This window comes from Ovis aries, chromosome 3, assembly GCF_016772045.2.
Source record: "Ovis aries strain OAR_USU_Benz2616 breed Rambouillet chromosome 3, ARS-UI_Ramb_v3.0, whole genome shotgun sequence".
NCBI classification, from domain to species: domain Eukaryota; kingdom Metazoa; phylum Chordata; class Mammalia; order Artiodactyla; family Bovidae; genus Ovis; species Ovis aries.
The window spans coordinates 136399780-136528160 of record NC_056056.1 but is presented as its reverse complement, the minus strand read 5'-3'; the positions used below and the strand labels follow the sequence as shown (position 1 = coordinate 136528160).

The following is a 128381-nucleotide window of genomic DNA, read 5'->3' as shown; positions in this document are numbered from 1 at the left end:
ACCTGACACGCCTCCTGATGAAAGTAAGCAACACGACCAATAAAGTGTAATTGCAAAAAAAAAAGCTGAATCTCAGGCATATTAGGTTCTAGATCTACATACCAGTTTATAGGAAAGACAAGCGTCAGAGGACTATGTAAATGACATCATGGGGAGGTGGGCAGCAAAATCTAGTAAAACTCTAAGGACAAACAACCTGGTGTCTTTAAACAACAAAAAGATGAAGCAAGAACAAAATAAAAGGAGGGAAAGAAACCTAGAGGTTAAGAGTTATGAGTCAGGGATGGGGTGGGGAGAGAGGTGGGGGGAGGGGTCACAGGTACGCCTATGGCTGATTCACACTGATGTATAACAACAATGATCACAATGTTATCATTATCCTCCAATTAAAGAAAAAGTTTGAGCCCTATCAAGAAAACTCGGTGATGTAAAACTGAATTAGATCCTGCCTGCAATGTGGGAGACCTGGGTTCGATCCCTGAGTCGGGAAGATCCCCTGGAGAAGGAAATGGCAACCCACTCCAGTATTCTTGCCTGGAGAATCCCATGGATGAAGGAGCCTGGTAGGCTGCAGTCCATGGGGTCGCAAAGAGTTGGACACGACTGAGTGATTTCACTTTCTTTCACTTTCAAATAAACCAATTGTAAATGAGAGACACGTGGGGCAACTTCAACCTGTGGTAACCATTCTCCAGGATGCCTGCCTCCCCCTAAAAAAGTCCTGGCCTGGCATTCACACCCTGTATACATTGAAGCAGGCTGGCACAGATGGCGGGAGGAACACCACAGAAGTGTGTGCGATTTATGAATCTTGGTCGTGAAAGGCACTGCAGCTTCCTCCTGGGCTCCCTGGTTCACTAGCTCTGGAGGGAAGCCAGGCACGGGTTCTGAGGCGGTTCAAGCTGCCAGGTGGCAAGCCCTCTCAGGAGAGGACCTGAGTCTCCAGTCAACAGCCAGCTCTGACTTGCCAGCCACCTGGAAAGCAGATCCTGCAGGACCTGTCAAACTTTCAAGTGATAGCAGTTTCAGGAGACACAGACCCAGAACTAGCTCAGCTTCTCCTGAATTCCTGACCCACAGCAACCGAGTGACAATAAATGTTTATTGTTGCTTTAAAACACTTTAGTTACACAGCAATAGATACCTTACACCAACCTGGACTAGATGGTTGATGATTTAAAGAAATATTGCTAATGCATAATGCTAATCATGTAATTGTGATGATTTTTAAAGCTATCTTTTAGAGATGCATACAGAAGTATCTATAGATGTATTCATATACTGCCTGAGATTCACTTCAAAATAATGCAGTTGGGTGGCAGCAGGGAGTGGAGGGCATAGGTGAAGTGAATGGTCATGAGTTTTTGTTGGTTGTATCTGGGCTTCCGTGACCGCTCAGTGGTAAAGAATCCACCTGCCAATATGGAAGATGCAGGAGATTTGAGTTTGATCCCTGGGTCAGGAAGATTCTGCAGGAGGAAATGGCAACCCACTCCAATATTCTCACCTGGAAAATTCCATAGGCAGAGGAGCCTGGCAGACTACCGTCCATGGGGTCCCAAAGAGTCTAACACAACTGAACACTCGTGCACACACGTGCACACACACGCAGAGCTGGGCAATAGACACTCATTGTTCTAGTCTCTCTACTTTTTTGTATTGTTGAAAATTTCTATAATAGAAAGTTGGAAATAAATGGTCCAGGCAAGAGAAAAGATGGTTTGAAAAAGAGCAGTAATTATAAGGACAGGAAGATAGACAATGAGATAAAATATTCGGGAGGTGAAATGTTCAGGACTTAGTGACTGAACAGATGTAGAGAAGGGAGGAGGAAACACCTTGGGTGGCTGTCAGGTATCTGGGTGGCCCTACTGTCCACTTGTAGCTCTGCAGACTTCGGTGAGTCAACCAAGATGTCATCGCCAGTGATGAGATAAAACAGTACAACCTCTAGAACATAACTGACTGTCTCTTATAACATTCAGTTCAGTTCAGTTCAGTTGCTCAGTCGTGTCCAACTCTTTGTGACCCTATGAATCGCAGCACGCCAGGCCTCCCTGTCCATCACCAACTCCCGGAGTTCACTCAGGTTCACGTCCATCGAGTCAGTGATGCCATCCAGCCATCTCATCCTCTGTCATCCCCTTCTCCTCCTGCCCCCAATCCCTCCCAGTGTCAGAGTCTTTTCCAATGAGTCAACTCTTCATATGAGGTGGCCAAAGTACTGGCGTTTCAGCTTTAGCATCATTCCTTCCGAAGAAATACCATCTGATCTCCTTCAGAATGGACTGGTTGGATCTCCTTGCAGTCCAAGGGACTCTCAAGAGTCTTCTCCAACACCACAGTTCAAAAGCATCAATTCTTCGGCACTCAGCCTTCTTCACAGTCCAACTCTCACATCCATACATGACTACTGGAAAAACCATAACCTTGACTAGACGGACCTTAGTCGGCAAAGTAATGTCTCTGCTTTTGAATATGCTATCTAGGTTGATCATAACTTATCTTCCAAGGAGTACGTGTCTTTTAATTTCATGGCTGCAGTCACCATCTGCAGTGATTTTGGAGCCCCCCAAAATAAAGTCTGACACTGTTTCCACTGTTTCCCCATCTATTTCCCATGAAGTGATGGGACTGGATGCCATGATCTTCATTTTCTGAATGTTGAGGTTTAAGCCAACTTTTTCACTCTCCTCTTTCACTTTCATCAAGAGGCTTTTTAAACATATATTAAAGCAATTACACTACTGTGTATTAATCCTAGAGAAATTAAAATCTGTATTCACAGAAAAATCTGTACACAGGGACTTTGCTTATCTTCCAGTGGTTAGGAAGCTGAGCGTCCACTGCAGTGGGCATGGGTTCAATTCCTGCTCAGGGAATTGAGATCATACAAGCCATGTGGTGTGGTCAAAAACAAATTACCTTCCCCACTTTCCATACACAAATGTTCAGAAAAGCTTTATTTATTAATTAGCAAAAACTGGAAATAATCCAAACACCCTTCAACAGGGCAATGTATTGTACAGACTAACAGTGGTACACCCATGCAACGGAATACTACTCTGCAATGAAAAGTAAAAGCCATTCAGGTCTTCTATATTCTTCTACTTCTCTGTATATTCATTATATAGGGGCTTCCCTGGTGGCTCAGATGGTAAAGAATCTTCCTGCAATGCAGGAGACCTGGATTCAATTCCTGGATCGGGACCATCCCCTGGAGAAGGAAATGGCAACCCATTCCAGTATTCTTGCCTGGAGAATTCCATGGACAGAGAAGCCTGGCAGGCTACATGAGGTTGGAAAGAGTCTGACACAACTGAGCAACTAACACTTTCACTTTGCATGTTCATCTTATTAATTTTTGAGAGTTTGATACTCCAACTAAAAATCTTAATTTATCTACTTAAACAATTGTAATATATAGTGGAACTATATGTAACTTTGTTCTATATTTTCCAAGTCTCCTGCAAGTGAGGAGATAAGATAAAGTAATATTTCCTGTAAAATAATGTTATCATATTATTTTATATGATAAAATATAAAAATATGTTATCATATTTCCATAATTTAAAAAATAAGAAAAGGAAAAACCATAGATACATACAACTCAGGTGGATCTCAAAGGCAATATTTTATGAAGGTTGAGTGACCCCAGCGGAAGTCCGGCAACCTTAAGGAGGTTGTGGAAATCTTTTTAATCTGCCCTCTAACCGAACCCCTGCGGCCTAGGTTCAGGCCCTACTGAATCTCGCCTGGAGTATTGCTCCAGCCTCCTTACCCGCCTCCTAGTTCCCAGTCTTGGTTCTCTCCCGTGCACTCTGCACACTGTTTCTAGATGAATCCTTCTGATGGTGAACACTGAACTTTTCAGTGACTCATTTTTGCTGTCAGGATAAAGTCCAAACTTTGCATCATCCATTCGAGCTTCCTGCTTACCTTTGTCCTCTCATCTTTTAGTGCTCTAGGCATAGTAAACTCAAACTTACGCTAGAATGTTCCATTTGATCCTTCACTGACAGGCCTTGGTATTTCTATTTTTCTGCTTAGAACTTTCATCCCCATCCATTCTGCCTGATTCATCACACCCACCCTGCAGGCCTTAGTTTTCTTACCTCATCTAGGAAGCCTTCTCTGAACCCCCAGGACTGGGTTTTAGCCCCCTCTAAGCGTCTGGGCACCCTCCATCATAGCACTCTCCACGTCCCCCTATGATCCGTCACCTGGTGACTGGCATCACTGGCATCACCCACCAGAACTGAGTCCTGAAGGCTGGGGCTTGCCATGTTCATCCCTGGGTCGCTGGTCTAGCTCATTGCTTCATACCTACTAAGGGTCCAGTGAATGTTCCTTGAGTGAATGACAGTGCGGGTGGATGCAGAAATAGAGTGAAAGGGGAGGCATGGCGTGGGGAGGAAGGGCCCCAGCTGAGTGTCCTGACTTCAGAAGGGGCAAGAAGAGAGAGGCAAATGAAGCCCAGAGTCCCTTCTGTCCTTGGCCAATGCTGCCTGCCTTGGGACTGGCTGTGGGGAAAACGCCCACCACGAGTCCCAGGTCGGGGCGGACTTGGCGGGGGGTGGGGGGGGGTTCAGGGCAAACAGACTCTGACAGTTTATGTCCATCCAAGTCCACGTATTCCTGTTCTCTGTACTTTGTGCAACGCATGCAGTAGGTGCGAGGAGATACCAGGTTCCTTGTGTACGGTCATCGATGAAGGGAGGCGCCCTGCATCTCCTCTTCTCGCCACACGGTGGCCCTTCAGGCCCGCAAACCTCTCAGATGGGCGCTGCCGCCTGGGCGCCACCTGGTGGCCATGTATTTTCCAACTGTTGGGTAGGAAAGGATTTTTTTGAAGTTGAAGAATCTCACACAAAGCACAGATGAGGCCAACCTAAACATGAGGCTCTTAACTCCCTGGAGTGCTTCTGCCTTAGAGAAGGCCCCCAGTGCTATCCTGCTAGCTTTTCCACGAGTCAATGACAGAAACCCGATCTCCTGGTGGCTTCTGCCGCCTTAGGCCTCAGCTGCCCGCGGCCCAGACTCCTCTGCAGGCTCACTCTCCGGCGGGAATCATCCGCCGCACTCATTAGAGATCTGTCTTCAACTGTGCTCCTGTGAGTGGTTCTCCACCACCTACTCCCCGAACCACCCGCTCCCCGGTTCGTGGATCTTCACCCTCCCAAGGCTTTCACCTCTGGCTCATCGCAGCCAGCCCCAGAGTACAAAACCCCGTACAGAAATCCAGTCTTCCAGTCTCAGACCATCGCTCACATCATCCCAGCTCCCGCTCTGGATGCACTGAAACTCCAGTCCTGCCCCTTAACTCCTCCCTTAACTCTTATTCCACTTTGCTCTTTCAGTGCTTGCCTGGCATCAACCTCTTTGTGTTTGTGTGGACTCTGGAGCTGGACTGCCTGGGTTTGAATCACAGGTCTTCCTTAGACAAGCTTTGACTTTGGGCAACTCACTTAAGCTCTCTGAGCCTTACTCTCTCTTTAAAATGGGGGGAAAAACCCCTACCTTAAAAGGTTGTGGTGAAGATGTGTGAGCACTTCCAACGGTGCCTGGCACTTTGTAAATGCTGTGGAGGTGTTTGCTCTTATATATTATTATTGCTCAAGCTGGAGCCTGTGGCGGATGACCTGACCAGCCACCTCAACAAAGCCCATCCTTGCACTAAGCTCACAATCTTCCTTTTTCATCCTAGAACCAGGCGTCTGCACTCTGCTAAGAGAAGAAACAGAAAACACAAAACCCCCAATTTTGCCACTGGATTTTTCTGATTCTCAGCCTCCACTGGGCTCCAGTCTCCTTTGAAAAATCTTGACTTGGCTTTAGCCTCACTCCTCTCTTCTGTCTGCAATGACCATTCCACATTGTCACTACTTTCTCCATTCACAGGATATGAAATTCAAAACATATAAAAGGTTACAGTGACAAAAGGGTCCCTCTGTGGTAATTTGATAAACACATCCACCATATTCTATAGTCACTCCCCCTGACATGAGATGACCCTTTGGCTCTCATTCTGATCCTCACATGCCCTGCTTTGTTCCTGTCTCCTGAAACCCTTCCACTGGATCTTCTGGAGCTCATGGCTCTTCATCAGCAAACTCCCCATGGACATAACCTTTTTTTTCTTTTTAAATTTTTGACCACACCCTGCAGCATGTGGGATCTTAGTTTCCTGACCAGGGATCGAACCCACATCCCCTGCAGTAGAAAGGCAGAGTCATAACCACTGGACCACAAGGGATGTCCCTGGATCCAGCCCCTTTAAACATTCCGGGAGCGGCAGTCTGAGGGCAGGTTGGAAAAGAATTTCGAGACATAGAGCATTTGAGAAGGGAGCGAGCGTATAAAGAGCAAGGAGCAGAGATAATGAAGGTGCTGCAAAGGCAGTGAGCCGGGGAAAGCCGACGGTTCTTTTCGTGGGTTAGTAGCCAATCTGTACAAACTCAAGACAAAGAAAATTCCTGCTGGAAGGGTGGCATTAGGTGGTTGGTTAGGGTGCTATAGGGTGAGTAGCAGGGTGGGCATTTTCACCTAGTTTGGGGACAGGAAGCTGGTCAGTAAGGATCAAGGGGCTTTTGGCTGGTTAGTAAGGGTCAAGGGTCTTTTGGCAAGGTTACAATGGGGCGCAGTCAGTTCTGGAGATGACCTTGGCTCTGGACTCCATTTCTCTGGCCTCAGTTCAGGCCTCTCCCTGTGACCTAGGGATCAGTTCAGTTCAGTTCAGTTCATTTCAGTCGCTCAGTTGTGTCTGACTCTTTGCCACCCCGTGGACTGCAGCACACCAGTCTTCCCTGTCCATCACCAACTCCCGGAGCATAATCAAACTCGCGTCCATCACGTTGGTGATGCCACCCAACCATCTCATCCTCTGTCATCCCCTTTTCCTCCTACCTTCAATCTTTCCTAGCATCAGGGTCTTTTCCAATGAGTCAGTTCTTTGCATCAGGTTGCCAAAGTATTCGCGTTTCAGCTTCATCATCAATCCTTCTATTTTCAGGACTGATTTCCTTTAGGATTGACTGGTTGGATCTCTTTGCAGTCCAAGGGACTCTCAAGAGTCTTCTCCAACACCACAGTTCAAAAGCATCGATTCTTCAGAGAGATGTCCAACTCACATTCATCCATACACGACTACTGGAAAAACCATAGCCTTAACTAGATGGACCTTTGTTGGTAAAGTAATGTCTCTGCTTTTTAATATGCTGTCTAGGTTGGTCATAGCTTTTCTTTCAAGGAGCAAATGTCTTTTAATTTCTTGGCTGCAGTCACCATCTGCAGTGATTTTGGAGCCCCTCGAAATAAAGTCTCTCACTGTTTCCATTGTTTCCCCATCTATTTGCCATGAAGTGATGGGACCAGATATTCTTAGTTTTCTGAATATTGAGTTTGAAGCCAACATTTTCACTCTCCTCTTTCACTTTCATCAAGAGGCTCTTTAGTTCTTCTTCACTTTCTGCCATAAGGGTGGTGTCATCTGCGTATCTGAGGTTATTGATATTTCTCCAGGCAATCTTGATTCCAGCCCTTGCTCCATCCAGTCCAGCATTTCACATGATGTACTCTGCATATAAGTTAAATAAGCAGGGTGACAATATACAGGCTTGACATACTCCTTTCCCGATTTGGAACCAGTCTGTTGTTCCATGTTCAGTTCTAACTGGACCTGCATACAGATGCTTCCTGACCTGCATACAGATTTCTCAGGAGACAGGTCAAGTGGTTTGGTATTTCCATCTCTTGAAGAATTTTCCAGTTTGTTGTGATCCACACTAGTCAAGGTTATGGTTTTTCCAGTAGTCATGTATGGATGTGAGAGTTGGATGGTAAAGAAAGTTGAGCACTGAAGAATTGATGCTTTTGAACTGTGGTGTTGGAGAAGACTTTTTTTTTTTTTTTTTGGAGAAGACTCTTGAGAGTCCCTTGGACTGCAAGAAGATCCAACCAGTCTGTCCTAAAGGAGATCAGTCCTGGGTGTTCATTGGAAGGACTGATGTTGAAGCTGAAACTCCAATACTTTGGCCACTTCATGCGAAGAGTTGACTAATTGGAAAAGACCCTAATGCTGGGAAGGATTAGGGGCAGGAGGAAAAGGGCACGACAGAGGATGAGATGGCTGGATGGCATCACCAACTTGATGGACATGGGTTTGGTGATGGACAGGAAGGCCTGGTGTGCTGCGATTCATGGTGTCTGAAGGAGTCGGACATGAATGAGTGACTGAACTGAACAGAACTGAACACAGTCAAAGGCTTTGGCATAGTCAGTAAATCAAAGAGATGTTTTTCTGGAACTCTCTTGCTTTTTCGATGATCCAGTGAATGTTGGCAATTTGATCTCTGGTTCCCCTGCCTTTTCTAAAATCAGTTTGAACATCTGGAAGTTCACGGTTCATGTACTGTTGAAGCCTGGTTTGGAGAATTTTGAACATTACTTTGCTAGTGTGTGAGATGAGTGCAATTATGTGGTAGTTTGAGCATTATTTGGCATTGCCTTTCTTTGGGATTGGAATGAAAACTGACCTTTTCCAGTCCTGTGGCCACTGCTGAGTTTTCCAGATTTGCTGGCATATTGAGTGCAGCACTTTCACAGCATCATCTTTTAGGATTTGAAATAGCTCAACTGGAATTCCATCACTTTCACTAGCTTTATTCGTAGCGGTGCTTCCTAAGGCCCACTTGACTTCGAATTCCAGGATGTGTGGCTCTAGGTGACTGATCACACCATCGTGGTTATCTAGGGATAGAGCTCCACAGTTCCCCTTTGACCTCTTGGCTCTCCTTGAGCACGCCCTCCTTGCGGGCCTCTCAAGGGGGCGCTGCTCTCTCCGTTAGCCCTGTGCCTGGAGGCCAGAGGGTTTATAGGTGCCCTCCTTATTTTTTGGGTTGCTTTCAGACGGTTCTTCTTCCTGAAATTCCCTCAGCTTTGAATCTCATGCTGATTAACTATTCCACCCACCATGCCCCCCATTCTTATCTATCAATCTCTGGGTTACTTCCCCTTCTTTCTTGAGGTTTTGGCTCCTGCCTCACTGTCACCCCCTCTGATGCTTAGACCTCTCAACACACGCAGAGATAGTCCTCGCAGTCCCCGGCCTCTGCATTTCATGACCGCTGCTCCAACAACCTGGCCCTCTGAGCCCCTCACACTCATGGCCACTCCCTGGTCCTTCTCATTACCCGTTAACTACAACCTTTCTGCTTTAGTGTGGGGCTGCCATCACACACGGTCACAGACTGGTTGGCTCAAACAACAGAAATTTAGTGATCCACAGTTTTGGAGGCTAGAAGTCTGAGATCAGGCTGTCAGGAGTGCTGGTTCCTTCTGAGGGCTGTTGAAGGAGAATCTGTTCCCCCAGACCTGTCCTCTGACTTCTGGTAATTTGCAGGCACACGTCGGCATTCCTTGGCTTGCAGAGGCATCACTGTGATCTCTGCCATCATCACGTTCCATGGCATTCTCCTTATGTCCAATTTTCCACTTTTTATAAGGACATCAATCATTTTGGATTAGGGTCCACCCAAATGACCCCATTTTAACTTGTAACCTCAGAAGTTACTGGGGTTTAGGACTTCAGCATTTTTTAAGGAAGGGAGGGACACAATTCAACCCATAAAGCTTCCTGTTCTCCCATAATCTCAGTTTCATGCGACTCACCCTCTGACCGTCACCTCTTTTCTTCTAAACATCTTTTCAGCTCATTCCCACTAGTACTTTATCTCCAAAACTCGTTTGATCCCACCAGGCTCTTCAGCCTACTGATTCTACCTCCCTTCATGCCTCTCTCCTTTATTGTACTCTCTTCCCTCTTTAACCAGTGCAAAGCCCACAGCCAGTTAACAGAACCACTTCCTTGTATATATATATCGTCAATACTCTTGCCTGTCTCTCTTTGTTGCTTATTTGGCAAATTGGCAGCTCTGGCTAATCCAACTTGCTGCCTATTCTCTACTTAATATGGCAGAAGAAAACCTCCAACACATTCACATTAGTAAGACTTGTTTTTAATTCATAATCACCTCAAGTGGACCCTTTATGCCTACTACATTTCTCTAACTTATTCACTAACTTTTGAGATCCTAGGGACTTTCCTGGTGGTTCAGTGGTTAAGACTCCATGCTCCCCATGCAGGGGGCCTGGGTTCAATTCTTGGTTAGGGAACTAGATCCTGCATGCCACGACTAAAGATCTTGCATGCTGCAGCTAAGACCTGGTGCAGTCAAATAAATAAACATATATTTTTAAAAAATGTAGTAACTAAAAAAGTCCAAAACCCCTCAGATTAAAAAAACAAAAACAACAAAAAATTTTTGTGCTCCTAAATGACCAGTCATATTATGTTCTCTCTTCTCAAACCTCCAACAACTTTCTCGCATCCTTCCTCTTGGCTGATGACCTTGATTATTTCCTTGAGAAAACAGAAGCAATCAGAAGAGTTCTTCTCTAAGTCGACACCACCACATATGCTCACCTACCCGCCTCTGCTCCCTCCTCCTTCCTGTACCTGTAGATGAGGCTCCAGGCTACCTGGGCACTGAATACCCAACCACGTCCTGATTTCTCTCCTGCGTCATCAAATGTTCTCTATCTGATCAGTCCCATAAGTACAGGAAAATGCTTTAACTTCTTCAGTCTCTAAGAAACCCTCTCTTCGAACCGGGGGGAAGCAACTCCCCTATAACAATAAGCACACACAACCCCCAGATCTTAGTTTCTAGAGATGCTCTTACTCAAAGAAACCAGGGTTCGTTGGAAAAATGGTTGACTTCAGAGCTGGGTTTGAGAAAATGGAATCTTGAGCATGTTATGCCAGAAAGTATGTACTCAAAAAGAATGATGGAGATTTGTAAAAAACAAAACAAAACAAAAGTCAGTTTTAAGGGGGCTCCTACTGGCCAAATCATGGACAATTTGAGCACCAAAGTAGATGATGATAATAATGGATTATAAACCATTAAATAGGAAACCATGAACCTATACTGATATAAATGCACAAATGGAAAGTTTCCTAAAAGTGAAATATTTACAGTTTCAAAGTAGCCCCCACTATGTTCTGTGCTGTTTTTCTTCATTTCCTCTGCCCTCTCAAGAGATGGAGTACCCCCAGGGCTTAGGACTCAGACCTTTCCTCTCACTCTCTTGGTGATTTCATCCAGTCTCTCGGCTTTAAATAGCATCCATATGCTGATGACTTACCGATTTATGTCCCCAACCCAGGCTTCTTTTCTGAATTCTAGACTTCTATAACTCACTGCTTACTCCACATTTTCCACTGGATGTTGTCCAACAGACATCTCAGATTTAACACGTCCAGTATTTAACTCCTGATCTTCTCTCCCTCAAGTCTGCTCCATCTACCGTCTTTTTCATGTCAGTTAATAGCAAATTCTACCAGTTGTTCCAAAACACTTGGAGTTACCTTTTTTTTTTTAAGTATAGTTGATTTACAATGTTGTGTTAATTTCTACTGAACACCAAAGTGATTCAGCTATACATACATGTACGTTCTTTTTATGCTCTCTTCCACTATGTTAATCCCGGGACATTGAATGTAATTCCCTGCGCTATACAGCAGGGCCTTGTTGCCTATCTCTTCGATATGTAATAGTTTGCCTCTATTAACGCCAAATTCCCAGTCCATCCCTTTCCTTTCCCCCTCCCCTTGGAACCACAAGTCTATCTTCTACGTCTGCGAGTCTGTTTCTGCTTCGTAGTTAAGCTCATTTGTGTCATATTTTACATATAGGTGATATCGTATGGTATTTATCTTTCTCTTTCTGACATTTCACCAAGTATAATTATCTCTAGTTCCATCTAAGTTGCTGCAAATGGTATTATTTTGTTCTTTCTTATGGCTGAGAAGTTTTCCGTTTTATGTATATTCCACATCTTCCTTATGCATCCATCTTTCAATGGACATTTAGGTTGTTGGCTATTGTGAATAGTGCTGCTATGAGCACAGGGGTGCATGTATCTTATCGAATTATAGTTTTGTCCAGACATATGTCCAAGAGTGGGATTGCTGGATTGCATAGCAATTCTATTTTTAGCTTTCTGAGGAACCTCCATACTGTTCATAGTGGCTTCACCAACTTACATGCCCAGCACCAGTAGGAGGTGATCTCTTTTCTCTACACTCTCTCCAGTATTTGTTATTTATAGACTTTTTAATGACGGCCATTCTGACTGGTGTGAGGTGGTACCTCGATGTAGTTTTGACTTGCATTTCCCTGATAATTAGTGATGTTGGGCATCTTTTCATGTGCCTATCGGCCATCTGTGTCAAAGCTGTTCTTGACTCTTCTCTTTCCCCCATTGTAATCACATTAGCAAACCCTGTTGTTTATAGTGTCTCTGCCCTGGCACAGGTTCCCATCCCTCACTGGAGTTACCCAAGAGGCTTCCTTACTGGTTCATTTCCATACTTGCCCTCTACAGTTTATTCTTACCATTTTCTAATTGTTTCCCATTTCACTCTCAGTAAAAGCTTAAACGCCCTACTTTGGGCTCCAAGACTACAAGACATGATCACTTACTCCTACCAAATTGGCAAAGAATAAAGTTTGATAATACACAGTGTGGAAGATAGCCCACTTATACATTGTTGGTGAAGTGTTAATATCTATAAAAAATTTTTAATTAAGCATATTTTATAATGCAGCAATTCCACTGATTGGAATTTATCTTATGGAAATATGCAAGTGGCCAAGGACACATATACAACGTTCACTGCAGCACCGTTTGTCATGGCAAAACATGTAAATATCACACATCCATCCAATGGGAGAGCGTGTATGATAATGGAGAGTCAAGATCTTTGGAAAGATCTCTAAGCTATAGTAGTAAGTGCTAAAAGGAGCAGATCAGCAATTATAGAATAATCTCATTGTCTAATAGAAGGTCAATATAAATATACTGTCTCTGTGTAGTGTGCTTTTATTTTTTTTTAAAGGCTTAAAATGTATTTTAATAAGTTCATGTTGCATTATTTCATTTCTCAGAAAAACTTCAAAGGTATTAGGGACAAATCAAACATGGTACATCAATAAAAAATGCACAGCATAACTACCTAAGGTAGGCAAAGCTAAGAGCTACCGTCTGACATTCAGCATACAGCAACCCTGTTCTCAAGATTGTACTAGGCCTATCAAAGCTGTGAATGGCAACATCACAGACACAAAAGGGCCATTTCTGGGTTGTCCTTACCCAAGAAAAAGATGGAGGCAAGTTTAACACAAGATTTTTTAAAGATACACTAAATGAAAATCTCTAAGAGAAAATGTCTTCCTTGGGACATGAAAGGGTAATATATGGGACATAACAGAACTGTATGTGTGTTGTCTGTGACCTCTGTGGACATGTGCCTGAATTCCCACCTGGGAGTGATTGGAACAGTGGGGCCAAGGTCATTGGGGGATGTTTGGTTTTTGTGGTATATGTGGCAGGATCTCTGGGGTAAGACAGTGCACTAAGTCGTGTCCAACTCGTGTGACCCCATGGACTGTAGCCTGCCAGGCTCCTCTGTCTACAGGGTTCTCCAGGCAAGAATACTGGAGTGGGTTGCCATTTCCTTCTCCTGTAGTGTGCTTTTAAAGAGTGATCTGAGAGGCTGTGGTTGGCTTGAAGCCCTCAGAATGTCTACTGAAAGAGCACAATTTAAGAAAAAAAAAAGTGATTTGAGAGGAATTCCAATCAACTTGGGTTATATCTGGGCAGTGAGACTGGAAGTTGGAATATGAGACTCTTCTTCTTCCCTACATGATATTCTATTCAATTTTGATTAAAAAAAATTTTTTTTTTTTGGCTGTACCCTATGGCATGCAGGATCTTAGTTCCCTGACCAGGGATTGAACCCACACCCCCTGCAGTGGAAGCATGGAGTCTTAACCACTGGATTGCCAGGGAAGTCCATTATTTTTTAAAACCATGAACATGCACTTAAAAAAATATATTTTATTAGGCTGTGACGGATCTTAGTTGCGGCATGTGGGATCTTTCGTTGAGGCACACTGCAGGCTCAGTAGTTGAGATGCGTGGTCTTAGTTGCTCCATAGCATGTGGGGTCCTAGTTCCTTGACCAGGGATCAAACCCATGTCCCCTGCACTGGAAGGTGGATTCTTAGCCGCTGGACTACTAGAGAAGTCCCGAACGTGCACTTTTCCAGTTTGTATGTCTTTAATGATTACAAAAAAGGTTTTTAAAAAGGTTTTCCTTACCTCAAGATCATTGAAATACTTACCTATATTTACTTTAAATTCATGTCTTAAAAAAAATTACTTATATGCTTGAATTAACTCACTCAAGACTATAGAATGGGGTTACATACCTAGAATTTGTTGCAGAGAATGGTTGTTTCTTAAAAAAATTTTTTTTGGGGGGTCAGGAAAACAAAACATACTATTTGTAGAAAATCTAGACAAGGGTAGAGAAGAAAATAAAAACCATTGGCAACTCACAGAAAATCTCAGTTAACATTTTGGGACATTTCTTACAAGAAGCAGGGTGCCCAGAAAGGTGGAACCTGGAGTCTTTTCCTAGCTTTTTGTTGATGCCATTTATGGGGGATAAGAGGAGTTTGGTGGTTTGGGCTTCTTTTGTTTGGGAAATCCAGCAGAAAGGGTCATATACAATGGTAAGGCAAGTGTTTACCCATTGTTCATGGAGAAAACAGTGAGGTCACCTTAATCCTGCAAGCAGATGTTACAAACTCAGATATGAAGTATTCTGCCATAGTGAGGATCAAGTGGTCTTTTAGATAAATCTTTTCTTCAAGGGCAAAGAGAAATTGGTTTCCTGGAAGAGTCTCGAAGTCAACTGTCTGTCCCTTGCCACATAATTACTTCAGATGGAATATTCTGTCTGTGTGGAGGGCATACAGAGTCATGTGGGCCACAGATGGCTTGTCTGGGCCCAGCACCCCTTAGCAGCACACTGGGGGATTTAGGAATGAGGAGCTGCCTGGTAGGGAAGGGCTGGCTCCAGGTACTAGGTGTGGCTGATGCTGCTCTGTCCTGGTGACTGACAGTGAGCTTTTTCTCAGGTGGCCCACATTGTCCCCTGGCCCAAGAGGTCACCTTGCATGTGAAAACACTGCAGGACAGAGCCTGGTGGCAGAATGAGCAGACTCTGGTGACAGAAACCTGCCTGGACCCTTGATCTCAGCTTGTCAGAGGTGGAGTCCAGAATTAAACCCACCATGCCAAATTCCTTCTCAGAAAGGAAATACCATAAATATCCTGTAGGCAAACAATTCTAACAAGGAAATGAGGTAATCCATCAGGTTCACACAGAGAAAAGGGCTTAAGAAACCAAGAAATTAAAAGTGGAGAAGGATGTAGACTTCTCCGAGCCTGCCTGGCAAGAGGTAGAGATCAACAGCTTAAGCCCATAAAAGCAGAAGGGAGAGTGGGATGGATACCTGGAAGTAGGAGACAGAAATAAGAAAATGCGATCCTGACATTTGAAGAAAATATGATGCTTCTCTAAGTCGTTTTAACCTCCTCAGTGATGACATCCACTAAGGGAAACAGGAGGAAGAACAGCCAGATTGGGAGATGGGTGGGAAATGCAGAAAGCTAAGGGGAAAGCTGGCCTGGACCAACTTCCCAATCTTCCATAGATAAGGAAAACCAAGTCCCGGAGACAAGATCTAATGTTCCCCACAGACCCGCACTCAAGGGCTGACTCTTGACTCCCAACTTAATGTTCTCTAGCCCTGTCCATCAGGAGTGATCCAGGGCTAAAAACGGAGGAAGGGATTAGAGTCCTGGCAGAAGAAAGCAAAGTTACACACCCAAAAGGGATCACTCCTGCCAAGATCCATCACTTCTCAGCCTTGGAAAACTACTGGTCTGTTTTCGGACGGGCCATGCAGCATGCAGGATCTTACTTCCCTGATCAAGGACTGACACTGTGCCCCCTGCACTGGGATCGCAGAGTCTTAACCACTGGACCACCAAGGAATTCATCTACTCAAACGTTTTTGAGCCTCAATAACTTCACCTGTGAAATGAATCAGGAGGCTGGCAATATGGTAGGTATTTAACAGGGAGTTCTTTCACTGCTCTCTGGACCATTTACAGCTGAAGAGACACTGCTGGAAGGAGTTAGCATAAAGAGAGGCACGGACATCCTTCGTCCCTCCCAACCTTTCTTGGGCTGGTCAGAGCGCATGGCAGCATCAACTGAGTTGTGAATTGGCCCAGCACTGCTCCCTGTCCAGGCATTCCTGACCTTGGCTTGGCAAGCCTGAAGTGCCAACACAGACTGTATTCATTCACTGCACAGCCCCCTACCTCCATGATGAACTGTCCAGAGTCCCAGCCACAAAGCCAGGGCTGTTCAGCATGCACAATGCCCAGGTGGCCTACAGATGGCATGGGGGAGGCAGTGAGTGTTGACTATGGCAGGGGGGTGCTCTGAACAAGTCAGCCCACACCTTGCAACCTGGGCTAAAAGGCGGCCTTCCCAAGGCCCAGCTTGGTTGGTCACTGTGAGATGGGCTGGGGCCACCTGGGTCCCCTTCAGGTCACTGTCCAACTCTATGCTCAATAGGAAATCCAAGGGCTGGAGGGCCACAACCACCCCCTGGCCTTCTCACATCCCATGGAGAGTCTGAAATAACTCCTAGAAGCCTAGACCCTTCCACACAGCCTCATTCCTGGCCTTCCCATCTTAAGGTAAGAATTCGAGAGCCAGGAGAACTTCTGGTTGAAATCTGAGGGTGAAATAAGGGCAAGAAGATGTGGGGCAAGCCCAGAGGCTGAGGTGCGACTAGAAGGTGGCAAGTCAGAAACCCAGTCGTGCCTCACTTTATGACAACAGGTAGCTGTAGACACTTAACTCTGTTTACCCCTGGACCCCTGAAGCTTACAGTTTATATACCCACCCAACCTGGTATGTCCAAGGTTTGAGTGCATGTCCACAGCCACCATCTCCACCTCCCTTTCTGGGGCAGCAAAGCCTTCCTCCTGACCAAGCCCTGGGCCAGGGGAATTTCCCCACTGCTAGGTACCATTACAGGTCTAAACAGATCCCCCACCCTTAGTTACATTCTAGGGTGACTCAAGTCAGCAGCCCTGGTAAACTGAACTGCCTCACAAGAGCTCCTGGAGCAGAGCCCTGGAGTCCTGCACCCTGGTGCCCACGAGGTCTCTACTGGCCTGTGCATCCCTGAGTCCTCCCATAGAACAAGCTGAGTCTGGGGTCGGGGTGGGGGGGTCCTCCACGTTTTATTAGGGATACGGCAGAAGCAGAGGCTGGAAGCAGAGCAGCCGCGTTTTTAACAACAGATAAATTAACCGCAGTGTGGGGATGGGGGTGGGTGGGGGCTGGGTCAGACGCTTTTATATATATATATAAAAAACAACCAACAAAAAAGGACAGACAAATGGGCCCCAAAGATATGGGGCAGGAGAGGGCAGCACCATCCAGACAGTGGGGAGGACCAGGGCAGACAGAGAGAGAAGGCAACGTGACCCCTCGCCCCTAAACTCCACCAGCACGGGGCTGCTGAGGCAGGGGAGCCGCCAGGGTGGGCGGAGATGGCACGACCGGTGGGCAGGAAGCCCAGCACCACAAGATGGCTCAGCCTGAAGCGGGAGTGGGGGCCGGGACACAGCGGCCTTGAACCCCTCAGTCCCTCAGAGGAAGAGCCGTACTCTGGGTGAGAGAAAGGACCAAGGGTGGGGTCTCTCCCTGAGCTGAGAGCGGTCATCTCCTCCACAGCAGCGGCAGCGGCGGGCAGTGAGCTGTGCCGGGAACCCCCTTCACCTTCTGGTTCATCTGCCTCCTTGGTCCCTTCAGGGCGGGGCCCCGGGGGCGGGGCTTGAGGAGGGCCGTCCAATCCGTGGTCTCCGCCTCCAGCGCGGGGCGTGGCTGCCGCTGCCACTCAGCCTTGACTCCACTCAGCCCTGACTCCCGCAAGAGGACAGCGAGTCGTAGAGCGAGTCGCTGAGAGACTCAGAGGTCTCCAGCCCCGGGGGTCCCCCGCTGGCCACTCTCCCTTCCTCGCCCACGTCCGATGTACTAGGGGTGCGGCTACCCCCAAACGCCGGGCCCTGGGGCGCAGGGGCTGGGCGGCTGGGCTCCAGGCTCCGCTTTCCATCCAAGGGCAGGGCCTGGGGAAGGAGGGCAGGGCTCGGGAGCAAGTACCTCTCACTTCTCACCTCCTAAGAGGCTCTGCCCGCCTGAACGGGGCACTGCAGAGGACGGAAACTGGAGGCGCGACTGAGCCAGTCCTACCAAGGTGCCGGAAGGGAGAGAAACCCTTTCCCCAAGACGAGTGTGAAAAGACAGGGGGTGGGCTGTCCAGACGGGCATCCAAGGGGCTGACCGCTGAGTCCTCCTCCCGGACAGGGCGGTACCTCACCCCTCGTCATTCCCCGCTGCCCTCCAGTGCCGTTCCCTTTCCCCTTCCGCCATGCTCACCATAGGGGTCCTGGGCAGCCCCTCCAGTTGTCGGGGTGGGCATAAGAAAGGGTCAGAGGAACCGCTGGCTGCCCTGGCATTGGGGAAGGTCCAGTTCTTGGCCAGCTGGACTGGAGGGGGTGGGCCTGGGTCTTCGCAGGGATCTGTCCGGGGACAAGGGGAAGGTGGGTGGTGGGCGGAGCTCCCAGAAAGGCCCGCCCACTCCCTGCCCAGGCACTCACCATCTGGACAGGTCTGATGGCCCCGGTGGCCTGGGGCAGCGGTGAGCAGGGCAGGGAAGGCCGGCATGCTGGGGTGCCTCCCGCTCACCAGCAGCTCCTCTATGCCGGGCACCTCACGCTCCAGTGTGTGGGCACGGCGGGGGACTTTGGTAAGGGGTGGGGGCCGAGCTGGGGGCACCCCAGGTGGGGGCTCCAGCCGTGGTGGCTTGGTCTTCGGAAGATTCTTGCTGGGGGTCCCACTGCTGCCATGGTCTGGGGGTGGGAAGGTCCCAATGCCACTGTCCAGGGTTCGAGTCAAAGAGCCACAGGCTGGGGAGGGGAAGGGAGGGGATGTGAGGCTCAGGTGCCTCAGCCCCCCTGCCTTTCTCTGGCTTCCTGCCCCAGCCCAGGCTCCACCCTTGGACACCCTTCTAGCTCCACAGGCTCTCAGCTGTCCCTGCCTGCCCTGCCCCATCGCCCCTAGTCTTGGGGAAGAGGACAGGGCAGGTACCCTAAGTGACAGGGAGATATTCCTGGCACTGTGTAGTCCCAGTGCCCTCTGGGGCTTGGCACCTGCTGTGGTGACAGGAAGGAATAAAGTGAACAAGGGGTGAGGGGCAGGTCCCAGCCTTGGCCCTTGACCCTGCTGACCTGTGAAGTGTGAGGTGGTCACTGGCTCAGCCAGACTGTCCTCAGAGGGCATCTCTTCTCGCCTCCCTGGCTCGATGCTTGGCTGTATGGGGTACAGGAGACTTCAGAGCCCCTTCTTCCTCCATGCCAACGCCCTCCATCAGGACCCCTGGAGTACGGATCTAAGAGTCCTGGCAACCCGCCAGCCCTCAGAAGGCCCTCTCCCCTCCCCATTCTCCTTGGAGACCAGAAATACATCCAGCAGCCTTCTGGCCCCAGGGCCTGGCAGGGCCACAAAGCCAGGGCCCCCACCCAGCCCCCGCCCCTGGAACTTACCTTCCCAGGAGGTTTTCCACAGCCCTGGAGAGGGCCCACCAGGCCATTTCGGGGCCCACAGGGGGGCCAGGGGTTCTTGGGGTCAGAGGACACTGGCTGGAAATCACCATACTCAGGTTTGGGTTCCCGCCAGCTCTTGGGGGGCAGTTCCTTGCCATCCACCCTAGGGGCAGGCAGTGCAGATAGAAGTGAGGGAGGCCCAGGCCCACCCACACATTCTGGCCTCACTTCCTCCAGTGGGGCTGGGTTTAGAGAAGTACCTACTGCCCCCTGCTCCTGGAGAAGAGAACATATGCCTGTTGGCTTCCTGCATCAACTCTCCTGACACCAGGAATAGGCCAAGACCCCAGGGGAAACCCAGAGGACCAGCAGGGGCAGGAGTGATGGGAGAATGTCTCCATAGCTACCTAGGGTCAAGCCTACAGACCTTTCTGATAATGTCCCCCAGTAGAGAACAAACATGGTGACATCCTGGTCCACGTGACACATCCTGCCTACTCTAGCTGACCCTGCGTGTACTTGTTATCCAAAGCACACTCTGCCTTACCTGGCCCAGACAGAGCAACCCCCTCTCTAAACCACAGCTCACTTTGCTGAGTCTGTGGCAAGTGCCAAAAGGCAAATGGAAGGGAGCCCTCCTTGTTCTACAGGATATAAAACCCCGGAGGGAGACCTGCATTAGCCCATGGCTAGGTACTAGCATTCTTAACTACCCTGGACCCCAGACACACTGCCTTACCTGACTCGAGGTGATTCAGGGAAACGTTGACTGGTAGCTGTTCTTAAATGAGAAACAATCTCAGCAAGCTAAATGTCAGACAGCCAGGGAAGAAGGGAGCTGGGGCACAAATCCCTAGCTCCTTGTTTGAGGTCCTGACCCCTCCTCTGGGCTGGGCCATTAACCCTCAGAAGATTTGGTGCCATGTCATTTGACCTCCTACACTCCTTGGCCTCTGGGAAGCCCCAGTTCCCAGGAAAGGCAGCCCCAATCCCAGAGTGCCTGGGGAGGGCAAAGTGCCCCCAACTACTGAGCCCCTGCCAGCCAGTCCCAGCTCTCACCTGTTGAGAAGCTGCTGCATGAAGGTGTCTGCACCCTGGTACATGCCAACCAGCTGGCCCTGCCCCTGCCCCAGGCCTGCACTGGTCCCTGGTGCTGGGCCCCCGGGCCGAGGCCGGGCCCTGCTGCTCAGGTATGCCTTTTCCTCCTCCAGGGCCCGGCGCAGGTCTTCCGCCTTAGCCATCAGCTTGGAGATGTTGAGACTCTCAGCCTCCAGCTTCCGGGCTTCCATCTTGACTTCCTTCCGGAGCGGGGAGCCCCCGGCCCCTTCCTTGCCCTTGGTGGTCTCTGTGCGGCGGTTTAACGCTGGCAACTTGCTCTTCTTAAGGCCAAACCAGCTGGCGATGCTGCTGGTGTTCCGATGCTTGGCCTCGGTGCCAGGGGCCCGCTCCTGGCCCTGGAGCCGCAGCATGTTCTCCTCGATGCCCTTCATCACCTTCTCCTCAATGGCCGAGTGCGGGGCCCGCCCCTCAGGACCTGGGCCTGGGTCTGCAGGGCCAGGTGCTGGGGACATGGGCTGGGCCACGGTGCCGCCACAGTCTGCCCAGGGTGGGCCCTTCCCCTTGTCAGGTTTGGGGGGCTCCTTGGTGGCTGGTGGGACCACAGGTCGGGGTACCACCTTGGTGGGTGACTTTGAAGGCAGCTTGGTTGGGCTGCTGTGGGGGCTCTTATTGGGCTTGCCAAGGCTGGGGGCTGAGGTTGGCACTTTGGCAGGGGTGCGGGGTACCTGGGGGCACAGGGCCCCTGCCAGCCGGCTCTTGGCCAGCTCCACTTTGGTGAGGCAGCTCCTCGGTGAAACAGGCTCCAGGTCCACCCGGGCCCCCATGGAGTGGGAAGAGTAGACTCGGGCCCCAGGGTCCCCCAGGAGCCCAGATTCCTGTTGCTTCAGGCTGCTTGTGCCTAAGGCCACTGACCCCCGCAGGGGCCCCTTGGCTTCCGGCTGCTCAGGGGGCCTGGAAGCAGGGGGTGCTGTGTCTCCAGTGCTCTCCCCTGACTTCCCTGCTCCCCGGGCTTTCTCAGTGCCAGGTCTGACTGGCACCCCATTCTTTTCTGGGCCCTGAGGCCCCTCGGGGCCAGTCTTCAGTTTCCCCAGGGCTGCCAGTCTGTCCCGCAGAGGCGTGTAGCCAGGATCCCCAGGTCGCCGTCCTGCCCCCTGGCTGGGCTTCTTGGATGAGCTGCCTGGGCCCCTGCGGCCAGGATGGGGAGACTCGGAGCCTGCCTTGTCTGAACTCTTCTCCTGGGTGCCCTCATAGGGGCAGGATTCTGGGTGGCAAGAGCTGGAGGGGATGCCAGGGCTTCTGAGGACCTCAGGGACCCGTGGCACCTCCAAAGTTAGTTGTGGATAGGTGGGCACCTGCAGAGGAGATGGAGGCGGCTCTGGGGAAGGCCCCCTAAAAGTGTTCCGGGAAAGGTCCAGAATGTTCTCATAGCAAGGAGACACCGTGGGTCCTGGGGAAAGTGTAGCGGACAAGGCTGGCTGGGGAGGTCTGAGCTGTGCAGAGTCAGGGGTCATGGAGCAGGGTGAAGGGCTGGTGGGCAGGCCCTGTGCCCCCTCTGGGGACAGCTCTCCTCCGCCCAGACCCTTGCGGGCCAGCAGTGGGGAGGGGCTGCCGTCTGAGCCACTGTTCCGACAGGGTATTCTGGAATTCCGGGGAAGCTGGGGGCTAAGCTGGGGGCCTCCTGGGCTGGGGACCTTCTCTGAGGCTGGAGGCAGCTTTAGAAATTTGAGACCTCTGGCTGGAGAGGGCAGAAGGGGTCCTTGGGCTTCCCCAGGAGAAGGGGGGCCAATTTGGAGCTTGCTTTTCACCTGAGATGAAGAGTGGGGGTGGCCAGGCCGTGAGCCCAGGGGGGTGTCCCCTGCGCCCATGAGCATGCTGAGGAAGGGGAGCGACCCCGGGCCCTCTGAGGTAGCACCAAAGCCTGGCCTGTGGGCCTCTGGGGCACCCCCAACCCAAGCTGACTTGGGGAGGCCTTTGGACTTGGACAGTTGTGGGGGCCCCTGGTCTGGGGAGGATGGCTGCCTGGGACCCAGGTGGTCCCCGCTGAGTGGGCAAGCAGCCCCGGCCAAAAAGGCCTGTAGGTAAGACTCTGTGTCTTCAAGGAGCTGGCCCAGGTTCAACTGCTTGCGGGCCAGGGCCCCTAGCAGGGTGTCTGGGCTGGGGGCCTCATTGGGGTCACCTGCCTCATCAGAAGAGGAGGAGGAGCTACTGCCTGGCACACAGGGCGGCCCAGAACCAGTGCTTTGGGCCTGTGGGGAGCCCCTACCAGGGCCCCAGGGCCGCCCAGCACCCTCCTCCTCCCCTGGACCCCCTAAGAGGCGCTCCCAGTGCAGCAGGCCTCCCAGGCTGCCAGGACCTAGTAGCAGGTAGGGGGCCCAGGGAGAGGGTTCAGGCTGAGGTGGGCCACAGAGCTCGCCATTGATGGGCTCCGGGGAGCCAGGACCCTCGCCTGGAGGCTGCCAGGGGGTAGCAGGTGAGCACAGAAGCAAGGGGTCCGTCTCTTCCAGGGCTCTCAGCACCTCCAGGATCTGCGCTTTCTTTCGAAGGAATGGGGAGAGGGCATCCAGCGCTGGGGGTGGGGCGGCCGGGGGTCCTGGGCCTCCTGACCGCAGCTGCTGCTCCCAACACACCTTGGGGGACAAATGGCATGAGGAGGAAACTATGTGCAGGCCTGGGCCCCGAGCTGGCATAACTGAGCTGGCATAACCTGAGCTGGTCTGGTTTGTCTGTGTCCTCAAAAGGAACTGATGGCTTCTGGAATGTGCTGGAAAGTTTCCTCAAGAGTTTGAGTCCTGGTTACCCCAGCTGTCCTTCCTGGCACACTTAGGGGGCACCTATCTTCCTTCCTGGTTATCCCAGCGCTACCTCCTACCATTATGGGTCAGGAAGGCTGACCATCTATACCCCTGATATCTCTGTTTGCCCCAGGGGAGGGAGACCCATCCATTTTTTCAGGTTTTGGAAAGAATACAGACTCAAGAAGGGGATATGATGTGGCCAAGTCCTCAGTCAGTTGCTACAGGCAAGCCCAGGCCTTCTCAGGTCAGACAGCTGTCCTGCTGAGCTGATCCCCGGGGAGAAGCAGACGGAACGACTCTACTGTGAGCCTTTTCCTGCTTCTCCCTGGCCCCTTCTCAGGCCTGGTCCAGTCTGGTACAGTGGTTAACTACCTGGGCTCCTGAGCCAGACTGTGCGGGTTCAAGACCCAGGTCTATTGCTTAACTAGTTATAAGACTTTCAGCAAGTCATTTAATCTCTAAGCTTCACTGTATCATCTGTAAAATAAGATGGTGATTGTGTTTAAATCTCATAAAATAAGATAAATGGGACCAGATAAACAAAAGAATGAATGAATTGGACTTGGATAAATAAATACGTGTAGGATTATAAATGCATGCCAAAAATTAGCAAAAAAGAAAAAGATAAATGAAATCTAGGTGTCCGGCACAGTGCCTGGCACAGAGTAAGAGCTCAGAAGTGTTGAGTCTGACTGCAGTACTAACACGTTTACTCACAAGGCCAGTGGTTAGGGGTGGGGATCTGTTTTTTTTTGGTACGAGGCTGACAGCTGAGGGCTCACACCCAGTCTGGATGAGAATCTGTGTGCCCGGAAGCAGTCCTTCCCCTGAGACTTGTTAGGAAACAGTCATGGAGCATCAGCTGATGAGCCCAGGGCCAGCGGAGCCACAGACCACGGAGCCCAGCCCTCCTACCTCTCTCTGCCCAGCGCAGCGCCCCAGAGGCAGCGAGGTGGCCGGTCCCTCGGCGGAGCTCAGGGAGGGCGAGGCCGGTGGCTCTGAAGGCGGCTGGAGTGGGGCGAGTGGGATCTACAGGGGAGAGGTGAGGTTAGCACAGATGCTGTCAGCCCAGGGCCCTGTGCCCTCAGGGAGCTAAGGCTTCCTATCCAGGGGCAGGGGAACATCCTTCCCTGCTCCTTCAGTGATGTCTCCTGGCCCAAGGTGAGGCTTTCACCACTTGGGTCAGAGGTACCTTGGGAGACCCCAGCACAGGTAGACTGAAGAAATGCAAGCTCAGGTGGCGGGGCAGGGAGGTGGGACTGGGCAGGGGCCTCTGGAGAAAGAAGAGTGCCCCGGGGGCCGCAGGGCAGTGGCAAGACTAACCCAGCTGTCCGCTGAGCCTCCAAGATCCTCTGCTTCTCTGTGGAGCCTCCTCCCTGAGTACAGAGAGGGTGAGCCTCGAGGCCCTTTTCTTTTCTGACCACCTGTGGCCCAGCCTCCACAGGAATGGCTGAGACTAACGGAAGCGGTGTTGTTTACTGGGTCCTGGAACAGAGATGGTGGCAGTTACTACTTCCATCTCCCCTGAATGGCCTCCGCTTGGAGGATTACCAAAGTTGTACTTAATCACAGACCACTTCTCTCTCGTTCCTCTTCTCTTAGGCACCTTGACGAGACACAAGTCCGCTTCAACTCTCCCCTGTCTCTTGCACTCCACAGCTGTTAAGTCCTGTCTCTGTGGTGTCTCTGTCTCCCCTCCGGCCGAGCCATCCGCAGCGGCTCGTTTGGCACTCCATCCTCACAGCTCTGGCCTGAAAGCTGCTCAGCATTTCAGTCTCCCTCACCTGACCGCGTGGCTATCCAATCTTTTTTGTCTAAAGCATCTCTGTGCTCGCAGCCTCCTCTGCCAGCCTCCACTGACATGTCTGAACTCTTCGGTCGGCATTATAGCCAGATCTACCGGTTCTTCCCTGACACCGTCCACAGCTTTGTCTCACTTCCTCTTTACACAACCTTTGCTCAAGTCCGGCTGAACAGCTCTCTGCTCCTTAGGATCCCCTGCTCTGTTCCTCCTACAGGGCATCCCTTTTCCCAGACCTCTTCTGTACTCTTTAAAATCTCCTGTCTACCAGGAATTCCCTGGTGGCCCATGGTGAGGACTCTGCTTTCACTGCTGAGGGTGTGAGTTCAATCCCTGGTCAGGGAACTAAATTCTCACAAGTGTCATGGTGCAGTCAAAAAATAAAGAATAAAACAAAACTAGAATAAAAAAGTAAATATCTCCCATCATCAGGGCGCAGTCACCTCCTTAGGGCACTCTCTTTAGCCCATCTCTGATGGCCTCTCCCCCTCCCTGGGCTTTTGGTCAGCACCATCACCCTCTGCAGCCCTGCCTTAGTGTCTAGAAGCCCCAGCTCTCTCCAATTCCATATGTGTTGGCAAAGGCACTGCTTACAGTAAGAGCTTAATTAACATTTGTTCACTGGAGCTTCCATCCTAGCAAAGCACAACTTGGAAATAACATTAATAATGATAACTAGCTGCTAATCATTGACTACTACAGGTCAAACACTAGATATTATCTCATTTCATCCTCACGACAGCCTGCAATATAGGTATTTTTATCCCCATTTATAAAGGAAAAAAACCGATGATTTGTATGGTTAAATAATCTACCCAAGGTCACACAGCTAAGAATTAGCTAAGTTAGGGACCGAACCCAAGTTTATCTGAGGCCAAGGTTCGTGCTCTTTCCATTACGTCATGTTACTTCTGGGGAAGATAAATCCATGGTCCCAAACCCCAAAATTCATTTAAAAATCTCCAACTCGAATCCCAGAATTCATTTACTAAAAAACAAACAATTTCAGGATGATCTATGCCTCTGTTATCGCCAGTCACTGAGAAGAGTGTGGACAGGGTGAGCTTGGCTGGTGTGATCTGGCCTCCAGGTCAGCCCATGGCAGGGCCAGGACAGGACACAGGAAGCTGCAGAGTCACTGCAGCTCAGACACCCGTGTCTGCACCAATCTGGGGAGACAGAGGCTTCATCTGCCAGGGGTCAGGCTTCCCAGGGAGCTGAGGGCATCCTGCTCAGGGTTTGGGGGGCCAATGGCCACCTGGTTTGTATCCCAGACATATAAATTTAGACACAAACACACACAAGGTGTTTCTCTTCCTGGCAAGTCAGGGTAGGTGGGGGATGTGCTGGCTGACCTCAGAACCCACTATGCACCTTGGGTACGTGGAGCTGCTCCTGATTCCCCACAGGCACACCACATCCTTGGGGCTTCCAGACAGAGTGGACCCCATGTTACATGTTAACTGAGCCCAGGGTTCACTACCACTAGCCTCCTGCTTCTCCCGGGATAAGGCAGGTGTCAGGGCTGGAAGCAGCGATGAGCGTCTGTGGCCAAGACTAGGTTAGCGGGTGGGGAGATGCAGCCGGGCATGCGCAGAGTCATCCGGGTGAAGGGCCTTTCCTAACCTCTCCATGACACCAAGCACTGGGTGCCTTACACCCGGCCCCACCCCTGCCCCTGGCCAAGAAGAGGAAAGGCAGTGGCCAAAGGGGCCTCGTGGGAGCTAGCTTGAAATGACTGCATTTTCAGCATCCACCCATCTCTCTACTCAGGGCGGAGGAAGCAAGGACTTTCTCTGTCAACAAAAAGGGACACCAACTGGCTGGGGCAGTACCTGGGAAGTGGGGGACAGCCAAGCTTAAGGGGGTCTTGGAAGTTTCCCCTCACCTAAGGCTCAGATCTATCAGGCGAGGTGGGCCTGCCCTGGAAGGCCACAGCGCCCAGAATGGAGGCCAATGACTGACAACCTGCTTCTGTAGGTGTTTGGGAGAAGAGGGGGTGATGATGACAACAGGGCTGAGTTGGGAGGTAGGAGGCTGAGATGTGAGGAAGGAGGGGGAATCGCATGTGCCCACCTGAGGGAGGGAGCCCGCTGTCAGCTGGAGTTTCTGCTGAAACAGGGCGCTCAGCATCTGGTTCTGCCTTTCTAGGTCAAACACCCTCTTCTTCAGCTTGATGCACTCCTCTCGCAGGTCCTGCCGCCCCCAGGAGGCGGAAGAAGGCAAGGCGGTGGGGAGAGGGAGAGTGGAGTGAGCACAGTCGCTTCATCAGAGCAGTGGGCACTCCTGCTGGGCATGCGCTTCTCTTGCAACCTCCTATGAAGGAGCTGAGCCTGCCTATATTTATGGCTCTCGCATCTTCTGGGGATGGTAAATCTTCTAAAGTTTACCACTCCTGGTTGGAAGTAATTCCATTCCCTTTGGCAACTTTCTCATCTCTGGAGCCAATCCTCTGCCTCTTAGAAACCACACATCAAAGAAGGGCTCATGTAAGGCAGAGGAAGACTTGGGGGTCAGAGTAGCTCACATGTCGAGGAATCACCCACAGTACTTGAGTCAATATTTAGATGTCACCTTATGGTCACAGCATCAACACTGCTATCAGGGCTATAGTGATCTGGAGAAACTAGCTGGGGCCTGGATAATGGAAGGATTCAAGCCCAAATCAAAGTTACTATCGCTTGGAGACCTGGTCTTACCTAGCATGGCCCCGGCTCCAGGTCAAACAGTATGGACTGTCCAAGATAGAGAAAGGGGACTCTGCTGGAGAGCCAAGAGGCCATTTCCACCATCCTCAATCCCCTAGCTGAGCAGGCTCAGGGGTCCCCAGGAAGGACCTCCCCTGCTCTGCCCAGGGCCTCCTCCCAGGGCATCTGGGCTCAGGTTCCACCTTCCTCGATCCCCTAGCTGAGCAGGCTCAGGGGTCCCCAGGAAGGACCTCCCCTGCTGTGCCCGGGGCCTCCTCCCAGGGCATCTGGGCTCAGGTCAGGGAGTATGAGTGTCTCCTGTGGCCTTTTACCTTTTGGTTCAGCAGTGCCTGCACCACGTGGTTGGCAACCTGGGGAGAGAAAGGCAGAGCTGAGGAAAAGCTGTCAGATGAGTGAGTCCCTGCCTGGAGCCTGGAGCCGACAAGCTGTGCTCCCCACAGGCGGCATCAGCCCACCCACCTCGTCCAGACAGCGCTCGTAGGTCTCCCGCTGACTTTCGTTGGCTTGGGCGAGTGCTGAGTTCTCTGCCTGCAGGGAGGAGGAGGAAGGTAAATGGGAGGCCAAGCGATCATTCTTCCCAGGGCAGGTTCCTCTTGGGAAGGAGAGGCAAGGAGTCCAGTAGCTCTCTCCCTGCCCCAGCTCTTGGCTCCAGGGTGATTCTGTCAGGGGCGAGCACATAGAGACCCAGGGCATCCAGAGGCAGAGCTGAGACGGCTGGTCCTTTGTTGCCTTGACTTCAGTCCATGAGGCTGGAGGGGCTGGGGAGATAAGGCGGCCAGGAGGACCAAGGTGGGAGGTGCTAAACGTTACCCTTATTTCCCTGGGGAGAAGGCAGAGGAGGCTGGAGGGCGCAGGGCAGGGTCTAGGAACGTGGTAAGAAGCCTAGTTCATGGATCCGTACCCTGGTCCCTCAATGCCTGAGACTTTTCCTTCTGTGGCCTCTGTGGCCACCCCTTTCCTACAGCCGGGGCACGAAAGTGGGGTAAAGAAGGGAGATATCTGGGGGTTAGTACAGCCCCACCCTTGTGCATGCCTCTTGTCCTGAGCTGGCATGAAGGCTGGAGAGCTAAGAGTAAGGAAAGGGCGTCTCAGAGGGGCCTGCTAAAGAAATGTTCAGCTCTGCTCCAGCCTGGAAAAGCAGGCTGAGAGGAAGGTTGCCCCGCACCTCCAAACCCACCCAAGCTCGCAGGGCTCCGGCCGGCCTGCCCCGTGCCCCACCTCCAGCTCCCGCAGCCGGTGCAGGAGCTCCTGGCAGGTGCCCGGCTCTGCGCTGCCATCACCACCTTCTCCTGGGTTCAGGTTTCCAGGGCTCCCAGCTGACTGGTCCATGGCCTCCGACATCAGGCCCTGGGGGTAAGTGAGAGAAGCCCCGGCAGGCTACTCCAGGGCACAGGGAGGCAAGCGGAGGAGGAGGTGGACAGAGACAGAACTTGTCAGTATCTCCAGAGTTGGCATCCCTGTGATCCCTGTGCCTTGGACACTGTAACAACTCGGAGTCAGGCTCAGATTCTTGCTCATGGGACAGACACATAGACATGCTCTTCCATCTCAAGAATAGAGACCATTGTTTTTATAAACTCATGACTGCCCTTGCCCTCTTACAGATTACACAGACACTGGCCAAGAGCCAAGAAACCTGAATTCTCCGCTGAGGTTGGTCTCAAACTGACACTCTGTATCTTCCTGGCAGAGCCTGAGGTGGCCTGCAAGCCTCCAAGCCTCCTGCTCCAGGCGAGGCCCCAGCAGAGCAGCCTCTGTGAGCGCTGGGCCCTCTGCAGGGGTCTCTTGATACCCATCCCCCTTCCACTTTTCCAGCTCCTTCCTACTCATTTTCCAGGGCCCCCACGCCAAGGCTGAGTCAGGTACTCCTCCAGCTCGGCTCTGTAAATGTCCCCCCAGACTGTCAGCTCTGCGAGGGCAGGGACACTATCTTCATTTCACTGACTAGATACCCGATGTGATACCTGGTGTGGAAGAGACCAACTGATGGCTGAACAGGCTAGTCTGTCATTGCCTGAACACAACAGAGCCAGGTCTCTGACCTGTATCACATTATGTGATCCCGGCTCCCTCCCAACTCCGAACTGTTGCCATAGTGACTGGCTTTCCTTGACTAGTCTTCATCTTCCATTTGAGTTTTAATTTTTCAGGCAGAGGAAAGTACTCCTTTCCTTCCTCTATACAAATACTGTCAAAATTTCCAGTAGATGGGAAACCCTCCCTAATGCAAAAGGGTAGGGGTCCTTAGTCTACCACCAACTACTTGCCTCCCTGACCCCCTAAAGCTCCCACAAGAGGGGCTTAGAGCTTTTGGACCAAGGAAGAGGAGCCCTCAGCAGCTCACCTACCAGGCATCTGAATGCTTTTTCCTCCCTCCCCTGTGGGGCAGAGGCTGCCTCGCCCAACCCAGCCCTCCTCCAGTCCCCACCACCAGCACACCCAAGTTCCAAAGCCCCTCACCTGTCTCTGCCTCCTCACCCAGGCTGGCACACTCTCGCACGCAGCCAGAATGGTCACCTTGCCTGAGGAGACACAGAGGGAGACAAGGTCAGCCATGCATTTAGTGGCTTCCTACTGCCTGGCATCCTGGACCAGAGGGATAAACAAGCCAGAGAAAATCCTGCCCGTATGAAGCTTCCATTCTACTAGGACTGGCAGGTAATACCAGAGGTAAACCAATGAACCGACATCAGGTCCTGAGAAGGCGCTGAAGGTGACAGCGAGGCAGAGAGCTACCTGCGTGAATGGGCAGATGAAATCCTGGAATGGGAAAAGCATTCCAGGCAGAGGGAAGAGGCAGTGCAAACGGCCCCAGCTCTCAGCCAGAGGGGAATGAACAGCAACCCAGCATACGTCATCTTTTTTCATTCTCACAACCACAAAAGGGGTCAAGTGCTATTATCAACACATATTTGAGATGAGGAAACCGAGGCAAAGGAAGCTACACCTGCATCCTCGGAGTGTATCCTGCGCGCTGGGATGTTCTCCTGTGTCATGGATCACATCTGATTCTCCTTTCGACCTCGTAAGGAGGGTGACGGGGGGAGGTGCCAGCCTGCTCTGAAGCAAGCTCCAGAGACAAAGGATGCTGCCCACACCATATGGCTGGCTCACAGAGCACAGTGGGCAGGCCTGGGCCCCCTTCCTATGCAGCCTATCTGTACATCCTTGTCCTCTGTGCTCTGTGCACTTAGTCTCAGCATTCCCGGAGCTTTGCAGTCAGACAGACCCGGGTTAGACGCTGGCTCAGCAAAATCAGTTTCCTCATCCCTAACATGGGGATAAGAATACCTAGTCCAAAGGGCCGTTGGAGCAGGAAGTGAGATAATGCATAGAGAGAGTCTTGCATGGACTCTGATAAATGAAGGCTTTTCACTCTAGCAGTTCACCTAGAAGCAGACCCTAAGTCCCAGGTCCCTCTCCCTCGGGGTCTTTAAAGGAGGGCTCCTGGAGATCTGAAGGGTTGCCCCTCTGCCCTGCCCGTAGGGGCTTCCTCCTCTCCGACCCCTTCCCTGGCAGCCCTCCAGCCCTCACTCTCTTCCACCTGATACTCTAGAAAGAGAAAGGGAGAGAAGAGGAGAAGGCTTCTTTCTGGGCGGGGGTGGAGTCGGGAGGGAGAAAAAACAAGCCTGTGCACAACAATGGGAAGGGGGCTTCTGAAAAGTAGAGAAAAAGGAGAAACTGTGCAATGCTTGTTTTTGACACTCCACCACAATCTAAAGTCCTTTGTTATTTTAACATCATAAAAATGTATTGAGTTATAACTTTGTTTGCTCATAACATTATCATGCTTGCTATATTTAGAAATGGACAGACCTCAAAAGAAATGAAAAAAATTCAGGAAAAAGCCTCCTTCCCACATACACAAACAGGGGTTAAAACCAAAACAGGCCTCGGAGAACCAGTTCCAGCCCACCCCGCGTCACTCATCCACGGGCCACCATCCTCTTGCCAGGCGGGGGCTCCCCCTGCTCTAGGAGAGGCCTGTCCCCACAGGTCACCAGCATCCCCTCAACCTCCTCATCACTTACGTCCCCAGTGGACACCTCCAGAAATAGAGGGGCAGGGGCGGGGAAGGGAGTGCTTGCGAGGGTGAGAAAAAAACAGGAGGATGAAGGAGGGGAGAGGGATGAACAGGGCTGTGTCCAAAAGGGAAAGATAAAGTGGTAGAAACCTCCAGTCTTTGTTTTCTTCACACAACCACAGAAACCAAACTAAGGGTGAAGGTGGTTTAGGAGGGTATCTTTTGCTAAAATAAATAAATGAATGAATGAAAAAGCATCCAGGTCAGGCATGAGGCCTGTGTATGTGTTGACGAGGGTGGGGACCCAACACGCCAACCACCACCACCCTCGGATCTGAGCCCCGGGGAATCCCAAGGCGGGGCGGCCTGAGTCCCACTGTGACCTGGGGGGGACCCTCCAAGGGACAAGCCACAGGAGCGCACAGCTCAAGGGTGTCAGTGTCTGGGTCCGAGCAGGGCCTGGGAGAGGCTCCAGACATGTCGGCTGAAGGCGGACTGTGACTCAGCCCCACTTTGGGGAGAAGTTTTCTGCCCTCAGCCCAAGTGGTCTGGCCAGCTCCGGACGCTGGGCCTTCTGTGCGTCTGCACGGCCACAAGATGAGGGCAGGAAGCTGTCAGCCCAGATCGTTGAGTCACTCGGAAGAGGCCTGCATTTAAACTTGGCGCTGGGGAGGCGCATGCTGTGAGTCTGGTCTCAAGATCTCTAGACTGAAAGCTTGCATCTTTAGCCTCCTCTGGGGAAAATTACGATCCTCTAGCTCCCAAACTGAGCCCAATTAGGAATTTGGCCCTTCAGAGTCTGAAGTTTCGAACCAAATCTCTTGAGGAGAAAAACAAAAACAAAATCCAAACAATCCAGGTCAGGTCCCCAGTGGTTTTCCCTGCAGGGTCAGTGGGGTCCCCTCCCCAGGGCCAAGCACCCCCATCCACCCTCAGGCCCCACAACTGCTACTCACGGCTTCTGTGCTCAGCCCCACCTGGAGCCCAGGAAAACCCCTGGCCTGGGTTTTTCGGGATGGCCCTGCTTTCAAGCATTCCTCTGGGGGCCCCACAACATATCCCAGGTGTCTGATGTGGATGTGGAACACAGGACGCTGGCCCAGCTGAGTAGGAATGGAGCTGCAGCGGGTGGGAGCTTGAACTTGAATGGGGAGGCTCTCCCGCCAGAACTGCCAACGGGCAACCCCGCCCTCCACAAAGGCCTGATTCAGAGGGAGGTGACCTCAGTGCTGAGGGGAGGGGGGGGAGAGGAAGAGCAGGGCCTCTCTGGCCCTCCTTCAGAAGAGACTGCGAAGGGGGATCAGCCGCTCAGGGGCTCTCTGGGTAATGCAGGGAAGGGGCAGGTGCGCCCAGTGACTGAGCGAACCTGGGTGCTCGCTCATCTCTTCAGCCTGGTCAGGCATGATGGGCAACCCTGCAAAAAGGCTGTCCTGGCCTTTCAGGCAGCCCGATCAAGGAAGGGGAGCCCGCCAGGGCACAGGCAAGAAGACCACAGGCAAGAAGACCCCCCTCTGTAGTCTCAGAGTCCAGGTTTGGGAGGAAGGGGCCAGAGAGATGGCAGCGAGCCGGTCCTCTAGGCTCCTCACCCTGGCCCTTAGCCAAGGCCTCTGGGCCCTGATGAGCCCCTCACTGACCAGCTGTTCCCCCCTGGAGTCCTCTAGGGGAAAAGAGCCAGGGGCCAGGGGGTGGGGGAGGGGTGGGCAGCTGTGGGAAGGCAGAGACGGAGTTGGCTTTACTAACAGAATCGTCCGTGTAATCCAAGCGTTTCCCCCTCTGCTCCCCCCCATCCCCCAGCTGCTTTCTGGAATCCCCGTCACACCCAGGAGTCTACTTGTAAACAGCAACTTCTTCACCCACGGCAACACTCCTTTCCAGACAAGATCTGCCTGGGTTGAGGGCAGGAGGAAAAAAACAAAGTGAGGACTGAGGCCCCGGGGGCATTCCCGGTCTGAGAGTGGCTCCTTCCTCTGGCCTAAAGCATCTCTCTGCCCCAAGGATCCCCATTGGTCTCCCCCACCCCCTCACTCAGGGCCAGAGGCAAACAAGAATTTCCTTCCCTCCTCCTGACAACTGGCCCCAGGACACAATAGCCCTTCTGAGGGGCAAGTGTCCATGGGGAAGGGGCCCACTGCACCCCTCCTCCAACTTCCTCCTCACAGGCACTCCAAGAACCTCCAGACCATGGTGGAGGTGCTTTCAAACCGACAGCAGGTCAGCCAGGGCAGGAGGAAGGGCAGTGGCGTTGCGAGCCCAGAAGGCTTATAGATGTTGATACCCTTTGTCTCTCCTCCCCAGATCCTTTCTGTTCCCTGTTCACAGCATCACCCAACAACAAAAGCAGCCGCTGAGGGTGGGGAGGGAAGGGGCTCCAGCAGACTCAATGGGTTTATTTATAGGGCCACAAGCCAGGGGCTCTGCAGCCAAGATGCCTAGCCCCACTCCCAAAAGTCCAGCAGGCCCATCCTGGCCGGGCCAAGGGAACTGGAAAAAGCCTCAGGCCAGATGGTTTGGCTTATAGTCCCAACAGTGCAATTTATTTGCTGTGTGACTTTAGGCAGATCGCTCCATTTCTCAAGGATTAGTTCTTTCATGCCAAGTGGAGGTTGTTCTAGAACAGTGGTTCTCAAAGTGAGGTCCAGGGATCCTGAGGCCCTTTCAAGGAATACACAGGGTCAAAACTGTTTTCACAATATCACTAAGACATGATTTGCCTTTTTAACTCTCTTTGTCTCATGAGTAGGCAGTGACATTTTCCAGAGAGTACAAGATAACTGATAGCATGACAGACTGAATTCAGAAGCAGATATGAGAATCCAGCTGCCTCCAATTAAGTCAGACACGACAGATTTACAAAAATGAAGAACAATGTCATTCTTTTCACTATTTTTTATTTTGGAAAATAAATAATTATTTCTCATAAAATATTAACATGGGTTATTGTTACCTTAAAATGAATTAAATATTCAAAACTCTCAGTTCGAATTTATATGACAGTGAATGTCAGTAGGTACAATCCATGTGAACCAAAGCTCTTTGGGGGGTCTTCAGTTTTTAAGAGTGCAGAGAGGTCCTTAGACTCAATAGTTTGAAAAGAATCACTTTTCTTAGAACAATGTTATCTGGGAGAACTTTTCGTGATGATAAAAATGTTAATTCTGTGCTGTTTAATAAACATGGTAGCCACCAGCCACATATGGCTACTGAGCATTTGACATGTGGCTGGTCCAATGAAGGAACGGAATTTTAAATTTAAAAAGCCATATGCAGCTGGTGGCGACTATACTGGACAGAGAAGGTAGAAGATCCCTGGGTCTCTTGACTTTAGCATTCAAGGTCAATGCTTCTTTCCAGTCCAGAGGCTACCAGTAAGGAAGGACAGGCCTGGATACTCCTGTCCCCAGGCTTTAGCTCACATTATTTCTCACCCTCTCTTCACTAAAGGAAGGCCATCTAAGCCAGATGGGCAGTCTTGCTAGCCCTCTTACCGAGGCTGAGTTGCTCTCTCATTCTCTGTAACAACTACTTCACACCTTCGCCAATCACCTCATCTGCCTTCACAACTTCTCAGGTACTTTCATCTTTAAAGTGATTTCCCCTTGACATTTTTCCAGACACTGCCCTCTTTTGCCTTTCACAGCCAAGCTTCTTAAAAAAAAAAAAAAAAAGCCATCCTTCCTTCTCATTCTTTCCTCAACCTGGTCCAACTTCAGTAACTGCCACAAGGCTAAATCCTACAGCATCTCCAGTCTCCACTGCTTTTTCAGGTGCTTCTCTGGTGGGTACTTCCTGCTGGACTGTTTTTTAAAGCTTAGAGACATAGTTCAACTCACACACAACTCACAATTCAGGGGTTTGTACCATATTCACAGATATATATATAGATCATGACCACAGTCAATTTGAGAACATTTTCATTACCCCTTAGTTACCATCCCCTCATGCCCAAACCTAAGAAACCACTAACCTATTTTCTGTCTCTACAGCTTCCCCGTTCTGGACATTTCGTATGAAGGGAATCATATAACAGGTGGACTATTATGACCGGCTTCTTGCCTTCTGCATGTTTTCAAGGTTCATCCCTGTTGAAGCATGTATCAGTACTACATTCCTCTTCATGGCCAAATAATATTCCACGGTATGACTATGCCACAATTTATCTATTCAGCCACTAATGGACATTTGAGCTGTTTCCACTGTTTGGCTATTATGCACAAAGCTGCTCTAAGCACTGCTGTGATAGTTTCACATGGATGAAAGCTTTCATGGGTATACACCTAGGAGTGGGACTGCTGAGTCATACAGTGACTTTAAGTTTAAATTTTTGAAGAACTGCCAGCCTGTTTCCCAAAGTGGATGCATCATTTTAGAGTCCCATCAACAGTGTGATGGGACATGCAATTTCTCCATGTCCTCACCACTCGTTATTGTCTGATTTCCTAATTCTAAGTCACCTTAGTAAATGTGAAATGATATCTCATTATGGTTTTGATTTCTGTTTCTTTGATTGATGATGTTGAGCATCTTTTCAAGGGCTTATTGGCCACTTGCATGTCTTCCATGGAGAAAAGCCTATTCAGACCCTTTGTCTGTTGTTTAATTGCGGTATGTGTCCTTTTTGCCATCGAGTTGTCAGAATTCTTTATATATTCCGAACACAGGCCCCTTATCAGATATATGATTTGCAAATATTTTCTCCTATTCTGTGGTTGTCTTTTCACTGCCTTGATGGTAACCACTTCCTCCTGGACAACTGTTCCCTCATCTACCACATTTCTCTCTTTGCAGCCATCTTCCACCTCCTCTTCTGTTATTTATTTGTGAGAATATGCGTGTATACTTTGTTAACATTTTCCTGATGGCTGAGAGGTAAAGAATCTGCCTGCCAATGCAGGAGATGTGGGTTTGATCCCTGGGTCAGGAAGATCCCCTGGAAGAGGGAATGGCAACCCACTCTAGTCCTCTTGCCTGGAAAATCCCATGGACGGAGGAGTCTGGCAGGCTACAGTCCATGGGGTCACAAAGAGTCAGACACAACTTGGTGACTGAGCACATGTGTACACTTTAAAAAAAAGGAAAGGGAGTTCCCCTGGTGGCTCCGTGGTAAGGAAGCTCCCTGCCGATGCAGAAGACACAGGTTCAATCCTAGGTCTGGGAAGGTCCCACATGCCTTGGAGGAACTAAGTCTGTGCACCACAACTACTGAGCAGGTGCTTTAGAGCCTGTGAACCACAACTACTGAAGACCACGAGCCCTAGAACTGTGCTCTGCAACAAGAGAAGCCCCTGCAGTAAGGAGCCCGAGCCAGCCACGAAGAGCAGACCCGCTCGCAGCAACTAGAGAAAGCCAGAGCAAAGCAATGAAGACCCACCGTAGCCAAAAACGAATGTGTGTGCTATGCCTCTCCAGTTGTGTCAGACTCTTGGCAACCTTACAGACTGTAGCCCACCAGGCTCCTCTGTCCACAGGGATTCTCCAGGCAAGAAACTAGAGTGGGCTGCCATGCCCTCCTCCAAAGGATCTTCTTGACCCAGGGATCGAACTCGAGTCTATTAAGCCTCCTACACTGGCAGGCAGGTTAGTTACCATTAGCACCACCTAGGAAGCCCTAAAGAAATAAATAAGACTTAAAAACAAAACGAAACAGACTTTATTGGATCTTATGAGTTTCTCCATTGATGTCCTTTCCACTGGTATTCTATCCCAAGACCCAGTACCAGATCCCACGTTGTGGTTAATCACCATGACTCCTTAGTCTATGATAGAAGACAGTTCCTCAGTCTTTGTCTTTTATTACCGTCACACTTTGGAAGGAAACTGTATTTTGGAGAATATTCCTTAATATGAGTTGGTTTGATGTTTTCTCCAATGAGATTGGGGTTATGGATTCTAGGAAACAATATTACAGAGGTGATGTGACCTTTGCAGCACATGCTATCAGGGGGTATGTATACATGATGCTGAGAGGTCTTCTTACTAACGATGTTAAACTTTGATCACTTGGTTAGGTGGCATCTATCAGTGGGCTTTGCATCATAACAAGACTATTTTTCTTTTGTAATTAATGAACATTTAGGTGGGGGCAACCCTTTGTGACCATGCAAAATCCTATTTCTGCTTAAACTTTCACCCACTAATTTTAGGATTCATCAGTGGAACTCGCCTGCAGCAATTACTATTGTGCTCTAAAGATAATTTTTGATTTCTCTCATTCCTTGTAATTTATTAATTAGAAGTTTTCTGTAAGGAAAAGCTGTCTCTTCACTCCCATTTATTTACTTAATTACATATTTGTATCATATGGACTCACAGTATGCATTATTTTATTCTTTGGATTATAATCTTAATATTATCATTACCACTTACTTTTAGTGCTTAAATGCCAGCTTTGGCCATTCTTTCAGGTTGGTTCCTGTGTCCTTTCATTATGCTTTCATTAAAAAAAAAAAAACTGGGCCTTTCCTGAAGGTCCACTGGTTAAGAATCTGCCTTCCAATGCACGGGATGCAGGTTTGATCCCTGGTCACCATAAGCCTGCGCACCATAACTACTGAGGCCATGCGGCACAACTAGTGAAGCTTGCAGTCCACAACAAAGAGCCCTCATAGCCCCCAAAGACATTATTTTTAACATTTGCTTACTTTCTGGTACAGAAGATGTCCCAGGCTTATCTTGCATTTTCCCTGCCACAATCTCTTTTTCTAGCAGAGCAATCTTCTTTCTAAAACTGTAAATCTGATTGTGTCCCTTTCACGTCAAATCTTCCCATGACCTCCTAGCTTTGGGGACAGATGAAAGCACTCAAAGCGGCCCTGGAAGCCCTGACCTGGACTGGCCCCAGAGCAACATTCTTCTGAAAAGCTGTCCTGGGCTGACGAGGCCCCCACTGATCTCTCATCTTCAAGTGCCTCCTGCAGGATCAGTATTTCAAACTGCAATGCATCCTGTTCTCCAGTACTCCTCTGTGAAGGGGCAACTTCCATGCTGTAAGAAGGGGAGCTCCTTGAGGAGGGACCCTGCTTACACTGAAACTTCTGTACTCCCCACCACTTCCTGCCACCGAGGCCCTGAATTTGGTGATCTCCTTTCAAGACCAGAAAGAAGGGACAGGTGAGGATTCATCATGTTTCCTTAAAGATCTCCAGTGACCCTGCCCCCGCCCCACCCCCCCACCCCCCAGCCAAGTGCTTCTGAAAGTCCCATATGACAAAACACATGGCAAAGTGAGAGAGGACATTTTCAGATTTGCCCCAGACACTGATATGATCTCTGCCAAGCTCTCAACCTTTGCCCAGGTCTCAGCGATGCCCTCTGAAAAAGGGACTCATATATCCATTCTGCAGATTAGGAGGTACAATGCTGGATACTGGGGGGCAATTTAGAGATGGGTCCCCTCTTCTCAGACTTCCTGGAGCTTTCAGACTAGTCGGGGATATAAGCCATGCAGGTAGATAGCTGTACTATGAAGGAGGTTCCATAAGAGAAGTCTTTGGAGAACTTTAAGAGAAATATTAGGTTGGAGCTGGAACAGTTTTTCAGAATTGGAGGCATCTAGTGAACTTTATAAATAGACAGGGTTTAGGTACAAGAAAAAGGGAAGGGGGTCATTCCAGGCAGCAGGAGGCAGAAATCTCTGGGTGTGCATGGAAACAGTGACTCAGTGCAGCTGGACTGAAGGGCGTTTGAAGGTGAGTGTTTCCTGCTCCCCTGGTCCATGCTAGTTACTAACTCCTCTCCTATCCCCTGACGGAATAGGATAGTCAGCATCTTTTCAACAACCTGGATGTAACCAGAGGCATATGCTAGGTCCCCCAGGAGGAACCAAGGCAGAGAGGCTCCTGGAGATGACAGAAGAGCTGACAACTGGAACTTCGGTGATCTGCTCTCAGACCTGAGAAAAAAAGGGCCTGGAAGGCCACACAGCCTGTTGGTGCTTAGGCTGCACAGCAGGCCCTGAAGAGACAGGCATATACTCTGCTAGCCTCAATACCCGGCCCCTAGTGCTCACACCCCCAAGCCCCATATCCTAGCTTCTTTCTTCAAAGCGAACAGCCTCCGGCCAGTCAAGTGCCTTCCACACCCAGGCAGCTTTAGTGTCGACTCAGTGGGTGCCATCTGGCCAGGGCCCATGGGTGACCTCCTAAGCTGCCAGCTCAGCTCAGGGAGAAGTAGCTCTGCTCACCCACAGGCCCCGCTCATCCATGCCCATAAATATAAGCCAGGCTTCCTGGATTCTGATCTGGCTCAGGCATACTGCATGCCCCTAGGTGAAGCCTAGAACCACCCCGACTCAGTTTTCTTATCTGTAAAATGGGGTGAACTCTGACTCCTCTCTTCCCACAGGGCACAGAAGAGAAGGATGAGGTCACGCCTGGAAATGGACTGCAGCTGAGAGGTCCCCTTGTGTGAGGTGGGGATATGTGTGGGTGAGGAGCTTGGCAAGACCGTTAGGGAGAAACCCTTGGCTTTGATGCTGCCCTCCTCCTATGGGCCCCGTGGGCTTCCCAGGAAAGTGAGGAGGGTAGAGAGGAAGGGACAGCAAAGCCAAGAGCTTGAGCTTCCTTCTAGCCCCGGGGACAGGAAGTGAGGTGCCGTCTGCAGAGGAAGTGAGAGGCAAACACCCCCCAACTTCCCCTCAGCCTGAAGTGGAAAGGAAGGCTCTAGCTTCAGGAGCTCACAGCCCCAGAGCTGGGGAAACTGAAGGTGATGGGGTGGAGGGGGCAGGCAGGAGGCATTTTTGACACCATCTGCCAAGAAAAGATAGTCTCTTGTCTGAGACACAGTAAAACTTAAGGGGTCCCAGACAGTCCACAGATTGGGGGAGTGGGGAGAGGAGCACAACCGAAGTCAAGTTGAAACACCCAGCTTTCCAGGTCACATGGGACCATTTCTGCAGCGTTGGTCCCAGACCCCTGCCCCAGCTCTGTGCTATGCCACGTGCCTGCCCCCAATACACACACATCCCACCGCACACCAAGGCGGATTGGGCCTCTATCTGGTCTGACAATACTTGTCCTTTCTTTGCAGCCTCCATCACAGCTTTAATTCTGTAACTGCTTAATTTTTGATTAACGTGGACTTCTGGGATCCCCACTGTACCCCTGGAGTCTGGCATCACACTGAACACCTAGTAAGAGCTGCCTGGAGCTTGAGTATTCCTGAGAGGCTGGTTTTGGCATCTGAATGAAGCCTGGTATACAAAGGTAAATGAACCCTGCTCCTGGCCTGGGGCTGACTGGGGGACCCTGAGGTGGGTGCTAACGGACAGAAATCAGAGACCCAGTATGGTGGCAGAAGAAAATGCTCTACAAACAAATATTGCCAACAGGTAACAGATGAAAAGAGTACACACTACATGCTATCTTCGGGTAAAGGGGGAGAAAAGGATATTCGTATTTGGTTTTCTATTAAAAGATGGGGGATATGTAAGAAATTAATGGGACTTCCCTGGTGGTCCAGTGGTTAAGAATCTGCCTGCCAAGGCAGGGGACACAGGTTCGATTTCTGGCCCAGAAAACTAATATCCCACATGCTGTGGGGCAACGAAGCCGTGCGCCACGACTACTGAATCCACGTGCTGCAACCACTGAAGCCCGCAAGCTCCAGAGCCTACTAGTCACAACAAGAGAAACCGCTGCAACTAGAGAGAAGCCCTCGCAGCAACAAAAGCCCAGAACAACCAAAAAGAAACAGAGAAATTAAGAAGTGATCATCTATGGGGGGAGATGACACAGTGGTAAAGAATCCGCCTGCCAGTGCAGGAGACTCAAGAGACCCAGGTTTGACCCCTGGGTCAGGAAGATCTCCTGGAGAAGGAAATGGCAACCCACTCCAGTATTCTTGCCTGGAGAATTACAAGGACAGAGGAGTCTGGTGAGCTACAGTCCACGGGGTTACAAAGAGTTGGATGTGACTGAGCACGCACACCACCACATGGAGGAAGAAGAGGGTGGAGGTCGGAGCGAGATTTCTCAATATATGCCTTTTTGTATCATTTTGATTTTTGGACTTTGTAAAAAAAAAAAAATCTAGTGAAAAAAAGAATATAAACTTTGAAAAACTGTTAGAAGGAATAAACACTTGACCATGTGATTTCTTTTTTTTTTTTTTAACCATGGGATTTCTAATGCCCCTCCCAGGTAGGGCCACCTATTCTCTTCTCATGTTAGGAAGTAAGGACGAGGCCCCAGGGACGAGGGAGGGGTGAAGAGGTCTCCACAGGGGAGTGTGGGGTCTGGCCAAGGCACACCAGTTTCTTCTCTCCCCTTTCTTCCCAGCAGTGTCTCCCCAAGTTTGGGGAGAGGCCCTCCCAGCCGTCGGCTGTGGTATGCCTTGGTAGCAACAAACTATTCGGAAGTTAAATTAGGGCCACTTCCGCCTAGCTAAGAGCTGGGTTCATTCTCACTCCTGAGAAAGGGGTAAGGTTGGCCAAGGGCAGAGGTAGGAGTTTGGGCAAGGGGAATGTTTGGGGCAGGTGGGGGTAAAGTGGGGTAAAGGGCTGCTGAAAGTGCCTGGGGCTTCCGAGGGCAAGTTCTGGGGGTGTCTCAACAGATCCTCACACAAAAGGGCCAATTACAGCCCCCACATCAAGCCAGCTAGGGATGAAATGAATCAGCCCCTGGGAACTGCGGCTGCTGAGGACTCCAGCGCCACACCCCAGGAGTTACAGGGCCCCTCACATTCTCCTCTAGGAAAGACCTCACCACTCTCTTACCCAGAGGGTCTGCAGGGAGGGACCACTTCACGCCCTGCATTAGAGTAAGAACTGCAGACCAGCACCCCAAGCGGTACTCAGCCTTTCAGGCAACAGCATGAGCAGCAAGCACAATGGGTTGTTTCTCCTTTCAAAATACCTATACTTAAAAAAAAAATTAGCTTAGTGAGTCTTGGAGAACTCCCAGAGCTTATGGACCAGCGTAAGGTTCAGGGAGCTGTGCCTACTGGGCTCTTCTCAGCAGCTGCTGGATTTTTAGAAATCAGGACTAACAGCAATGATAATTCACCTTAATAACAAGCTGGCCTCCCTGGGCCTCTTTCATCTGTGTAACTCGCAGAGAAGCGAAGATGGTAATTATCAAGCAGGTGCCACACCCCAAAGATGATGTCTTATTAATCCATCAGCAACAGACTGGGAAACTGAGGCCCAGGGAGAAAGATTTCTCTCACAGAGAGCTGAGGATATAGGATGCCGAGGGCCACTGTGCAGTAAAGAACCAGAGGTGCCCGCCCTGTACCTGCTGTGTTTTGGGACGGTGCTGAAGACAAGGGTGCTTCTTTCAGAGGCGGCCAGACTTGAGTTGGGGGGGAAGGTGAGGAAGACTCCAAATATGTCCCAAGCCCCCTCCCCAGACTACAGCAGAGCCTGGTGGTAGCCTTGGCCGGGAGTCTGGGGTTTTGATCTTGAGTCAGAACACATTACTCTCCAAAGCATCATCTCTGCAATGTACACAGCCACTGTGGGGTAAGTGAGGGCTCAGCTCTCCAAACAGCACTATATCACAGGTCCAGTCCATGAAGTGGGAGCAGGGGGCACCTGGCAGCCGACTGGCTAAATCAGATCAAAATCATCTCAAGTGTGGAGATTGCTTCTTTGGGATCCAAGCCCATCTCTGCAGCCCCCACACACCTTTGGCACTGATCTTAAAAATGAGATTTTTCCTACAGCAAAGCCTGCTTAGTTGGTCACTGCTTCAGAAATCCACAAGGAGGCTCAGCTGGTCTGTACCTCGAGGAGAGTGGGCAGAGAATCAGAGAAGACCAAAGGTATTTTCCCATTGTAGCCACGGAGGGAAACAGCAGACACTGGAATGTGCATGGAAATGGAAAGGTGAGGCTCTGAGGACTTCCCTGGGGGTCCAGTAGTTTAGACTTTGCCTTCCAGTGTAGGGGGGTGTGGGTTCGAACCAGGGAGCTAAGATTCCACATGGGCCAAAAAACCAGAACATAAATAGAAAAAGCGATGGCGCAACAAATTCAATAAAGACTTTAAAAATGGTCCATATAAAAAAAAATCTTAACAACAACAACAAAAAGATGGAGGGCATTGCAGCTTACTACGTGCTTGGTACCATGAGAGATGCTGGGAACAGACAGAATCTCAGCTCTGGGGAACCATAAGTGTCAAACCAGGTAGCAACCAATGAAAGACCTTGTCTTCCAACCCTCCAGGGCAGAGCCTGGGGAAAAATATTAAGGGTGCTACTCTAAAGAATTTGAAGTTGTTTTTCTTCAGCATGTTAACAGAGCTGACCAGAGCCCAAGGGGAACCTTAGATAAAACTCTGACCCACTAAGGGCTTAGGTCTCCACAATCTCAGGTTCAAGAACTGCCCTCTCTGCTTTAAATCTGGCCCGGCCCCTTCATGCACAAGAAATTTAAGGCAAATGGTACAAAGTAAAACAGCAGACCAGAGTCAGGAGCCCTGCTTCTGACACTCGCCACTGTATGAATCACTTCCCCCTCTAGATTTAACTGCACCTCCCTCTTTTTTTTTTTCTTTTCAGTTTCCCCATTTTTAACACGAGGGCGTTGGACTAGACTGTCTCTAGGATTCCTTCCAGCCTGTGACTCTATGTTGTTTTGATGCTGTGGCAGATCCCAGATTGATTTACATAAATTTGCATGTTCAATCAGAAATCCTAAACTCCCAAGTATAGAAAATCCAATCAGTCCATTAGTGCAGCCAGACTGAGGGCTGAAGGAGCCTGCCAGGTTTGGGAGAGGACTGTCAAAGCAGACAGTGTAGTAGTGGTGAATCAGGGGAGGAGCCAGGGAGGCAGGGGCAGAAGCTGCATTTGTTCTGAGAGATGTGCTTCTGGTGACCCAAGGCTGAGGGGGCCAGGGACCCCTCTTCGGCTGTGAGGCAAGAGTACTTTCTCCTGCTTCTAACGGGGCCTCTGGCTGGCCAGCCTCAGAGCCACACCCCAAGAGGAAACAGCAGCCTCTGCCTAGCAACAGCCGCATCCTTCACTCTGACAGGGACTCCACCATTAGCTACTTTCTGGGAAACTGACCTTCCTGGGAGCTTCCATTCTGCATCCCAGGGGCTCCTAGCAGTGAGGAAGGCTTCCTCAGGGGGGTCTAACCTCAACACCCTCTGCTGTAGCTTCCCTCCCATGGGCAGCAAGGCCGGGGGAAGAGGGCTCCTGGGGAGCAGGCAGAGGGAAGAGCAGTGCAGGAGAATGTGCTCCACGCGCCGCTGGCCCCATGGCCTCTCTGCCCACCACATCTCCTCTGCTATCCCCCTCAGCACCCGGAGACCAAAGGCTGAAAACAAACCAGGAGAACGTGAAGGCCTTTGGCTCTTGAGCTAGAGAGCAAGTCCCAACCTGGAGAGCCTGACTCCTGAGCAAGCTCTAGCCCGAGGAGGGAAGGAGTCCAGGCAAGGTGGGGTTGGGGCAGCCTCTCTCTGCTGCTGCTGGGCTGGTGTGGCAGGGTCTGGGAGGGTGGCTGGGAGCTGGGGGTGGTGATTACAGAGGTGTAGTGAGTGGGGCCAGGCTAGGCAACAGCAGTGGGGCTCTCCTTGCCCTCTTCCCATAAGAGAGTGGAAGAGTGTGCTGTAGTCCCTGGCCCGGATCCTAAAACAAGTCCCAACAGCTGAGATGCAAACTGTCTCCTGGGAATCTGCTTACCCTGCTGGCCCTTGGCTGCCTTCTCCTTTCTCAACCCCTCCCCAAAGGCCCAGCTCAATGACTGGCCTGCCAGGTATCTCACCAGAGGCCTTGATGGGTGGGCCAAATCCTAGCCAGCAAGAGTTCATACTCCAAGGAACCAGGGGTGAGCAGGGCAGTGGCTATTCCTAGGCAGGATAAGGGAGTCTGCACCCCTCCAACCCAAGGTTCTAATCCTAAGCAATTTATCTCTCCAAACTTAGCTACCCTGCTGGAGGACCTTTCTCCCCTCCAATTTCACTCATCAGTGAAACCACACAATGTCAAAACATGGAAAGGAATGGTAGAGCTTTCTAGTCCAACTGCTGGATTTCACATATGGGAAAGGAACACCAGAGAGGCAAACCACTTTGGTTAAGGTCACACAGCAACCTACAAAGGGCAGGGACCAGAGCTTCTGACTCCCAGTTCACAGTGATAGCAGTTTGATCCTCACACACTTTGGTTTCCATTTGCCTGTTGTAGAAGGGCCTTCTTCCCTGCAGCCCAGGCCATCTCCCCCTTCAGGTTCTCACCATCCTCCAAAGGCCTGACCTGGAGAGAAGCTGGAGGGCTCATACCACCTCATGCACAGACCACAGACTGAAAACAAAGTTGAACTACATAGGAATATCTCCCCAAACAGGGATGCAAGTGTTTCTCTGAGGTAAGAAACCAAAAACCCCAGGTTGTTTTCAGAAGGACAGGGACCCAATATGAGAAGTGAATTGTGTTATCTCCTTTCTTGAAAGACAAGGAGTCTCCCAGTCATCTGGCATGTCTTGCAAGAGAGGGTCTGCAACAGGGCAACTGGGTTAGGTTCATTTCCCCCAAAGTACCGTCCACCGCGTGCAATCGGGGAGACCTGGGTTGGGGAGATCCCCTGGAGAAGAGCATGGCAACCCACTCCAGTATTCTTGCCTGGGGAGTGCCCAGGGACAGAGGAGCCTGGCGGGCTGCAGCCCATGGGGTCGAAAAGAATCGGACATCACTGACCTACGGAGCACACACACTGTCCACTGAGTCGTCAGACTCTGACCCTTCGCTACCCCTCCTCTAGGACCACACGTGTTCCAGGCATCTGTTTCCACTGCTATCCCGGGCGGACAATTGTGCTTAAGCAGGACCCGTGGGGGGAGGGAGAGCAGTGGTAAGAAGGGAATAGAAGCTCTGCCTTTACAGCCAGGCAAAGCAGCAGCCTAAGACCCCTGGCTTCTCAGGAAGGCCGGCGTTTAAGAAGTAGCAGCTGGATAGGCTAGTGGATAGCGCTGAGACACCTGGAAAACTAGGCCTGTGGGAGATAAGGGTCCTCCGTGCCCTTGGGGCAGCGCCAGGGCCGGAGAGACCGCGGGGCCTCGGGCCCAGGATCAGGAGACCGAGACTGGGGTTCAGACAGTCGCTCTTCTAGTCAGTCTAGGCCAGGGGAGTGTCGGGCACAGATAAATTCTCTGCATTCTTCTGGCACCGCAGCCAGGACCCAGAGAGCCTTTCCTGCAGGCGCTGCCCTGGCTCCACTCCCTGCCCAGCCCTTCTCCCTTCCTCAGCCTCTTTAGTGTTCAGCCTGCCCAGCTCCCTTTCTCCTTTCCGCAGCCCCTCAAAGCCACCGAAGAGTCGTTCCCGGAGACCCCGAGCTCTCCGCCTCTCCCCACCTCCCCCACGCCCCACCGCCCCAGGCCACTGGGACTGCAAGGAGTGAGAAGAGGAGCCCGAGGCTCCTCTCCGCGCCTGCGCTTTGGGGAGTCTCCCCCCAGGAACAACCTGGCACCGCTAAGCGGCACCCGGGCGGTGGGATGCTGGTGGGGTGGGGTGCGCAGCTGGGGCAAGGTCAGAGCTTTTAAAGGGGGAGGGAGACCGGCCCCCCGGAACATCCCCCTCTCTGCAAAGTTTCCCTTCCGGGGCCACGGAGTGTGCGCGAGGATGGCGCGGGGGGCGGGAGGGCGTGGGGTGGGGGTGGACAGAGTCGCGGCTGGTCCCCCCGGGGTGAGTGCGGCGAGCGAGAGGGGACGGCAGCGAGGTCCGGCAGGAAGCTGCGCCGCCCTCTCCGACCCAAGGCTGCCACGAGAGTCTTACCCTCCATACCTCCCACCCTCGGCCCGGGGCTTACAGACCCTTCACTCGCCGCCCTTTAAATTGCAGGTGGGCCCAGAACTCACCAAAATCAGGTGCTGAGCTGGGCCAGGGCAGGCCTGATCCGCCGGGTCCATGGCCGCGGCTCTGGGGCGGGGGGCAGAGAAAAGGGGGGGTGCTGGGGCCGCCTCTTGATGTCAAGGCTTTAAAGGGGCCAGTGAACCCCGCCCCTCGCTCAGACCCCGCCTCCCCCTCCCGCGTAGCCAATCCACGTTTACCCTGGATGCGCGCCCCTCCCAGCCCCCCTCCCAGCCCCCTCCAGATGTTCCCAGGACAAGAGCTAAGTCCGCCCGGCTAGAGCGCGCTGCTTCCGCCCTGGAGGAAAGGACCTCCCTTACAAGCCATTCCCGCCCCCACCCCGCCACCCCCCGGATAGAGAAACAGTCTTCTCAGACCTGGCAGGGTCGGGGCTGGTAAACCTCCCCAGTGCCAGGATAGGAGAAGCCAGGCTGGGCCGAGCGGTGGTGGAATGGGAGGCATCTATAGCAGAAAAAACTAAGTAGGTCCACGCGGGTTAGCGGACATGCGCGTCTGCTTCTGTAGGGCTGGGCGTGCACGTGTATATCTGGTTGTGAGCGTCGGTGTTTGTAATTCGCTTTCCTGCATACGTGTTGGGTGGAAATCTAAGGGAAGAGGCTTGAGTGCCTGCTTGGCCTTAAATGCTCCCGCCACCCTTTTATTCCTTCCGGATCAGGTCCTTTTAGCACTATGGAAATCTGAGCTCTGGAAACTGGCTCTGCCCCGCTCAGAGCAGTGCTGGTCTTTTCCTCACTAGTTAAAGAGGGAAGGCTGAGCAGAAAAAGAATACAACCTTGTTCTCAGCCACTTGCTGTCTCAGTGGGGACCAGATCCTTCCTTGTTGAACTGTTTGCTTGAAAGAGGAAAGGCCAACAGCCCACCTAGGCCCCTGAAGGGCCTCAGAGCTCCCTTCTTTACGATTCTCATTGGTCCTTGGTTAAACAGCTATTTGCCCTTGTCTGGATACCATGTAAGCTGGCCCGTTGATGCTGGTTCTGATGTGGATTCAGCAGAGAAATACAAAGGGATCCCTAGCCACAGTCTCTGCACATTTTATTAAAATTGGGGTATATTCCCACTCCAGTGTTCTTGCCTAGAGAATCCCAGGGAGGGGGGAGCCTGGTGGGCTGCCGTCTATGGGGTCGCACAGAGTCGGACACGACTGAAGTGACTTGGCAGCAGCATATACCATATTAACCAATAAATGAACATAAGAGTTGAGGGAACATAGGGTGCTCAAATGGACTAGAATTAACCAAGAATTCCACTCTGAAGGAGGCTCTAATTTGAAGGGCAGAGAGAACTTGAGTACCAGGTAAGGACACAAGGAGATTCAGGTAGGAAAAAGCAAATTATCTGCATGGGACAGTGAGCAGATACCAGTGGTAGGGTGGGAAGTGGGAGAAGTTAATGGAGGAAGTTTTGTATGGAGGAGATAATAAAGATATGGATTTGACAGGACAAGTAATAAGTCATTTTGGATTCTTGAGTGTAGAGGTAGCTTGATGAAAAGAGTGCCTGAGGATAGTGATTATTGGAGCCTAGACAATAAGATGGTGGTTACTCCCATCAGATCTCACCTTTGCTTTAAAACAATTTTAAAAACAGATTTATCCTTCAGTTCAGTTCAGTTCAGTTGCTCAGTCGTGTCTGACTCTGTGACCCCATGAATCGCAGCACGCCAGGCCTCCCTGTCCATCACCAACTCCCGGAGTTCACTCAAACTCATGTGCATTGAGTCGGTGATGCCATTCAGCCATCTCATCCTCTGTTGTCCCTTCTCCTCCTGCTCCCAGTCCATCCCAACATCAGGGTCTTTTCCAGTGAGTCAACTCTTCGCATGAGGTGGCCAAGGTATTGGAGTTTCAGCCTCAGCATCAGTTCTTCCAGTGAACACCCAGGACTGGTCTCCTTTAGGATGGACTGGTTGGATCTCCTTGAAGTCCAAGGGACTCGCAAGAGTCTTCTCCAGCACCACAGTTCAAAAGCATCAATTCTTTGGCGCTCAGCTTTCTTCACAGTCCAACTCTCACATCCATACATGACCACTGGAAAAACCACAGCCTTGACTAGACAGACCTTTGTTGACAAAGTGATGTCTCTGCTTTTTAATATGGTGTCTAGGTTGGTCATAACTTTCCTTCCAAGGAGTAAGCATCTTTTAATTTCATGGCTGTAATCATCAACTGCTGCAGTGATTTTGGAGCCCCCCAAAATAAAGTCTGACACTGTTTCCCCTGTTTTCCCATCTATTTGCCATGAAGTGATGGGACCAGATGCCATGATCTTCGTTTTCTGAATGTTGAGCTTTAAGCCAACTTTTTCACTCTCCTCTTTCACTTTCATCCTTAACGTACAATAATATTCACAGATCTTGGGTGTTTTGTTTGGTGAATTTCAACAATAACATAGTCACCTATGTAACCCACCTGAACCCACCAAAGAATTTGTTCATCCACCTGCAGTCAATTACCCTGTACCTACCAACACCCACCCCCTGCAACTTCCTGAATTTTATCACCATCGTTGTCTGTTCTTGAATATTAATAAGTAGAATCATTTAGTACGTACTCTTTTGTGTCTGTGTTCTGTAGCTTAATTATGTTTTTGCCATTCAGCCATGTGTAATCTTTTATATTGCTGAGTAATAGCCCATTGCATGACTGTATCATAATTTGTTTATCCATTCTCCAGTTGATGGATATTTGAGTGTTTCCATTTTGGGGCCATTGTGAATAAAGGTGCTCTAAATATTCTTGTACATATCTTTTTGTCAATGTATTTTCATTTTGAGAGAACTCACCTTATTTCTTATGATAGATAGTGGCATCCTTGGAATCCTTCAGCATTCTTACTCATTCAGTCATTTAACATTTATTGAATATGAATTAATGTTCTAGTCCTGGGTTTTCAACAAATATGAGACATGATGGTTTCCTGAAAAGGTTTAAAAGTCCAGTAAAAGTCCACAAATCTGTTGCATTCCAAAGTCACGTGAAAAAACCTTAAGAGTCTGCCAGGCATTTCTAACTATTTTTGGATGTTTCCAAACAGCTAAATTTTGGAAGCAAACAAGCCATCTAGATGATTTTTTACTTTACATTCAGATGTTTACCCTTGTTTAATAAACACAGCCAGAATATCTGCACTTGTCAGAACAAGTACCTATTTTCCTTAACTTAAAGGCTTTTGCACACTTTAGACATACAGAGTTTGGCAGATTCTCTATTGTTCACAGACCTTTATCTTCACTGACAGGAGGTGAAAGAAGTATAGCTACAATTGCTCCGTGCTTTCTGTCTTTGATGAGGCTTAATATACATTAATTTCTTAATGGCATTATTCACTTATTAAAAATTATACTGAAGTCCCAACATTGGTTTTCTGATCATAAATTGTTCTTTCTTTGTTTCTGGCTGCAATGGGTCTTTATTCCTGTGCATGGGCCGTCTCTAGTTATGGCGAATGTGGGCTGCTCTTCCTTCTGATGTGTGGGCTTTTCACTGAGTTGGCTTCTCTTGTTGCAGAGCACAGGCTCCCAGGTGTAGGGGCTTCAGTACTTGGAGCTCGCAGGTTCTAGAGTGCAGGCACATGAGCTCAGCTGCTCCAAAGCATGTGGAATCTTTACAGACCAGGGATCAAATCTGAGTTCCCTGCATTGGCAGGTGGATTCTTATCCACTGTAGTGCCAGGGAAGTCCCATTAGTTGTTCTTTACTTGAGTTATCCATGTTACAAAACAAGCTAGGCCTCTTAGGTTTCTGGTTGCTGCAAGCTGTGGGTAATACATGAGTTTGGTGGCATGGTCTAACTGTGCATATAGGGCTGATGAATGACTGGTAGGTGGCATCTCAGAGAACCATGCCCTCACTGTTCACATCAGTACATTGAATGGGGTTCTCTACTTCAATACTATGTGGTCATTCATTTGGTGTTAGGCCATCTTCATTCCTCAGTTTGGCATTGTAGCCATTTGGTTACTGTGTTATTAGGTTGATGGAAAAGTAATTGCTGTTTTGGACCATGAATTTTAAATCATTATAACTAGGCTCAAACACATCTTTATTAATCAAAATAGAAACCATTACAATCAACACATTTTTACCAGTGAGAAATAAGTTTGTTTATTCCTATAGCGTAAAAATCCATGCTTTGGGTTAGATGAACTCTTGAAAAGCATTTTCTGCCTCCTGCTGGTTGTGGAAGCATTTTCCCAGCAGAAAGTTGTCAAGATGCTTGAAGAAGTGGTAGTTGGTTGTTGAGAGGTCAGGTGAGTATGGTGGAGGAGGCAAAACTTTGTAGCCCAATTCATTCAACTTTTGAAGTGAATGTTAATTGTGCAATGTGCAGTTGAGTGTTGTTGGGAGAAGAATCGGGCCCCTTCTGTCAACCAATGCCAGCTGCAGGCGTTGCAGCTTTTTGAGCATCTCATCGATTTGCTGAGCATACTTCTCAGATATAATGGTTTCGCTGGAATTCAGGAAGTTGTAGTGGATTAGATCAGGAGCAGACCACCAGAGAATAACCATGACTTTTTGGGGTGCAAGTTTTGCTTTGGGAAGTGCCTTGAAGCTTCTCGGTCCAGCCACTGAGCTGGTTGTTGTCGGTTGTCATATAAAATCCAATTTCATCTCACATCATAATCCGATGGAGAAATGGTTCATTGTCATTGCATAGGATAAGAGAAGACGACACTTCAGAATGATGATTTTTTTAAAATTTGTGGTCAGCTCATGAGGCACCCGCTTATCGAGATTCTTCACCTTTCCAATTTGCTTCAAATGCTGAATGACCATAGAACGGTCTACCTCGAGTTCTTAGGCAACTCCTTGTGTAGTTGTAAGAGGATCAGCTTTCATGATCCTCTCAATTGGTTGTTGTCAGCTTCCAATGGCTGGCCACTGAGATCTTCATCTTCAAGGCTCTCATCTCCTTTGCAAAACTTCTTGGACCTCCACCGCACTGTACATTTGTTAGCAGTTCCTGGGCCAAATGTGTTGTTGATGTTGTGAGTTGTCTCCATTACTTTATGACCCATTTTGAATTTGAATAAGAAGATCACTCCAATTGCTTTTTGTCTAACATTATTTCCCTAGTCTAAAATAAATATAAAATACACAGCAAGTAATAAGTCATTAGCAAAAAAACATAGAGCAAGAAATGTGCATTAAAATGATGCACATTTATTTAAGAATGTATTCCAATATCAAACAGCTAAGTTCAACAATGCAAAATACACTTGTTGGTGAACTGACCCGTTTAGAATTCCTGACATAAGGAGACAGTTGGGTTGGTAACCTGACTCTGACTTTGTTATGTCTCTCCTGCTCAGTAAGAGGAAGAAAGGAGCTGGGAAAAGGCTATTATTTGGTTCATTTGCTGAATAGGAATAGATCTGTGCTCAGTCAGTTCAGTTCAGTTCAGTTCAGTTCAGTCGCTCAGTCATGTCCGACTCTTTGCAACCCCATGAATTGCAGCACGCCAGGCCTCCCTGTCCATCACCAACTCCCGGAGTTCACTCAGACTCAACGTCCATTGAGTCCGTGATGCCATCCAACCATCTCATCCTCTGTCGTCCCCTTCTCCTCCTGCCCCCAATCCCTCCCAGCATCAGAGCTAGTGCTGCTTAATTTTACATAGAACATGTTCTTTGGGTTTTGACAGCATTGCCAGTATGTGCTTTGAAAGCGTCTACTTGGCACAGATATGATGGATCTGCTCAGGTACTTGAACCTCATTTTCATCATTCAAAAATTCATATTGAATCTTTACCATATCACAGGCACTGTGCATGTAGTATTAGCTACCTAATAAGGAATTCATGTGAGATATGATAAGTGATGAGATTGAAAAGTTAATTAATTAGTGGGGCAATCATGCTTTATCGTAAAAACAATGCAGAACCTTTGAATGGTATTAACCAGGATGGGAGGAGGGTCATAATTAAAACCGTATTTTAAAAAGTCTAGGTTCGATGCAGGATACAGGATGCTTGGGGCTGGTGCACTGGGATGACCCAGAGAGATGGTATGGGGAGGGAGGTGGGAGAGGGGTTCAGGATTGGGAACACGTGTAAAAAGAGTAAAAAAGGAAAAAAAAGAAAAAAAAGAAAAAAAAGAAGAAGATCACTGTGGTTACAGTGTGAACAGATTAGAAAGAGCAAGACTGAAGTAAGGGAGATCAGATAGAAAGTTTTTGTGGTATTTGGGAAAAATTAGAAACTATGGGTTCTAGACTAGGAAAATGATAGGGGTGATGGAGAGGTGACTTAAAATAAATAGTACTAAAGTCAGCAGATCTTAGGATTGGAAGAGGAGGGAAGCAGAGCACTAAGCCAAGACCGCTGGACCACTCAGTGAAACATCAAAACACCTGTAGAAGAGCAGCTTTGGGAGAGGATATGTTCACTTCCAAACATGTTCACATTGAAATGCCTGGGAGATATCCAAGTGGAAATGTCTAGCCAAGAGGTCAGAGCTTCCCTACCATTGTGCCTCAGGAAAAGGTTCCTGGTGTGCTGTGTATTGAACTCTCAAAGCAGCACAAGCTCCCTCTGACAGCACAGTCTTGGTAAGGTGGACTGCCACAAAAACACCATCATTTTCTGCATGTGCCATTATGTAGGAAATGCTGGGAAGTACTGATGCATGGTGATGTTAAATACTTCTGAAGCTCAGGAGAGATGTCTGGACTACAGATAAGACATGGTGAGTCATCAGAACATAGGCAATAACTAAAGCCATAGAGTGGAGGAGATCATGCAAAGAAAGACAGGAAACTGGGACAGAATCATTAGAACAGTAGAGAGGGGTCTGCAGAAATGGAGGAAGACAGTTGGCTAAGTGCTGTCACCAGAGCCCAAAAGGTTTCCAAAAAAATGACTAAATAGTTCCTGAGATTGATGTCAGCCCAGATCAGGATTTAGACTTACCCACTGACTTTAGCCACATGTGGTTGGTGACTTTGACAGAATCAAATTTTGAAGGGCTGAGAAAGATGTACGAAGTAAGGGATGGAGAAAAGAGGTATTTAAAACTCTCTCAAGAATTTTGGCTATGCTGTGAGGGAAAAGTTAGATAGACAGGTGAGTGGGACAGTGGGGGATGAGAGAGAATTATTTTTAGAAAGACTCTGCTTCTTAATTTTCAGAAATATTTAAAATTAATTATTTTTTAAAAGCACTAAGTACATACAGTTTAAAAAAATCAAACAATACAGAAGCAATTATTTGCTGCATTCCCTACATCCCAAAATGAGGCATTTGAACTTTTGGTTGATTCTTTGATATGATTAAATACGCTTATACTTTTAAAAATGAATTCTTTCATTTTTCACTTTTAAATATTGCATTACCTTCTGTGTGTATAGTCTTTTTAAAAGGTAAAAAAATGGGATCTTACCATTCAAATTGTTCTGTACCTTTCTTCTTGTACTTAAAATATCTTGGAGACCTTTCAATATTAGCATATATGGATCTAACTTCTTCTTTTTAAAAAGTATTTATTTGGCTGGGCCACGGTTTAATTGCAGCACATGGAATCTGTTTCAGTTGTGAACGTTTAGTTGTGGCATGTGGGATCTAGTTCCCTGACCAGGGACTAAATCTGGCCTGCCTGCATTGGGAGCACAGTCTTACCCACTGGACCACCAGGGAGTCCCTACCTTGTTCTTTAAACAAGTGCATAGGAATCCATTTGTGGCTGGGCCATGCTATTTCCTGCTGATGGACATTTACGTTGTTTCCAGCTTTTCACTTTTATCAACTGACTGTAATGGATGATATTGTATACAAATCCTGACATACTTTCGTGAGTATATTCACAGGATAAATTCCTAGCAGTGGAATTTCTAGGTATGTTCAGTAAACATTTTGGATAAATACTGACAAATTGTCTTTCAGATTGGTTATGCTAATTTATATTCCCACTAATAAGGTATGAAAATACTTTTCCAAATCCTCACCATCACTGTTTAAAAATTTTGCGAATATTGCTCTAAGTGATGAAAATATTCTTTCAGTTTTTATTTGCAGTAGTTAACAAGGAGTGAGGTTAAACAAATTTTCAGGTGTTTATCTGCTGTTACCTTCTTCTGTGCATGTCTTTTTCTAATAGATGTATAAGAGTTGGTTGTATTATAATGAAATTTGCCCTTTGTCACATGTATTGCGAAGTTTTCCTAGTTGGGAGTTTGTCTTGTGACTTTATTGGATTTTTTTTCCCCCTTTGCCTTAGGTAGTCAAATTTATCAATCTTTTTCTCTATGACTTTTGGAGTCTTGTGTTTAGAAAGTACTCCAATTTTTTAAAATTACCTTTTTTCTCTAGTATGCTTATGGTTTCTTTTTACTTTAAATATTTCATCCAGAATCTACTTAAATGGCAAAGAGCATTGTTAATTCTCACTACTGCTCAGAATGACATCTCCATTCCAGACCAGCCAGTCTGTTCTCAGTGAATAAAACATCCATTTCTGTGTACCCTTTCAGAGAGATTAATTTACTTAGTTTATAGTGCATGCTCTTTGTCCTCTTGTTACCATTGCAAAAGCTATACAGTTCTGTCCCTTAGTAGCCCTGGGGGATTGGTTCCGAGACTCCAACTGATACCAAAATCCATGGATGCTCAAGTCCCTCATGTAAAATGTTGTAGTGTTTGCATGTAACCTATGTATATCCTCCATTATACTTTAAATCATCCCTAGATTACATGTCATACCTAATATAGTATAAATGCTAAAAAACAATTGTAAATATAATGTATATTCAAATTTTGCTTTTTGAAAATTTCTGTAATTTTTCCCCCAGATACATTTAATCCGTGTTTGGTTAACTCTGTGGATGCAAAACTTACTGTTATGATGATTTTTCCTTTTCTGAAGCTCACCTGATCACATGCTACTGTGTATGAGCCTCTCTTTTATCTCCCTCAACTTTAACATAGTTGCTAAAAGAAATCTAATCTTTAGGAGCCTGGGTTTGTTTAACTCAGGAGTCTACAACCCCTGGGCCACAGACAAGGAACCTGTCAGAGATCTGTTAGGAACTGGGCTGCAGAGCAGGAAGTGAGCAGCAGGTGAGCAAGCCAAGCTTCATCTGTATTTACAGCTGCTCCTCATCACTCACATTACCATCTGAGCGCCACCTCCTGTCAGATCGCTGGCAATATTAGATTCTCATAGGAGCCTGAACCCTAAGCCTAGAGTCAAGGTGGAATATCCTGAGATTGCCACAAAATAGAAATAAAGTGCACAATGAATGTAATGCACTTAAATCATCCTGAAGCCATCACCCCACCCCCACCTTCATCCATGGAAAAATTGTCTTCCACAAAATCAGTTCCTGGTACCAAAAAAGTTGGGGACTGCTGGTTTAACTGATTTCCACCCCCCGCCCACCCTGCCATAGCAGCTAAAAGCATGCTGGGTATATGGAAGGAACTTGATAAATTACTTTTTGATTTGCCATAAATGTGTAGTATTAGCCACATGTGGCTAATAAGCATCTGAAATGTGGCTAGTCCAGACTGAGATGAGCTATAAGTATAAAATACACACTAGAGTTTGAAGGCAGTATTGAAAATAACATATATCATTAATAATGTTTATTTATATTGACTGCATGTTGAAATGCTAATTTTTGAATATACTGGATTACAGACACATATTTTTAAAGTCTGTCCAGGACCACTCTTCATTCTTATTCCTCAATTAGTCTCTTGTCATGTTTGGTCTTGGTTCCTAAATTAGGCTATTTTGAGGATAAATAAAGATGATCTTTTCTTGAAGCCAAAGATAATCTTACCATCTCCAAAGGCTCTCCTAGGCCATTACACAATCATTACCCTCTTGGTACTGGGACCTCATTATTATAAGCACTATTTACACATCTCTTTTGAAACTAACTGCTACAGATTTCAAACACATCAGTTCCTCCCCAGAGGTCAGGTAACTGCTGACCTATAGCCTATAGAAATGTTAGGAGGTCAGGTTCAGATGCTGAAGCATCTTCCAAAGCTTTCAGTGACTGGAGATTCCTCAGTTACCCATGTTGATGGAACCCCAGCCTGTTCCTTTGGTCACTGGGCCATTTCCTGCCATCAGGAATTATTTGGGACAGGTGCCGCTTGGCTTGTAGCCTAGTCTCACTAGTCAGAATCCCTGTATTAGTTTCCTGAAGTGAAGGGAAGTTGCTCAGTCGTGTCTGACTCTTTGTGACCCGTGGACTGTAGCCCACCAAGCTCCTCCGTCCATGGGATTCTCCAGGCAAGAATACTGGAGTGGGTTGCCATTTCCTTCTCCAGGGGATCTTCCCGATCCAGGGATTGAACCCAGGTCTCCCACATTGCAGGCAGACGCTTTAACAAGTCATTGCAAACTCAGTGGTTTAGAACAACACAAATTCTCTTACAGTTCTGGAGATCAGAAGTCTAAAATCAAGGTATTGGCAGGGCAGCATTCCTTCTGGAGGCTTCTGGGGAGAATCCACTTCCTTGCCTTTTCTAACTTCTTTTCTTGGCTCCCAGCCCTTCCTTATATCACCTGGACTTCTTGCTTCTGTCATTCCACCTACTGTGGTCAAATCTCCCTTTGCTTCCCTTGTATAAGGACACTTGTGATTACATTGAGGACCAACTCTGATAATCAGCATTAATCTCTTGATCTCAAAATCCTTCATCAAGATTCTTACTCAGCACATCTGTACACATCTACAAAGTTCCTTTTGCTATGGAAGGTAGCATCCACAGGTCCCAGGGATTAGGATGTGGACATTTCAGAGGACCAACATGCAGCGTGCCACAGCCCCATATATATTTCTTCACCTTGCTTTGGTGAAGGGAGAGAGCATCAGCAGGGTCACAAGGTTGCAAAGTGTTCTTAAATTAAGATCAGCAGAGAAGTAGGTAAACTCACATCTGTAATCACTTCTATCACTCTGTGACCATCATAACAATCACTCCCTCCCAGCATTGCTTCCTATAAAATAGTCTGTAAGCTGAAGCTATACTCCTATTATTCCTCATCTTAAAAAAAATATTATTCAAAGTAGTAAGATGCATGTTTTCTAGAGATGAGATGTTTTTCTCATAAGCCTTTGATCTAATAGGCATGGTTGTGATCCGTAGCATGCTTAGAAGGTAACAGCACTTTGGTTTAACCGTAACCATATTCTGCCAATTACTTTCATATTGTTTAGCTCATCTGAGTATAGGAAAAAGGTCTTGTTATTTCAGTTGTACAGATGAGTAAACTGAGGCTCAGAGAGGTTAAATGAATTGAATAGGGTGGCCATACCATGAGTTACTGGCAGAGCCTCATTCCAAACCTGATGTTCTTTCTACTGCACTATTCCTAGGCCACACTCGATGCCAGATTGCTGAGAAGGATCTTACCTCGGGATTTTAATACATCCTGGAGTAAGCCTTGGAATCCTTACTTCCTGAGCATGAAGTCCACTTTTTGGAGGTCCTATCCAGAAGTCAAAGCTAGAGGGAAGATTGGGAGTTTCAGAAATTCAGGGAAAGGTTTTAGATGCTGGCAAGTCAAGAGTACAGTGAGGGTAGTTAGCACTTATGGAGACCTATCAGGGTGTCTATGTTTGCAAAATGCACTTATTTAACTGGAAGGCGGCAGCAGCAGGGCTGCTACTAGGTATTAAACATAGAATTAGGCCTGATTGATTTCTCTAAGGGAAATTCTAAGAACATCAGGCATAGCTAAGAGTGGCCTGGCTGGGTCTCTTATTCCCAGGTCTGAACACGTAATTTGAAGCAGCATAGTAATTCCAAAGCATATGCTTTTTTACACTGTTTTTTTTTTAATCTCTTTTCAGTCTTTTCTCTGACATTTCAAGGCATAGTAGCCAAGGCCCAGTCTCCACAACTACACTGCTGCTGCTGCTGCTAAGTCGCTTCAGTCATGTCCGACTCTGTGCGACCCTATAGACGGCAGCCCACCAGGCTCCCCCATCCCTGGGATTCTCCAGGCAAGAACACTGGAGTGGGTTGCCATTGCCTTCTCCACCGAAACTACACTGCCTAGGTTCAAAGTCCAGCTCTGCTGCTTACAAGGTGTGTGACCTTGGGAGTCACCTGTGTGACTTCAGTCAACCTGTGTGTGCTTCAGTTCCCACATCTGCAAAATGAGGATAATAATAGTATTTCTCCCATAGGGTTCAGGATTTTAAAAATTGTGTTGTCTGGCATATGGTGCTTATTATCTTTTCCTGTTTTCTCTTTTTTCCTGTTTCTAACCAGACCTCTTTTGGTTGTTCCTATTTTCCTCACTCAAAAACTATTAGCAGCCCTCAAACCTAGGATCTTATCCCCTATTACATCCACCTATTTTGGGAATTTACTACTCAAAATTAAAAGACGCTTACTCCTTGGAAGAAAAGTTATGACCAACCTAGATAGCATATTGAAAAGCAGAGACATGACTTTGCCAACAAAGGTCCATCTAATCAAGGCTATGGTTTTTCCAGTGGTCATGCATGGATGTGAGAGTTGGACTGTGAAGAAAGCTGAGCACCGAAGAATTGATGCTTTTGAACTGTGATGTTGGAGAAGACTCTTGAGAGTCCCTTGGACTGCAAGGAGATCCAACCAGTCCATTCTAAAGGAGATCAGTCCTGGGTTTTCTTTGGAAGGAATGATGCTAAAGCTGAAACTCCAGTACTTTGGCCACCTCATGCGAAGAATTGACTCACTGGAAAAGACTCTGATGCTGGGAGGGATTGGGGGCAGGAGGAGAAGGGGATGACAGAGGATGAGATGGCTGGATGGCATCACTGACTCAATGGTCGTGAGTTTGAGTGAACTCTGGGAGTTGGTGATGGACAGGGAGGCCTGGTGTGCTGCAATTCATGGGGTCGCAAAGAGTCAGACACAACTGAGTGACTGAACTGAAATGAACTGAAATCTCAATAATTCTATGTGATTCTATGCTCCTCTCCTCCAAACTATCAATAAAGGCCTTGGAATGAACATCTTATCTCAAATATATATTTGGGAAACATTACCTAAAAATCCATGCCAAAGGCTAAGCATATTTTCCTCTCAACTTTCTAGTTTCCCCATTTTTACAGTATCCTGGATAGTCTTTTGCTCATTCATAGGTCTCCCTTTTCTTCTCAGTACTTGAATTCTGGTGTATTTCTCTTTTGTCCACTCATATCTTCATTCAACAAGTAATTCCTGGGTGCCTCCCATGTGTCAGACATTGAGTTAGGCCTAGATATACAAAAATAAGTTGAGCTTGAGGAGCTCAGTCTCCTGGTGGTGAGGAAGAGGCATCAAAACAATTATAGTATGATGAGGTAAACACTGTAATAGAGGCTTCCATGCAAAGTCCTCACTAGAATATAGTAACAAATGTAAGTACTATAGTAGTTGGGGAAGATTTGAGAAAATGTAACATCTGAGCCATCTTTTAAGACAAACTGTTGAACCACATTGCAAAGTGGAAGAGTGGGGAGAGCAAAGGCAAGCAGGAGTTTGTGCTATGAAGTTCAGTTCAGTATGGCTGATGCGTGGAGGAAAGGCATGAAGACTAGCACTGTCCTATACAACTTCCTGCAACAATGGGAATGTTCTACATCTGCGCTGTCCAATAATCTAGTCACGAGTCACAGATGGCCACTGAACACCTGAAATGTGGCTAGCAGAACTCAGGAGCTGAACTTTAAATTTTATTTCATTTTATTTAATTTAAATAGCAAGCAGCTACCTTACTGAACAGTAGTCGTTAGGCACTGGATAATGGACAAGACTCTAAGTACCTGGAAACCACTGAAGATGTACCTGGAAACCTTTGGTAGGCACCAGCCACATGGATGGAATTAGTGGGACTTACACATTATTGGTAGAATTTACTGGGCTGTATTTCAGTGTGGGAAGTATAAATGAGGAGAATTAACTGAAATTTGTAGCTTGAACAACGAGTGGATGCCAACAACTGAGATAGGATTAGGTTTGGAATAAGGGTATGAGTTTGCTTTGGGGATATGTTGGATTTGAGGTGCCAGGTAACTGTCTAGGGAAAAGTGTTAGTTACTCAGACATGTCCGACTCTTTGTTACCCCATGGACTGTAGCCTACCAGGCTCCTCTGTGGAATTCTCCAGGCAAGAATACTGGAGTGAGTTGCCATTCCCTTCTCCAGGGGATCTTCCTGACCCAGAGACTGAACCCAGGTCTCCTGCATTGCAGGCAGATTCTTTACTGTCAGAGCCATCAGGGGAATGTGACTACAAAACAGGGAAATATTAATCTGGAACTGTGGAGGTGGGGCTTATAACTATTGGGGGTTGTCAGCATGTAGGCAGTTGTTAAAGGTATTGGAACAGAGGAAATCACCCCAGGAAAAATGTGTAGAAGAGGCCTGGATGGACACTAAGGAACCCCAAGCGTCACAGTATGGTCTGTGTCAACTTGCCTCAGAATCATATGGGGTACTTGTTAAAGTTTCCTCATTGTGGATGTATCTAATGCCACAGAATGCACACAGAATGTATAGCTAAAACTACATTTTATGTTACATTTATTTTACCACAGTAAAAAAATGCAGAAATAAAAAAAGTGCCCAAACCTCAAATCAAACCAAAATCTTAAGCCCCATTTCTGACCCAAATCACTGTTTCTGGAGATGAATCCAGGACTTTCTGGGTAATTTTTATACAAATTAAAATGTGAACCAATTGCTTAAGGGACAGAGAAAATTATCTAAGAGATTGGAAGAGAATAAAGGGGGAGAGGTATGACAGAAACCAGGGTGAGTGGTTCAACAAGGAAGGAGTTGATAGTGTTGAATGATTCCATGGCTCCGGAGGAAGACTGAAAAGAGGCCTCAGAATATGGTGTTCAGGTGGTCACTGATGAATGGGATGGAGCAGAGGCTGTGGCATCCTTTCTTTCAAGGGCTTTGCGTATGTTTGGTGGTGAGGAGATGGAGGGAAAGACTGCATAAGGTTGAGAGGGAGACAGGACAAAGGAAATTTGGTGGTTTTGAAGATGAGAGAGAACTGAACATGTTGGTAGGTGGACAGGAAGGAGTCAATAAGGCCAAAGGACACCAAGAGGATCCTTAATAAAACACAATTTGGGAAGGGTAGTATAGGCTGGGATCAGGAACTTAGGCAGAGGTTATTTGGGTAAAAGATTATTGGGTAAGTTAGAAGTGAAAACAAGGGAAGAAGAAGGGTTCAAGACTGAGGGCAAGAAAAGACTTCCTGACACCGCAAACAAGAACGGCACTAGGTTATGGTTAGGGCACCTGCGTAGATTAATGGAGCACGAACAGTCAAGAGCCTGCAGAGGGGAAAAGTCTGGAAGAGTCACGAGGGTAAAAGTGATCAGAAGAAGCAATATAAAAAGACTGAGAAGTAGTATTGGAGTCTAATTGAGATTGGAAATGGCACCAACCATACAATTATCCTGCACAAAATAGAAAAATTGGTTTTCCTAAATGAAGGTTTTGGTTCCATCCTCCTATTATTTAGGGACTGCTCTGGCTTCTGCTCCCTCATGCATAAAGTTCAAATTCCTTAGTAGGAACTTTTCCTAACTTCTCCTTCAAGAGGTCCAACCTCTAATTGGTGGTTCAGACTCTCTTGTTCCCTGCTCCTCCCTCTTATAACATCAACTCTGAAAACAGGATCTTAGGGATTTTTAAACTCATCAATCTAGTTTCCCTTCTTAGCTAGGTGTTTTGTTTTTCCATCTTCTCTCCACCAAATCTGTTTCTACCTTCCACTTTCCCTTGGAATAGACTCATGGGTGTTTTAAAAACGGACACCTGTCAGATATCAGTGACACCTGTTCCACAGCATAGATACTACAGCCATCCAACTGCAGGCTGCATTTTGTATGCGCTTCCCTGCGTATATTCCCATCCCCATGGTGGTATGTACCTCCATGCTGGTATGCTTTGGCAGAGGTCCCTGACAAAAAAGACCCAAATTAACTTACTCACTGGCATGTTTTCTGCTTTGAGCTTGGGTGAGGTTCTTTTTCTTGAGCTGAAACCTCAAGGGGAAGAGTGGTTAAAAGCAGAAGTTTCTTTTCCACTCCAGATTCACAGGGTATTCTCAATCATACTCGTCACTTTTATTATATATAATTGTATATACTGTATACAATCCCACTTCACTCATTTCATTTGTACCAGTTGAATTTTGAGTTCATGATTTAAATCTTTTAAACACTTTGTAAATGCTAGTCAATGTATCTTGGCTAAGACTGTATCTGTGACTGCCGTGCTCAGCCTGGACGTGCTGGAAACTTGATCTGCTCTGGAAAGTTATTTTTCCTACCAAAGCTCTCCTTTAGACAGGCCAGTGACTTTTTATTCCAGGCTGTATTGTGAGGTTTTGCCTCATAGAACAGGATAAGTCTAGAAGAAAGCCTGAAGAAGGCAGATCAGATTCAAGTAGCCCAGGGAACAGACATATTCTAAGGCTAACCTTGTCTAAGTTTTCCTAAATAATCACCAAAACTAGCCCCTTCTATATCCCAGAAACACTTTCTCCAGGTCACCTCCTGCCAGACAGCCCAGGTCATTGCCCCTCAGATATAGTCTCCTCAGGGATCATCCCCCCAAATGGGGAAAAGATAATGATTTGTTTAGTTCCATGTCCTGGACACTTACAAAACTTCTGCCAGGTTTGGAGGCTGCCTAACTACCAGGAGTTAAGGAGAATGAACTTAATTTTTATATAAAACTCTTTCAATATCTCCATCCTGGTCTTACTGTCCTCCCATCTCACTCTCTCCAGAATCTTATTTTGTTCCTTTCTTTTCCTTCTTCTATCAGTGACTCGGGGATCGGATGAGTCTCTGTGGCTTGTTTTGTCCTGAAGAGCAGAAGGCTTCGGTCCCAGTTGGTGTTGCCAAAGCAGCATACTAATTCCATGCCATGGTCCTGGGTCAAGATCTGCACAATCTGACTGGCCATATCACCTCGGATGGCCAGGGAGCGGAAGTGGTCAAAATCATGGAGGCCCAGCTTCCGGAGACGCCTTGCAGCTGCCCGGTAACACTTCCAGGGCTGCGGCTCCACAAGGAGGTAGCGGCATAGGGAAGAAAGGTGGGCCAGGAACTCCCACAGGCCTTGGTCCCCATGGTTCAGGTGAATCCACATGGTTACTGACATGCAGAAGCCAATATCAAAAACTGAGCGTCCAAACTGGCTCAAGAAAGAGCTCAGGAGAACTTTCCGGGTCCTTTGATTCATGAAGTCCAGGGTAATAAAGGTCAAACCATCAGGAAAAGGGCATTCTTTTTCAGCTCGTTCCACCAGGACTGGATCTATGTCGCAGCAGAGGAGATGGAGTTCTCTTGAGGCATCTAAGCAGGTCTCCCCATCATGTAGGGAAAGGAAATGTTTGTATAGAGCCACACTCAGATCCTAGAGGAATCCAAAAGAGCTTTGTCATTGCGGCTCTCAACCAGTGAATGGAAGAGAAACCTGTATCTCTTGGCTTCTCATTGAATCACCTACTCCTGGCTTTATGGGATGTAAGGTTCTTAAACTATAGCCTAAGGAGGTTGCCCCCTAAAGTTTTCCACAGAGCCCTCCAGGGGTCTCAGGCTGTAATGCATCATCTCTATACCTTCCTGACACTGATGGGTTGCATGGTTGAAAGTTATAGCCCAATGGATGCAGCAAAGGAGTCCAGAGCTGTATTTTCCAACTTAAGTAACATGCTATCTTTTTTTTTTTTTTTTTGAGTATCTCATACCCCAGGGAGGAGCAAAATATTTAAGGGACATAATAACCATGCTCCCTGCCAGGAAGGTGAGGAAGAGAGCAAGCACCATCTCATAAAAATCTACTTCTCAGACTTGTGGTTGGGAAAGTCTGGATTCCAAAAAGTCCTCATTCAGCCTTCACTCTGCATCTTCAGTTTTACTACATGTCTTATACTGCACCGCCCTCTTTTGAGACTTACTCTGCTTTTGTATCCATTATCCCCAAAAGTCACTGTGGACCTCCTTCTAGCTAAATCCAATGATTTGTGATTTTTACCACCTTAGCACCTTTTTGACTCTTAAGTCACTATCTCCTTTCTCTAACTTTGACTTCTATAACCATTATAACTAACTCAAATTTGTGTTCTAATCTGTTTTTTCCAAGGCATTTTTCTATTCACTACCTCATTTGCTCTGTGCAACAATCCTGTGAGGATAATATATAAGCCCTTTGTACAGGTGAAGAAAGTGTATCTGGAAACAACCCAGATGTCCAATAATAGTAGCAGGGATTAAGATGGTATACCAGATAGCATTCAAAAATGAAGGAATTCAGCTCAGTGCAGCAACATGGATGACTCATGCAAACACATAATGCCGAATAAAAAAGCAGGACACAAAAAGAAACTACACGGCAAGCTTCCATTTATATGAAGTTTGAAAATGTATAAAATTAAACTACATTGTTTAGGGATACAAAAATAGTAAGCTATAAAAAAAGCAAGGAAACAATAATAATAAAAGTTGAGCTCTCTGGGTAGAGAGGGGGGTTTATGAGCAGGGAAAGGCATATGGGAGACTTCTTGGGTTGCTGACATTTTATTCTTGATACAGACATCAGTCATCAAAGTTTCTGCTTTATAATAATTCATAAAGTGTGAATTTATGTTTTGTGCACTGTTCTCTATGTGGCGTAGTTCACACACACACACAAAACCCCTGTATTTTAAAAATTATGGTTCAAAGGACAGTCCAATGTCACATGGTTAATACATGGCAAGATTTAGGCAACATTAAGGTCTTTACTCCATAACAGACATCTCATACTTTAATAGGCATTCACATCACCTAGGGATCTTACTAAAATAAAAATGTTGAATTAGTAGATCTGGGTTGGGAACTGAGATTCTGTATTTCTAATAAGCTTCCAAGTCATGCTGATGCTATAGTTCAAGGACCACATTTTAAGTAGGAAGACTCTCTAGTATTCTGCTTAAAAATTTCTTCCTCTCTCTATTTATTTGTTTCCCTCCTCCTAGCTGATCTTGGGTGTACCACATTAAAAAAAAATCTTTTGACCATGCATGCATGGCATGTCGGACCTTAGTTCCTTGACCAGGGATCAAATCTGTGCCCCCTGCATTGGTGACTCTTAAACCACTGGACCACCAGGGAAGTCCTGCGTGTATCCATGTTTGATCAGTCATTTTCATCACATCAGTCCCTCCTCTACCACATCTCTTAATACTCTCCATCCTTAATTCTTGAATCTTAGAGTCCCCAGGAAGCTTAGAAAAAACAAAAATAGACTCAAGGTCTCAATCCCCAAGTGTCTGATTCAGTAGGTCTAGAGTAAGGCCTAGTTATTAAGATTTAAACAAAGTACCCCCCAAATTATGGCACATCTATACAAAAAAATATTATGAAGCTACTAAAACAGAATGTAGTGACATGAAAGTGAAAAGTGAAGCCGCTCAGTCATGTCCGACTCTTCGCGACCCCAGGGACTGTAGCCTATCAGGCTCTCTGTCCATGAATTTTCCAACCAAGAGTTCTGGAGTGGACTGCCATTTCCTTCTCCCGGGGATCTTCCCGACCCAGGAATCGAACCCGGGTCTCCCGCATTGCAGGCGACGCTATACCATGGGAGCCATCAGGGAAGCCCGTAGTGACATGAGTGATCTCCAAATTACTAAATGAAGACCAAGGTGCAAAACAGTGTGCTATTATCTGTAAAACTAGAACTGGTGAGATATTTATACATACACAGATGTCTGTGCACACATAGGCCACATACTGGAGAAATTATAAATAGCAGTTGCCATTGTGTACAGGAAGAGGCTTTCCTGGTGCTCAGACATAAAGAATCCGCCTGCAGTGCAGGAGACCTGAGTTCAATCCCTGGGTCAGGAAGATCCCCTGCAGAAGGAAATGGCCACCCACTCCAGTAGTCCTGCCGGAAGAATTCCATGGACAGAGGATCCTGGCAGGCTACAGTCCACGGGTTGCTGAGTTGGACACAACTGAGTGACTATCATCATAGGAAGAGGAGGATTTAGGGTTAGGAGTAGAGACTTGCTATGTATCCCTTTGTATTTTGAATTGGGGGGGGGGGGTCTTAACAAGTATTAATACAAGAATCTTTTTTTAAGGGCAAAATAATAAACTCCCTAAATATATAGCCAAGTTTAGGAGCCACTGCCCTAGTTAACTGCAACTGTGTCTTGGCTCCTAAGGTGCACATATAGCACGTTCAACTTTAAAATCTATTGTGGTTTCCTAATGCCTTTCATGAAACCCCAAATCTTATATCCAGTTTCTCTTTTCCATTGCTTTTCCCCCTCTGATTTAATATATCATCACAGTAGAGAAATGTCTGCAAAGGATAGCCAGACACCCATCTCTACTCATTCCAGCCTTTAGCCTGTGTTCAAATGCAACCCTCCCTCCCATTTACCAGCTGTGTCCCTACAGCCCTCAACCTTCTACTAAGGTCTCTTCTGCCTAAGTCCAGAAACAGGGTAAAATTTTCCTTACCCCCTTCCCCTCCTGGTCTGGAAAGGAGTGACGGTACTAACTTTGTGAAGCATCTGTAATCATAGGGTCAGAATGCCTGCTCCTCTAGGATATCCTAGTTACTACAAATAGGTGTTAGAGAGACACTCCGCTGTTTTGCTTGTGGTCTGACTATAATCATTCTTATGCCTAAAAATACTTTGTGGTAAGAAAATGTGGCAAAGCCTTCTTCTAACAGGATGCTTTATTTTCTTTCTCGATCCTCTGCACTGCACTCAGCCAACTGATTGCTTTTAAACTATCCACTTGGCTCTGCACTGTTTCACACTTATCTTAATTTCACGCATGATTCTGTCACCCCGGCTCATCTTATCCAGTAAACCAATCCCAACTCCACGCTTCCAAACGTGGGTGTCAGGCAGCCCCCTCTCCTCCAGCAAGTCGCCAGCCACGCTGGACAGGAGGCAACAGCCGGAAGCCCAGACACTTTGGCCCTGCCCACCCGGGTTCAGCAGTGATGCTGCAAGTGCGGAGGCGGGGCGCAGGATTCCGAACGTATTTGAAAATGATTCCTCCCCCAGATTCCTAAAAGAGATGGTGTTAGGACCCCGGAGGTCCTGTAGCAGCACCGAGGGGTAGAACGCTAAACCTTTAAACTCATTTTGGGAACGCTGTGAGGGTGTAATACCACGCCCAGGCCGAAAGCCCAGAAGACTTGAAGGCTGCCAACCTCTCGGCTCAACCGACGTCCGATCCCTCCCCCGGCACTCACCCCGGAGTTACACCCCACGTCGAGCCCCAGGATCGGCCTTGTCTCGGGACTCTGAGGAAAGAGCCGGCGAAGCAGCTCCGGGGGTAGGAGGCGGAGCCGTTGCTCTGGAGGGTGGAAGCGGGAATAATGAGGGAAATTTCCGAACGGGGCTGCCCCGGGTTCCAGAACGCGCGGTTTCTCTTCCGCCGCGGTCTTCTCAACGTCCCCCGTGGCCTGCTCCGTGGACGCCGCCATTAGTCTCAGTCTGGCCTCTGAGTCCCCTCGGAACCGGAAGTCTGGAACCTGCAGGCCGCTCGGGCTCCAGCGCGCCTGCGCTGAACGGCAAAGGGACTGAGGGTGAAAGCAGCCTCCCTGGAGCGAGCGCAGGAATAGGGAGGTTGCGTTGCCACGTGGCATCGTCGCCATAACCTAGAAGGTGGTTAGTAATATTATTCTGTTTTTTTGTGTGTGTGAGAAACAAGCGCAGAGAGGTTGAATGATTTGCTCAAGCCAACGGTCTACCCAGAACAAGGCATTTATTGGGATTTGGAAATCTATTTTGGTCCAACTTCCTTCCTTTACAAATGCATAAAGTTTCATCGTTAGACAACTGGAGTTTTTGTTGGTTTTGTAACCTTCTAAAATGGATAGGCTATTGAACATTCCACATTCAAAGTTTTGTAGGGTGGTGGGGAAGGGGGGAATCTTCAATGTTTATTTTAAAATAAAAGTTCTTGACTTAAAAAAAAAACAAAACAAATGCATAAAGTGAGACCCAGAGATTAGAAATTACTTGCTCAAGGTCGCAGGGGAATATGTGACCCAAGAACTTGCACCCGTTCATCCTGTGATTCCAGGACAGGATAGCTAGAAACTGTGGATCACTTGAGGTGCCAGAAGACCCAGATAGCCCAGCCTGCCACGTGGGCCAGGTGGACAGGGGCAACTGGAGACTGTGAGCTCTTGAGAGGTAAGGACTGTGCCTTAAGAGCCAGTACATAAGAGTGCTTAACAAATGCCATTTTTCTGTAAACCTTTTACAGGTATTTGTTTAATCCTCACACCAACCCTGTGAAAAAAGAACCATAACTAATATCCTTTTTATATAAATGAGAATATTGAGGGACCACAAAGTTAGTAATTTGTAGAAATGATAGCACCAGGATTTGAACCCAGGTACTTTGGTTCTAGAGGTTGTATTTGCAGCCATTATGTTGTTCTCAACCTGAATCCCCTTGTTGTTCAGTTGCTCACTCGTGTTGGACTCTTTGCAACCCTATGGACTGCAACATTCCAGGCTTCCCTGTCTTTCACTATCTCCCTGAGTTTGCTCAAACTCATGCCCATTGAGTGGATGATGCCATCCAACCATCTCATCCCCTGTTGCCTTCTTCTCCTGCTGCCTTCAATCTTCCCCAGCATCAAGGTCTTTTCCAGTGAGTTGGCTCTTTGCATCAGGTGGCCAAAATATTGGGGCTTCAGCTTCAGCCTCAGTCCTTCCAATGAATATTCAGGACTGATTTCCGTTAGGATTGACTGGTTTGATCTTGCTGTCCAAGGGACTCTCAAGAGTCTTCCCCAACACCACAGTTCAAAAGCATCAATTCTTCAGTGCTCACCGTTCTTTATGGTCCAACTCTCACATCTGTGCATGACTACTGGAAAAACCATAGTTTTGAGTATATGGAACTTCATCAGCCAAGTGATGTCTTTTTAATGTATTTAATGTCATTTTAATGTCTCTGCTTTTTAATGTATTGTCTACATTTGTCATAGCTTTTCTTTCAAGGAGCAAGCGTCTTTTAATTTCATAGCTGCAGTCACCATCTGCAGTGATTTTGGAGCCCAAGAAAATAGTCTGTCACTATTTCCATTGTTTCCCCACCTATTTGCCATGAAGTGATGGAACTAGATCCATGACCTTAGTGTTTTGTATGTTGAGTTTTAAGCCAGCTTTTTCACCTTTCATCAAAAGGCTCTTTAGTTCCTCCTTGTTTTCTGCCATTAGGGTGGTGTCATCTGCATATCTGAGGTTTTTGTTATTTCTCCAAGCAATCTTGATTCCAGCTTGTGATTCATCTAGCCTGGCATTTCATATGATGTACTCTCACTGCAGATGGTGATTGCAGCCGTGAAATTAAAAGACGCCTACTCCTTGGAAGAAAAGTTATGCCCAACCTAGAGAACATATTGAAAAGCAGAGACATTACTTTGCCAACAAAGGTCCGTCTAGTCAAGGCTATGGTTTTTCCAGTGGTCATGTATGGATGTGAGAGTTGGACTGTGAAGAAAGCTGAGCACCGAAGAATTGATGCTTTTGAACTGTGATGTTGGAGAAGACTCTTGAGAGTCCCTTGGACGGCAAGAGATCCAACCAGTCCATTCTAAAGGAGATCAGTCCTGGGTGTTCTTTGGAAGGACTGATGCTAAAGCTGAAACTCCAGTACTTTGGCCACCTCATGCGAAGAGCTGACTCATTGGAAAAGACTGTGATGCTGGGAGGGATTGGGGGCAGGAGGAGAAGGGGATGACAGAGGATGAGATGGCTGGATGGCATCACTGACTCAATGGTCGTGAGTTTGAGTGAACTCTGGGAGTTGGTAATGGACAGGGAGGCCTGGCATGCTGCAGTTCATGGGGTTGCAGAGTTGGACATGACTGAGTGACTGAACCGAACTGAACTCTGCATATAAGTTAAATAATCAGGGTGGCAATATACAGCCTTGATGTACTCCTTTCCCAGTTTTGAAACAGTCTGTTTTTCCATGTCTGGTTCTAACTGTTGCCTCTTGACCTGCATACAGGTTTCTCAGGAGGCAGGTAAGGTGGTCTGGTATCCCCAACTCTTTAAGAATTTTTCACAGTTTGTCGTGATCCACACAGTCAAAGGCTTTAGTGTAGTCAATGAAGCAGAAGTAGATGTTTTTCTGGAATTCTCTTGCTTTTTCTGTGATCCAGTGGATGTTGGCAATTTGATCTCTGGTCCTTCTGCCTTTTCTAAATCCAGCTTGTGTATCTGTAAGTTCTTGGTTCATATATTGCTGAATCCTAGCTTGGAGGATTTTGAGCATAATCTTGCTAGCACATGAAATGAGTGCTATATGATGTTTTGAACATTCTTTGGCATTCCGCTTCTTTGGGATTAGAATAAAAACTGACCTTTTCCAGTCCTGTGGCCACTGCTTAGTTTTCCAAGTTTGCTGGCATACTGAGTGCAGCACTTTAACATGATTAAATCTTTTAGGATTTGAAATAGCTCAGCTGGGATTCCATCACCTCCACTAGCTTTGTTTGTAGTAATGCTTCTTAAGGCCCACTTGACTTCACACTTCAAGATGTCTGGCTCTAGGTGAGTGACTGCACCATTGTGCTTATCCAAGTCATTAAGACCTTTTTTTGGTACAGTTCTTCTGTGTATTCTTCCCACCACTTCTTAATCTCTTCTGCTTCTGTTAGGTCCTTACCATTTCTGTCCTTTATTGTGCCGATATTTGCATGAAATGTTCCCTTGTTATCTCTAATTTTCTTGAAGAGATCTCTAGTCTTTCCCATTCTGTTGTTTTCCTCTATATCTTTACATTGCTTACTTAAGAAGGCTTTCTTATCTGTCCTTGCTATTCTTTGGAACGGTGCATTCAGGTGGGTATATCTTTCCCTTTCTCCTATGCCTACCATAATGCCTGGCCCAAGATGCTTAATAAGTGTTGAATAAAAACTCAGTATCAATAAATGATAGTGGGAAAACTGGATATTCATATGCAAAAAGATGAAAGTGGATCCTTACACAAAAATCAACTCAAAATGGGTTAAGGACTTAAATGTAAAACCTGAAACTACAACAGCAAGAAAAAAAATCACAGGAGAAAGACTTCAAGACTGATTTTGGTAATGATTTCATAGATATGATGTCAAGAGCACAGACAACAAAAGCAAAAATAGACAAATGGAGCTATATCAAATTTAAAACTTCTACACAGCAACAGAATCCATTAACAGTGAAAAGGTAACCTATGGAGTGGGGGAAAATATTTCCCAAGCTATTTATCTGATAAGGGATTAACTTAAGGAACTCCTACAAATCAAACAAAGCTAGTGGAGGTGATGGAATTCCAGTTGATCTGTTTCAAATCCTGAAAGATGATGCTGTGAAAGTGCTACATTCAATATGCCAAAAATTTGGAAAACGCAGCAGTGGCCACAGGACTGGAAAAGGTCAGTTTTCATTCTAATCCCAAAGAAAGGCAATGCCAAAGAATGCTCAAACTACTGCACAGTTGCACTCATCTCACACGCTAGTAAAGTAATGCTCAAAATTCTCCAAGCCAGGCTTCAACTGAACGTGAACCAAGAACTTCCAGATGTTCAAGCTGGTTTTGGAGAAGACAGAGGAACCAGAGATCAAATTGCAACATCCCCTGGATCATCGAAAAAGCAAGAGAGTTCCAGAAAAACATCTATTTCTGCTTTATTGACTATGCCAAAGCCTTTGACTGTGTGGATCACCACAAACTCTAGAAAATTCCTAAAGAGATGGGAATACCAGTCCATCTGACCTGCCTCTTGAGAAATCTGTGTGCAGGTCAGGAAGCAACAGTTAGAACTGGACAAGGAACAACAGACTGGTTCCAAATCAGGAAAGGAGTACGTCAAGGCTGTATATTTTCATCATGCTTATTTAACTGATATGCAGAGTACATCATGAGAAATGCTGGACTGGATGACACACAGGCTGGAATCAAGATTGCCGGGAGAAATATCAATAACCTCAGATATGCAGATGATGTCACCCTTAGGGCAGAAAGCTAAGAAGAACTAAAGAGCCTTTTGATGAAAGTGAAAGAGGAGAGTGAAAATGTTGGCTTAAAGTTCAACATTCAGAAAACTAAGATTATGGCATCCAGTCCCATCACTCCATGGCAAACAGATGGAGAACAAATAGATGTTTCTAGTGGAAACATCTTTCTTTTGGAGGGCTCCAAAATCACTGCACATGATGACTGCAGCCATAAAATTAAAAGACGCTTACTCCTTATAAGAAAAGTTATGAGACACCGAGACAACATATTCAAAAGCAGAGACATTAATTTGCCAACAAAGGTCCATCTAGTCAAGGCTATGGTTTTTCCAGTAGTCATGTATGGATGTGAGAGTTGGACTATAAAGAAAGCTGAGCACCAGAGAATTGATGCTTTTGAACTGTAGTGTTGGAGAAGACTCTTGAGAGTCCCTTGGACAGCAAGGAGATCCAACAGGTCCATCCTAAAGGAAATCAGTCCTGAATGGTCATTGGAAGGACTGGTTGAAGCTGAAGCTCCAATACTTTGGCCACCTGATGTGAAGAACTGACTCATTTGAAAAGACCCTGATGCTGGGAAAGACTGAAGGCAGGAGGAGAAGGGGATGACAGAATATGAGATTGTTGGATGCCATCACCGACTCAATGAACATGAGTTTGAGTAAACTCTGGGAGTTGGTGATGGACAGGGAGGCCTGGCGTGCTGCAGTCCATGGGGTTGCAAAGAGTCGGACACGACTGAGCGATTGAACTGAACTGAACTGAATAAATCAAAACCAAAAAAAAAAAAGAAGAGTAACTTGATTCTTTAAGTGGGCAAAGGACTTGAACAGATATTTTTTCCAAAGGAGGACATACAAATGGCCAACAGACATATGAAAAGATGCTCAACTAGTCATTGGGGAAATGCATATCAAAACCACAATGAGATATCACCTCACAGCTATTTAGGGTGGCTATTATGAAAACAAAACCAAAAGACAGGGGCTATTGGCAAAGATGTGGAAAAAGTGGAATGCTTGTGCATCGTTGGTGGAAATGTAAAATGGTGCAGCCTCCATGAGAAACAGTATGGATGTTCCTCGAAAAATTAAAAATAAAACTACCACATGATGCCCACAATCCCATTTTTGGGTATTTATCCGAAAGAATTGAAATTAGGATCTTGGAGAGATATTAGTGCTCACATTCTCTCTGGACCACTTCCACTGTAGTGACACTATTCACAATAGCCAAGATGTGGAAATGACTTAAATGTCCATCTACAGATTAATAGATAAAAGAAACGTTAACATACATACAATAGAATATTATTGATCTTAAGGAAGCTCTACCATATGCGACAAAAGGGATGAACCTTGAGGACATTCTGTTGTTGAGTCGCTAAGTCGTGTCTGACTCTTTGAGACCCCCATGAACTGCAGCACACTGGGCTCCTCTGTCCTTCACTATCTCCTGGAGTTTGCTCAAATCATGTTTGCTGAGTCAGTAATGCTATATAACCATCTCATCCTTTGCCTCCCCCTTCTTCTTTTGCCTTCAATCTTTCCCAGCATCAGGGTCTTTTCTAATGAGTCAGTTCTTCACATGAGGCGACCAAACAATTGGCACTTCAGCTTCAGTCCTTCAAATGAATATTCAGGGTTGACTGCCTTTAGGATTGACTGGTTTGATCTCCTTGCAGTTCAAGGGACTCTCAAGAGGACATTATGCTAAGTGAAATAAGCCAGTCACAGAAGGACAATTACTGCATGATTCCATTTACATAAGGTATCCAAAATCAAACCCATAGAAAGAGAGAATAGTATGATAGTTGCCAGGGGCTGGGGTGAGGGAAAGAGGGAGTGGCTAGTCACTGGTATAAAGTTGGAGGTATGCAAAATGAATAAGTTCTAGAGATCTGTTGTACACCATTGTGCCTATAGATAACAGTACTGTACTGTACACTTAAACACCGGTTTCAGGAACCTCCCTGGTGGGTCCAGTGGTTAAGGCTCCATGCTTCCAGTACAGGGGGTGAGGTTTCAATCCCTGGTCAGAGAACTAAGATCCTACATGCCACGTGGTGTGGCCAAAAAATTAAAATAAAATTGAGTCTTAAAACCAAAAATGAAACAAAATATTTTTAAAAATCTGATCTAATGGGGTGTGATGTGGGTTAGTCTCTCAGTCGTATTCCACTCTTTGCAACCTCATGGACTATAGTCTGCTAGGTTCTGCTTATGTTAAGTATTCTTTCTGCAATGAAATAAAATAGACCAAGCTCCATAGAGGATGCAAGTAGGGAACAAGAGCCAGGTCTGTTTGGGGAAAACTGAAAAGGAAGAAAGAAAGGAACTGAACTGAAACAGACCTGTTGGAATGGAGCTAGGCAAAATGTGGGCTGAACCAAAGATAAGAAAAAAACAGAGCTGGTGAGAAACTGGGTGGGAGTGGGGCAGGATGAGGTGTTTGCCTAGGTAGCGGGTTCAAGTCAGCAGCCAGGATGGCCCAGAATGTACAACAGCTTCAGCCAGGGGTCTGCAAAGGTGGTGTGACTTCTGCCCACCTGGCCAGTCATCTGAAAGGGGTCTCCAGCTTCATGAAGCCGGTGATATGCTGAAATTCTTCCAAGGACTGAAGCATGACTTCTGCAGACAGTCCTGGAAAGTGCTATCAGAGATTAAAAATAGGCCCTGTCCCTTTTCCTCTCAATTTTTACTTCGCATTTTCATCTCTGTCTGATGTATCAGATAGAGAGGACATAAGTTAATGACCAAAAGTCATGGTGGAATTGCGTTAACCACAGTATTCTTCTAGAAAAAAGATGGCGTTGGAGGACAGCAGCACCGCCCTTTCTCTCCCCAGTGTTCCACAGATTTTGTTAAGCTGAGATTACCCCTTTTTGTCACTAGATGACGCTAGCACAAACTCTTGACAGTCCTTAATTTTCAAAGTGCAGGAATCACCTTTCTTCTGTAAGCACTTTTTCTGTTGTTTGCCTGTTTAAACACAGTGTATACATATTTGCCAGTAAAGAGCTTAATTTCATTAAGGACATGGGCATGGCTTTTGAGTCTTCAAAACATTGTTCACCTGAAAAGAAATAGGCAACAGTCCTAGGTGGTGAATGGGAGGCTCCCGGTAATCCCGGGAGCCTCAAGCAGCGAAGACACAAGTGGCCTGGTAATGTTACTGGGGACCTGAAATGCCTCAGAAGTGAGCCCATGGACATTTGGATTGGACTCACTGTGGGCACTTTTTGAACCTATCCTCGCTTTTCAGAGCCCAGTCAGCCTAAGTGACCTGACAGTACTTAACCCGCGCCTGAGTAATCAGCCCTCAAATAGCTGCTGTTGTTCAGTCACTAAGTTGTGTCCTACCCCATGGACTGCAGCACGCCAGGCTCCTCTGTCCTCCGCTATCTCCTGGAGTTTGCTCAGAATCATGTCCGTTGAGTCAGTGGTGCTATCTAACCATCTCATCCTCTGTCACTCCCTTCTCCTTCTGCCTTCAGTCTTTCCCAGCATCAGGGAAATAGCTGTGATAGCACCTAAGAGCCTGCTCTGTGCTGTAGTTGGCTAGATTTTGATTACACAGTTGTAGGGGTGGGTTTGGTGACATAATTCCCTGATGGCTCAGTGGTAAAGAATCTGCCACTGATTCTTTAGAATTCACAGATTCAAAGAATCTGCTGCAATGAGGAGATGAGGCTTTGCTCTCTGGGTCGGGAAGATTGCATGGAGGAGGAAATGGCAACCCACTCCAGTATTCTTGCCTGGAGAATCCCATAGATAGAAGACCCTCACAGTCTGTAGTCCATAGGGTCACAAAGAGTTGGACACGATTGAGCTTGCACATGCACGCAAGCATGTAGTTTTTAAAGAAAAATTACAAACAGAAAGATAGATGTGAATGTGAATATTTATTTGCAATGAGAAAATAAGTCACAACAAATTATAATTTTTTTATAAATGTAAGATAGCATATTTTATTTTTTTATTTTTTTTTCATTTTCTGAATGCTGAGATTTTTTTTCCTGTGTTTTTTTTTAGTTTTTTATTTTTTAAATTTTAAAATCTTTAATTCTTACATGCGTTCCCAAATATTTATAATTTTTAAAAATCTGAAAAGTGCTACAAACATCACAAAAATCCCCATAATAGTTGGATGAATCAAATGCTAGTCACACTTGAATATTACTTTTTTTTCTTACACTTTTTGGCTGTATATGCTTTGATTGCTTCTTCATATGATAATTTGAAAAGGAAATGGTAACCCACTCCAGAATTCTTGCCTGGGAAATACCATGGAGAGAGGAATCCGGTGGTCTACAGTCCATGGGGTCGCAAAGAGCTGGACACGACTGAGCAACCAACACTTTCATATGGTAATGATTTGATAATAGCATTTTACTAAGAGGAATAGAAAGATAATTTAGTCTTTTCTTAGCTTGGCAGATAAAAAATGTCTTTTTGATCATTTAGAAAAATTTCTTTCAAGCTTATGATTCATGATCGGCAATGTCATGTAAATGTTTAGGTTTGTTATCAAATTGGGAAAAAAAACTTGATCAAGTTTCTTTCATCTAGGAGCTATATGATTTCAGAGCTTTTCAAATTTTCTTGTGCAGGGATTAATTATAGATATATTCTTCAAATTGACTACGCTTACAGGCCAGTTCACCTTTGAAAACCTCGTTACAAATGGTGTATTAGAGTTCTTTTATTATCTGTATTGGTATTAGTAATTTGTGTCATCAAAAACTGTAAAGATAGGAGTTTTGATAAATCATATTTTGAACAGTTCCTATGAAAGAGAGAAAAGAATCCGTGGTACATTTATAGTACTATGTGCTGTGTTATTGCGTATACTGGTGACATAACAAAACTTGTTTTGACTGAAATCAATAAGGACAGAGTCTTCTGCTTGTATTTTTATATAGATGAGAAATAGAGTTTTCTTCAGACTAGCTTCTGGCTTCATACATTTTCTTTTTTTTCTTTTTTTTTAATGTGTTTATTTTTCCAGTATATAGTCTTTTAAATTAATTTTTATTGGAGTATAGTTGATTTATAATGTGCTAGTTTCTGCTGAACAGTGAATTAAATCAGTTATACATATATCCACTATTTTTTAGATTATTTTTCCATATAAGTCATTACAAAGTATTGAGTAAGTTCCCTGCGCTATATAGTAGTTCTTATTAGTTATATATTTTATATGTACTGGTGTGTATATGTCAACCCCAGTCTCCCAATTTATCCCTCCCTCCCTCTCCCTTGGTAACCGCAAATTTGTTTTCTGTATCTGTGACTCACTGGGTCGGGAAGATCCTCTGGAGAAGGAAATGGCACTCCATTCCAGTACTCTTGCCTGGAAAATCCCATGGTCGGAGGAGCCTGGTGGGCTACAGTCCATGGGGTCGCAAAGAGCTGGAGACAGCTGAGCAACTTCACCTTCACCTTCTGTGACTCTATTTCTGTTTTGTAAATAGGTTCATTTGTAACATTTTTTTTAGATTCCAGATGTAAGCAATATCATAAGATATTTGTCTTTCTCTGTCTGACTTCGACGTCATACATTGTCAAAACTTGATTTTCTTCTACTCCCACACACTTCCGGTACCAAGTGCAGTAGGTCACGTTTAGATCTTGATTTGACCTCTCGTCTTGCACCCTCAGGTCACAACTTCAGGTGAGTCAGAGTTATGGGTGGATAAGAGATTCCTGGAACTACTCCTTCATCTGGGCAGCAGGTAATAGCAATAATAGGTCAACTATAAATAGAAGTGACTATAAATTATGTGAATAGATCCCAAATGGAGTGTATCCCTAGCTAAACTTCTCTTAGCTGGATTCCAGGAAAGTCTGTGGCCATTCCAGTGTTGTCTAACACAAGAAGAAGTGTGAAGGAGGGGAAGTCAAAGTGGAGATAGCTGTCGTAATCAACTGAAATTAATCAACTACAATAGTAACTGTTTCAAATTTTGTAAAATCAAATGATCTTGTGAATGTACAAGGGCCTTGGAAGGGTCCTGGGTATGAGTGAGGACCCTGAAGGTTGGGTTTCATTAGTTCCATAGTAAATCCATCTTTGCCCTGCACAGAATATGTACCCAAGCACATATTAACATCCAAGTTAAAATGAAGCAGTATATGTAGAACTGGAAATATCCAAGTTAAGAATCATTCACATGTATAACGGCATCTATGGCCTCCCAAAGAAGCTTGTGCTCCTGACATCCTGGCCCATGGTCCAGCCCATCCTACCCACCCATCCTGTCCCTCTCTAATCATGCCCCAGAGCCTCTGCTCAGTCCCTGCTCTCCCACCTCACTCACTGCCTCAGAAGTGAGGGTTAAGCAGGAATCTACACATATTTTAAAATATTGAATCTGTTTTACGACAGAAACCACGTTCCAAAAAGGGACTCATACCTGAACTTCTGGAACACAATCTATAAATGGAGAATTTGCTTTTTATTATAGTTAAGAAATTCTGCAATTAATCCTTGTGGAGTTTTAAACCCCTTGGGAATAATGGCCATACAATTTATAAATGGATTTATAAATCGTACTCCTGGGCATTTATCCTAGAGAAATGAAAGCTTATATCCACGCAAAACCTCTACATGAATGTTCATAGTGGCTTTATTTGTCATAGCTAAAAATGGAAAAGAACCAAACGCCCTTCAGTGAGTGAATGGTTAAACAATCGGTGGTACATCTACAGCATGGACTATTACTCATCAATGAAAAGGAGCGAACGGCTGATATGTGCAACAATTTGGGTGGATGTTAAAGCTTTATGTTGAGTGGGGAAAAAAAATCTCAAAAAAGTAAAACCTGTACAATTCCATTTATATAACATTTTAAAATGGAAAAATTATAGAAAATGCAAAACAGACCAGTAGGGGTTTGCTAGGGTTAGGGATGATAGCACCACGGATGTGAGTATCACATAGCTTAATGGAGGTGTTTATGATGGTGGAAGGGTTCTGTATCTTGATTATCGTGGTGGCTACACGAAGCTATGTGATAACATGCTACAGAACTGTATACACACTTCGCACCCATGTTGATTTCCCAGTTTGGGTAGTGTCGTGTCATTATATAAGATGTTGTCATGGAGGGAAACAATGAAGAGTAGGAGGGAACCTCCTTTTTGTGACTTTGGTACATCTATAAACGTTTCAAAATAAAAAGTTTTTAAAATATGAGGAATTATTACGGAATCAATATAATTTCCTGAAAGTCTTGTTGGGAGTATAATAGATACAAATAGTTCCACAATGAGACATAACATGGTACATTTTCAAAACATTGAGGACAAAGAGGAAATCCTACGTGTTTCCAGAAAGATTAAAAATAAAAGAAGCAGGCAAAGGGTCAAGGATCATAATAGCACTGGATTTCTCAACAGCCATACTGGCAGCCTAGAAGACAGTGAAACAATGCCTTGAATATTCTGAAGGAAAGGTTATTTCCAATCTTTATACTCAGTCTAGTGATTGATGAAGTGTGAAGACAGAATGAAGACATTTCCAGACTTGCAGGAAGCCAAAACTGTTACCCTCAATGAACTGCTTCTCAGGACACTACTGGAAAATGTTTTCCACCGAAATGAGATAGGAAACCAAGAGAGAGAAATTCATGGAATCTAGATGGCAAGTTTCTAACAGAGGAGAGTGATGAAGGCAATCCTCAGAATGGGGATGAAGGAAGATTCCTGGATAATAGTTGTACAGTGGGTCTTTAGAGTAACCAATGCAAGTTAGAGGATTCAGGATATTACAGGAGAGAAGAGGGGCTCAACAAGATGAAACTGATATTATATCTAGTGGATTTGGACATACTGAGAGAATGTTTACCCACTTAGGAGAGAGTTAAGAAATAAGTTGTTAATGGGGATATAAAAACTAAGCACGTGGAGACTTCCCTGGTAATCTAGTGGTTATGAATCTGCCTTGCAGTGTAGGGGAGCTGGGTTGGATCCCTGGTTGTGAAACTAAGACTCTACATGCTGTGGAGCAACTAATCACTTGAAATACAACAAAAGATCCCGCTTGATGAAATGGAGATCCTGAATGGCATAACTGAGACATGTTGCAGAAAAAAAAAACAAAAAACCTGTTAAAAAAATTAAGCAAATGAAGAACAACTAACAACTGTGATTAACCTCCAGAAAAACAAAATATGCAAGAAAGGAAAATAATCATTGTATACTACGTAGCTCAGTGGTCACCAGGGTTTTGAGTCTTAACAATGGAAACATTAAATATTGATCAATCCATAATTATCCAGATCAGAAGAACCTGGGGTGGGGTGGGGAGGAGGAAGACTGTGTCACGAGTACAGGCACACAGGCACTTGATTTCTTTCTTTAATTCTTTCTGTTTCTTGCTCTGACTGCCCTTTTCTCTTTTCAAACTAATGTATTTCCCAAGCTTTCTATAATGAATATGTATTAATTTTGTAGTCATAAAAAAATAAAGATTATTACAAATAAAAAATTAGGAACTGTGTCTATAAGCAGCCTCAGATCCTCTTCTAATTCACCTGGACTTAGCATCTGTGACTTTTTCTAAATGCTGTTTGAGCCTACTTACATTTTTAGCGTGTCCCACTGCTTGAATATAATGAGTTCCACAAGGGCACCCTGCTGTGCAAAGTGTTCTTTCATAAAATCTTGCATTTTCCTTTATCATCTTTCAAATCCAAGGGACTCCTTGCATTCAAGAATTTCCTAAGGTGTATTCAGAATAATGTGACTGAGGCAAGATCTGTGAAGGGAAGCAGTGGGAAAAGATATTTGCCAATGATATATCCAGTAGGGGTTGATATCCAAAATACATAAAGAACTCATACAACTCAGCAACAAAAAACCAAATGACCTGATTAAAGAATGGCCAGAGGAGCTAAATAGACATTTTTCCAAAGAAGACATACAGATGACTAATTGACACATGAAGAGATGTTCATTATCACTAACTGTTAGGGACATGCAAATCAAAACCACAATGAGATATTACCTCATGCTTGTTAGAATAAATAACAAGGGAAGACCTAAGTGTTGGCAAGGATGAGAAAAGGAAGCCCTTGTGCAGTGTTGGTGGGAATGTAAATTGGTGCAGCCAAATATACTGAACTCAGTATATTTTCAAAATACTAAAACTAGAAATGATCCAGAAATCCCAGTTCTGGGTATTCATCCAAAGAATATGAAAATGCTAACTTGAAAAGATATAAGCACTCTTATGTTGATCACAGCATTATCTACAGTAGCCAAGATATTGAACCTAAGCACCCATCAGTGGATGAATGGATAAAGAAGATAACACAATGGAATAGTACTCAGCCATAAAAGGGTAAAATCTTGCCGATTGTGACAACATGGGTGAACCTGGAGTGTGTTATGCTGAGTGAAACAAATCAAATAAAAAAAAGTGAACTACCACATGATTTCATTCATATGTGTAACATAAAAACCAAATAAAAGCAAAATAAATGAGCAAACCAAACAAAAATAAACTTGTAGAGAAAAAAATAGTAGTTACTAGAGGGGAAGGGGTAGTTCAATTCAGTTCAATCGCTCAGTCGTGTCCGAGTCTTTGCGACCCCATGAATTGCAGCACACCAGGCCTCCCTGTCCATCACCAACTCCTGGAGTTCACCCAAACCCACATCCATCGAGTCCATGATGCCATCCAGCCATCTCATCTTCTGTCATCCCCTTCTCCCCCGGCCCCCAATCCCTCCCAGCATCAGAGTCTTTTCCAATGAGTCAACTCTTCACATGAGGTGGCCAAAGTACTGGAGTTTTAGCTTTAGCATCATTCCTTCCAAAGAACACCCAGGACTGATCTCCTGTAGAATGGACTGGTTGGATCTCCTTACAGTCCATGGGACTCTCAAGAGTCTTCTCCAACACCACAGTTCAAAAGCATTAATTCTTCGGTGCTCAGCTTTCTTCACAGTCCACCTCTCACATCCATACACAACCACTGGAAAAACCATAGCCTTGACTAGACGGACCTTTGTTGGGGTGGTAGTGGGGGCCAATTGGGTAAAGAGGATCAATTGTATGGTGATGCATGGAAACAAATTTTGGTAGTGAGCATGCTGTATGGTATACAGAAGCAAAAATGTGGGGATGTACATATGAAACTTATAGTACACGTGAAGCTTATAGTTTATAATGTTATAAACTGTTACCTCAAAAAATCTTTAAAAAAATAAAAGAGGGAAGTAATTTGTGTGGAGATCAGGTGAAACTATGTAAATATTCTGTCCTAGTGAAACTTTCACCTAAAAGTTTAGCATTTTCATTTGATGATACTTTCCTGAATCAATTATTCAGTTCAGTTCAGTTGCTCAGTCATGTCTGACTCTTTGTGACCCCATGGACTGCAGCACGCCAGGCTTCCCTGTCCATCACCAACTCCCAGAGCTTGCTCAAACTCATGTCCATTGAGTCAGTGATGCCATCCAACCATCTCATCCTCTGCCATCCCCTTCTCCTCCTGCCTTCAATCTTTCCCAGCATCAGGGTCTTTTCCAGTGAGTCAGTTCTTCGCATCAGATGACCAAAGTATTGGAGTTTCAGCATCAGTCCTTCTAATGGATATTTGGGATTGATTTCCTTTAGGATTGACTGGTTGGATCTCCTTGCAGTCCAAGAGACTCTCAAGAGTCTTTTCCAACACCACAGTTCAAAAGCATCCATTCTTTAGCGTTCAGCCTTCTTTATGGTACAACTCTCACATCCATACATGACTACTGAAAAAACCATAGCTTTGACTAGATGGACATTTGTTGGCAAAGTAATGTCTCTGCTTTTTAATATACTGTCTAGATTGGTCATAGCTTTTCTTCCAAGGAGCAAGCATCTTTTAATTTCATGACTGCAGTCACCATCTGCAGTGATTTTGGAGCCCAAGTATGTCAGTGAATCAATTATTACTTTATTACAAAATGTAAATTTTCTGATTATCTCATTCCATCTGTATTTATTTGTGGGCAGTTTACCATAAGGAAAAGCCACAAATATATTTTAAAAAATAAAAATGGGGATTATACTCAATATTTTTCAATATTATTTTTCATTTAATGTTATGCAATATTGTGATTCTGTGTAAATATTTACCCAGATTATCATTCTTAATGACTGCTTAGTAGTTCATAGAACAAGTGTATCACAATTTGTTAGTCTCTTATTATTTAATATTTATGTTTCCAAATTTTCACTGGCATTTGTCCAGTTGTTTTCTTAGGATAAACATCTAAAAATATGATTCCTGGGACACAAGGCATACACTTCTAAAAGTCACTTGATAAAGATGGCTAAATTCTCATCCAGACTTGTTTCCCAAACACAGATCTAATCTTGTCAGTTAATCTTGTCTAATCTTGTTAATTAATCTACTTAACTGTCTACAGTATTCTCACTGTCTACAGAATCTAGGTCCATCTCCTTAGCAGAGTGTCACTGTGTCCCTCATATCCCAATTCCTCTCCAAGTTTTAGCATCTCTTCTTTCTATGCTCTTCTGATCTCCTGTGTTCTAGTTATACCTGACAATTGCAATCCTCTACATATTGTAACATTCCATGCCACCAGGCTTTTCAGTCATTCCCTTAGTCTGAAATACCCTCTTCTCCCTTTCTTCTTGACCAAAGTGTGATCATTCTCTAAGTTCAAAGTCCTCTGAGAAGCCTTTTCTAGCTCCCTATATAACTATATATATATAACTTTCAAATTGTGGAGCTGGAGAAGACCCTTGAGATTCCCTTGGACAGCAAGGAAATCAAACCAGTTGATCTTAAAGGAAATCAACTCTGAATATTCACTGGAAGGACTGATGCTGAAGCTGAAGCTCCAATACTTCAGCCACCGGATACAAAGAGGCGACTCACTAGAAAAGACCCTGATGCTGGGAAAGATTGAAGGCAGGAAGAGAAGAGGGCGACAGAGGATGGGATGGTTGGATAGCATCACCGACTCAATGGACATGAACTTGGGCAAGCTCCAGGAGATCGTGAGGGACAGGGAGGTCTGGCGTGCTGTAGTCCATGGGGTTGCAAAGACAGCAACTAAACAACAACATATAACTATAATAGAAGGGCACGTAATACATTAGTTACCTTCCTGACATTGCCACACCACTCTGCTGAGTCCCTTGAGGACAAGGTCTCTTTCCTCTGCTGGTGGACACTTGTTCTTTCTGCCTGCTTAGCATTCGACTTTCTCCTGGGAACCATATTCTGATTTTCCTTTGGGGTAGATATCCCTTATCTCCCTGATTCCCATCAATGAATGTGGCTCCAAGGATAAAGATATGACCTAGGTCCATTCTGTCAGAGCATTCCACCCTAGTGCCACAATGATTGGTCCAGCAGAGAACTTCTGAACCAAGGACGACTAATTAGAATCATTTAGGACTTCTGCTTGAATTCCTGGGCTAGAGAGCTCTTGGAGCTCCCTCGGAAATATTTTTATCAATTCTGTTGGCCAAAAAACTTGTGGTCTTTGTTTTAAACTGCTCCATTCTATCCTCAAGCCTCATGCAAAATATACCCAACATTTCCCAAGACCCTGACGTCTCATCCCATTACAGCATCAGGCTGAAGCCTGAGGTCCAGAATCACATCTAAGCCAAGTCTATGTGCACTTGAGGCTCTTCAGGTTTGGTCCCCAGGTAGGGCTGCTGTCAATCTGAAGACTTCAGAACAAGAGAGACATCTCCCACCCCTCACTCCCCACCCACCACCATAGCATACTATAGGGGAACAGGGATGGGACAACCATAATAGTTGCTCTGGTTCAAAAGCGAGGAAATGAGAGGTATACAGAAGACGTTGTTTATGAACTCCATCTGGGCACATGTTGCCCATTCCTTGACTAGGGCCCAGTATATCCCTCTGGTCATGATTCTCTGCGGCTCTTCACTGCACCTTCAGTCTGGCTTCTTGGTTTTGCCTCTGAGTCACTTTCTTTTCCATAGAAAGTAGTCCATATTACCTCTGAATTGTTTTCTCAGCCTGCTTCCTGTCCACAGATGTTCAGGAGTTCAAAGTTTTCTTCATTTTGCACTGTTTCTGTCCCTTGGCAATTGAACTGGTGGTGCTACTACAAATACAGCTGTCTCAAAAACTGTTTTTTCTATGACTTATTGAGGATCTGACCAATAGGTGACAAGAATCACACTCATAAGTCTCTTTAAGACAAGGCTGTCTCTCTCTGTCTTGGGCCCCCAGTGAGGCTGCTGAGGGATAATATTTTTAAGATCCTTCCATGCTCAATCACTCTGTCATGTCCAAATTTTTGCAGTCCCATGGACTGCAACCAGCCAGGCTCTTCTGCCCAAGGGATTTTCCAGGCACGAATAGTGCAGTGGATTGCTACTTCCTTCTCCAGGTGATCCTCCCAACCCAGGGGTCTAACCGGCATCTCTTCATCTCTTTTGTCTCCTGCATTGACAGGCAGATGGGAAGCCCATTTAAGATCCTTAGAGGCCCTGTTGTTTAGCAGAGTGGGTCCTCCCCCGACCCTGCTCCCTGGCTGCCAGGCAGCATGTGGGATCTTAGTTCCCTGACCAGGTATTGAAAAATATGCCCCAAGCGTAGGAAGCATGAAATTTTAACCACTGGACCTCCAGGGAAGTCCCAACAGAGTGGGTTTGCAACAAATGCCTTTGAGATTCTTAGGAGTGCTTTTGTCTTTTGGAAAGATTCTATGAGGCACCAGCTTAGAATGTCCTAAGGTCTTTAATAAAGTATTCTTTGCTGGCTCGATAGACTGTCCCAAGCTTTTTATATCTACTCCAAGTTTTGTTTAACAGAATAATTCCTTCTTTAGCTTTTCTCTCACTATCTGTTTCTTATGAAAACAACAAAACAAGCCAACTGACATTTCAACATTCTGCCTGGAAATAGTCTTAGCAAGATCCATCAGTTCATCAGGTATTTTTTCTAGTTTTCACATTAAAAAGTTTTGACATAAAAAGGGTCTGTGTTCCTCTGGGTTTCAATTATATTTTCCTCAATTTTCCTTTGAACCTTTATATGCAGTCTCCTGGTCGTCCTTCAAGTTTCCTTAACAGTCTCATTGAGACTTGTCAGGAATCTTCTACCGCCTGGTCCCCAAACCAATGCTGTACTTTTGAAGTTTTTTTACAGCAGTGTCTCACTTCCAAGGACCAGATTCTGTTCCAGTTACCTGTTGTTGTTCAGTCACTAAGTCGTGCCCTACTCTTTGCTACCCAAAGGACTGTGGCATGCCAGGCTTCCCTGTCCTTCGCTATCTCCTGGAGTCTGCTCAAACTCACCTCCATTGAGTCGATGAGTCATCCAACCATCTCATCCTCTGTCATCCCCTTTTCCTCCTGCCCTCAGTTTTTCCCTGGTGGCTCAGATGGTAAAGCGTCTGCCTACAGTGGGGGAGACCCAGGTTCAATCCCTGGGTCGGGAAGATTCCCCTGGAGAAAGCAATAGCAAGCCACTCCAGTATTCTTGCCTGGAAAATCCCATGGACGGAGGAGCCTGGTAGGCTACAGTCAGTCCCTGGGGTCGCAAAGAGTCGGACACGACTGAGCGACTTACTTTCACTTCAATTTTTCCCAGCATCAGGGTCTTATCCAATGAGTCAGCTCTTTGCATCAGGTGGCCAAAGTATTGAAGCTTCTTCAGCTTCAGCATCAGTCCTTCCAATGAATATTCAGGGTTGATATACTTTAGGATTGACTGGTTTGATTTCCTTGCTGTCCAAGGGACTCTCAAAAGTTTTCTCCAGCACCACAGTTCAAAAGCATTAATTCTTTGGCACTCAGCCTTCCTTATGGTCCAACCCTCATATCTGTACATGACTACTGGAAAAAAAAAAAAACAACATAGCTTTGACTCAACAGATTTTGCAGTGGTCACAGGACTGGAAAAGACCAGTTTTCATTCCAGTTCCAAGAAGGACAATGCCAACGAATGTTTAAACTACCGTACAATTGTGCTCATTTCACATGGAAGCAAGGGACTGCTCAAAATCCTTCAATCTAGGCTTCAACAGTGCGTGAACTGAGAATTTCCTAGATTTAAGGTAGGCCCTAAATCTGATGACAAGTATCTTTATAAGTGAAAAGAGAGAAATTCAAGACTCAGAGACACAGAGGAAGAGGCCAGGGAAAGACAGAGGCAAAGACTGGAGCGCAGCCACCAGCCAAGAAACACCAAGGATTGTCTGCAACCACCAGACGCTGGGAGAGAGACACAGAGTAAATTCTCCCTCAGAGTGTCCACAAGGAACCAACCCTCCCGACACCTGGATTTCAGGCTTCAAGCCTCCGCGACTGTGGGAGAATAACTTAGTTCTGTTGTTTTGAGCCACCCAGTTTGCAGTAGTTTGTTATGGCAGCCCTAGCAACATGTACAGATGTGAGAGTTGGACCATAAAGAAGGCTGAGTGCTGAAGAATTGATGCTTTTGAACTGTGGTGTGGAGAAGACTCTTGAGAGTCCCTTGGACTGCAAGAAGATCAAACCAGTCAATTGTAAAGGAAATTAGTCCTGAATATTCATTGGAAGGACTGATGCTGAAACGGAAGCTCCAGTACTTTGGCCACCTGATGTGAAGAACTGACTCACTGGAGAAGACCCTGATGCTGGGAAAGATTGAAAGGAAGAAGAGAAGGGGGCAACAGAGGATGAGATGGTTGGATGGCATCACTGACTTGATGGTATGAGTTTGAGCAAGCTCTGGGAGTTGGTGATGGACAGGGAAGCCTGGCGTGCTGCAGTCCATGGGGTCACAGTCAGACATGACTGAGTGACTGAACAACATCGGCAACTAATGAAGACAGAATGGGTAAATAGAGACAGTGAGACTGAAGGGCTGGTTGGAGGCAGGAGGTGGTAAGGGAGCCCAGTGTTGCCAACTTGGGCTGCCATCCTTCTGGTTTTTAAAAATATTTATTATTTATTTGGCTGCCACGGGTCTTAGTTGCAGCACGCAGGATCTTTGATCTTCCTTGAGGCATGCAAACTCTTGGTTGCAGCATGTGGGATCTCGTTCTCCAACCAGGGATTGAACCCAGGCTCCTTGCATCGGGAGCACAGAGTCTTAGCCACTTGGACACTGGATGGCAGCCATCTGTCTGTTTTTGCCAGTCCAGGCCTCTCAGCCTTCATTCACTTCCAGCCCCAATTCAGGCCTCCTTTTGCCCCTGCTCCGCATCTCTTCAGCGCTTGCTTTCCTGCCGCGGTTGCTGTAAGGCACACTTATTTGGGACTCTCAGCTAAATGGTCTGGAGCTGTTGGGTATGTTTTCTCTCCTGCAGCACCAGTGGAGATTTCTCCTATCTCCTGCCAGCTGTGGAAGTGCTTTGTATGCAGTAGGTGCTTAATAAATGTTATTCTTTCTTCAGAGTCCTCTAAGTATTGCCCTGTTCCTTTCCCTGCTCCAATTGAATCGATGCCAAAACCTTGTCAGAGGTGAGATAAGGTCTCCCTTTGCTCCAGTGTGACGTGTCCCTCCCATGTGCCAGTAGCCCCAAGTTCCACAAAGGAATCTGGTAATGTCATCATCACCCCACGTGTCCTGTAAAACCATCGCCACTCACTCACTCGTGTGTAAACTGGACAAGTCACTACAACCTCTGCTCTGCAGTGTCTTGTTAGGTAAAATAGAAGGGTTGGAAGGGCTTCGTGCATTCCCTCCTCCATTTATTCGAAAGCTATTTATCGACACCATTTGCCGCAAGACCTATGAATTCAGGGGTGAACAAGACCTGGTTCACGCCTTCATGCATCTCAGATTTTATAGGAGGAGACAGAAGGAGTGGTTAAAATGCATCTAGAGTGGTACAGGGCAGAGGGGTTCCGAGGAAGGAGCAGCCAGGGCACCTGGAGGGAGGAGGGGGAAAGGTTTCATAGGAGAGAGGACTCTTACCACATGGGCTTCTAGGGAAACAGATTTGGGGTCAAAATAAGGCAGATTCTTCTAACAGAATTGCGCACAACAGAACAGGCTTTCATGGAAGGGCCCCTGTCGGGAGGAGGCCCTCGCAGAGCTGTGACAGGTGCGAGGATCAAAGAGCCTCCACCGAGGGTCTATTATGTATCGACACAGGGGCCAACGTGGGCCGTGGAGATTTCACTCTCACTTAGCTACGCTGGGGGCATCAGCTCTGGTGTGAATCGCTCCCACTGAATCTGAGTTAACCCTTACATGCACACACACACACACACACACACACACACACACACACACTCCCCAAGCCAGAGCCATCTGAGGCGACAAGCAAAAGGTAAGAAAGGAGACGTTTCTGTATCATTATTACTTTTATTCTTATCTCCTGTCACACACGGACCAGGAAGGTGAGGCCAGGGAAGGAAACAGTGCGGACCCCGGGAAACTTGAAGGAGCTGAGGCCTGAAAGACTTGTCTGGGAGTGTTCTCTGCCCTCAGGCATCCGAGAGAAAGCTCTGGGGCTGGGGGCCACAGGGGTGGTTTCCAGCAGACAGGTAAACAGTGTCTGAGACGTGACAGTGATTGGACTAAAGGGGACAGCAGGAGAGTGGTCTGGGGTGATCTGAGAAGAGCCGGGCATGAGGGCCAACGGCCAGATCCCGCCTGCAAACCCCAGGCTCCGTCTGCTTCTCCTCAGCACAATCAGGCCCTGCTTTTCCTCAGGCAGCCACAGGGGGACAGCAAAGTGCTTGTGTGCAATCCCAGGTGGGTCAGGGAGGGAGAGGTGGAGCCTTTTGGAACGAGAGTCTGGGTCATCCTGACTCCCCTGGGAGGTAAAGCTGAGGATGGGAGAACCATGATTCCTTGGGCTTCCCCAGGTGATACAGGAGCCACACCTGAGCCTGGCGATTGGTGCTGGAGGCCAGGGACTTGTGTGTGCCTCCCTAGCCCCCGCTCATCTACCATCCCCAGGAGAGGCTCCTTTGATTTGTCTTCCCCTTAGTGAGAGATCTCCCACCCGCATCACAGATGGTCAGGTTCCTGGCTACCTCCAGCTTTATCAAATCAATCTGTCCCTTCCCAGGCCCAGCCCCACCCCTGCCAAAAATGTGAGGGGCCAACAGGTTCCCCTCCTCCTTGGCAGCTTGTGGCACCTGCCCAGCTTCGGTTTCTCTGTTTCTCGTAATCCTGCATTCCTGGTCCCCGCCCTTCCTCCTTCCAAGATCCATTCAGGTGTCCCCAGGCTCCTCGTGCTTCAGTGCAGGTGGAACGGAGGGGCCTCAGCCCTGGCTCTGCTGCCGGCCCAGCAGGTCACCCTCTCAGGACCCAGAACAGGGGCCTCTGCAGCATACTCTGCTTTGAGGGGCCCTGAATGGCCCCTCACCATCGTTTAAGGCTGAGTGGAGTGCTTGCCTCCCGCTCGCCGTGCTTTCGGAGCTCAGCCTCAGAAAAGCTTCTCAATCCCCAGTGTCGTGAACTGTCCTATAAAGAGGAGGGCTTGGATCAGTGGATTCTGAGAAGTATGACCAAGGGCCAAGCTGAAAATTACAGGGCAAGGTGTGGAGGAGATAACCCCTCTAGAGCTCAAACTAGAAATCAGAAGAGGAATCAAGGGGACCTCAGAGGAGAGGTGATTAAAAAAAGTCAGTGCAAATATGTGTCCGGTGTCTCCCTGTGGCATTCTGGCCACAGTCTTCCCTTTTGCTGATAGAAAAACTGAATCAGAGTTAGCAAGAATCACTTGCTTAATACCATGAGCCCCTTGGCAATGAGGCACCAGAATCCTTCCCAGCTTGTGTCTAGAAGTTGGAAACTACAGAGTGCAAATCCGGTGGTGGTAGTGGGGGAGGGGGGAGATGGAAGGCCAGGGGTGGTACTCAGGACCACAGACTCCCCCGAGCTGTCTGGGCCTGACCACTCAGTCTCATTCCGGCCGCCATCCAGTCTGTTAGCTGTAGGATCTTGGATCAAGTCTCTCCATCACCTCAGCTCTCCTCTGCGCCACTTCCTTTGCAGGATCGCTGTAACGGGTTAATTTAGACAGCACACAGGGAGCATCCCACCCATGCTGTTATCTCTGTTTCACATACCAGCACCACCACCATCCATTCTTGATTCCCTCTCTCCTCAAATCCAAGATGGAACAAAGCTTCAAATGCTTCTACAACATTTCTTACAAGTTGGAGATAGGAAGGATGGAGAGGGAGGGGTTGGGAACACGTAGATAACATACCTAGTTACCCTCCCCGGGGCAAAGAGAGCCACTGGCATGTGGGGAGAGAGGCAACCCTGGAGGGGGCAGTCAAGGAAGGGTTCAGGCATCCACTCTGAACCTCCTGGACCCCACCCAGTAACTTTCCACTGGCTGAGTTAGCTACCAGCCAAGGCAGCTTGCACACTTCCCCCAAGCGTGGCCCCCTGGTCCACTCTCCAGCAGACCTGCAGGGGGCTGGTGGCTGACGCACACAGTCTGCCTGAGATCTCAGCTGCCTGGAGGCTGATAAGGAGACCCGATCCCATCACATGAGACCAGCCGGAGGGACTTGCCCTGGTTGTTAACATCAGCTGGACGGTTTCCAAATTGGAGAGATGAGGAGATAGGAGTGGAATGGCCTGGACCTCTGAACTGAGTGGTCAGAGAAGCTAGGAGTAGACACACGGGCACTGCCAGTGGAGGCCTCAGGAGGCCTGGCTGAGGATAAGTCAGAACTGGCAGTGGATGAGGGAGGTTTTGGAGGTAAGATGGGCAGAAAGGCCTTGGGGAAGGGCTGGAGGCAGGGCCCAATTTCCTTCTGGGTCAGGTGGGGTTGGGGGGCCGCTGCCGAAGGCTCAAGCAGCCAGAATAAATCTCCTTTTCCCAGAACACCCAGTCTTCCAGAGCCCAAGCCCTTACTCAGCCTCAGGGTGTGTGAGCAGGCTGGGGATTTAAGAGAAGACAGTGAGAGGACGTCGGTCTCAGTCCTGCCACATCTCCCAGGAGGACGCAAGTCTGGGAGAGTCAGTGATGCTGAGAGCCCAGTTGGGTGGCTTGGAATCTCAGGACAGGTCTCCACTTAGGAGCAGGGCCCCCCTACACCCACCTCCTGCCCTAGCAGTGCTGTGTTGTGACCCATAAGTGTAGAACAAGGCAAACACAGATGTTACTGGCTTCCTGCCCCTCTCTTCTGCCCCAGGGCCCAAGTGCCCCAAACAAGCCCCTGGTCCCAGAGCTGAGGGAAGCTGGGCAGCCTGGGACAGCCATACTGTTTACCCAGTACCCTTGCCTCTCTGTGGAGCAGGCACATCTTGTCTCCCAGTTGTCCTCCCCACCACTTCCTTATGAATGTCAAAGCCTAAACTGGAAGGAGGGAGAGGAGGCAGGGGTTGGGCACAGGACAGTGTGCCCCGCGGTCTCACACTGTGGGTGGCCCTAGGAGGAATCATGGTAGGGTTGCAGGCTTCAGCTGGGCTTCCTGGGGCCTCTCCCACATCTGAAGTCCTGCTGGGCTTCTCCCACGCATCTTGGGTCTTCAAACCCAGAGGGGCCTCCAGCCTCGATGGTCCCAGTTTGGGAGAGGTAACCGGGGGGAAGGGGCAGCACAGGGGACAGTATGACTGGGTTCCGCAGGGCCCCTGGCGGCATGGGTACAAGCTGCAGAGGGCGGGGTTGAGGACAGTGAGCGGGTTGGCCGAAGGCTGGGCTGGCAGCTAGCTTTATATCTCGGCTTGCAGGAGCACAGGGAGGGTCAGGGGACCAGCAAGGGGGCATTCTCTGAAGGAAGGAGGGGGTGGGAAGGGCTCCTCATTCCCGGTTGGTGCCAAAAAGCTGCAGGAAGAAGGTGAAGATATAGATGATGTCTAGATAAATGTTGAGGGCTCCAAAAATATACTCTTCAGGGCTCAGCGAGTGGCGTCGGCTACCCATCAGCAACTGGGTGTCAAATGCCAGGAACTGAGGGAAAGAGGAGGAGAGACAGAGAGGTCAGAAAGTCTGGTCGCTGACACTGACCACTGAGAAACCAGGCCCACCCCCGATACTGTGATTACCTGCGGCCTGGCTGCCCAGTGATCCTCCTGAGAACTTTCCCAACACCTTCCATCCCTAATTCGACACCTATTTACTGAGCACCTACTGTGTGCCAGGCACCGATGTGGCACAGAACAAGACAGACAAGATCCCTGACCTCACAGAGCTCAGAGTCTAGTGGGTAAAGTAATTGTTAGTACGATGAGTAACCAAAGAGAAACCCAAAGTGCCACCAGGGGCTGATAACAGGAAGCTGACCCCTGTGAGTGTGTCAGGTGTCAAGGAAGGCTTCCTGGAGGAGGGGGCCTTCAAGCTGAAGCACAGTCTTCTTGCCATTCCCCTCAGGGCCCTACGCTTGGAGGACCAATAAATCCTCCGTGTAACAGCGAGCAGGGAACAAGCACTTGTTCTGTGCTTTACAGACATTACCTACTTCATCCTAATAACATCAGCATCCAGTAATGATTCTCCCTTTCCTAGAGGAAACCAAGGCCCAGAGATATTCAGTACATACCCAAGGTTACATAGCTGGCAAGTAGCAAAGCCAGGATCAGAACCCAAGCAGGCTGACTCCAGAGCCCCCTCCTTGAACTGTTCTGCTCTGTGGTTTACGGGCCCTACCCAGGGTTACTGTGTCTTCTGCCAGGAATCAGGCTCCCCTGAGAGCCCCAGCAACCTGCTCAGAACTGCAGAGGCCACGAGGAACACCATGCCATGTCTGCTTTCAGGGTCTCACCACTTAGTGGTGGGCACTTACGGATGATTACCATATAACCTCGGAAATGCCATAATTAGGGCTGACTGGGCAGGAGGAAGGTGGCCCAGGAGAGGTGACTCTACCTGGGGCTTGCAGGATGAGGAGGGGTTTGCTAGGTGAAGCGGGCCTGGGGAAGCCCTGGAGGTGAGGGTGGTGGTGTGAAGAATGAGGAATTCACCATGGGGATAAGTGGGGCAAAGGGAGACGGAGAGAGGCCGGAGCCCAGGGGCCAGAGGCTCCAACAGGGAGCAGCTCCAGCCTGTGGGACATCAAAGCATGTCACCCTTGAGGGCGGGGAGGTGGGAGTGATTGCAAGTATGGGCTTGAGAGTCAGGCCGGCTTGAATTCCAGTCTCAGTTTCGCCACTCACTCACTCTGGGACTCTGGGCTAGGCTATTCAGTCGCTCTGAGCCGTTGAGTCCAACTCGGCAGAAGGGAGATGAGTGTGCTCACCTCCTGAGGTGGTTGTGAGAGTGAGATAATGCTTGCAAGGCACCTGGCGAGGTGTCTAACACCTGGTAAGCACTTAATGAATGTGGCTGTTAGTGTGGATTTACTGTTATTGTCTGCAGAAGGAGAGGTGCCCTCTTGAGGACATGTGTACGGGGTGCTGAGATGCAGGTGTCTCCTGCCACTCATCAAAGAGGCAGAACTGTCGCCAGGGGAAGCTGGGTGGCCTTCGCAGCAGGCAAACAGAACCACAGCCAGGGCTGAGGGGGCCGTGTTCAAGGCACAAGAACACAGGACTGACTGGAGTCGGAACACCTAGGTTTGGGCTTTAATACCTCGGAGCCATCCCCCACTTGACCTCAGTGTTCTCATCTGCAAAATGGGACGGTAATGATGACCACACCATGGTGTGGTTTTGAGGGTTGATGTCTGACAGTGAATGTGGCATCAACTTATTATTCTTTAGTGTCATTTCACTCCATTCTGCTCTGCTCCTTCTCTTTTCGATTTGGACTCCTAGGTAAAGAAAGCTTCCTTGCGTAGGGAGAACAAGCAAGGAGAGTGGCTGACCCAAATGCTCCTGGCTGCTCAGTGGTCACGACTGCCAGCACTAGTTAATAAACTGCCGATCTGGCTTACCAATCATTGCTTGCTTGGTTGATTTCCCAGAGCCTGGTCACCCCTGGGTGAGCTAATGAAATCAAATCTCTCAACCTAGAAGGCTTGAACCTAACCCTGTTGGAGGGGTGGTGGGGGGCTGCTCTCCAAGGAGCCTCCTAGAACAGCCAGCTGGCTTTTCTCTTAGAGAAAAGTGTTAGTCACTCAGTCGTGTCCTACTCTTTGTGACCCCATAGACTGTAGCCCACCAGTCTCCTCTATCTCATGGAGTCGGTTGCCACTCCCTGCTCTGGGGATCTTCCTGACCCAAGGATCGAATCCAGGTCTCCTGCACTGTGGGCAGACTCTTTACTGTCTGAGCCACCGGGAAGCCCTTCTCTTCGAGAAAAGAGGGATGAAATGGATGCTGTCCCTGCCTTTGGCGCAAGGCCATGGATGCTGATCTCCATGGGCTATGTGGGAGAGTTTGCTCCAAATTTCCACTCCACAGCCCAGTACCACCCACCACTGCAACTTCATGCCTGTTGAGCCAGCTGAAGGGTTTCCATTCATTTATTCCCAACAATATTTAAACTGAGCATCTACTATGCTACAGGGAATTGCCTTCAGAGCACTGTCTAATGAGAGCAAAAAACATGATCAGAGATTATACTATGAGCATGGACGCACACAGGGGAAAGTAACTTGATAATTTCCCTGGGTGATGAGCACTGTTAACTAACATCTTGGCTGAGAGCAGGTATCTTGGTTATAGTTAGCACCTTAGTTGGCAGCCAAGATCTCAGTTGAGAGCTAACAACTCAGTTGCCCGCTAACACCTAAAATGACAGCAGGTGCTTAAGTTGCGAGCCAGCTGGATATAAGACCCTTCAAGAGGGGCATGGTGGTCAGGGGTAGGAGCAGGATGGGGGTGCTATTAACTTACATCTGAGCAGTCTTCACATACTAGTCCTTTATCTCACTTGCCCAGTTCACCCTAGGGGGTGGATAGTATCATCACTCTTTTACACAGGAGGAAGGGAGGCTCAGAGCAGGTGAGTGACTTGCTGATGGCCACTTATCCAGCTGGAACCAGATTACCTGTCTCCTACATCCTGAAAGAGACAGTGGGGCTGGGGTGGGCTTGCAGGGAGGGAGAAGGCATGTGCAGATGGCACAGAAGACAAAGGCAGACTCTCCTGGGTCACCCTACTGGTCAGGGCTGGACCTGGCCAGGACCCCCCAGGCCACGCAGTTGGCCTGATCCTGTGGTGCCCAGGCTTGTGTCTGCTGCCCTCCCAGGGGTGAGCTGGAGAGGCTCTGAGGGAGCCATGCCATGGAAAGGGCAGCTCAGAGCCACCAATGAACAGGCACCGGATACAAAAAGGTGGGGTTATAATGGGTTGAATCGGCATAAAAAATAATACATGGACCATGTCTATCCCACAGAAATGCCAGCAGCACACCCAAAGCTGTTCAAGGCAGCGTTGCTTCTAACAGAGAAACCCTGGAAACAACCCCAAACTTGATCAATTGTGCTGAGGCAGAAATATCTCTCATAACATCTATTATGAGAAATGAACAACTGACAGAAAAATCCATATCACATTAGCCCCCTTACTTAACAAAAAACCTATGACATAGAAGCTACCTAGCATATATCCATAAAATGCATATAGAAAGGTCTGGAAGGAAAGACAATTAACCACAGCAATTACCACTGGGAAGGCAGGGAAGGATATGGCCTGATGACATTTGCTTTATATATATTATTTAAGGTTCAAAAAATGAAATATATGAATAAATGTATTCAATCCCCGGGTTTGAAAAATCCCCTGGAGAAGGGCATGGCAACCCACTTAGTTTTCTTGCCTGCAGAATCCCAGGGACAGAGGAGCCTGGTGGGTTATAGTCCATGAGGTTGCAAAGTGTTGGACATGATTTAGCGACTAAGCATGCATGCACATGCTATATATTAGAATTTTTAAAAGAAGGGTTAAAGTAACACAAAAGGAGAGTTCATGAACCCTTTCATTTAATTCTCACCACCAGCCCCTGGGGCAGATATTGCATAATCATCTCTCTCTTGGAACTGAGGAGACTGAGGCCCTGAGAATGCAAGTGCCTCACCCAGTTCACACAGCTGAGAGGACAGTCAATTCCATTCTCTTTCCACTGTGTGACATCACTTTGGGGCATGGGGTGTGTGGTGTGTGTGTGTGTGTGTGTATAAGGATGGAAGAGGTGGGAAGAAAAGTGTACCCAAAGTTCATGGCTAAGAGCCCAGTGGGCTACCTGAGGGGATGCAGGGAGCGCTGGGCCCACCTGCTCCTCACTTTCTGGGCTAAAGGGTGAGACTGGGCTCTGAGGATTCCAGAGAAAAAAGACTAACTGCCAGCTTTAAGCCCTTATGCCCTCGGTTGGGATGTAGGACAAAGAGAGGGCAGCTGAGTGGAGATCTGCTTCAGTTCCATAGCAGATACTTCTCTTGTCTTCAGTGGCTTGGGTGTTAAGAGTTTAAACAGCACAGGGGACTTCCCTCGTGGTGCAGTGGCTAAGACTTTGAGCTCCCAAGGCAGGGGCCAGGGTTCAATCCCTGGTCAGGAAACTAGATTCCACATGCTGCAACTAAGAGTTCACATGCCATACCTAAGGTGCAGTGCAGCCGAAGAAATAAATTAATATTTAAATAAAAGAGCAGTTCTGCTTTTTTTTCAAAGTTTAAACAGCACAGATGACCTCTGCATGCTGCAGTCCTGGGGAGCACCTTCAGGTGGGCCACCACTACCTAAGGAACAGGGTCTGACAGGGTCTGGACAAGAGGGGAGCAGTGTGAGAAGGCAAGTAAAAAAGGAAGGGTGTGCATGTAACAGACCTCAAGAACATGGACTGGGCAGTCCCATAGACCTGGGTTCAAAGCTTGCCTCTGACCTTGGGCAATTGACAACTGCTGCTGCTGCTGCTAAGTTGCTTCAGTCGTGACCGACTCTTAGTGACCCCATGGACTGCAGCCCACCAGGCTCCTCCGCCCATGGGATTTTCCAGGCAAGAGTACTGGAGTGGGGTGCCATTGCCTTCTCCAACTGACAGCTACTAACAGGTAATATTATTGTTCACTGATGACATGCCAGGCACTTTCTCAGTGCTTTGTATATACTGATTCACTTACAAGTTACAAGCTATGAGGTGGGAACTATTATCTGAATTTTATGGATAAGGAAACAGAAGTACAGAGAGTGACATGACTCAATCAATCCACCCAGCTTAAATGTTGCAGAGAATGGATTTGAACCCATCTACTCTGCTCCAAGGGTTTCCCAAGGAGCGATAGTGGTAAAGAGCCTGCCTGCCAACGTAGGAGACTTAAGAGACAAAGGTTCGATCCCTGAGTTGGGAAGATCCCCAGGAGGAGGGCATGGCAACCCACTCCAGTATTCTAGCCTGGGAAATCCCAAGGACAGTGGAGCCTGGCAGGCTATAGTCCGTGCAGTCGCAAAGAGTTGGACACGACTGAAACAATTTAGTATGCACACACACACTGTGCTCCAAAATCTGGGCTCTGAACTACAAGGTTAACATGTACGATAAGAGTGAAAGCTCCCAGGGCAGCTGAGAAACTACCACATTCCAGGTGCTCAGCTGTTTTCTTTTTTCCATTTATATATTATTAAGCATTACCACAGCCTTGTGAAACAGTTAATATTAGCCCCATTTTAAAAACCAGGCATAGAGATCAAGTAACTTGCCCAAAGGTCACAGCGGTAAGAGGATGAGTGAGGCCTTGACTGTGGTTTGGGTGGGATGCCCATGGTCACTTGGAGAACTCCCGGGAAGGCCTCCTGCAAGCACCTCCCCCACTCAGGCCTGTGCACATGTGTCCTGCCCTGAGTCCTACTGGGACTCTTAATCACCCCTCCTTCAGTCCACAAGCCCTGGGGCAGGGGGCTTCCTTCACCTTCTCCGAGTTAGGGTGTTGGTTTGAAGGGCTTGGTTTGAGCAGGGCGTTGGTTTCGAGGATTAGTGTCTCAGGAAGTGAGACTGAGGTGAGGCGCAGGAGTGGGGCACGAGTGTACTTTCCCCCTGAAGGAACAATTACTGGTCAATCCACCCTCCCTCCTCCTGCCCTCTGAGGAATTCATCTGGCCTCCAGGGTTCAGATGAGGCCTCAGGTGGGTTATCAGGGCTGCTGTGGTGGCAGACGGTGGGCTGCCAAACAGAGAAGCTTCTCTCACTGGATCCCTTAAGCTCATGGAAACCAGTGAGGCAAAGGAGTCGCCAAATTCTAAATGAAATAAAGTCTGAAAGAAAATCATATCCCTGCCTCAGGTCTGTGTGGCCATTTTTACTTTTCAAAGTGTTTCTCCAACTGTGAAGAAGGCAGGGCATCTACCATAGCCCCCACGAGAAAAGCAGGGCAAGTGGTGGGGTGGGGCAGACTGGGTCTCTTCCCTGAGCCTCTCAAAGACTGGGGAAGATTCCCAGGACATGCGGATTCACAGGTGGACCTGGAAGAAGAGACTGCCTGAAGCCCAGCCTCCGGATGACAGAGGCTGAGAAGGCCTCTCTGGACCCTTCTCATGTGAGGGGACAGACCTCTCCAGGCCTCCATCTTTCCATCTGTGAAATGGAAAGAGAGACAGAATAGAAAGAGTGCTGAGCTGAGAATCAGAAAAAGGGGCGTTTCTTCCAGCCTGGCAGCCAACACTGCATGCGTGTGGTGTGTCTGTGTGTCTGTGGTGTGTGTGCTATATGTTGTGCAAGTGATGTGTGGTGTGTATGTGTGACATGTGTATGGTGTGCATGTGTGTGTGGTGTGTGTATGTGATTGTGTGGTGTGTGTGTGTGGTGTGCATATGGTATGTGTGGTGTATGTATATATATGACATGTGTAAAGTGTGCATGTGTGTGTGGCGTGTATGTGTGTAGTGTGTATGTGTGATGTGTGTAGGTGTGTATGTAGTACATGTGGTATAGATGTATGACGTATATATGGCGTGTGTGTGTGTGTGGTTGTATATATGTGTGGTGTGTATGTGTGATGTGTGCAGGTGTATATGTGGTATGTGTGGTGTACATGTGTGATGTGTGTATGGTGTGCATGTGTGTGTGGTAAGTGTATATGTGTGGTATGTGTAGGTATCTATGTGGTATATGTGTGGTGCATGTGCATGATGTGTATATGGTGTGCATGTGGTGTGTGTATGTGTGTGCATGTGGTATATGTGGTGTATATATGTGATGTGTGTATGGTGCCTGTGTGTGTGTGACTGTGTGGTGTGTTTGTGAGTGCTGTGTGTGTGATGTGTGTAGGTGTGTATGTGGTATATGTGGTGTATGTGTGTGACGTGCGTATGGTGTGCGTGTGTGTTTGTGAGTGTGTGGTGTGTGTATATGTGAGAGGTGTGTGTGTGTGTGATGTGTATGGTGTGTGTATATGTGAGTGGTGTGTGTGTGATGTGTGTAGGTGTGTATGTGGTATATGTGGTGCGTATGTGTGACGTGCGTATGGTGTGCGTGTTTGTGTGCGGTGTGTGTGTATGTGAGTGATGTGTGTGTGTATGTGGTATATGTGGTGTATGTGTGTGACGTGCGTATGGTGTGCGTGTGTGTTTGTGTGTGGTGTGTGTATATGTGAGAGGTGTGTGTGTGTGTGATGTGTATGGTGTGTGTATATGTGAGTGGTGTGTGTGTGTGATGTGTGTAGGTATGTATGTGGTATATGTGGTGCGTATGTGTGACGTGTGTATGGTGTGCGTGTTTGTGTGCGGTGTGTGTGTATGTGAGAGGTGTGGTGTGTATGTGGTATATGTGGTGTATGTGTGTGACGTGCGTATGGTGTGCGTGTGTGTTTGTGAGTGTGTGGTGTGTGTATATGTGAGAGGTGTGTGTGTGTGTGATGTGTATGGTGTGTGTATATGTGAGTGGTGTGTGTGTGTGATGTGTGTAGGTATGTATGTGGTATATGTGGTGCGTATGTGTGACGTGTGTATGGTGTGCATGTTTGTGTGTGGTGTGTGTGTATGTGAGTGATGTGTGTGTGTATGTGGTATATGTGGTATATGTGTGTGACGTGCGTATGGTGTGCGTGTGTGTGGTATGCAGGCATGTGGTATGTAAGTCTGCTTGTGCTCTCTCTGGGTCTCAGCACAGGAAGGTCCCTGCCAGCTCTGAGCGCTCACGGTCCTTCCCGGGGACTGAGGACAGATGGCTATGAATGCCCCCTCAATGGCCAGGAGTCAATACCCAGAACTGGAGGCCCAGCCCCTCTACAGAAAGAGCCTCTTCCCATCCAAGCTGCACTCGCCCAGACACCATCAGACCCTGACGCATCCTGTACTGACCACACAAGTGCTCCGGGCTGCCCTGTCCTTGACTCTGGGACACTGCAGCGGCCCCCTAACTAATCTCCCAGCCTCTGTCCTACTCATGAATCCAGCTTCTCACTCATCTTCCTTAAAGCCCAGGAACGAATGTTGCCAGAGGTCCTGCAACCGGCCAGGTGGGACAGGCAGAAGAGAGCTCTCTTCCCACCGGGCCTGTCACCTAAAGTCCTATTCCTGCTTTCTCCCCAGGTATCAAGGCTTGGCTTCATGCTTTCAGGGACTGGGAGACTTCACTTCCCCAGAGAAGGATCAGCTCTGAGGTAGAGCGCCTGCCCACAGTCATGTAGGTACAGAGGTGCTGCCACAGCAGGAAGGCAGCTGGCCAGGCCCTGCATGCTCGCTCCCTCTCTCTTTCCCCCTGCCTCAACTATCCTGCTCTGTCCCAGCCCCTGCGCCTTGCCTCACCACCCCAGCCCACCCATCATGCTCCCCTGCCTCGCTTTCCATCAGCTTCTACAAAAATGCACTCAAGGAGGGGGCAATAGAAGGGAGAGGAGAACGGGGCCACCCTGAGGCCAGAAACTTCCGACTGACTCACCACTTCCACTGGCATTTGAGTCTGGTGCCCAGAGCGGGGTTACAGGGTAGGGCGACAGAGAAAAACCCAAGCCTCTCGAGAATGTGCCAAGGCCAGTCAGGGTGAGGCCTAGGAGGGGTGATCCCTGCCAGCAGGACCACGGCCCTACGAGACCCTGGCTCCCCATCTCCCTAGTCTCCCCCCAGTCCAGTTGGGAGGCCTGCTATCCAAGAAGGCAGTCTTTCAGGGGCAGGGCTGAGGTCTGTAGGAGAAAGCCCTTTGCTTCTCACAGCCCTTCCAAGTCCCAGGCTGGTGGGGTTGGGGCGGTTCTCACCGGGGGCTGGGCCCTCCTCGAACACGTCTCATCCCTCTTTTCTCACACATCCTCCCCGAGGCAGCAAGAGGGGCAGGGATCGCGGAGTGACATCCTTGCCTAGCTGCAGCACTTGGAGCGCCCTTCACAGTGACGAGACTTCGCCAAAGGCTAGGGTAGGAGAAGGCAGGATGGACAGATAGAGAGACCAGGGGTGCTGGGCACTGGTTCTGGGGATAGGTTGGACTACAGGTTCCAAAGGACAGAAGTGATGCTGGAAGCAGGATCAGATTGAGGTCAAGGGCCTTCTGAGTTGAGGTTAGTGGAAAGGCATGGGAACCTTAGTTCTTATGGGGCTGGGCCTCTGTGGGCCTCCATCCACGTGAAACTGAGAGGGAGGGAGGGGAATGAGTCCAGGGGCCCCTCCTCAACCCTCCCCACACCACGGATGGGCTGCAGGTCTTCCTTCCTTTGACCCAGGTGACAGAGGGCAGGGGATGGGGCCGGGGGACTGACGCCACTGCTCCTGACCACTGTTTACATGACTCGAAGGATGAGCCTCACCGAGCAGAGTCAGAGTGTTGCTCTCCTAATGAAACATTAATGGGTAATTAGGTGCAAAGGTTCCTCCTCCCCTGTGACTCACGGGAGATGGATGCCTAAGTCAGCTGTGCAGTCATGCTTTCTGTGCCTCAGTCTGACAGTGCCTCAGCTGGACCTGGCCTCTCCAGAGTCCGTTCATCTTGAAAACATCTAGGGGTGCCTGCTGTGAGCCCCTAGGCTGTGGGTAGAACAGCTACCCACTATTCTAGACACTGTGGATGCAGCGACAAGCCAGCCAGACCCAAATCCCTGCCTTCAAGGAACTTAAATTCTGCTGGACAGAGACAATAAATAAACAAACCAGAAAAACATACAGTATGTCAAAGGAAGAGATGTGCGATGGAGAGAAATAAAGGGAGAGACCTGTGGGCATGCCTGTGTGTGTGTGTGTGTGTGTGTGTGTGTGTGTATAAACACACTCAGCACACAAGACTGTAAACAAAGCAAACACGTGAAGGAGAGGAGATGGGGAGTGGTGAGAAGATCAGAAAGAATCGACAGAGGCAACTATGGGAGCAGGGGCCTGGGGCTGGGAGTGAGCCTGCCATCCTAGGGAGCAGCAAGGATGCTTGTGGCTGCAGCAGGAGCGGGAGGCCATGAGGTCAGGAGGGCCTGCGGGCAGTGGGCAGCGACTGCTGGAGGCCAAGTGCAGAAATGCTGCTGCTGCTGCTAAGTCGCTTCAGTCGTGTCCGACTCTGTGCGACCCCATAGACGGCAGCCCACCAGGCTCCTCTGTCCCTGGGATTCTCCAGGCAAGAACACTGGAGTGGGCTGCCATTTCCTTCTCCAAGTGCAGAAATGATCTGACCTCATTTAACAATGAACAGGATCCCTCCCACCGCTGTGGTACTGGTACAGACTGCACCCACCACGGGGGGCCATGTCAAGAATCCAGGTGGGACATGATGGCGACATGGACCAGGGGGGAGCCATGAAAGCAGAGGCAGATGCTGGTGCTTGGATCCCAAGTGAAGAAGAGGCTTCTGGGGGGAGGGCATGAGCAACTGTACCAAATGCTGCCGAGAGTAGAGCAAGGTGAGGACTGAGAAATGACCACCGGCTTCAGTCACAGGGAGCCCACCGGGGACCCTGATGAGAACATTTAAAGAGGATTCAGTCTTCCCTGGTAGCTCAGCTGGTAAAGAATCCGCCTGCAACACAGGAGACCCCGGTTCGATTCCTGGGTCAGGAAGCTCCCCTGGAGAAGGGATAGGCTACCCACTCCAGTATTCATGGGCTTTCCTGGTGTCTCAGATGGTAAAGAATCCATCTGCAATGTGGGAGACTGGGGTTCGATCCCTGGGTTGGGAAGATCTCCTGGAGGAGGGCATGGCAACCCACTCCAGTATTCTTGCCTGGACAATCCCCATGGACAAAGGAGCCGGGCAGGCTACAGTCCATGAGGTCGCAAAGAGTCAGACACGACTGAGCGACTAAGCACACACAGGAACGATGGAGTGGAGAGAAGGGAGGGAGGGAGGGAGAAGGACTGGAGACAGCGCAGGCTCCCCTGTAAGAAGCTCTGCTCTAAACAGGGCACTAGAGGCAAATGCGAGTCAGGGGCTTTGTATTGCTATTTTTTTCAGTTGGGAGAAATTAAAGCCTGCTTTTATGCTGATGGAAAAAATCCAGTAGAAAGGGCAATACAGATGGTGCAAGAGAAAGAGGGGAACATTGCCAGAGAGATCGCCCCAGCCTCTCCCCACTTTAAGCCAATAGAAGTTCTCCTCTTTGAGGGGGATGATGGGGGTTCTGGAAATGGCAGCAGGCTGGGCCCAGGACAACTGGGTCCTGCCCTAAATCTGCCCTTTACTGGCAGTGGGACTCTGTGCCAGCCCCTTAACACCCGTGACCTCGGGTATATCTAGAAAGCAGGTCTTCTAACAGAAGCACTGCCTCCCTCCCTGGGATGTGATGGAGATCCCACGAGATAATATGTGTGAAAGTGCTTTGTAAAATGGAAAGGGTGGAACCGATAGTTGGGATTGTTTTTATTATTTCTAATAACAAATGATTATTAAACAAATTTAAGGGATTACTGTTCATCCAACCCTACTTGTCTGCACAGTCTCCCCGCACAGCTGACGCACTTGCAGCAGCAAGAAGCCAAGCACACTTCCTGACCCTCCCTCAGTGATTGCCCTCCTCCCACTTTGCCCTGCCTGGACCCCTCTTCTTCTTCCATCTGTCCCTGCAAACACCGTTCTCTTCGGCCTCCCCAGTCTCACTCCCCTCAGTCTGACCCTCCTGCTTCCTTTCCTCCTAGGCTGACTCCCCTGACCCATCCTTTTCACTGAGATTTGTCTTCAGCAGGTACTATCTGCAGGAAGGGCTTCCCTGATGGCTCAGCAGGTAAAAAAAAAGCCTGCAATGCAGGTGATATATGAGATGTGGGTTTGATCCCTGGGTCAGAAAGATCCCCTGGAGAAGGACACGGCAACCCAGTCAACTAGTATTCTTGCCTGGAGAATCCCCACAGACAGAGGAGCCTGGCAAGCTCCAGTCCATGGGGCTGCAAAGAGTCGGACGTCTCTGAACGACTAAACACACACACACACACATCTGTAAGAAAGACTGCTGGTCCGGAACCAAGAGCAATTAGTGCCATAGGATAATCAACCATCCTGGTTTGTCCAAGCTTGCAGTTCCCAGGGGGTTTCCCCTCAAGAAGGAGGACTTTCAGTGCTGAGACTAGTAAAGTTCTGGGTCAACCAGGATGAGTTGGTGCCCTAGTCTTGATCAAGGCCACACTAGTTGATTTACCATTCATTGTTTTATGTCTCCTGCGTTGGCAGGCAGGTTCTTTCCCACTAGTGCCACCTGGGGAGGGATTTAAAGTCTCTGAGCTCAAGCTCCTCATCTTAATTTGAGAAAAACAGAAACTATTTTATAGAGCTACGGTGAGGAGTTAGTGTATGTGAAGAGCTTGCTGCGAGAGAAGTAAGTGCTCAATAAAATATTAACTATCATCGTTATCGTTATCATCATCAACACTCTCAGCTTGGTGAGGCAGCCAAGGACAAGTTCGGTCTAAATGCATCTGTCACCGAGTACTTGGAATCTCCTTTACTCCAAGAAGTCTTCCCAGATTACCTCCAGGAGACAGCCAGGGCTAACTTAGTCCATGTGGTGGGGACACCCTCACTTTCCTGCTCCCACAAGCGACACTCAACCTCTCCCCAGGAACCAGGGGTATCCCTTCCCAGCTCTGTTTAAAGTGTCAGTTCTGCTGTTACAACCTTCCATGCCTGTGCACGGGTCAGCTGATCTGTCTTGGAGACCTGAGCAGCACTGAGTCCCGCCCCTGCCCACTGACGCTCCATGGGGGTTCAGAGGAGTGGACTATGAGGAAGATAGGGACGGAAGAGGGGCCTGAGGAGGTGGTGGGGGGCTGAGAAGGCGGGGCCCCGGGGGGTACACTCACCAATGTAAACACGCCTGCTCCCAGCACGGCATACACTGCGTGGAGCCAGGGCACCTGCAAGGCAGACAAAAATATGGACTCAGGGAGGGTGAGGGTGGGCGGCGGGGGTGAGGGGCAGCGGGGAGGGGAGAAGGGGTCAGTCCTGAGAATGGAGGGCGCAGGACAGACCTCCCCGGGGGGGCCCTCTCTCTCACCACCCCCCTAACCCAGCCCCAGACCGAGAGGTCCTTAACCCTCTGGGCTAGGGGAGCCCCAGAATAACAGTGATCGTGAGGGGCTGGCAGGGGAGCTCCCGACTGGCCAGCACTTCTTCGCTCCACACACAGCCCCAGGCTGAGGCTGGCCCAGGGTGACTCATCCTATGGGGCCCTGTCATCCTCCCAGCCTGAGTCTGGCCGGAGGCTGCGCCCTCCTCCCAGCGTGCACTCATTCCTGTGCTTTCGGTCCCCCTGTCGGGACTCCCTGGCTCTGCCTGTGGAGGTGAGGGTCTCAGGGGAAAGCGGATAGACTTTAGTCGGGGAGGAGGGGCACCCGGAGTCCTTGTCGCTGAACTTGATGGGATTGTCTGCCCCCGCTTCCCAACCTCCGCTCCCCCGGGGAGACTCAATGGCACCTGGCTGTGTGTGGAAACCTTGCAAGAGGTGCCAAACTAGCCATGCCCTCTGTAGGGCCTTCCCCCAGAAGATTCCTGGAAACACAGGCATCCTATGAGCCTGACCTGGGTCAATAAAGGGTTCTTTGACGCTCTGGGCCCCTTCCTGTACCCCCTCCCCCATCCTAGATACACAGAGGGCCCCTAGGCCAGCTCCGGTTCCTCCCTTCGTCAACAGGATCCTGGGAAGAGCCAAGGAAATGCCAGAACCAATCCTGATGTCCTGGACTGGGAGCCAATCCCCGGGGGCTGGGCAGGATGGGGTAGGGGAGGGGCAGGGAAGAAGGCTGCTCTGGGCCTGGAAGAAAAGGGGTGGTGGGGACCAAGAGGAGCCTGGGGGCAGGCACAGCACTGGGTTTTCAGCAGGGGTCCAGTAGCTGCTCTCTTGGGTTCCCAGGACTCAAACCCCGTCCTGTGATGCCCTCGGTCTGCCCCTTCTCCACCTGCAGCGGCCCGAGTGCCTGGGCCTCAGCCGAGGTCACTGAGCCCCGAGCAGTCCTAGCTGGGTTTCCCGGGCAGGCCAGACACTTAAAGAGCCGAGATTCGACTGTTCCCATGGACCCCCTCATGACGTGAGGGTGTGCTTAAAGCCCTGTCGTCTCACTTTCCACCTGCCTGGCCAGCCAGATCCTGGCTCTCTGGACTTGACTGATCCCTCCAGAGTCCCAGGAGGCCTGTCCTCAGGGCCCCTCTGGGCTTCGTAGCCCCATGGAGCTCCAGAGCCCCTCGCCTGCCTAGGGTTTACAAACGCTCCTAGCCCTCCGCCTCAGCCTCACCTCCACCCTAGCGGGGAGGATGGGAAAGGTGAAGCCGGATGTGGCTTGTGGAGCAGGCAGGTGCCCAGACCTGCCAAGAAAAGCCTGTGTTTGCTTACACTGCCAACAAGCCCACGGAAGGTGCCAGGAGGGGCAGGACTGAATGGCAGGCTGTGAGGCCTTGGCTCCGGGCCTTCCCTGGAGGGCGCAGGAGGAAGCGGCGGCCTCGGGCCAGCAATCCCACCCCCTTTATCCCCAGGGGCGGCAGGCAGGCAGAGCCACAGACTCACATATTGGAAGGGCAGGAGGATGGCCAGGATGAGCCCACTGAAGAAGAGGGTCATGAGCAGCACGAAGAGCACACCTTGGCAGGATGTGAAGTCGAACTGCAGGGACGGGCTGAGCGTCAGCTGCCGGGCCCCTCAGGCCTGCACAGGGCGGCCTGGCGTTCCTGGGGGCCCTGGCCAGGCAGCACGCTGGCCAGAAGGCCTCGGCCTCGGCAGCAGGCTGTCTTCCAGTGCTCACCCCAGAATCTGGCGTTCCTCCCCATCCACTCCAGGTGCCGTCCCCACACGCTTCTCATCCTTGTGACCTCTCCCCAGCCAGGGATCCAAGCTCGGAGCCTGCACCCCACCTGCCTTCCCGGGCCCACGGGCCCCAGAGCTGACCTTGGTCTGGAAGCTGAAGACGGTGACCGAGAGGCAGACGAGGGCCGTGATGCTCAGGCACAGCAGCACAGATGTGGTGTTGTAGTAACTGCAGGACCCGCGGGCAGGGGCTCAGCTTAGGGGCAGGGCTTCTGGTCTCCCCCAGCCCTCCTCCCAGGCCCACCCGCTTCTGCAAGGACCTGATCCCACCACCGTGGGGGCCCCACCTTCCCTCCTTTCCCATGATCCTCCCTCTCCTGCCTCCCCTTCCTTTCTACTAGAACCCAACCTCCCAACATGCTTAAGACTCGAAATCCTGTTAGAAGGATCCTGGAGAGGTGGTGGTGGTGGTGGGGTTTGTGCTGGTATATAGAGGTGGCTTTCAGGGAACTGCATGAGCATGAGTCTGGGGTCCTTTCAGCTGCAGTTTGAGAGGTGTCACCTTGCTCTCCTCCATCTCCCACCCCAACCCCGCCAGCCTGGCCAGGTCTTGGAGGCACTGTCCCGTAGAGTGCAGGAGGAGTGGGCTTGAAGCCAGCATTTCCTACCTGCCTGCCCCTCCCCAACACCTGCCTAGCCAGCGCTCCCAGGAGGGATAGTGTTTGGGGCAACTCCCCCATTCTGCCTATCCGCTTTACCTGGACAACATTCCAGTGAGGTAGGCCATGGACAGGGTCTGAAAGGAGAACAGCGTGAGGGAATGATGGGGCCCAGACACCTTCAAGGGCCTCCCCTTGCGTGCACCCCTCAACTCTGAGTCTGCTTTGTGCATATGCGCTTACCTCCAGGACTTCATCTGGGGAAGGCGGTCCCAACGGGCCTTGAGCCAGCTGTGCCTTTGTTCTTTTGCAGCCCTTCTCTTCCCCTTTCCTATGACCATCCCCATTGTCACCCACAGCTCTAGGATTTCCCACACAAACCTCTTAAAAACACAATCATAGTGGAAAGAGAGAGTGGATGGAGTGGAGAGAGAAAGCTCATTTGGAAAGAGAGGGTGAACTGTCTTCGAAGAAAAAGTGGGGTGAAAATACCCCTGCCTCCCTCAGTGACCTCATCTTGGCTGTCCCCAACTCCTGGCCCTCGAAATTCACCCTGCATCCCTGCTCCCTCCATCACTACAGCATCTGTCCCCAGATACCCCCAAGTCACTTACAAAGATGGTCAGGAGGATCAGGTTCCAGGGGAAATGCCTCCTGTAAGGCAAGCCGCCGAGTTCAGAGGAGAGTGGGGGTGTGGGCAGCACAGACTGGGGCTCCGTAAGCTCACCCCCGCTCCTGGGGCACATCCCCACGGGCCCCCATCTGTCCACTCACCCTCCCCCCACCTTTGAGGTGCCAAGGAAATGGGGGAAGGCAGGCCTGCTTAACAGAGCTCAGAAAATGGGGCTCTCTTAGGGGTGCACAGCACTGGTGGCAGGCAGGACTGGGGCCAGAACTTCCAAGACCCTGTTCATGTTCCCACAAGTTTCCCCCGCCACCATCTTTACCTGGGTCCAGAACAGCAGGCCAGGGTCAGGTAGGTCGCAAAGAACACAGCGCTGCGAGAGACAGACGGGGGAGTCAGCTGGTCTTTCCTGAAGCCTTGCCACTCCGTCGCCTGCTCAACCCACTCTCTGCCCACAGGACACCAAGCAGGGTGCTGCAGGGCAGGGGCAGGGATTGGTTAAGCCCACAAGCATCCTAGAACCTTGCAACGGACAGGGTGATAGTCCAGTTCCAAAAGAGAGGAAAGATGAGCCTACTTCTAGAAATCATGAATCTTGGGTGCCATAGAATAGCTAACCACCCAATCCAAAGTGGTTTTCCTCCAGATAATATAACGTGTGTGTGTGTGTGTGTGTGTGTGTGTGTGTGTGTGTGTGTGTATACACAAACGTGGACTTCCCAGGTGGCCTGGTGGTGAAGAATCCACCTGTCAATGCAGGAGACACAAGAGATGCAAGTTTGATCCCTGGGTCGGGAAGATCCCCTGGAATAGGGAATGGCAACTCACTCCAGTATTCTTGCCTGGAAGAGTCCATGGACAGAGGAGCCTGGCAGGCTGCAGTCCACGGAGTTGCAAAGCATGAGACATGACTGAACACACACACGTGCGCGCATAGATATAGGTGTATATGCGTAGTTTCATATGTGGAGTTCATATAGTGTTCTCTATGTGCCAGCCAGAGAACTACATGCTTTATGACTATGAACTAATATAATCCTCACATCGTCTCTGTGAGGCTCACTGGGGCCAGCCAACTTGTCCAAGGTCACACAACTACCACAACAGCAGAGGCAGGGTTAGAACCCAGGCATTCTGGCCCCAGAGTCCTCGCTTATAACCACTACCCCACACTGCCTCCTTCAGGCCTTTCCCTGGACCTGTTGCTACTTGTAACGATCTTGTTTTTCCTGCCAGCACCTGGCACAGTGAGAAGTATCTATGGCATGAATTTCTGAATCAGGTGGCCGTGTCCACCAGGAGACTGGCAAGAAGCTCAAGTGAAACCCAGAGACAAGGATTCAGGGTTGAGGATTTTCTGGAGAGCAGTGGAAGTGGAGGCCAGTCCAGGAGGTTGGAGATGAGGGCTGAGGACCCAAGGGTGGGGCATGCCCATGCCTACCTAGATTGGTGCCAACACCAGTGCATGGTCTCCAGTGCCCAATGTGCCCTCAGACATGGCACCTGTCATCCCTCCCCATCTCTCTCCTCAGTTCTCTCACCCATCCCCTATGGCAGCAATGCCAACCGTCCTCCTCCAGCTTCAAACCTCCCAGGCTGCCTCACTCTCCTGCCTGGTCTGCCCTGATGTGTCCCAGAAAGATCTGGGATGAGGTGGGGCGCCCTGGCTCCCTGTCTGCCACCTGAAAACATCACGTCACGGATCTCTGTGTGCTTCCTCCTGTGCCTCCTCTCATTGCAGACTAATCCCCAAGCCTCTGGGTCCCACACCCTCCCCTGTCCTACCACTGACCACCACCACTTCTCCCTCACACACCTCCTCAGCTGTTCCCCATCTTTAAACAACACCTTCCATGGTTCTAGCTACTGCTACTTTATCCACCCACCCTTACAGCCAAGCTTCTTGAAAAAGTTGTTGCTGTTCAAGGCATTTTCTCCATCTCATTACTCCTCAACAAACCAGCCTGAGCCCCAGCTTAATGAGAGCTATCTTTGCAACATCACTATGACCTTGTTGAGTCCAGCTGACGCTCGTCCATCCTTGTCTTTCCTGGCTTCTCAATATCTGGTCTCTCACTTGCTGCCCTGGTTCCACAGTGACATAGCCTTGGGTTCCCGCCTGACTCCCTCGGTCACTCCTTCTCCACCCGCTTCAGCACCGGTCTCTTCCATCAGGCTCCTCCTTTCATGCTCCCCTTGGGTGGGTTCACGCATTCCTAGGACTCCCTTTATCAGGCAGATGCTCGGGACTTGCACGCCCATGTTTCTGATCTAGAATCTCCTTCTCAACCTCAGACCTGAATAACCAACTGCCTACTGGGCAGACACGTTCAGAAATATGCCCAACGCAGAAGGTTAGAGTCGAACTTGTCCTCTGCCTTGCTCCTTCTTGGGCACCCCCCATTGCAGCCTTGGAGGCACCCACCCAGCAGCTCCGTCAGCTGTGACGCCCAGCCTGCTACACCCAGCTAATCACTTGGACCTGTAAGTCCTCTACCTAGGCAGCTCTCAAATCTGTTCCCTTTTCTCCATTCCTGCAACCACCCTTTTAGGTTGAGCCACCTCTGTCTATCTGGTCCTTCTGCCTCCAACCCTGCCTGCCACTCTCCAAGCTACAGGCAGATTCCATCATGTGACTCTTCTGTTTAAAATTCCAAAGACCTGGCAATGTCTTCTGTGATCCACTCCCCGCCTACCTCTCCAGCCCATCCTGCACCATGCTCCACCCCTCCATCTACCCTCTCATCGCCCTCCGCATCCTCACGGGGTGACCACCTCCCTCTGCCCCTGCTGGGAAGGACTGACTGGCGAGGATGCCTGTGGCCGGGGTTGGAAGGGCTTGCTCTGTGCACCGCAGGCAGAACTCAGCTGAAGCCTGCACCTCATACCCCACAGGCCTGCTCATCGGATCTGCACCCAGGCGTAGCATCTGGAAGGACCTATTGTCTAATCCTCAGCGTAGCACGGGTTAGGCTATCTTTAAACATTCCTGGATGAAAAACTCAGGGAATGCAGGGGTTGAGACAAGCCCACTGGATTTCGTGAACAGGAGCCCTCTGTCTTCACCCTTCCCTGCTCTTCAGCGGCTCGCAAATGCTGCGTCACTGTTGCCACGGTGATGGAGGGGTTCTCAGTGCCATGACCAGGGCTGCTGCAAGACATCCTGCTCTGTGAGGGACTGTGGCATCACCCTGCCCTTGGAGTTGTTAAGAAACACTCCGGCACTTGCTCTCTTTGGGTCCCCCTTGAGTCACCGGTCAGTCACTTCAGCAATAATGATAATAATAATACCACAGTCTATGTGTATCCTGGGTGTGGGGCCTATCTCCCTGGCCAGTCTAGAAGCTTCCTGAGGGCAGAGCTCAACCTCCTTCTCTCTCCGGTCCAGAGCTCCCCAACCCTCCAGATGAGTGGTTGGGAGGAAGGGCAGAGGGACGGGTGGCCTGGGGGCAGCTTAGGAGCCTGACCCTCACATTTCCCATCCCAGCTCTGGCCCCACTGTCATGTGACCTTGAACAAGCTGCTGAATTGCAGAGCCCCAGCTTCCTGCTTTGTCAAATAGGAATACTGGTACCAGCTCACTGGGCTGTAGCGAGAGTTGGATGGAAGCACCCAGTACAGCCTTGAGCACCAAGGCCTGGTGAAGGGTAGGGACTTGAGGATGAGAGCTGTTATTATTATGACTAGATCCTGGCCGACTGACAGCTTCCTGGAGAGACTGGGACCCACCCCGCCCCCCGGCCCAGCTCTGGACTCACATTTGTCCTCCTCTGTCTGGCTCCCCCCACCTCTATACCACAGGCCTTACTCCCCCCACTGCAGGGAGGCATGCAGTTCCTGCTGCTGCGGCTCAGAGGAAGCAATCAGACAGTAAGGCAAGAGCCCACTGAGGGAGGTAATTGGGGCCTGGAGAAAGCGAGGGCTGGGGGTGGGGGTGCTGGGAGGCGGCCGTCCAGGGAGTGGAGAACGAGTCACAGGAGTGAGAGAGAGACAGACTCGTCAGATCCAGGGCCCCAGGGCCTGAGCTGGAGCCATGGTCTATTTACAGAATGTCAACACAGAGGCACGAGGCTCAGGTGGAGGCCAGCGTCCAAACCCAGCGTCCTCTCCCAACTTACGCTGCTCTGGAACCAGTTTCTGGCTGTTGGGGAGGCTGCCGGGCACGGAGGGGATGTGTAACAGCTTTGCGGTCAGAAAGACAGGCTTCAATCCTGGCTCTGCTGCTTAGGAAGCAACATCTTCACTCTGACCTTCATTTTTTTTAATGTATAAAATGGTACTAATAACAGTATTTGCCTGGGAGGTTTATTGTTAGGGATCGAATGAGGAATATCTGCAAATCCCACGGCACAGTGCCTCATACAGAGAAAAAGACCTATTTCATTCTTATTGCTATTAAGGACTTGGTACTTGGAGGGGGTGAGACCCATTAGATGTCAGCCCTGCTAGGTGTCCGACCCAGAGGCAGACTCAGGACCAAGGTGAGGTGGGGAGGGGGCTGGAAGGACAGAGCCACAGGCTGGCTTTTTGTAGGACAGCACAGCATCTAGGTGATGAATTCATCAGCACCATTAAGGCTTTGCCATCCTCCACGGAAAGCTCAGGGCCCAGGCCCAGTTCCGGCTTATCTCCACCCCCATCCATCCCTGAGCCCAGCACAGCATCTCTGTTTTCTGCCTGGAGATGCTGAGGAGGAAGGAGGATGCTAAGTCTCGGCATTCGGAGGTCAGAGTCTCACACCCGCCCTCCGTGGGTCGACTCTGCCTCCACTTCCTGAGCTGCTTATTCTTGGATTGTTCCCCTGCTCCATCTGCTCAGGGCACAGAGTCCTGAAGACTCCCCCACAGAAGGCCTGACGAGGGGCCTGGCAACTCTACTCTCGCGGTCTCGGGGCTCAGAGGCTGCCAGGAGGTGCTGATGTGCTGGGAGTCATGCCAACCCGCCACGTGGGCTGATTGGGGTGGCGGTCCCTGGGGCCTCATTAGCTTTACCCTCATTAGCGTGCCCAGATCCCCTAGACGCTTGCCTCCCTGCCTGGTCTGCAGACAGGCCCTCTGTCCTGCACCCTAAGAAAGGCTTTGGGTGTGAACGTCTCCTCCCCTGGGACCCCCAGCTTGGGGCTCTTAAAGAGCCCCAGAGGCCAAGATGTCTCCTTCCTGTCAGTCTCTGGGCTGGCTTATGTTATCTCAAGGCCCACTGTGGGACTGTTCTGGGCTTGGGTGATCCAAGAAGCTCTGGGCTGAGCCTCCATTTTCCACCAGATTCCTTTTCAATAACAGGCCTGGGACAGCTGTTGTGCACAAGCTCCTTGGGTGGACACTCGGGGCCTCCATCCCAGAAGGCCCACTGCTCTGTGGGGTGTCCTAGATTCCACTCCACGGAACCTTGCAGTACTCTGCCAGCCTGGTCCCTAACTCAACAGATGTACCCCCATGCACTCCCACTCCAGCTCCCACACACGCTTTTGCTTAAGCCACTCCGGTCCCCAGTCCTCGTGGCCCCTCCTCTGAGGCACGCGGCCCCTGACGGGGACTGAGGGCTGCCCCTCCTCTTTCACAGGCCGCCTGGCCCTGCAGAGGCCGCCTTCCCAGCAGCCCCATCCCGGCCTGGGCTCGCAATGGGTGCCGAAGGAGACTTTGCTGACAGTGGTTCTGCTCTGAGCCCATGGTGGTCCGGCCTGGTGTTATCCAGAACAATTTCTTAATTGCCCACCTGGGAGGGTCAGAATAGCCTCTCAAGTTACTTTCCATGTTCCTTGCAGAGTTTAGGATAGGCGGGAGCTGACTGCTCGAGGCGAAGGGAGTCTGCCAAGCAGAGGGATTAAGAGTGCAAGCCTCAACTTGAATCCTGGGTTTGAACCCCAGCTCCACCACTGTCTGCCTGTGTGACCTTGGGCAAACTCAACCTCTCCGAGACTGAGTTTTCTGAGGTAATTATACCCAGTAGACCTGAGCGAATGCAATACTGTGTATCAAGCACAGTGAACAATGCCCAGCCCTTATTAGGCACTTTATAAGTGGCAGCTATTATGATTAATAATTCGTAAGCACTAATAACAACTATGTTAATAAGAGTAGCAACATTATTATTAGTGTAGGCCAAGGTGTCCCAGCCCCTCTCTGCTCAGGGTCAAGGTCTGGGTCTCTCTAGCTATGACCCCAGCGCCACCCTTCCCACCTTATGCAGGCTCCAGAACCAACACCCCTCCTCTCCCCTCCCTCTCAGACCTAAACACCTCAGAAGGGCCCTTCTGGCCATGCTCCTGTGAGGACAGTCCCCATGGTGTGGGGAGAGGCCATGGGCTGGGACTTGTCAGCAGAGACCTTCCACCCTGGGCCGCCATGGGTGCTTCCGGTGAGGGGGGTGGGTGGCGTGGAATACTCACTAGGATGCCCAGTACCAGCCTGGGTTGGCCTGGACATAGTCCTTAACGGGGTCACTGCAGAGAAGGGAGGAAGAGAGAATCCGAATTGACCCTCTGTCTCCATTTCTGATTCTGTATCTGCACCTGCCCCCCGCCCCCAGTTCACAGGGCTGGAGAGGAAGAAAGGAGACTGCACCCCACTGGGGCAGGGGACCCCAGCTACAGTCTTGGGCTGAGACGTGGACATGCCTGGATGTAGGGCTGGTGTGTCTGAGAGGAACAACTGCTTCACAGACACTTGCTGGCCCAGAAGCATGGGGCCACCCCCACTGGATGGAGGACCCCTCCACGTGCCCAGGCTAAGGTTCTTCCCAGCACGAGGGGGGCCACTGCCCTGAACAAATATGCCCAGGCAAACATTTCCAGACCTGTCTGATGCTGGATGCCCCCAACCCCAGGCCTGGCCCCACCGCTCCTGGAGCATGCTGGTCCACATGGTCAACTCACCAGAAGGTAAAGAGAGCCACGACACCCAGGGTCACCAGCAGCTGAATCAGCAGAATAGTATAGACCTGGGGACAGGAAGGGGTTCCTCTCAGCTTAGGGGAAGGCCCGGGGGCTCAGGCCCCCAGCCAAGATCAGGAGGGCCCAGCTTCCTGGTGACTCGATCTACCCTCCAGACCCGCATCCCAGGCCCTCCACCCTCCATTTTCAGAGTCACTGGGAGGAATCCAGGCCAAGAAGAAAAGAGAGCAATGACGCTCCACAGCTTACACCCATGGGATCTGGGGAGAAGAGAGCAGGTGTTCAGGCATAGCAGGGGGTGGTGGATGCCCCCACTTAGAGCAGGTACTATCAGCTGGGATCACAGCGATGGGGAGAAGGGTGGCCTCTGGGCAGAGGGTTGGGCCAGGGGTTTCTCAAGAGGATTTTTCCGCCCACCCTCCTAGTCTGGGAGAGTTGGGGGAGGCAGTTACCTTTCTGATGAAGACTCGGCGAACCTTCTGGTCGTCCCAACTGAAGGTGGTGAAGAACTCATGGTCTCCAGTGGGGAAGCCACTCTCATAGCTGGAGTTGCTGTCTGGGTGGCAGGGGGAGGGCCATGAGTGCCCCCCACACACATGTGAACACCGCCCCCGATGGCCACCCGCTCAGAGCATTTGTCAGACTGGCTCCCGGGACCAGGCGAAGCCTCTCTCTCTAGCCCCATTCTCAAACCTCCAGCCCCACCGCATCTCTTCCCACAGAGGTCCCAGACCTCTCCCAGGGTGCCTCTCACCTGTCCTATTATGAGTCCTGAGAAAGAACTGTCTCCTCCCCTTCTTCCTGCCCCCACCCCCAGCTGGGGCTCCCTGGGGGCCATGCTCTTTCATAGAAATGTGGCCTTTCCCTCTTGTGCCCCCCATCCCCCTCCCTGGACACTCTAGCTCCCTCTCGGCTGAGAATCAGAGAGGGGACAGCCACTCCCCCAGGGCCACTTCACACATCCCCAGGGTCATTGGTCCAACCCCAGGTTGCTCTGAGGCCTTTGGGGTGGGAAGTGGAGACTCCTGGGGAGATCAGACCTGCTGGTGCTCTAGCTGGGAACCAGGGAAAGGCAGTGACTGGAGGGGAAATAAAGTCAGGTGAAGTTTGGGAGCCTGGTCCTAGAACTTAGACTTTCAGAAAAGCATGGGCTCCACAGGAAAACATGTGGATCGGTCCTCAAGACTGGCTAGCTGCGGGCCCTTAAGGGAGTCACCAGCCTTCTCTGAGTCTCTTCTATGATAGAGGTCGGTGATACCCACCCACTGGGGATGAAACAAGATAAAAGTGAAAACTTTGCGCCTGATGCTGACCACACCAACCTCTTAATTCTGCATCTGAATCATTCCTAAGGCCTTAAATATGTCCACTCTATTCTCCCCTACTATCCCTACCAGCTCTCCCCGACCTTTCCCTCCACCACAATAGCCTCTATCTTGGTCTTTCAAAGCTGATGTTGGCACTGCCCTTGCTTCAAGTTCTTTGACAGCTCCCCACTGCCTTTTGGGCTTCCCCAGTGGCTCAGATGGTAAAGAATTTGCCTGAAGTCCATGCAGCTGGGGTTCCAACCCTGGGCTGGAAAGATCCCCTATAAAAGGGAATAGCTACCCACTCTAGTATTTTGGCCTGAAGAATTACATGGACAGAGGAGCCTGGTGGGCTACAGTCCACGGGGTCACAGAGAGTCAGACAGGACTTAATGACTAACACACTGCCTTTTACTCAAGTCCGAGTTCCCTAATAAAGCCTCCTCAGCCTCCCATGAGCCCTCCAGCTCCAGTGCACACTGCTCCCTGCTACTCTTCTCCAGCGTGACTATATTTTTTTCAGTGATATGTTCTCATGCCTCTGAACCTCTGCATATTCTTTCTTTCAACCTCAGACACTCCTTTTCCCACCTCTTCACCAAGCTAACACATGCCATCCTTCAGGACTCCATGTGGATACCCCTTCCTCCAGGAAGTCCTCCCTGACTGTCCGGCAGGTGAAAGGCTGAGGCCTCCATCACCGCACCTGTTTCCCTATGTGGTGGTTGTCCATTTATTGTCTACACAGTCACTTCTGTGAATGTAAGTCTTAAAAATCGGTGCATCCCTAGAAACCAGCTCAGTGCCAGACACAGTGCCTGGTGCAGGCTTAGGAAATGTTTGTCATCTGCCGACTGAAATGAGCTGCTTTCCTCTGCCCTGACAGTTCTGTGAAAACATTCCTTACGGCAGCCATTCCTGGCAACCAGGACACAGGAAATGAGGAAGTGGGGAGGGAGGTGGACCAATTGCCAGCCTGGGGCTTGAAGACCCTAAACCTCTCATCCTTCACTACTCTGTGTACTGTCTACATTGCCTGCCAAAGCCCAAATGGCCAGGCCACAGAAAGGGAGGAAAGGAGAGAAAAAGCAGTCCTGTGGGTGTCAGGGGCAGTAGGAAGGGCTCCCATGAACACCAAACCTTCGTAGGCCCTCCAGTAGGTCACGGTGGGGTGGGTCTTCTTGGCCCGAGGAGCTTTGTGGTGGGAGGTGCGAACCATGGTGGCCACTCCTTGTGAGTAAAGACTGTCTGAGGCATTGTTCTTGGGGCCGCTTCTAGAATTCTGTTGGGGTTGGGGGTGGGGACTCAGTAAGGTGGGGGAGGGGATCGAGGGGCTGTTGCGGGAGGTTGAAGGGGCTGAGGAAGACTTCATTACAGCTCATGGGGGGTTGTATGTTCCCAGCCCTGAGGCAAAGTTTCCCCAGGCTGCTCAGCCTAATAGAGGGGTCCCTACCAGCCATGATTCTTAGTCTGCAAAGAGCTAGCTAGCATCAGCCTGCCTGGGTCTGCTTAGGAACTGTACCTGACTGTGAGAGATGCTAAGGCTGGTGTGGGTTAGTTGCTCCATCGTGTCTGACTCTTTGCAACCCCATGGACTGTAGCCCACCAGGCTCTTCTGTCCATGGGATTCTCCAGGCAAGAATACTGGAGTGGGTTGCTATGCCCTCCTTCAAGGGGATCTTCCAGACCCAGGGATCGAACCTGGGTCTCCTGCATTGCAGGTGGGTTCTCTACCATCTGACCCACCAGGGAATCCCACTACGGCTGATATTTGCTTCCAGTTAAGGCCTGGGGGAGGAAAAGAGTCAAGGAGAATGATGGATGAAGGGGATCCTCAGGCTGGGGCCCCCAACAACCCTGGGGCCTCCATGCACAAGGTTTCAGATCAGCCAGCATGTAAGCAGACTGCATTCCATTCACAGGGAGCCAGTCCCAGTTGAGGCCACGGTCAACTGTGGTCTTGCACTGTTCCTTCCTGTGTCCACTCTAACTTTGCCCACTCCTACTCTGCATCCCTTCCTTCTAGACCAACTCCTGGTTCTTCTCCCCCATCTGTCCCCTCTTCTTGTCCTAGCTCAATAACTTGGAAAAAACCCCTCTTCCCTACTGGAGAGAACTCTGACTGCAGAAACTGTATCTCTCTTTTCTCATGGAGTTCTCCTTGACCTATCCCTAGAACAGTCCTCCAAATCCCAAACCTTTGACATCACAGCCTCATCTGACAACCACACAGTGCATCTATTTCTGGGCAACTTCTTCCTACACAAGTTTTTTCATACGGGCCCACCACTTCCCCTGAGGCTCCTGCCTCCAGGAACTGAGAGACTTACTAGGGTCCACATAGGCCCAGCTGGGGTGGAGAGGCATAGCCGAGGGGGCTGGGGGGAAGGCTCCTGCCTTGAGCCCCTCCCCAGAGGTGGCCTCCTCATAGGAGGGCGGGGCCGAGGGCACTGCCGGAGTCTCCTTCTTCTCACCATTCGCCTGCTGCTGCCCCTCTGTCCCGGGGGCCTTGTTAGCCACGGAGAGCTGTGGAGGAGAGGCAGAGAAAGACAGTCACTGGGGACAGGGCGCCACCCAAGTCCTCCGCACCAGCCCCTCCACTTCTGGGATTCCCCCAGGTACTTTTTCCCCTTACTAGAATGACAGGGGTGCAGACAAGAGTTTCCCTATTTTACGTGAGGTATATATACAACGGAATATTATTCAGCCTTAAAAAAGAAGGAATTCCTGTCATTTGCAACAGCATGAATGAACCAGGAGGACATTATGCTAAGTGAAATAAGCCAGACCCAGAAAGAAAAAACTGGAGGATCTCACTTATACATGGACTCTAAAATCATCAAACTCACAGGAGCACAGAGTAGAACGGTGGCTGCCAGGGTCAGGGGGTGGTGGGGGGAGTGGGGAGATACTGGTCAAAGGGTACAAAGGTTCAGTTATGCACGATGAATAAGTTGTGGAAATCTACTGCACAGCACGGCGGCTAGAGTTAACAATACTGTATTGTGTCCTTGAAATCTGCTGAAAGGGTAGATCATAAGTGTTCTTGCCACCAAAAAACAAAGAGAAAGTAACTCTGTGAAGTGATGGATGTGTTAACTGGCTTGATTGGGGTGATCATTTTGCAAGTTACATGTACATCAAAATATCATACACCTTAGATACAATTTGTTTTTTCGTTTTTGGCTGTGCCATGCAGCATGTGGGATCTTAGTTCTCCTACGGGGATCGAACCTACACTCCCTGAATGGAAGCGTGGAGTCTTAACCATTGGACCACCAGGGAAGTCCCTATATACAATTTCTATTTGTCAATTCTACCCCCAATAAAGCTGGAAAAAAGAATCTTATTTTATGGATGGGAGAACTGAGCTCTAGGAGGCTTGGAGCTGGCCAGAGGCATACACACTGGAACAGGGTTAAGAATTGAGGAAGCTGGAAATTCTTAGGAGAGCCCACCATTGGGGGTCACTGTCCTTGGGGCAGTGCCCAGCTCTATACAATTTCACCTTCTTCCTGGGGTCCAGAGAAGGGCCTCGCACAGAGTAGGCACTTAAAAAATATTACTCAATGAAAGGTTCTCTCACTCAATCTCGCTGTTACCTTGCTAACTATATTTTGACCCCTGTTTTTAAATGAGGGAACTGAGGCTCAGAGAGGAAGAATGACTCAAAGCCCGCCATGGCCCACTGGGCTGCAGAGTCCAGACACCATCCACTGGGACTGGCCTTCTTCTCCTGGGCTGGAGACGACCAAGGAGGGCAGGGATTTGGAAATCAGGGAAACAGAAAGAGGAGACGAGAGGGGGAAGGAGGAAGAGGAATACGGACTGCAGGGGAGTGAAGGGGCAAGAAGCCCTTCGCTGAGTCCATTTTGGAAATCTCGTGGCCTTCCCTAGTGGCTCAGTTGGTAAAGAATCTGCCTGCAATGCAGAAGACCCAGGTTCAATCCCTGGGTTGGCAAGGTCCACTGGAGGAGGGAATGGCAACCCACTCCAGTATTCTTGCCTGGAGAATTCCAAGGACAGAGGAGCTGGCAGGCTACAGTCCATGGGGTCACAAAAAGTCGGACACGACTGAGTGACTTTCTTTCTTATTGGAAATCTCAGCCTCTCTCCCTTAAATCAGAACAGAATCAGACTGTTACTAATGGAAGGGAAAGCGCCTTGTTCAGCCCCTTCCATCATCTTACAGACAAGGAAACTGAGGCCCAGTGGGAAATGTCCCATGGCAGGATGACAAGCCCCCACAATGTACAAGTTCAGCTTCGGTGAGAGGATATGGGCTTTGAGGGCCCGAATGAGGCCACCAGGGAAGAGATGACTTGGGAGGCAGGGGTGGTATGAAAAAGGAAACCACACCAGGATATTCTGCTTCCGTCCAGCCCTGAGGACTACTGAACTGGAGGGGCCTTTTCCATCATCAGAAAGCCTGGGAGCAAGCTGGGGGGTGGGGGGCGGAGGAGGCCGGGGCAATACATTCACCCCAGGACAGGAAGCAGCGTCAGCAAAGTGACTGATGGAGGCAGGGGTGGGAAGTGGAGGGAGAGAATCCGTAGAGGTGGGAGCGCTTCATTTTGCCATGGTGAACCCCCACCCCCTCAATCCTCAAGGAAGGGCCTCAGAACCCAGGCCTGTGGGAATGGGGCCCTGGCTCATCTGCTTCCCTCCTACTCGCCAATCCCCTTCATCACCCAGATCGGAAGGGTCATGCCCAGGAAAATCCACTTCAGCCCACCAGAACTAAGGTCCTCTGAGCCCAGACCCAGGGCTCGCACCTGGGAAAGGATTATCACCTCTGACTTCAGCCCTGTCCACACTGGTCCTCCGCACCAGGAACCACCCTGCTGACCAGATCTCCAGAGCCTTCTTGGGCCTGCCCTCTCCATATCCAGCACTCCCAAGTGAAGCCTGCCTGAATGGCAGGAGATGGTATCACCCAATGACATCATTTTTTGGCCTGAAGAGCTTGCAAACAAGGAAAAGAGGGTCTAAGAGCCCAGAAAAGATGCCATTGGCTCTGAGAAAAAAAAAAGTGGGAGCAGAAGGGAAGCCCTTCTTCTGTTTTCTCTACCCAATCCTTAGCACCACCCCAGAGGACCCTCTTCCTTTGCCCAAAGCCCTGGTGGTTGTATAATTCCACAGGCTGTCAATGTTACATAACCCTACTAGGCCAGCCAAGTCTCTGCCCCAGTCCCCCTCCTCTACATTTCAGGCCTAAAACAGGAACAAAAAGAGAAGACTGTTTTATCCGGTCCCATTCAGTCCCATGCCTGGCCAAAACCAAAACAAAAATTAGAACATCCTGAAGCAGGGTTGCCATAGTAACTCCTCAGCCACAGGGGCTGTATCCAGAAATGGAAAGATGACAGGGAGTTGGGGGGGGGGGTTCTGTGGAGGGTGTAAAAGATGAGTATAACATGGTTGGGGTTGGGATTGGACAAAAGAGGGGGGTGCCACATAAAGACTGCCTCTCAGGGCTCATCCTGGGGACACACACACACACACACACACACACACACACGACTCCTAAGCTGACTCCTTAAGAAGACCTGGGCATCTGTGAAGGGTCCTGTGATGCCAAAGCATGGGTGGAATGTAGATGGAGGAGAGGAGAGCCTGGTGGGCAGGAAGAGGCCACAGCCCATTCCTTGAAACGGGCCTTTGGGTCCTCTGACTTCAGCAAGGACCGCCCAGGACCTTCGCACAAGAGCCAAGCACAAGGTGCTTGCAGTGGTCCAGAGGGCTTGCTTAGGATGACGGGGAGATGGGGGAACCTGAGGATGGAGGATGGTGCGGGCGGGGGAGATGCCGGTACCTTTCCCTGTGTCATGGTGCCGTCTCTCGGGGAAGGGGTCCCTGAGGCAGAGGCGGCCGCTCGGGTGACCGCAGCCTGCCTGCGTCTCTTCCTTTCTCCGCGTGGGTTCTAGCAACATCCACTGCAGTCGGGCCAGGCGGACCGGAGCGTACCATCCAGGCACGGGGGGTGGGGGGAAGAGGGGGCGGGCCAGGAGGCTGCCGCGGAGGCCTCTGCGGAGCTGCAGGCGGAGGCGGCGGCGGAGGCGGGGGGAGCACCGCCCCCTCCTCCCGCCCCCTCCACCCTGGTACCCTCACCCCCGGGGACCAGGGAGCCCAGCCCTGCAGCACTGCCCGAGTGGATGTGTCCGCGCGGGCGGGAGGAGGCTCGGGGGCTCCGTGACACCCGACCAGCTGATGCTGCCTGCCTGTAACTGCAGCTGGGTGACAGGGCCTTATCTCTGCACCATCTCTGCCGCTGACGGGCTCCATCGTACCTATGACTTTCCCCCCTCCCTCTTTGGATGCCGCCCTGGTTTCTATCTCCATCTCCACCCCCACTCTCATCGTCTCTGTTTCGTCATTGAAGCTGGAGTGGGAGAAGTCTCCGATGTCTTCTCTACCCTACTGTCCCCCTGGGCCCTAAGTCCCTGTCGGCCTTTAGGCAAACCATGTGTGGGCCTCTCTCCTTGCCTCCCTTTTCTCACCTTTGAAATGGGAGCCTTGTCACAGAGACCTTGTCACAGAGACATGGGCGAGTAGTAGGATGGGAGGATGCAGCTTCTATTTTTCTCGACCCTGCTGGGACATTTTACCAGATCTTTCTGGAGAGGCCTCTAGTTCTGTCTCAAAACCTTTTCACCTCCCTACATTTGCCCCCTTTTGCCTTCAATCTCAGCCTCCACTGCCCCTGTTACCCATCTCCTCCCCCTTCCAGAGCTGGTCCCACCCCACTCCCCAGTCTTGTCCTTGGGACTCAGCCATCACTGGGCCCTGTTTTCTGCAGTTGCTGCAGTGTTGGTCTGGGATTTGCAACCTCAAGAGCTGGGCTCGAGTCCCAGTGTAGTCACCCACTGGCCGTGTGACTTTGACAAAGCTTTAACCTCTCTGAGTTGCAGCATCTCCTGTGGGAAGGAGGCTGACAGTGGAGCTCTGTCCATCCTGGATGTACTATGATACACAGGGGTTATGGTGGCAGAAGTATACTGAAGACCACAAAGGGCTGTGAATTTTTGAGTTATTATTATTTGAAGAATCTCCTTTGAGAGTGTCTTGAACTGCCCCAGGGTGAGGGCTCAGAGATCCGCCTAAAGAAGGATATGAACCTTGAAGGATGGGAGGAGAAACCAAGATCTGGTGCAGGTGGGGGTAGGCCCCTGTCTTCTGCTTCCTTGTCGTCTCCGAGTTTGACCCACCTAGTGACTAGAGACAAAGCAGGGCCCTGGATGCTGCTGCTGCTGCTGCTGCTGCTAAGTCGCTTCAGTCATGTGGGACTCTGTGCGACACCATAGACGGCAGCCTTCCAGGCTCCTCCGTCCTTGGGATTCTCCAGGCAAGAACGCTGGAGTGGGTTGCCCCGGGTTGGCAGGTAAATTGTTGATGTCTTTTTGCCACCTCCACTCATCCGCTATCTCCCACTCCATAACCACCAACTTCCCACACACTTAACTTAAACCTGGGCCTCCCTGTCCAGAGGCTTTGTCAGCAGCCCCCACTCCCACCACTAACACACACATGGAGTCTCCTCCGCATGCCCCTCCCTGTCCTGTCACTCTCCTCCCCAGCCCTTCTCCCTGACCCCTTCTTCCCACGAGCTGCCCCCGGCCCTGGCACTGCTGAAGCTCTGCCCAGCATTCCAGGTTCTGACCTTCACCTCCCTCCCTCCCTCTCTGATCCTGTGCTCCGGAGCATTTTCCTTCTCCTGTTTGACAGCTCAAGTGCCATCTCCTCCAGGAAGCCCCCGTGGTCCCTAGTCTGGGACCCTAGTACACTTCTATACTTTCAGAGTGCCCTGACATAGCACCTGTCATGTGGTACTTGGAGTTTGTCAGTTTCCCCATCAGACTCTAAGAGATCCTGTCTGTAGCAGTTTTTGTGTTAGCAGGGCTGAAGACTGTGCCGGGCATGGGGAATGAATGAATCTTATTACTGTTATCCAGACGTAGAATGTTATGCAGAGCCCCAGCTTACTTAGGCCTTGGTATCCTCCTGTGTTTCTGACTCTTGCCTGCTCCTTGTATCCCCATTCCTCTGCTGTAGCTACACAGGCTTCTTGGCTGTTCTAGACTGGATCAAGCCTAGCGCAGGGCCTTTGCACTTACTCTGTCCTCTGCCTGGGATCTCTACACACCCCCACTTCTTCACCGCCCTGCTCAGACATCATCTTATTGGGGGGAGGGCTCTTCCTGATGTTATACAAATAGCAATGCCACCAGTGTACCTCCACTCAGTTCACTGGACAGTCCCTTTTTCCTGACTCAGCTGTATTTTTTCTCATCACAATTGTCACCTCTGATATTTATTTTTGTTTAGTTTTTTTATCTCTCTTTCTCCTCCCATCAACTATATGAGAGGAGGCATTTTGCCCTACATCCCTGGGTTAAAATAGTGCCTGGCAGTACAGTAGGTGCTTGATAAACATTTGGCTAAGGAAAGTGCAATGTTATATACAATCCTTATGTTCTTCAGACATTTTGACATCGTCAGTGCTAGATGTTTCTCAGATGTTGGACTCTGTGACCTTGACGTAGAGTTGGACTTGTTGACTCTTGATTTGCTTATACATCCCATTCCATAGTCTTCATTCATCATTCCGAAGTTGGAATACTTGTCTAGTACTCCACTGGCCTCTGGAGGCAGTGAAGTCCAGTGATCAAGTTCACAGGCTTGAGAGTCAGGCGGCCTTGGTTCAGATCCCAGCTTCTCTACTTGAAGGCTGTCTGACTCCAGACAATTACTTCCGCTCTCAGGGCCTCAGTTTCCTCATTTGTAAAATGGGGGACAGTGATAGTACTGACTTCACAAGGCTGTAGAGAGGCTGAAATGATAATATCTGTAGAGGGCTTCCCATAGTGCCCAGCACATAACAAGTGCTCTGTAAGTAAGCTATTGGGCTTCCCAGGTGGCTCAGTGATAAAAAATCCACCTGCCAAGCAGGAGACACTGGTTCAATCGCTAGTCCAAGAAGATCCTCTGGAGAAGGAAACGGCAACCCACTCCAGTATTCTTGCCCAGGAAATTTCATGGACGGAGGAGCCTGGCAGTCGCAAAGGCTCTGTGGGATCTCAAAGAGTTGGATGTGACTTAGCGACTAAACAGCAGCTGCAAGTAAGCTATCAACCTTGAATGTTACACAAATGTTGTTGAATGAAATAATT

At 49.0% G+C, this 128381-nt stretch overlaps 3 protein-coding genes and 2 long non-coding RNA genes across 16 annotated transcripts; 2 read left to right on the top strand and 3 right to left on the bottom strand.

The window, feature by feature from the left end:
• Positions 1-13945: 13945 nt before the first annotated feature.
• Positions 13946-47936, bottom strand: NCKAP5L (NCK associated protein 5 like). 11 transcript variants are annotated; one of them, XR_009599909.1, is made up of 15 exons: positions 32952-33143; positions 30432-30493; positions 29190-29348; positions 28431-28499; positions 28283-28321; positions 27340-27459; positions 24786-24947; positions 24378-24491; positions 20668-23294; positions 19609-19771; positions 19294-19375; positions 18664-18972; positions 18443-18585; positions 14340-14425; positions 13946-14186 (listed from the first exon to the last, which is right to left on the bottom strand). XR_009599909.1 is itself a non-coding variant. In XM_060412637.1 (14 exons), exons 1-14 carry the CDS (start codon positions 33028-33030, stop codon positions 14411-14413), a joined length of 4143 nt encoding a protein of 1380 aa, XP_060268620.1. In that variant the 5' UTR covers positions 33031-33143; the 3' UTR covers positions 13946-14410. The 11 variants fall into 11 exon arrangements, 9 of the variants coding, with proteins under 9 accessions (XP_060268620.1, XP_027823157.1, XP_027823158.1 ...); XM_060412637.1 differs by having other exon boundaries at positions 13946-14425; XM_027967356.3 differs by lacking the exons at positions 13946-14186; positions 14340-14425; positions 32952-33143 and adding exons at positions 17220-18132; positions 47795-47936.
• On the top strand, positions 40633-44253 carry LOC121819114 (uncharacterized). Its single transcript, XR_006059315.2, has 2 exons — positions 40633-40695; positions 41020-44253. It is a non-coding gene; the product is annotated as an uncharacterized LOC121819114 (long non-coding RNA).
• A 5012-nt stretch (positions 47937-52948) lies between the features above and the next one.
• Positions 52949-69455, bottom strand: BCDIN3D (BCDIN3 domain containing RNA methyltransferase). The gene is made up of 2 exons (XM_004023317.5): positions 69039-69455; positions 52949-65186 (listed from the first exon to the last, which is right to left on the bottom strand). Exons 1-2 carry the CDS (start codon positions 69441-69443, stop codon positions 64542-64544), a joined length of 1050 nt encoding a protein of 349 aa, XP_004023366.4. The 5' UTR covers positions 69444-69455; the 3' UTR covers positions 52949-64541.
• LOC132659437 (uncharacterized) lies at positions 69352-82305 on the top strand. Its single transcript, XR_009599910.1, has 2 exons — positions 69352-69987; positions 71134-82305. It is a non-coding gene; the product is annotated as an uncharacterized LOC132659437 (long non-coding RNA).
• Positions 82306-91099: 8794 nt separating this feature from the next.
• On the bottom strand, positions 91100-125136 carry FAIM2 (Fas apoptotic inhibitory molecule 2). Of its 2 annotated transcripts, XM_004006372.5 has the most exons (12): positions 125027-125136; positions 121542-121737; positions 118357-118460; positions 117887-117951; positions 117401-117454; positions 111338-111388; positions 111005-111044; positions 110490-110527; positions 109873-109960; positions 109495-109590; positions 107798-107851; positions 91100-94678 (listed from the first exon to the last, which is right to left on the bottom strand). In XM_004006372.5, the coding sequence occupies exons 1-12, from the start codon at positions 125039-125041 to the stop codon at positions 94529-94531; spliced, it is 951 nt and encodes a 316-aa protein (XP_004006421.1). In that variant the 5' UTR covers positions 125042-125136; the 3' UTR covers positions 91100-94528. The 2 variants fall into 2 exon arrangements, with proteins under 2 accessions (XP_004006421.1, XP_060268618.1); XM_060412635.1 differs by lacking the exon at positions 117401-117454.
• Positions 125137-128381: the final 3245 nt, after the last annotated feature.

Coding starts and splice junctions, on each gene's coding strand:
- NCKAP5L (XM_027967354.2), bottom strand. CDS start 33,030: ATGCTTGAAAGCAGGGCCATCCCGAAAAACCCAGGCCAGGGGTTTTCC. Junction 29,349..30,431: donor GGGTGAGGAGGCAGAGACAG/GTGAGGGGCTTT, acceptor GCCCTGGAGTAG/CCTGCCGGGGCTTCTCTCAC. Junction 24,948..27,339: donor CAGCGGGCTCCCTCCCTCAG/GTGGGCACATGC, acceptor TCTCTGTTCCAG/GACCCAGTAAACAACACCGC.
- BCDIN3D (XM_004023317.5), bottom strand. CDS start 69,443: ATGGCGACGATGCCACGTGGCAACGCAACCTCCCTATTCCTGCGCTCG. Junction 65,187..69,038: donor ACGTGGGGTGTAACTCCGGG/GTGAGTGCCGGG, acceptor GGATTCCTCTAG/GATCTGAGTGTGGCTCTATA.
- FAIM2 (XM_004006372.5), bottom strand. Junction 111,389..117,400: donor GGCTGGTACTGGGCATCCTA/GTGAGTATTCCA, acceptor TGTCTCTCGCAG/CGCTGTGTTCTTTGCGACCT. Junction 109,591..109,872: donor TCTTCAGCTTCCAGACCAAG/GTCAGCTCTGGG, acceptor CCGTCCCTGCAG/TTCGACTTCACATCCTGCCA.